General features: G+C 38.9%; 1 protein-coding gene and 1 pseudogene across 7 annotated transcripts; both read right to left on the reverse strand.

Moving 5' to 3' along the window:
* Nucleotides 1-30,214: 30,214 nt before the first annotated feature.
* Nucleotides 30,215-93,663, reverse strand: STAT3 (signal transducer and activator of transcription 3). Of its 7 annotated transcripts, none has more exons than XM_060691622.2 (26): nucleotides 93,322-93,425; nucleotides 76,728-76,822; nucleotides 75,935-76,116; nucleotides 72,839-72,980; nucleotides 70,033-70,177; nucleotides 61,338-61,436; nucleotides 60,686-60,781; nucleotides 60,508-60,589; nucleotides 59,222-59,316; nucleotides 57,014-57,165; nucleotides 56,359-56,517; nucleotides 55,617-55,709; nucleotides 54,649-54,708; nucleotides 54,262-54,291; nucleotides 53,996-54,089; nucleotides 53,360-53,407; nucleotides 43,714-43,797; nucleotides 42,636-42,734; nucleotides 42,410-42,545; nucleotides 40,294-40,346; nucleotides 40,113-40,207; nucleotides 39,531-39,670; nucleotides 37,501-37,716; nucleotides 35,379-35,421; nucleotides 33,866-33,978; nucleotides 30,215-32,835 (listed from the first exon to the last, which is right to left on the reverse strand). In XM_060691622.2, the coding sequence occupies exons 4-26, from the start codon at nucleotides 72,964-72,966 to the stop codon at nucleotides 32,777-32,779; spliced, it is 2,319 nt and encodes a 772-aa protein (XP_060547605.1). In that variant the 5' UTR covers nucleotides 72,967-72,980; nucleotides 75,935-76,116; nucleotides 76,728-76,822; nucleotides 93,322-93,425; the 3' UTR covers nucleotides 30,215-32,776. The 7 variants fall into 7 exon arrangements, with proteins under 7 accessions (XP_060547605.1, XP_087748238.1, XP_087748239.1 ...); XM_087892112.1 differs by having other exon boundaries at nucleotides 37,504-37,716; nucleotides 93,322-93,421; XM_087892113.1 differs by lacking the exon at nucleotides 76,728-76,822 and having other exon boundaries at nucleotides 37,504-37,716; nucleotides 93,322-93,507.
* A 1,291-nt stretch (nucleotides 93,664-94,954) lies between these two features.
* On the reverse strand, nucleotides 94,955-95,927 carry LOC117665034 (small ribosomal subunit protein uS5 pseudogene; annotated as a pseudogene).
* Between the last annotated feature and the right edge of the window lie 18,293 nt (nucleotides 95,928-114,220).

The following is a 114,220-nucleotide window of genomic DNA, read 5'->3' on the forward strand; positions in this document are numbered from 1 at the left end:
TGCTGTAATGAGGTGTCTTGCTTCTCTCCAGCTTTTTTCCTTGGTGAACCAAGAAGACAAGTCAGTTAATTAATTTTAATTTAAAGTAAAATTAAAGTAACTCCACCAAGTCATATGCTTGACTTGGTGGAGTTACTTTAACTGTGCAAGTCTGGGCCTCAAAAAGACTAAATTGATCCAGTAGAGGTTAATTTACTAGGTCAAGTGCCCCCTTTTTGGTATTTCCACAACACTTAAAATACATTCTCACTTAAGCTTGTATGGGAACAGGGCTATGAAATAATTCACTGCTGGAGCAATTCTGGAGCATGCCCTTCCTTTCCTAAGGAATCTTAATGCTTAAAAAATAAACGTACTCAAATCATTTTCAATGATTTGAATATCTGTGGAAATGATTAGCAAATGATAAGTTCTACAGAAATGATAACTTTTTGAAATACCCAGAGAATGCAGAGTTTTCAGAGAAAGCTGTTTCAGAAGCAAAAAACAAAAAAAATTAGGGGCATTTCTACTTCTGAAAAAGAGAATGTATCAAGGGAGTCATCTTCCGGAAAGCAGTTCCCATGAATCTTGTGTGTTCTAACCAGATAGATGCAGGAAGCAACATAGACAGAGGTTGTCAATATTTCAGTGCTTTAGGTGGCCACTTGGGAGTTTCCTGCACTTTCACTTTCCAGTCGTAGATGACAGACTCCCCACAGCCACTTTCAAGAATCTAGCATGCTCTTGTTGGAACTGAAGTTATGTAGTATTTAGCTCTGCCAACCATTCTAATTTATTCAAGACAAATTTACATAAGTATTTGATACTTGGACTATCACATTTTAACTAGTTCATACAGCTACAGTTAATAGAATGAATAGTCATTATGATTCTGGTTTTTTTTAATGGTATTTTTCGTATTCTTATTTATACAAGCTTGTGATCTAATGTTTTCACTAAGTTTGGCAATAATATAACAGAAAGGAAGGCAAAGGAAGTTACGCTCTCATGAACAAGTTCCTCTGAATCCTACACTAGAAAGCAATCATCAATTGATCAACATAAACGTGCACTTGACTCCATTCCATTTAATAGTGTTTAGGAAGCTATTTAGAGCTCATTGAAACAGTCCAACTGTGAGGTGACAAGACCACGAATGACCATCTGAATGGCCTCTAGGTTGGGGAAAGGGTGTAATTGATGCACAAGACAAATAGTTGCATAGACTCTTCTGGCCACAACTGCCACCTGCTTTGCGATCAGTTTCTGCAAGTCCAGGAAGAGCCCCAAGTTGTATACCAAACTTGAATAGGGAAATGCAGTGGTCTTGCACCATCCAAAACCAATGGTGAAAACATCCCAATGCTGGGGGTGTCCAACAGGATTATCAGTATTGAGCCAAATTCTGGTGTTTTTTTTTTGTTTTTTTTTCCAAAAAATTATTGTATTTTTATTGTTAAAGAATAACAGGAAAAAAAAAAGAAAAACAATACAAAAATCAATAGTAAAGAAAGAAAAATAAATTTTTTCCCCCCAACGTGCTATACAAATGGAAAGGAAGTTTTAGGAAATTAAAGTCTTCAATTCTTCCAGAAATCTCTTTGATAAGGTACTGGCGCCGATTCATCCAATCTCCCAAGTGCAAAGTCCACAAATGGTTGCCAAGTGTTCCAAAAACATTCTCTTTATATATACCACTTCTAATTTTAATATCACAAGTCAATTTATCATTTAATGCAAATTTCCATGTTTCATTATACCATTCTTCTAATTTTAAGTCAACATTTAATTTCCAATATCTAGCAATTATAATTCTCCCCATTATAACCAAAATCCTCACCAATTCTCTTTCTCCAGTTGTTAATGTTATTTCATTCAATATTAATAATAATATGGTTTCCGATTTCAATTTGACCCTCTTCTTAATCATTTCAAATATTTCATTTTCTATCCTAGACCAAAAAAGTTCAACCCCATTACATTTACACCACATATGAGCATATGTCCCAAGTTCCACTTTACATCTCCAACACATTTTATCCACTTTATTATCCATTTGAAAAAGTCTTATTGGGGTCAGATACCACTTTCAAATAACTTTATAATTATGTTCTTTAATCCTTATTGATAATTGAAATTTCTAATCAAAATTGGAATATGAACTGGGTTAGCAGAATAATGAGGACATTATCAATAAGGACCAAATTCTGTTTTTCCCTTTCTAGACTCAAACCTCCTCCAGACACTGAGCCAGAATATTGGAAGCTTCACCTATCATCCAAACACTGATGACACCAAATCCCAATAGATGATGATGATGATGATGATGATGATGATGATGATGATTAATTTGATTTATATGCCGCCATTCTCTGAGACTCAGGGCGGCTTACAATGCATTAAGCAATAGCCTTCATACTTTTGTATATACCTGCTTAGTAGGGCTTTCAGCCCTCCCAAGCAGTGTTCTTTTTTATACAAAGTCAGCTTATTGCCCCCACAATCCGGGTCCTCATTTTACCTACCTCGAAAGGATGGAAGGCTGAGTCAACCTTGAGCCTGGTGAGATTTGAACTTGCAATAATTGCAGGCAGCTGGCAACTAAGTGCTACTTTAACAGCACTTAGTCCACTGCGCCACCAGGCTCTTCTCTGAGTGATGATCTCACTCAGTAATTTCATTAAACAGGAAGGGGGAAAGTGTAAAACCTGAGGCACCCCACCAATGAGAATCATGGGTATAGTCTCCCCCTACTGACCTGAAGCAACTACTTGGCAAGAAGATGACAAAGCACATTGCCCCCAACTCCAAAATTGCAACTGGTCTAGAAAGATATCATAACTGACAGTATCAAATATTGTCTGGGATATGCCAAATGAACAGGTCCTATCTCTTTGCAGGATGGGTGGCACTTTTCAACCAGAGCGGGGTCAGAGACTGATTTGCCTGTGATAGTGGACTGATAGTAATGTCTTCCAAATCCAGATCAATTAACCTGACACAAAGCCCAGACCTGATGTGCAATCTCCAGTGTGCACTGAGACCTCCGTTATTCAGGACAGGTCTTTGATTGTCATGAAGGCCATGAACTCCTGAGAACTCCATACTTGACATTCCACCAATGTAGCCCCCAAGAACCAGCTTCATGGATTCCACCACCAACCCAGCAATCTATTCTAGCAGTTTAAGCAGGGATTGTGCTATGTAGCACAGTAGGTAGTATGGCAGAAGCAATCCCAACTGTTCTCGAAGGCTTAGCTTTAGCCAGAGAATCTTACATCTGCTGATCAGAGCCTCTGTAAGAGCTTCAGCTACTTGGGAAAATCAATTATACTCCCTCCAATGGTGATTCAGGTGATGCAAAACCCAAAACCTAAGTGAGCATATTTGCAAGAGGGAAGCAATCCCCTCTAAGCCCACCCAGATCTCACGCAGTTATGCACACCAGATCAGGTCCTTCATCCAGAGAGTATTGGATTAATGTGACCAAGTTGGAAAACAATCTGCTCATTCTCATTGCCTACAAGATTTATGAACAATTTTATAAAGTTTCTGAATAGTCACTATTTTGTGGGTCATGAAGTTATGATTAATAAAGTACAAATAATCAATTGTGGTTTATAAAAGGAGCTGCTAGTCAGGATCTACAGTTCTGATGAAATGTTAAGCAATCATGTATAGAGTGAACAAGCTGCATGTAGTGCAGATAGTTATTCTCAGTCACCATGGCCCATAGCAATTTGTCTTACCATTTTGTGCAAACGTGGCTAGACCCTACCAAAGGTCTCAGTTGCAAATCCTGCTAACTAAATGTCAACAAGAGCACTGCCAAGGTGGACAGTGAACTTTGTTTTGGAGGCTACAGAGGATCAGACTTCCCACTTTGGGAAAAGCAAGGACCCAGGCTTTAATTTATGCCAGGGTTCATACTGAAATGGCAAGGAATTAATTCTGGTTTTGTTATGAAAATGTAAAACATCAACAATTTAAAAGAGCAAAGCTAAACTAGAACCCTACTCTGGAGATTACAGTATGTTTCATGGCAGAATTCAGCCATCAAAGATAAATGTGCAGTTTTCTTAATATTAAACAAGAAAGAAAAGAACATGGCTCCAATTCTTTATTTGAAAGAGACAGTATAGTTTAAAAGACTCCATTTCTCACAGGTGCATGTTTTACAGTTTAATGAAGTCAAATAGTGGAGCAGTAGGATAAAAGTGCCATACTTTCTATTGCTACTTTTATCAAATGGAAGTATAGAGGGCTAAGAACAAGAAATTATTGGATCTCTCTTAAAAGAAACATGAAATGAGAATTGGAATATTGGGGGGAAATGGAAAAGACTTGCCTGGGACTAAAAGAGAGAGAGAAAAAGAAATAATTTTCTTTTCTCTCCATATTGATGAGAGTGTTTAACGTGGATACTGTTCATATAAACCAAAATTTGAACTGAAATCAGTATTACAAATCAATATTACAAACTGTACCCCTCAGTACCTTGGATGCAAAAGTAGAAATATTCTACCGTATATTCTGCATTTTAGCCTTCAAAATTTGATGACTGCTGCATCATTTAATCTTATCTTCTAAAACGAACGCCAGCAGTCACTTAGACCTGTAAATATTGCTCAGAAATAAGCAACCATTATCTAAACCCAGAAATTAAAGGAATATGAATTGTTAAGAACAGTGAAGTTTAGAGTCCTTGCATTGCAGAAAGCAGAAGGCCTGACCTTCCACAGCATCCCTGAAACTCTATCTCACTGTTCCCAAGAGAATGCAGACAGCTAGGCGAGATTTTTGTAACATAGGTTACTACCAAAAAAAACTTCAAAAAAACCTTCTCCTTGATACTACTCACAAGTGGTTCTGGTTGCTTACGCCTGTCATAAACATAATAGTACTTCACAAGCTACAAAGGGCAGATTTATCGTTTCCCTCCCTTTATAGTCTTTACAGTTTTTAAGATGGTGACACATTTCTGTCCCTATTCTTTTTCTCTAGCTCTTGTCTACTTACCTCTGCAGCATTCCTTGAAATCCTGCTAAAATTAAAGAAAGCAAAGCAAAGCAATCTTTAGGTAGCATTGTGAACCTCATCCTATGTCTTACTGAAGATACCATTTCATATGACTAATCATGTTAGTACAGCACTGGGAGCCAAATGTTATATTTCTTTTCCCCACCATTTCCCAGAATGTAGTAAGAGCCAAGAGACACAGGTGTTTTTATGCGCAGGAGTAGAATATGGCAAGAAAATTCTGAAAAGGTCAATTCAGAATGAGTGAGTGGATAGATGAATGAATAATGTAGTATGAGAGTTGACTGAATCCTTTCATTTCATTTCAAGGAGTTATATATATTGCAAGCTTCTTTGTTGTTTGCTAACTGTAATGTTCTGCAGTATAAGCAGAATAAATGGGAAGCTCTAATTACCAGACTCTTGGTACATTCTGTCCCTGTATAGTCACTAGATGGGATCATATCAAAAACACATCCCCTTTCTTTTTAGATTGACAGTTTGTCAGTTTGGTCTGATTCGTTCTCAAAAATCAGGATAAATTTAGCATGGAAGATTCATCAAAAATTCATAAAGAAATTTTCATGAGCTAAAAAAGAATGATGATATGGTGTGAAAATAAATAATTGTAAAGATGTGCCTAATATAACAATAAATTGTCCAGATAGAAGATTTTTCAAATTGTTTTGATGAGGAGTCTATGTCTAGGATATCAAACTCACATCGTGGCGGCATCAAGTTATGTATCGAGACTTTATCCCCTTCACTAAACTGTTGTGGGCGTGGCCAGCACGTGATGCATCCAGCCCGTGGGCCGGGAGTTTGACAGCCCTGGTCTAAGCCATCTTGGAATTTTTCATGATTGCTCTTTCTGAGAATTCAATCAGTTCAAAAATCCTGTTTCAGAATTACCATCTGCATAAGTCACAGGGCAAGCAACAATCCTAATATTTACAAGATTTGGAGATCTGCCATTTTGAAAACATAAGAACATATTAAAGTACATTATTATAATGTAATTCAAGAACTATTCTGCTAGCATATGACAGAACAGAAATTTTATCAGGCCAAGTTCAGTAATATATTGTGGATCAGAAAAAAAACCATCATTAAGGAAACAGCTGAAAACAAGAAAACTATAATAACTTGGTTTATTTATTCACAGGAATTTTGTCAAAGAATCTAAAATTCTTACTTTGATCTTAACAGAGAATCTTAAAAGCGACATAAAGTGTGTTTATATTTTTAATATTACCAAATATATTTCTCAAATCAAATTATTCAGTTAAGGCACATAAAGACATTTTGTAGGGTCCTAAATAGACTTTAAAAATTTCAGTTTATTTTGATGTCATTTAAATGCAATTTAGGTTCCTGTGCTTCTTCTTTTATTCTTCCAAATTTATAATAATTTTGTAGGATCCTAAATAAACTAAAAAAAGATAATTGTACTTTATACAATCACAATCTTTCAAAAGATTTATATATTTTAGAGGAAAGATTATCCTCCTCAGAAAAAGATAACTATTCTAGATCTACCATGTATTATTTTTATGAATTATATCAGGGGTGAAATGCTCCTGGTTCGGACCGGATCACCTGATCTGGTAGCGATGGAGGCGGGTGGTTTGAAGAACCAATAGCAAAAATCCCTGCCCCCCCCATTGCCCAGCTGAGCCGCGCAATCATCAGAGGCTTTTTTTAAATTTTTAAAAGCATTTTTTCTACAACCTCTTTGGCTGAAAAAATGCTTTTAAAAGTTTTTTTTTAAAGCCTCTGATGATTGCGTGGCTCAGCTGGGATCATCAGAGGCTTTTAAAAGCATTTTTTCTACAACCTCTTCAGCCGAAGAGGTTGTATAAAAAATGGTTTTAAAAGTTAAAAAAAAAAAGTTGGCCACGCCCACTCAGTCATATTACCCCCACCACCACCAAGCCATGCCCACAGAACCGGTAGTAACAAATTTTACATTTCACCTCTGAATTATATACTATCTTTCCAAACTGTTGAGAAAACAACAATCCGATTACTCACAGTAAACAATGTAGCCAATACTATTATTTAGTCATCCTATTATCATTTATTTAGCCATAAAAAGGTAAAGATTCCCCTGCACATGTGTGCTAGTCATTTCCAGCTCTAGTGGCTGTGCTTATCCCTGTTTCTAAGCTGAAGAGCCAGCACTGTCTGAAGACATCTCTGTGGTCATGTGGCCAGCATGACTAAACACCAAGGGCGCACGGAGCGGTGTTACCTTCCCAGCAAAGTGGTCCCTATTTTTCTACTTGCATTTTTTATGTGCTTTTGAACTGCTAGGTTGCTAGAAGCTGGGACAAGTAACGGAGCTCACTCCATTATGTGGCACTAGGGATTCAAACCGCTGAACTGCCGACCTTCTGATTGGCAATTTCAGCATCTTAGCCACTGAGCCACAGGTCCCTTTTTATTTAGCCATAGTGACACTAAATTAAGGTGACCAGACGTCCCGCTTTTCGCGGGACAGTCCCGCTTTTGAGCAATTTGTCCCGCGTCCCGCGGCGTTTTAAAAAAGTCCCGATTTTTCATTCTGTCTCCTGAGTCCCCGCTGATGGCTAGAGGGAAAAAAAACTCTTTAAACTCTTGCCGCGGGGCTTCAAAGGGCCGCCCTATGTTGATTAGCTCGGCTTCCCCCTCTCAGCTGATTTGCGCAGGGCCCTGCTCTTCCTAAATTGCTCCAGCAGTTTTTTTTTCTCTTTGTGCAAATCAAGCTCAAAACGAAAATGAAAGTAAAACAGGCTGTTGGCTTTGGTGTTTGCTTGCAACGTTGGAAAATTAGGCAGCAGATTTATTTTCCTTTTCCTCACCAAAAAAGGTAGGTGGAAACAATGGGAAATTATTTAGGGCAAAAGAGGAGAGTTCAAGATTTTAAAACACAAAAGAAAAAAAAGCTCTTTTTAACTAGGGAATTGTAATAATTGAGATACTATTAATTGTATACTGTGTTGAAAGCAGAAATGGTTAAGTTCTGGTTTGGAGGAATATATGGGGGAAATTATTTGGTTTATTATTATTGGTAAATATAATTAATTGATTTGTAAGAAATTGGATTGCATGTGTAGAAAGTTAGCACCCACCCCTCTCCTGGAAGAGTGAAATATTTTAGGAAATATGAAAAAGGCAGAATATTATATTTCCCTGGGAGAAGCAGCTCCCACCTTCCTGCCCCCCACCGTTTGTTAATGGGACAGAGGCAGAAACCCAATCCTTTGTCAAAGGACATTTGCAACACAATAGCAACAGAAACTAACACAATGGGACCCATCTAGACGAGGCTCACCACATGGCGCCTGGGAAGATTGCATCAGCCAGCAAGACCCCCACCCCCTGGGAGTCTGACAACCAATCAGGATACTCTTTCGTGGCCCCAAGAAATGCAGAGCCAGCAAGAGCATAAAAACCCAAAGATTTACTGTATCACCCCTTTTTCTGTTCAGGAACTCAAGCCATGTGATCCTGTCCACCATTAAACCATCTTTCCAAGCAGTCTCCATGTTTCCAGTGTCTGTTTTCCCCACTTGGAGCAGAACCCAGAAGGATGTTTCTTCCAACAATTGGCGACCCAGCGGGACTCCAAGCTAACCTAACCAATGGACCAGGCCCAGGTAAGCCTCCCTTGCTAGCAGCAGACCCATTGAGTCTGTGGGTATGTTTTCATGGACCTTGGCCATTTGGAACTAGGTTTTAAAGGGGTTTTGAGTTTGAGCTCAAAGGCTGCTTGGAAAGAAGGTGAGTACCTCTAAATTTTAATTTTAAAGTATGGAAAAGCATGGGAAATTTGTGTATGCCTGCATGTGTGTGAGTGAAGGCCCTTCTCCCAAGTACAGCTGGATCTTGCTTCCTCTGTGCATTTCCTAGCCGCAGAAAGACTAACAGTCTGGAGAGCATGGGGGTTTTGCCAGAGCACAGGACCTTCTGTTAGGGAAGGAGGAAGTGTGTGTGTGGGATTCCACCTGGAAAACAGTCTGATTTCACCTCTTTGAGTGACCTCTAGCCGCACCTCTGCCTACTGCTAGCTCCACTGAGCCATGACCGGTAGGATAGAGAAAGCAAGGGGGGGTCACCAAAGGTGGAACTTTGTGTTTAAAAGGAATGGAAGCCGAGTGAAAGCCAAGCGTGTGAAGTGGGGGGGGTAATAAAATTGTGAAAGGGAAACCCGGTTCTGTCCAGCCCAGACACGGGGCGAGCGTGTGTGTGTGTAAGAGGAGGTGCCCACACCTGGCTGCAGGGGTCAGCAGGTCCTCGCGGATCCCCTTTTTGGATCCGAAAAGTTGTGGTGATTCCCTAGAGGAAGGGGCCCATACTTCGTAAGGGAATCGAAGTCCTTCCCAGAGCTTTTTCTCTGCAAACTGAGAGCGTGCCACCCGGCTAAGTCGAAGTGATCCTTCCGGAGAAAAGGAAAGGGTCATGGATAGCGATAGTTCGCGGGTGGCGGGGACCCCAGTAGATGAAGTGCTCGCGGCCTGGGACGCCAGGCGGGTGCCCATATTGAGGGGCATGGATAAAAGGAAATTAGGAAAATTGTGTCAAAAATGGGCTTTGCTAAGAGACAACACCGGGAGACAAATTTGGCTAAATAAAGGTACTTAAAAGAAAAGGGAAATATATAAATAGGAATGTTGGGGGTTTTTTTGTTTGTTTTGTTTGTTTGTTTTGTTTGTTTGTTGGTTTTGTTTTGTTTGTTTGTCTTCTATGTCTCTCTTTCTCTGTCTTCTATGCAACCACGTGGTATGTTTAAGATTTGTGCCTTCCCTAATTTAACTGAGATTTATGTGGGAATGATCAGTGTGTGTGAAATCTCAGAGTTCTGTTTTCTTCTCTTTGTCTTCCTTGTTTTATGTGTGTGTGTGTCTTAAGTCTTTGTGCGCCCTCGAGGTAATTGTAACTGTAAAATGTATCTGATCTCTAGAGACAAGAATTTTAAATTGTTAGAAAAGGAAAAAAAAAAGGGTTGAAGCAATGAAAATGGGGGAGAGAGAGAAAAAGGAAAGAAAGAGCCTTTGCCCTGTGTTTGTCCGGCCAACAAACACAGATTAAAGAGAGCATTTCATTTCATTTCTGTTTTTTTTTCTCCTCCTCTCTCTGTATCTTAAAGTAACAACTCAAGTTTATGAGGAAACGTTTTAAGTTTGTTTACAAGGAAAAAAATCAGTCTTGCATTTACTGTATGTGTTTAAATGGGTTTACCTGTTCATCTCTTTCCTGAAGCATGTGAATCCAGTTTTTTCTTATCTGGTGTCTCCATTTTGTTGAAACTGTATCATCTGTTTAGTAACTGCAATACTGTTGTGTTCTTTCTTTTCAAACTCTGCAAGCTATCTACCCCCCCCATCTTTAATCCTATTACAATGCCTTTCCTGTGAAGATTACCCACAAAAGGGGGAGGGGACCCTGTTCTAATGTCTTTCAGCCCTGCACAAAGGACTCTGCAACCTGTGGAAGCAGAGCACATGGATCCAGATGCTGCCTCCAAAGGAGACCCTCCATCTGTTTGAACCAGGAATTGGGTTTGAATCCAGCCTCCACTGAAAGTCAGCACAGCAACCAGAGTGGAGCAGACCTTTCCAAGCCTGACTGACCAGCCTTACCACCAAGCATGCTACCCAGCAGACATGAAAGAAAAGACCCTGAGATGTACAAGTAAAGACCAAAAGATTCTTTTCAATTCCCAGAAGACAGCTGGAAAGACTATGGGGGAGGGTGGAAATTCATTGTAAGGTTTTCTTTCTTGTCTCATTTATATTGTAATCAGTTTATTGTAAGAATTGTATTTGAGAGTGATTGCCACAGCAAGTTATGTACACTCTAGATTTCTGTCTGGTGGAGAGGAGAAATATGTCCAAAATGTTTGTATTGCCTGTATTGTAAAAGTAGCTGCATACACATGCACACACAGAGAGACACACACTATTCAGAATTAGATTGAAACTATTCCCTTCCCTTACCTCCACACAAAGCTTCTCCTAGGTTGATTTTTGCTCTGTGGCACTAAAAGCCCAAGGAGTCATATCTCCCTGCTAATTCGATGGGGGAGGGGGCAATCCCCCCTCAGGCAATTCCCTCACTTGAAGAGATAGCAGAAAAGTGATCTCCAAAACCCAAGCCCTGACTGTGACTCACAAATGATGCTGCCCAGTTGCCCAGTAAAGGAAGATATATTGCACTGGTGGTCTCATGAGTAGAAATCCCAGGGCTCATTATGTGTAACACCAAAAAAAAAAAAAAGAAAAAAAAAGAATGGATATTGTACACTGGCTAACCTCAATTTGGACTCACAAATCCTGGATGCAATAAAGAGCTAGGGCAGGTTCAGTAATCAACCCATGAAATGGGCAGCCTGTAATTTAAAGGAAAATCATGGCTGTGAAAAATTTTGGGACATGTGTTTGCTTGAAACCTGACTGGAAGCTCACAGAAAGTAATATCTGAAGTCTGAAATTAATTGGCATGGAAAATTGGATACTGTAAAATTCTTACCAGAAATTTTTTCCTGCCTGCTAGACCTTCATGGTTGAAAGCTTTCAAGAGCCTGAAGGAATCCTTTTCTGTTGCCTCTATCAATGCCTCCCCTTTGCATTAGAAAAATTAAAAGCACCCATTAAGGCTCCCTGATCTGATCAATTTTAATCTTTTGCCAAGAACTTGTTTCAAAACTCACGTTTTGAAAAAAAAAAAGAGTAGGGATTGTAGGAAGTTAGCACCCACCCCTCTCCTGGAAGAGTGAAATATTTTAGGAAATATGAAAAAGGCAGAATATTATATTTCCCTGGGAGAAGCAGCTCCCACCTTCCTGCCCCCCACCGTTTGTTAATGGGACAGAGGCAGAAACCCAATCCTTTGTCAAAGGACATTTGCAACACAATAGCAACAGAAACTAACACAATGGGACCCATCTAGACGAGGCTCACCACATGGCGCCTGGGAAGATTGCATCAGCCAGCAAGACCCCCACCCCCTGGGAGTCTGACAACCAATCAGGATACTCTTTCGTGGCCCCAAGAAATGCAGAGCCAGCAAGAGCATAAAAACCCAAAGATTTACTGTATCACCCCTTTTTCTGTTCAGGAACTCAAGCCATGTGATCCTGTCCACCATTAAACCATCTTTCCAAGCAGTCTCCATGTTTCCAGTGTCTGTTTTCCCCACTTGGAGCAGAACCCAGAAGGATGTTTCTTCCAACACATGGAAATAATTGGAATATTCATGTTCATATTAATATACAAAAAAGATAGTTATATAACTAATTGATTTATATTAAAATGTTGAATTTGTATTAAACAACTGTATTACATAATTACATAATTAACCAATGTGAGGATGGATATAAAAATAGATGACAATGGAAAGGGGTATAATATAGAATAGAAGGGAAAAATTGAATTTGATTAAGATTAGAGATGAGGATGAAGGGTAATATTGTTTTTTTTAAAAAAATAGATGAGGAATAAATATGGCAAAAAGGAAATATAGAAATTGTAAATTTAATTGAAATGACTAAACACTGTTTAAATTTGTGAACCAGCCAAATATTCTGTTCAAATATTCTGTTCACATACATTGTATGTTTGTATGTGTGTTTCTAATTATTGCTATTTATTCATATTTGTTCTCTTTTATTCTTTAAAGTTTAACAATTCATTCTTTATCTTAATATCTTTATATTTGTTTGGGGTTGGCTTTCTTCCCTTTCATCTTTTTTATTGTACAGCAATCTTTCTCCTCAAACCTACCACCTCTCTTTTCTTTCCTTCTTACTTTCTCTTTCTCCCACCCTCTTCTTCTCCTCCCTATTTCCTCTTCCTTTCTCCTTCTCCTCCTCTCTTCCTCCCTCTCTTACCGTCACTCCTACTCTAATTTCCCTTCCCTTCCTTCATCCCTCTCTATTGCTGTATCCTTTTGTGCATATGGACTACTCAGAGGGCTGAAAAAGTTATTTTTGACTGGTCCTCGCACATTTGACCAGTCCTCGAACTTACGACTGTCCTCACATTTTACATTTTTGCCCTATCTTGTCATCATGGTGAAGAGAAGCAGTTGTGAAATGAGTGACATGGTTGTTAAGAATGCTGCACGGGCATAAATGTGAGGATGGTCATAAGTGTGAGGACCAGTCAAAAGTGCGAGGACCTGTCAGAAATGACTTTTCAGCCCTCTGAGTAGTCCCTATACACATAGCCATGGCCACCAGGTCACATGACCAGCTAGCCACGCCCACCTAGTCACATGGCCTCCAAGCCACGCCCACACAATAAGCCACGCCCACAATTGTGTCCTTACCAATGTTAAAATCTGTTCACCTTACCCTATACACATAGCCATGGCCACCCAGTCACATGACCAGCTAGCCACGCCCACCCAGTCACATGACCAGCTAGCCACGCCCACAAAATAAGCCACGCCCACAATGTCCCTCTTTACCAATGTTAAAATCTGGTCACCTTACACTAAATATCTACTTAGTTTATTTGTTAGTCAACTAAGGTGGCTTATAATATTATTTTATCACAGTTTTCCATTGAAGTACCACTGTAGTTATTTCACCTTTGTCCATTAGTATATAGTTTAATTGCTGCCTTTGTCAAATAAGATTTTGGATAGTGCTCAAGATATGTAAATTATGATTCTGTAAAATAATAATATAGCGTAAAACATACCCAATGAGGAAAATGTTTGGAATACTGCTTCAGCAATAAATAATTAACAATTTAAAGAATTTACTCTTCTGAAGGCTTTATAGGCCAAGGTAGCACTGCTAGGGTTGCCAGGTCTGCTTCCAAAAAATAGCAGACAAGCCGGGGGAGGGGGGTGTTAAGTAGTAATAATTTTTTTTTTTACAATTAAATTATATATTTTCTTACAAACATTTTAACACGTATTAAAATAATCACTTCAAAACTTTACTTAAAATTCAAAACATCAAATATATTATAATAATATGTAAAATATTAAATTACATTTTACTTTGCTGTCGTGTGTATTTTTTATTTGACTGCGCAGCTTTGATCAATTCTTTGTGTTTAAGGAATAATTCTTTAATTTCAGTACAACATTGAGTAATATTAAAAAATATACAAAGTTCACTTCGAACTGATGGTACAAGCAGTCGGTTACGTTCGTCAGTCCACAAATTTCCCATGACGCTGAAAATTCGTTCAACGTTTGCATTTGATACTGGAATTGATGCACAATACTGGAACAGTTTCAGTAAATTCGGAGCTGGCTCTTTCTTGAAAAAGTACATCCACTTATCAAGGGATGAATCGCCTGCAGATGGACATAAACTTCTTCTAAGGCAGAAATTTCATCGAAGAGAGTGTTGGGTGGAAGTTCTTCTCGCCATGGTGGTAATAACCAGATGTTCGTCATTTCTTCTAAAGTTGGGGGATTATTGCAATCAATTAGATTGAAACAATTTAGCATCTCATATACTGAATCGGTGAAATTATACCACTTTTCTAGGTACGCAATGGCTCTTTGATACACGTTGATGGCTTTTTTCTTGAACTTTTGCACGGCATTCTCAGGCAAACGTTTTTTACGTAAGGCAAATAAAACTTTCATTCCAAAAAACTGCTCATCGTATTTTTTTTTGCAAAGAATCACGCAGCTTACACATGATAATGTGAAGATCACATGCAAGAATTTTCTTGCTTTCCAGCTTCAGTAGGGTGTCTTGCATTATTGACATGAAGAAGTGTGTGAAATATAAATACAATTCTGAAATTGTTGGTTCATCATCCTTTGCGAGTTCATTTTCCTGATCCGAAATAAGGTTCCAGATAACTTTATGGCACTCATCAGATCCAAGAGAAATAAAATACGATTTTAGAGGTATCCAGTTTAAAAGAAGTCTTTCGACTGCTTTAAACAAACTTAACCAATGTGTTGGAACATGGCGCAAAACTTCATGGAATTCTGACTCGCAAAACTCAAAAAATGATTTCAATTCTTCTCGTTTCTTCGCAGAATTCAAAAATTCGGCAAAAACCTTCAGCACTACATTCGATATCAAAAGATAACTGCTTTAATGCATTTTTGCACTGTTGTGTAAAATGTGATTATTGCAATGAGCAGCTACAATATTGTCATTTTCTAGCAATAATTTTTGGTAAACAGATTTGTTCACTCCATAATTGACCGATGCATTATCTGCTGAGTAAGCTGAAACATTATTTATTTCCAATTCGTTATCACTAAGAACTCAACACAGCTGATTTTTTATTGATGTAGAATCTTCGAAAGAATCCTCATAAAAGTCTCAAATTTTCACACACAGTCCTTCTTCACAAGTAAAATATTGTGCAACAAGATACATTTTGCGATTTCCCTTGTTTGATGCATCAGTGGAGAGAGAAAGTGGAATTCCAGTTTTAAGATCATTGAGAACCAACTCAATAGAAAAAGGATACAAAACCTCATTGACAATAGCTGATGATTTGGTTCTTCCACAAGACATCTTTTTTACAATTTCTGAATCATCAAAAATTTGCTTCATTAACTTAATACCGCAATCTTGAGCCAGGAAAGAAATATGGTGTTTGATCCCATGGTAAATTTCAGCCATTTCAGCTACAGTCACTTTCTCACTGAAAGAGGAGTCTTTAACAATGAAAAATGAATTGATTTGCTTGTTGCTGGAAGCTATTTTCTCCTTATCTAAATGATTTTTTGTGCTTGCATGCTGTGTGACAGCTTTTATACCATTATATTCAATTGTGAACGATTTCTGACACAATTTATAGTAGGCCGTCGTATTTGTTCTGTCGGTTTCGTTGTTGGTAATCCATGCAAAAGTAGCTTCCCAGTCTTTGGTGTATTTGCACACTCCTCTCTTTTGTTTTAAAGAATTCGAAATCTCGCCGCAGTCACTCTCATCACTCGATGCCATTTTAGGTCAGTCGACACAAGCTACAATACATTTTAAAAATGTGAACTGTACATAATTTTATAATATATTTTTATTTTAATCTCATCATTAATTTTTTCGGAGAATCGAGTTCAATGGATATTCAATCTTTGTCTCATTCTAACTTATGAAAAAAAAGACAAAACACAATTCTCCTATCCTTATTCTCTTAGACTGTACAGCTTTAGATTACGTACCATTTCATCATAAAGCTTTTGAATAAAAAAAATGTCCACTATTTTGTGAAAAAAAATAGTGAACATAATGTGAAAAAAGTGGACTGTCCACTCAAATAGTGAACACCTGGCAACTCTAAGCACTGCAATCCCATACACTTGTCATATTGGCCATATCAATACATTTTTACTCTCCACAACTCAGTCCTTGCACTCAGGAAAAAACTAATAGCAGAAGTTTATTACATTCCACATGGCTGGATAAGTTAATTTATGGCAGGGGTGTCAAACTGGCAGCCTGCGGGTTGGATGTGTCATATGCAGGCCGTGCCCACCCCAGCTCCATGAAGAGAAAAAACATCGTGAAACGTCATGTGACGGGCAATGTGATGCTGCGAGTTTAACATCTGTGATTTATGGCTATTGGTCAATTAGAAGTGACACAAATCTCTGCAGAGTATCTTGCCTGATACAGAATATAGAAATCAAGCCCAGAGTTTAAAGGATTTTCCCCCTGTGTTTTCCAGTGTTTCTTTACTATGTATTCCAGTGACCATACTTTGGATGTTCTTTCATGGTCTTGAAAATTGGTGATATCTGTTTCAATGCTGTCTTGTTTGAGAATTGCTATTCCTGTTTTGCCAGCTTCAGCTTTTACAGCACCTGATAAAAGCTGTTAAAACAGTTAAAAGGTCATTTATATGAACAAATATACTTAACTCCAGCTTTGCAGAACACTTTCAGGATACCTTTACATCATGGTGGATTTCAATTTTTTTTACTACCGATTCTGTGGGTGTGGCTTGGTGAGTGTGGCTTGGTGGGCATGGCAGGGGAAGGATACTGTAAAATCTCCATTTCCACCCCACTCCAGGGGAAAGATACTACAAAATCCCCATTTCCTCCTGATCAGCTAGGACTCAGGAGGAATAGAATAGATGGGCCGGTCAGAGGTGGTATTTACCAGTTCTCCGAACTACTCAAAATTTCTGCTACTGGTTCTCCGAACTACTCAAAATTTCCGCTATCGGTTCTCCAGAATTGGTCAGAACCAGGGGTGGGTTCTACTTACCTTTATTACCGGTTTGCAATGGGGCCGCGCATGCGCTCTTCTGCGCATGCATAGAAGCATTCTGATGATGTCAGGGTCAGTGGGGGGAGCATCCCTCCAGTTTTTCTATCGGTTCTATAGAACCAGTCTGAACCGGGGGCAACCCACCACTGGTCAGAACCTGCTGAAATCCACCTCTGCTTTACATCACTATTTCTCAATTCCAGCAAGTGTAAGATTTGTGGACTTCCAAGAATTCCCCAGGCACCCTGAGCTGATCCATCTTCCATTTGCAGGAACTTGTATCTTCCAGTACCTGAACTCTTGCCTCCTCCATCTCATCAACAGAGATTAAGCCTTTACAATTTTGCAGAATAATTTTATGTTGTTTTAATTAAATGCATAAGGGATTAGGGTCCTTCCCCCATTATTTATGCTTTGATTATTTAAAAGCCAAACAATAACAACAGTAATAACTATTCATATATTTGTGAGGGGTCCTTGGTGCTCTCTGAGCTTGCTTGTTTTTTTGTAGACATTTCATTACCCATTCATTACAAACGTCTGCAAGAAAACAAGAAAGCTCAGAGAGCACCAGGGATCCCTCATTTCAACCCTGAGCTACAAATATTTGCCTTTAGTGGTATCATATATTTGTGGATAGCTGGTTTTTTGCTCCTTTGGTCAGTTGTGATAAGCATTGATTTCCTCATGTAGTATATTATCTGTCTTTTGAAGTTAACAGCAGAAAAAACATCCATAGGATTGGTATAAAGCTGTTTCTGAGGATTTGGAGAACAAAAAGTGTTATGGAGGGGACCTCAGAATTATCTGAAATTGGAATTAACAAACTGCAAATAGAAGCCATAATATGTTTGGAAGAAAGACAAGAAACCATAAGACACCTATACATTATATGTAGGCCTTGACTTATGACCACAATTATGTTGCTAAGTGAGAAATTTGTTAAGTGAGTTTTGCCCCATTTTACGACTTTTCTTGCTACATTTGTTAAGTGAATCACTCCAGTTGTTAAATTAGTAATCCAGTTGTTAAGTGAATCTGGCTTCCCCATTGACTTTGCTTGTCACAAGGTCGTAAAAGGTGAGCACAAGACCCCATGACACTGCAACTGTCATAAATATGAATCAGTTGTCAAGCATCTGAATGTAAATCATATGACCATGGAGATGCTGCAGCTGTCATAAATGTGAAAAATGGTCATAAGTCTCATTTTTCAGTGTTGTTGTAACTTCGAACAATTACTAAATGAACTGTTGTAAATCGGGACTACTTATATTTATTGGGCTGCAGCACTTCTGATGTTCTGTGCAATGCTGGACTAGAAATCAGTATCAGATGAGTTTTTAAATGATATGCTATTCCCATCATGTGCTATTCCAGAACGTATCAACATAGTTTCCTATATCAGATCACTCAAGCAGATGCTTGCTATCAAACCACTTTTTTCATGTACTTGTGGCAGAGCTCATATTTCTTCCTGTCAACAGGTGCTTTGAGATTAAAACTACTGTTTCAAAATGCATATACAAACATCACTTTAAAATTCAGCCATGACAAGACAAATATTTCAAGGTTCTTGAAATGCAGACTATATATGGCAACAACTAAGTATATGATGATCTCTAATTGATTTCCAAGAAAATTGTCCCACTTTGTCCATTGTAGGAAGTGAAAGCAGGCTGTTTTCATGGAAATCTTTTCCTTTTGAACAACACCTTCAATTACTTTCTAAAAATATGGACATTTTTGACAAGAAATGAAACATTGGGGAAGATAAGATCCTTGAATAGTTCCACCTCCACCTGTTTCCAATTGTGGTTGCGAATATACCAAGTCAACTATACAGCAGCTGAGATTTATAAGATCCAACAATTGATTACCATTTTGTTTTCCCAAAATGGTAATAAGAGAGTAAGAAGAGTTACCATTTTGTTTCCCCAAAATCAGAGGTGGGTTGCTGCTGGTTCGAACTGGTTCGCCCGAACTGGTTGTTCCAATTCAGTGTGGTTGGGAAAACCAACAAATCAGACCACTGGCTGGAGCCCACCCCCACCCATTTTTTAGGCTGTTTTCAGCCATTTTTCAGGCCGTTTTCAGGCTGTTTTCAAGCCATTTTTCTGGCCAAAAGTGCCCCAAAAAACGGTCTGAAAATGGCCCAAAAGAAAGCCTGAAATCGGCCCAAAAAACTGCCTGAAAAAGGCCTGAAAAATCTGGCTGCGAGAGGAAGAGAGGCAGGAATCTTGCACTCTTCCCCTCTCTTCTAGCCCCTTTCTTCACACGGGATCTCCCAGCAATGGAGACAGAGAGGGAGAAGTGGGCGGCGTTTCTGTGTGCTCCCATTTCTGTGTGGCATTCTCCCCTCAATGCTAGCGGCCACCACTGCTCCTTCTCCCTCTCCATCTCTGCTGCTGGGCAATCCCATGTGAAGAAGTGGGCTAGCAGAGAAGGGAGTGTGCGCGGTTGCTGCTTCTGGGATGAGGGGACCTGGGAAGCATCTGGGCCAGTTTACCCAGCTTCTCTTCCTCTCACAGCCAGCTTTCCCAGCCTAGCTTCTCTCTCTCTCTCTCTCTCTCTCTCTCTCTCTCTCTCTCTCTCTCTCTCTCTCACACACACACACACACACACACACACACACGCATTGGATCTTTCTTTCCTCCCACCCACCACCCACCGGAGACCCCTGGATTCTCTCCCTAACCCTGCCTGTCCCATACAGCTACCACTCACACAAGTGTCATAGAGTTGGTCACGCCCATTCGGTCACATGGAACCTCCCCAGCCATGCCCACCCAGCCAGTCATTAGGGCAGAGAAACAATTGTTAAAAAATGTTGAGCCCACCACTGCCCACTCTCCTCTGAGCATTTAAGTACTGCAGCAGCCATGTTGAGAAGAGTGGTAACTCACCCCAGGGCATTATGGCTGGCATTCCTGTGGTAAATCTCTATGATTTTCCTATGAGGATATGGACTGAAGAGATGCTTTTACCTCATGTTTCCTTGAGGAAAGCAAATAGGAATAGAACAGCCACTCTATGGGGTGAGTGGGCTATTTGATGATAGCAAGAGAAGTGGCAGCCAAAAGACTCACTTCCTCCTACCCACTCAACCCATTCCTCCTGTCATCCATGGGTGGCAAGAGAAGTCAGAGACAGCACTTTTGTCTCAGTGGAGAGCCCTGAGTTTCCTACTGCCAAATAGTGAATGGCTCTGAAAGTCAATGCCTTAAACCTACTTTGGAACTATTTGCTACAGACTGATTGCTCAGCATGGCTTGTTCTGGCATGGGTTGAAAAGCACCACTAGTGAAAGTAAGAAAAGATGACCAGAAACTGGTTTTGCAGTGGGCCCGGTATCCTGGGCTTGAGAAATAGTTAGTGGGGAAGCAGATATGCAAATGATCCCTAAATCTACCAGTTAGTAACAACTCCTATCATCCCCAGCCAACATAATTGTTTTCAATATCAAGTCAAGAAAAGATGTATCACATAAGTGTGTTTTCCATTCTGCTTTTCACTTCAATAGACATTCATTCAGTTTCTTCCCCCCTCAATTAGCTTCTATGGTTGCCAAGGTAACCTTTGCTATCCCTTTTCTCACACTATGTAAAATTATACTCATTTTCCTAACTGTGTGCCAGGAAATAGTATCCCAACAGGAAGAAAGAAGGAGAGTGGTGGTCATTAGCTATGAGTCATCCAAGATTCAACAGAAATAGAAAAGACAACTTTCAACACATCATGGCACAAAAGGTTCACAAGGCTCCTGATGGAGAGGCTCAAAAATGTGATCTGGTTTCATCAATGATTGATACCACCTCTACAAACACAATGCCATAATTCAGGCACTACTCTGACTCCGACTAATTAGGATTTGCATTTGTAGAACAGAGATTTACCTATAGATGTACAAGCATAATTAGATACTTATATCAGACTAATTCACTTGTAGAAAGTCAGATTGATTTATGGTTAAATTGCCAGACTAGAAACCAACAACTGAGAGTTCTACTTCTGCCTTAAGAATGAAGTTGGGTGAACCTGGACCAATCTTTCACTCTCTTAGCCCTAGGAAAAAAGCAATGGCAAATCATTTCTAATAATGTTGCCAAGAAAATCTTATGAAGTATGAAAACTTTACAGCCGTAGCCATGGACATTGTAGGCCTTTTGCTACAATCTAATAAAAGCAATGACTATATCCTAGTTATTGACAATTATGCAATTCAGTATCCTGAAACAGTTTGATTAAGGAATGTGACAGCCAAAGAATAGCACTGGTGTTGGCCATTTTCTAGACAGCCTTCCTTCTCAAATGGTTAAATAAAGGCCCTTCTCCATTGTCTTGAAATGGACAAAATGGATATAATATGTGCTAAATATAATAAGAGAAAGTTAACAGAGGGATTTGAAGATTTAGTGTAATGTTTAGCTCAACTTCAGCCAGGTTGGCTCCTACATGTTAAATGTTAAATTTAATTGACCACTTTTTCCTCTTTTTTTGTACAGTATTCTTTTTTGTGTTGTTGTTAGGGTTGAATGTATGCTTTTCTTTTGTTTCATTTTGTTTGCTTGTTTTACTGTTTCGTATTTTACTTTCTATGATAAAACAGTAAATTTAGCAATGGCCTCTCAAGGCCTTCATTCTCCCCCACCCCAAAATAAAATAGTACTGTACACTTATTGGAATATTCTAGGATGGCGAAGGGAGACAATATTGCAAAAGACTATGTACTAAAGAAAATACCTTTGCATGTGCAAAGAATGCAAAGCTTAATCTTATAAGACAAAATCATACATTAAACCAACAAGAAATTGATACATGACATTCTTATTTTTAAGTATTGTAACCATCCAAATGGTGTATCTCTTTTTATGGACAAGATCCAATAGCCATTGCTGAATAATCTTATATCTTTTGGCCTTCTGCACTTGTGAAATTGTTATCCTGCAACATGTTCTGGTCATATGTGAGGTCAGAAACAGTGGTTGGTAAATAAATTTGGAATACGTGGCCCATTTCATTTTTGTCACATTGCCCTTGCCAAACTCTTCTCCAATCCCTGCTCAGTAAAGAGTATTGTGTAAAATGGTGAGATATGTTGGATGAAATCCAGAGATTCAGCCCTTCCCCAAATCATGAGAGTTAGTGAGAGAAACTCATAAGGCCTCATGAATCCATCTTAACATTTAACGCTTCCAGAAAAATGGGGCCAGATCAGTGGTAAAATCCTACCAGTTCACATCGGTTCAGGAAAACCGGTAGTGATAAAAGGTACTGATTTGGCAAACTGGCAGTAAAAAAAAAGCTACCGGTGGGTCCAAACCAGTATTTCTGCTGATCAGCTGTGCTGCGCAATTTAAAATCACTAGAAAGCAAGAAATCCTGCTTTCTAGTGAATCTAAGGAGCCTGAATGGCGTAGGAGGCTAATGCCTCCTAAGGCAGCATTTAACATCCAGCTGCCTACAATTACTGCGAGTTCAATTCTCACCAGGCTCAAGGTCGACTCAGCCTTCCATCCTTTCTAAGGTGGGCAAATTGAGGACCCAGTTTGTGGGAGCAATAAGCTGGCTTTGCATAAATATACAAAAGTATGAGGGCTATTGCTTAACGCATTGTAAGCCGCCCTGAGTCTCCGGAGAAGGGCAGCATATAAATCAAATTAAAAAAAAAAAATCTAAATCGCGCGGCACAGCTGTTCCCCCCCTCACTGTTCTACTTACCTTCCCAAGCCTCCTTTATCCACGCGCACTGCGCATTTGATGTGTACTGTGCATGCACACATGTGCAGCATGTGTTTGGCACACACTGCGCATGCACGGGCAGTGAACTGAAGGCAAACGGGGGAGGATTTCATCACTGGGCCAGATGGCCCCAAATTTTCAATTTACATGCAAAATACAATATAATTGTATGCTCTTAATAGGTTTATATACAGTATATAAAGTATTAGCCAATTTCAAGTAGTCCTAAGGCTAGAACCAGGAAACTATGAGATGAAGCCAATTGGATGACTTTGGACAATAGAATAGAATAGAATAGAATAGAATAGAATAGAATAGAATAGAATAGAATAGATTTTTATATTGGCCAAGTGTGATTGGACATAAAAGGAATTCATCTTGATGCATATGCTCTCAGTGTACATAACAAAAAAGATACGTTCATCAAGAATTATAAGGTGCAACTCTTAATGATAGTCATAGGGTACAAATAAACAATCAAATCATATTAGGAAACAGTCAATATAAATCGTAAGGATATAAGCAACAAAGTTACAGTCATGCAGTCATTAGTGGAAGGAGATGGGTGATAGGAACAATGAAAAGATTAATAGCAGTGCAGACTTAGTAAATAGTTTGACAGCGTTGAGGGAATTATTTGTTTAGCAGAGTGATGGTGTTCGGGGAAAAACTGTTCTTGTGTCTAGTTGTTCTGTTGTGCAGTGCTTTATAGCGTTGTTTTGAGGGTAGGAGTTGAAACAGTTTATGTCCAGGATGTGAGGGGTCTGTAAATATTTTCACAGCTCTCTTTTTCACTCATGCAATATACAGGTCGTCAATGGAAGGCAGGTTGGTAGCAATTGTTTTTTCTGCAGTTCTAATTATCCTCTGTGTCTGTCTTGTTGGGTTGCAGAGCCAAACCAGACAGTTATAGAAGTGCAGATGACAGACTCAATAATTCCTCTGTAGAACAGCAGCTCCTTGGGCAGTTTGAGCTTTCTGAAAGAACATTCTTTGTTGTGCTTTTTTGATGACGTTTTTGATGTTAGGTGTCCATTTTAGACTTTGCGATATGGTAGAATCTAGAAATCTGAAGAAATCTGTTGATACTGTGTTGTCTAGTAGTAAGAGGTGGAAGTATGGAAGGTTTCTCCTAAAGTCCACCACCATTTCTACAGTTTTGAGTGTGTTCAGTTCCATATTGTTCCAGTCGCACCACGAGGCTAGTTGTTCAACCTCCCGTCTGTATGCGGATTCATCATTGTCTCGAATGAGAATGACCACTATTGTGTCATCTGTGAACTTCAGTAGTTTAACAGATGGATCGTTTGAGATGCATCATTGGTATATAGAGAGAAGTGGAGAGAGCATACAGCCTTGTGGGGCCCCTATGCTAATTGTACATGTATCCAATGCGATTCTGCTTAGCTTCACCTGCTGCTTCCTGTTTGTTAGGAAGCTTATGATCCACTTACAAGTATGTTCAGGTACCGCTAGCTGGTTTAGCTTAGTTAGAAGAATGTCTGGAATGATGGTATTGAATGCTGAACTAAGTCTACAAAGAGGACCCTTGCATAGGTCTTTGGAGATTCAAGATGTTGTAGGATGTAGTGCAGAGCCATATTAACAGCATCATCTGTTGATCTATTTGCCTGGTATGCAAATTGCAAGGGGCCTAACAGTGGATCCATGATGATTTTCAAGTGGGACAGCACTAGTCTTTCAAAGGTTTTCAGGACTACAGATCTTAGAGCAACTGGTCTGTCATTATTCAATTCCTTGATGTTGAGCTTCTTCGGCACTGAGATGATAGTAGAGTGTTTGAAGCAAGAAGGAACATAGCACATCTCTAGTGATTTATTGAAGATTTGGGTGAAGATGGGGGCCAATTGGTCAGCACAGACCTTTAAGCAAGAAGGAGTTATCTTGTCTGGGCCTGGAGCTTTTCCTGGCTTTTGTCTGTGAACTAGGTCTTGCACTTCCTTTTCTGTGATCACTAGGGGTTGTGAACCCAATGGGATGGGGTCAGTTGTAGGAGGCTTGGCTGTTGTTGGTGTGTCTGAGATGGGGGTTGTGGAGATAGGTGGTTGTAATTTCCTTTCAAACCTGCAGTAAAACACGTTCAGGTCATCTGCCAGCTGTTGATTTCCTTCAGCCTGGGAAGGAGGTTTGCCATAGCTGATGATATGTAGATGTGTGTGTGTGTGTGTGTGTGTGTGTGTGTGTGTGTGTAAAGAATACGTACATGTACACACACACACATATATCATTGCAATTACTTCAGACTGGTATAAAATAAGTGTTGCAGAAATATGCATGCCTCAAGTTATGTCCACAGCAAAGCAACTGTTGTGGCATGGTACAATTCATTCTGGTGACCATTCGAAAAATGGATAAATATCGGGACTCCTTATGCACAGTCACCCATGCCCTCGTCACGTCTCGCCTGTAACACTCTCTACATGGAGCTCCCCTTGAGGTGCACCCGGAGGCTCCAACTGGTCCAGAATGCAGCCGCACGGGTGATTATGGGAGCAACAGGGCGCTCCCACGTAACACCTCTCCTGCGCGAGCTGCACTGGCTCCCAGTGGTCTTCCGGGTGCGCTTCAAGGTGTTGGTTCTCACCTTTAAAGCGTTCCATGGCATAGGGCCAGGATACTTGCGAGACCGCCTGCTGCTACCGATGATCTCCCACCGGCCAATACGCTTGCACAGAGAGGGCCTCCTCAGGGTGCCATCGGCCAATGTCGGCTGGCAGCCCCCAGGGGGAGAGCCTTCTCTGTGGGAGCACCCACCCTGTGGAATGAGCTACCTCCTGAAATACGACTGATCCTGGACCTCCGCACTTTCCACAAGGCCCTGAAGACTTATTTATTCTAACAAGCCAGCCTAGCTTAAATGGTTTTAATGGGGATTTTTAATCTTCTAATTTTATTGGTTTTTTGGATTTTAAATTGGGAATTTTTTGATTTTGTAAGATTTGGGATTTTAAATTGGTAATGCTGCTGATTTAATCTATTTTAGTTTTTTCTTAACTTTTGTACTATATGTGATTTAATTTCTGGCTGTCCACCACCCTGAGTCCCCCTTGGGGAGAAGGGCGGTATATAAGTTTAATTAATTAATTAATTAATTAAATTTACATTTCAGGGTGAATCTGGGTGCTCTATGATTATAGTGTATACATAATTCTAGGCTTCCATTTGAACAAGGCCTCTTGAATTATACTTCTGATTTGCTTCCTGGAAGTTTCTATAGTCTTTAACCAAGTGGTTAACCTGAGCCTAATTCAGATTTCTGATGTACTGCGGAGAGACAGAAGTCCTGCAAAAAGTTAGGGGAAGAGTTTGGGTACTCCAGCTGTGCCCAAAGTTATGGCTGTTGCACTGCCCTGCAAACATGGGATCGCCATTTGCAATCTTTCTTCCTAGCTTCCCCAGAAAGTCAGTGGGGGAAACTGGCAGGGAAGTTATAAACCAAGATGGTTTCTGAGGTCTGGTTGAAACAAGTTTGTCCTGATATCCAAGTTTGGATTTCTACTTGAAATGAAAGAGCTGCTTAACCGAGCGACTCCATCTTGCATAGGGCTGAATCACTGGCAGTTAGTTTTTTCATACTCAGAAAGGCTTCTCTGCTGTCATTTTCAGATTATTTATTTATTTATAAAGTAAAGATGAAGGGATTCTCTTCTGATTTCTCCAATTCTTAGGACATTTCTCCAGTATATTTTATTGAAAGCCTTGGCCTACTTAAATCCATTTTTTAAATTTAATTCTTTTTCTCTCTCCCATCAAGATCACACTTTTTCAGAATTGCTAAATCAGTTCGTTTTTTTAAAGTTATGTTGGTACAGTTTTAAATGTTGTAATGTTAGCAATTCCATTTGAGGGCAGAAAGACCTGTTAAATATTTATTAAATTTGTGTGCTGCCCATCTCATCTAGAGGTGGAGTATTTTTTAAATATTTCACTTCGTGTTACAGGACAGTCAATGACCAAAATTGTATTAATGTTTTACTTTGTTGGTTGTTTTTTTGTTTTTGTTTTTGTTTTTTGGTAATTCCTGTCTGCCAATTACAGACTGCAGTTTTAATGTTCAGTTTAATTGTATATAAAATCCATCATCTTATAATGCAAGACCAATGAATGAATAAATTACTGTATATAAATTGGGGAGAGAGAATACAGATGCCCAATTTGTATATTAGCAGACATTGTTACTCTTTTACAATTTGTGCTTTTCTTTAAGAATAATGAATAATATGGAGAAAAAGATGACTAAGTGCTCGTCTATGTGTCCTCTTCGTTAATGAGATTTCTAAGGCTCAACTGGATGGAGACCAAAGTGAAAGATTGGCAAATGTCACTGTAAGAATAAATATTAGTATTGGAACCACATACAGCCACAAACCTTTAACAGTTCAAATTGATCAAATTTTCTTTGATGAAATTACAGCAAAAACTAAGGATTTAGCCTATTTACAACAATATTCTTCACAAATAAACAGGCATGCAATTTGGAGGTACTTCTGAAGTATTGTAGAGACAGTGGTCAGTTGGAATGGTGGATTTGTGTGCCTACATCTAAAACATGTACAGTGATGCCTCAATTTGCATGTGAAATTTCATCCGATTCATACAGACTTGTTCATTGTAAATGTATAGATCAGCACTTTTTAATTTTTAATTAAAAATTAAAAAGCACACTGCCATTCCAGATTTCACCATAATTGAGCAAAGTTCAAGAGCTGTGTAAATGACCAGTTCCTCCTGCACATATCTATCTCTTTCGTTGAGGTCAAAAAGAAATGGAGCCCCTTTTCTAGCCCTGGCCTTTTCAGAAACAGAATCTTTCAAAATGCAGGCTCATTCCTTTTCCAATGACTGTATCACTTATCTTACAGACATTTATAAATAAAATATCTGGGCAGATTAGACAAGCTTTAAATCTTTTGTCCTTGTACTGACCCAAATCAGGCGCTGTCTGCTTTGTAACAAGAATTTATTTTAGTTTATTTTGATGCAAGTGGTAGGTTACCAAGTCGCCCTTATGTGGATTGAGATTATAGCAAGGACGAAAGCTTGTTCCAGCCAGATTGCATCTTCATGCTTGCATATTTGCTGACTCCTCTAATTTGATCCAGAATGGAGTAAAGGTGAAGGGATTCTCTTCTGAATACTTAGGACATCTCTCCACTACATTTTATTGAAAGCCATGGCCTACTTAAATCCATTTTTAAATTTTAATTCTTTTTCTCTCCCATAAAATCATACTTTCCAGAATTAGTTGCTAAATCTTGGTTGGTTGGTTTTTTTTAAAAAAAATTGTATTGACTCAGCTTTAAATGTTGCAATGTTAGCAATTCCATTTGAGGGCAGAAAGACCTGTTAAAATGCCAATATTTCCCGAAACTAGGAACAGGTACTTGGCCTCAAATTTTATCCCTTTTAAACAATAACCAACTTGCCAATCTTGATTCATGTTAAAAATTATGTAGGGTTAGATCAGGTTATTATCTGGATGGGAGACTAGCAAAGAATTTTAGCATTGTATACCAGAATGAAGTTAAAAGAAAAAACACCCAAGAGAAAGCACTAATTACTTCATATGATGGCCAAGAAAATGACATGGCTTTGTCTCTGAACTCATACGCTGTATTCCACTCAAAGGAAATTTCATTTTCTTAACAACTCATTTGTTCTTGTGCCTCTGGCATTCAAATTATAAACTTCCATGTGCAGTTATACTGTTTTCAACTCTCCACTTTACTCATATGTCAGTAAAGTGAGTGTGTTGGGCTTTTAATATAGTCAACTTAGATAAAGCATTCCATACCTACATTGCTACACCAAGGATCACAGTATGTGCTATTTCTGGCTGTCCAGCTGCTTAAAGTTACAGAATCTCTGCCAGAAAAAAAAATTAAAAGCACCAGGGGTAGTTTTTGGCTTTAAGTACAAAATACTATTCCTAGGTTTCTCTGTCCCATGCCTTCATTCCAGATCATTTGCAACCAACTCCCTTACTGTAGAACTTTCTTCAGCAGATGGTATGTCTGCTGATGGTATAGTAGATGTGTCCTCAGTGGGATGGAAAACGTCAGAAAATACTTGTTTTGTGGCATTTTTATAAATTATGGTTGGTGTCTATGACGTATGTTAAACTGGAAGAAGCCAACAGAATTAGCCTGATTCATGGTCTTTCACAAAATTCACAAAACCCAGCATCCTCTGTCAAGATGCACAAAGATCTTTTAAATTATAACTCACTTTCCATCTTAATGTTTTAGAGCATGATCCATAGAAGAAACCTCCCCCCAAGTCTTTTTGGGTTTTAGCATCCACAGCCAACACAGATTGATGTTCCCAGTTCAGCCACTGGCTTTGCTGAGCCACTAAAGTTGACAGTGGACATCTTTCCAATATATGTATCTTGAATTTAAATCAGAATCATAACTTGGCCCTTCAACTTCTAGTAGAAACCTCAACCTCAAGGCAGCATTTCCTTCTGTCATTTCTACTACAGGGGATCAGTGATATTGTGAGATCATCCATAAATAGCTCTGTTAAATGATGGAAGAGACCTGTTTGTTTACATGCCTGCTTGCTTGCCATAAAAAAAAGGGAGAGGAAGACAATCACTTTTTCTTTGTTTTCATTCTGTTGTGGAATCAAACTTCACACCTACTTTTACTCCTGAAAAACTTCAGAAATGCTTATGGAAAAGTCTTCATTTTTGTGACGTTATTTGTGAACCAACCATTGTGGCTTGTTAAAAAAATACAGTTAAATTAAACATGGCTCAGCACAATGTGTAATTTCATACCTTTTTCTTTCCTAATCCCATCCTCTGAAGTAAGAGAACAAGACAGCCTAATCACATATTTAAAAAATCCTATCATGTCATCTCTAACCTACCCTTCCTCAAACTAGACATAATTTGTTCTTTCAATATTTCTGGATAGGACTGGATCTCCCATCTTCTCATATTCTAGTTACCAAGTCTACACATATTCCAGTTTGTCAGTATGTGGTCCTTAAAAAGTGGTACTTCAAATAAGATATATTTAAATGTGGCTTTACTTCATCCTGGTAAGTGTACATAGCATAACATCCAAAAGTGATTATGAGTTTGGTTCCAATAGGAAAAAAAACATATTTATTCTTGGCTGTCATTTGATTATATAAAGTTTCTTCTCTTCTCTAGGCCAATTGCATTATTGTGCATAACAATCATTTGATTTTCTTTGGGTCATAAGCCATTTATCGAGGGACAAAATATTGACTCCAACAGAGAAATAAAGTAGCAGAATTTATTTATCAGAAAGCTGAAGCTTGTAGAACCAGCAATAAAATATACAAAGAAATTAAAATGGCTATGTTCTTCAAGAGCAACTTGCTACAGCAAAAGAAAAAAAAAAGAAAAAGAAGAAAAAAAAAGAAAGAAAAGAAAAAGGAAACATTGAATAATTTGAGAAGGGAAATAAATGGCACAAAAACAACTTGATTAGGAAAGACAACAGCAGCTTAGCACTGGAACAATTCTAGTTTAGCATGACTGGAGATCATTATTTCTCTTCCTAAAAGACTGTTGTGGCTGCGAAGTGGAGAAGAAGACTAGGCAGGATTATAACTCTCATTATCCAGACTGTGGTTATTAACACAGCTGCAGGTTGCCTAACCAGAGAAAAAATGGGAAAAAATACAGCTTGGACTAGAAAATTTTCTGTCTCTTTATCTAGCAAGTAGCTGAGTTCAAACACCACACTAATTATATTTGGATTTGGCTTCCACAGTCATAGTAGCTTATTCAGCAGATCACAAAGCAATCAATGATTCAATTTTCTGTATAAATGTTGCAAATCAATGTCTCTGAATCAGTCTTCCTTAAATTAATGCTTTCCAGATCACTTGAACTCCACCACCTTGAACCAGAAAGTTGAAGTCCAGCACATCTGGAAAGCATCAGTTTTCAAAAATGGTTGTTCTAATGACTGGAAACAAACTTCTTTCATCATCTTCTTCTATCACCACTTTTCAACTCCACTGAACCACAGTGAGATTAGAGTGGGGTCTTCAGCATTAGAATCGCCCGATCTGGTAGCGATGGCGGTGAGTGGTTCAGAGAACCGGTAGCAAAAATCCCTCCCCACCCCCATGCCCAGCTGAGCCGCGCAATCATCAGAGGCTTTTTTTTTTATTTTTAAAAGCATTTTTTCTACAACCTCTCCAGCTGAAAAAATGCTTTTAAAAGTAAAAACAAAGCCTCTGCCGATCATGCAAGTCAGTTGGGATCGTCAGAGGCTTTAAAAAAAAGAAAAGCCTCTGCCGATCAGGCAAATCAGCTGGGATTGCCAGAGGTTTTTTTTAAAAACGAAAAGCCTCTGCCAATTAGGCAAGTCAGCTGGGATCGTCAGAGCCTTTTAAAAGTATTTTAAGAGGTTGTAGAAAAGAAAGGAAACTATAATAGCCAAGCAGTAACTAAGTAACATCAGTTCCAGCTGGGGCTAAATTAAAAAAAAAGCCACATGAAAAGGGGGCCACAAGGAGAGGACCAATAATGCTGACAGAAATGAATGAGCAACAAACAGTTCGAATGTTAAAATATTGACTTTTAAAGGGATAGTTTTAAACAATATAGCTTATGGAAGGAGAGAAAAAATACCAATAACCATCTCTTTTAACTACTTTAAATACCTGTTGTCGGTTACTACTATAGTATTTGAAATAGGGCACAGAGACTAAAACATTGGACATCTGTCCTGTAGACTTGATTTAAATTCCACTCAGTCATAAAATTTGGATGATTATGTGCCAGTCACTATTCAGCAGCAGGATTCACCTCTTAATTTTGCTGGAGGGAAAACCCACCCTTTCTCTTTAAGGATGAATGCTATCCTAGGTCCTTTTAGGGCAATGTAAATAATAATAGGGCAATAAATAATAATAAAAGTAACAAACCACATGCTGACAACAAATTTGTGATGGAACCTAACACTGAACTATCAGTTCACCTTTGTCCCATTATCTCAATCCAATGACTTAAATCTGTAGACAATAAATTTTTTCCCCATGATTAGAAGTTTTGGGTGAAAGGAAGTGGAGAGAGAACTGACTTTTCAGTTGAATGACTGGAGTTCAAATATTGTTTCCACTGGAGTTTATGCTGCAATCTTGAGTTAATTAGCAGTCTATGTACTTGGAATGTTCTAGTCTTTAATAGGAGCCTCAAAGCTCAAGATGCCCAAGTAACGATACTATTGGCTATTTTTCTAGCCCTTACCTTGAAGGACTGTTCTATTAAAGTATATTGATCACCACAGAAGGGTTCAAAAGCAAGGAACAGAAAATACATTGTTTGGGAAAAGGAAAAAAGCACACTCTCATTTCTAAGAAGTGTTCTTTCCTATATCCTTTCCTCTCCCTGGGCTACTTGAACAGACTCCTGCCTGTCAATTTCAACTGCTTTATTTCTGGATAGAACACTTAAGAGAGTAGCATTACAGAAATAGCTTTTTGTGCCATGCAGTAAAAATGCGCAGAAGACCAAAAAGCACTGTTGAGGAGGAACACTTGGTCTAGTTAAACACTGGAACAAAATCTTCACTCCCTACATTAATAACCAGTATACAAAATGGAAAATATTGCAGTGGAAAAAAACAGCTAAAGTTAAACAGAATTTCTTCCCTCCAACTGTCTTGAGATCAGGCAAGCTCCAGCTGTGGTGCACTTAAAGGAGGACCCTCAATCAAATGTCTCCTGTTGAGGCAGAGCTGAGATGTCTGAGCTTTATGATGCTGTAAGGAGAGTAAATGTTTGATGCCAGGAAGCCAAAAATGGTCAGCTGTTTACAAAAGGTGATCACATGGGTGAATTGGCACATTCAGCAGTCATCTCCATGTCAAACACCTGCAAGGACTCTGCAAGAAATACAGAAGGAGAGAAATGCAATCCAATTTTACATTGCAACTATATAGACACTCAGCAGATTTGGTATTTAAAGGCCAGATGAAATCTACTCTACCAGATGTTGCATTCAAGAACTCTTTCCATTGCCTTGTTAAATGAAGTTGCTCTTTGCATTTTATTAGTTTTATTCTGGCCAACCTGCCACTATTTTTTATTCTTGCAAAGTTTCTGCCAGCACCCATATTTTTCTTCTTTCTTTGTAGTTTCTCATCTTTCAATATTAAATATTTGTGAGGGCTATGGGCTGCTATTCTCTCATTATTTCATTAACATTTCATTGATATTTCTGTTCCACACATTTTATTTTATCTTCTGTCTCGCTCATTCATTCTAGAATATGGAAATGTAAGACTCTAGAACACATCTATTCCTGACATTTTCTCATGTGAGATTTTGTTCTCGCTTTACTTGTAATCTGCCCTTCCTGCTTCTTCATTAACAGGGCATTTCACTTTGTAACTTGACTGAAACTTTTGATCAAAATTAAGCAAGAGTCATTTTAATCAATTGAAGGACTTCCATTTAACCACACCTCATACAATATATATCTTTCCTATGGTTTGGGAAATAATAAACAAGTGTTATGTTTATGTTTGGGCAAGTGGAGATGTTTTATTTTATAAGTTTATTTACCCATTTCTGTGAATGGACAAACTATATTAAACAGTCCTTTGAGATTAAACTGAGATTAAATTCTGGTTTGCAAAACAGGTTGAAATACCCTGTCAACAATCATGGTTTGTTGAGTGAAATACAGTAGCAACTAAGTACATAATAAAAGACTGTGCAGTATTTAAACTGAAGTGTCAAAAATCTGGAAGATACAATGCTGCCTCCTTCTGGTTTAAATGATAGTTGGATAATTAAGAACACCCCAGCCTGCTTCACATAACTGCCTAACTACAAAAGCAGCAGGAACAAAGTGATCCTACTGTCCTTCCACCACAGACTATAAGTCTGAACTATAAGCCATGCACTCACCAAACTGCCCGCTGGCATTTCCATCAGCTCCTTCACCATTACTGCCAAAATGGATCAGGGATTCAAGTGTGCGGGGAGACATGGGTAGTTCAATAGTGCTACTGCAGGTTGTTCTGAAAAGGTGAGAGGTGGGAGGGGGAGAAGAGGGGTTAGCAAGAAGACACAAAAGTTAGAAGCTGCATAAGATCTGGTCTGACATGGCTCTTCCAGAGACATTCATGCATATACTAGATACCTTTGAGATAGACTGGAGAAGACATTAGTAGAATGGTGAGGATGCTATAATGTGCTCTCAGCAAATGGCTGTTTGGGCTTAGAAGGTAAGCAGGGATTGGTTTTTTAAGTATTTGTTGGGAGACCTCCCAGGGCTTTGGGAAGCTGAAAAATATACTGAAAGAAGCAGCAGTAATCTGTTTGCATATTATATTCCGGAAGTGTCTATGAATTCACCAGGAATCAAACTGGACTCAAAGGAGACCTATTACTTTTCATTCGTTACAACAGAAGCAAGAAGAGAATTTTGGAGTCACCACTAATTGTATCATACACGCACAAATGTTTTCTCTTCTCTGTTGCAATTGTTTTATTTTGTGTTTATCAAAAGTTTTAAAATACCCATTTTAAAATGGATTGTTGTAGTCTAGCTGAGTGTCATTGGATTTTGGCAGCACAATTAGGGGGAAGGGCTACAAAAATGGCTTTATATACAGACAAGTTGCATACAGTTTAATTAAAAAATTTCTGTGCAATTACATGTCTAATCTGTACAGCAGAAACAAGGAATGTTGCTAGGAGGAGAGGCAATTAACACCAACCGTTCCTTCTGCTACAGGTAGTCCTCAAATTACTATTCGTTTAGTGGCAGTTCGAGGTTACAAGGGCATTGAAAAAGGTGATTTCTGTTTTTCACACTTATGATAGTTGCAGCATCTCCATGGTCATATGTTTAAAATTCGGGTATTGGGCAACTGAAATCATATTTATGATGGTTGCAATCTCCTGCAGTCATATGACCACCTTTTGCAACCTTCTGACAAGCAAGTCAATGGGGAAGCCAGATTCACTTAACAACTGTGTCACTAACTTAATAATTGCAATAATTCATTTAACAACTGTCTTGCTTAACAATGGAACTTTTGGGCTCGATTGTGGTCATAAATTGAGGGCCACCTGTGCTTTTTATCTATATATTATCTATTTTGGGATAAAAACCATTGATAATTGAAGCACAAATGCCAATAAAGGAGAATATATGCAGCTCAGGTTTGAAATGAGGGGTCCTTGGTGCTCTCTGGGCTTTGTTTTCTTGAAGACATTTCATTACCCTAACTAGGTAACATCATCAGTGCTAGTAGGAGTACTGTTTGCTCTCAGTGTCTTGCCTGGCTGTGTGGGTGAGGTTAGAGATTCTTTGGTTGGGCTGAAGCACAAATAACTGGGGAGATTGATATAAACAAATATTATGTAATTGCTTGATAGAATCCATGGGTCCTAGTGAAGAAACCAGACTTACGGGGTTACACAAATGAACTTAGTCTTCAGATACGGAGCAGCGCCTGTTTGTGTACAAGAGAAAAATATCTGTTAGTTTGTGTATCTTAAGATACAAAAAGGGTCTCCTATTCAAAATGCTTTTTTTGTTTGTTTGTTTCAATAAAAAGATTTGGAGATAGGTCAGTGGTGCAATTCAATTTTTTTTACTACCGGTTCTGTGGGTGTGGCTTGGTGGGCATGGCATGGGAAGGGTACTGCAAAATCTCCATTCCCGCCCCACTCCAGGAGAAGGATACTGCAAAATCCCCATTCCCTCCCCACTCCTGGGGAAGGATATTGCAAAATCTCCATTCCCACCCCACTGGGGCCAGCCAGAGGTGGTATTTGCCGGTTCTCCGAACTACTCAAAATTTCCACTACTGGTTCTCCAGAACCTGTCAGAACCTGCTGGATTTCACCCCTGAGATAGGTATATGAGGAGAAAGCAAACAGAGAATTATCCCAGAATTTAGGTGTTGTGAATTGTGTTGTCTTAATTGGCACTCCTTTATTTACCTGTAAGTACATTTAAACGTTGTTTAATGGAAATGCTAAATTTAGACACGCTTGCCTTTGCATATGATTGGACTTGCGAAGTAATTTTGGGTGTAACAAAAACAGGCAAAAATTCTAAAGGCTTATTTTTAAATTGCCTTTTCATCCCTCTCCTCCCCCCCGGTGTTTGTTTTTAACCAATGAACAAGAGCCACCAACAGCACCAGATTAAATTAGAAAAGACTGTAGGAAAATTTGCTGGTTTGTATAAGTGGCTGACAGGGCACTCACTTCTATATATAACATGAAGATATTGTTGAGAAATCCTAAATTAAATCAGCTTTTTTTTTGAGAGAGAGAGAAACAAATGTAATGAGTAGAAAGTCTCCTACATGGCTTCACGGTAACATACGGGGCTGATTTGTTTGAAATGGAAACCAAAGAAAGTCAGGGCCTTATACTTGTATAAGAGACCATCTAAGAATGCAACGATAAACCTCTTCTATGGCAAGAAAATGGCATAGATGTATCCATAAGGAAATCAGGAGTTAAGTTCAATTTGAAGATTTACTGTAGTGAGTAGAGTGTGACTTGCTTCATAGGTTAAAGAGACCATCTTCAATTTTGTGTGTGTGTGTGTGTGTATCACTAAATTCCATTAGTGTTTGTATTGACCATACTGCATGTAAGATTGCATATAGTTCCCCATGAAGATATCCTTCCACCAAAAAATGCCACCAACACTTAAGAATCTTTCTCCAAGGTCCAATTTCCATAGTGCATTTTTGCAAATGTAAGCATCCTTTCAGCAGCCAAGGTACCTATTTAATGCTTTTTGCCACCTGATGGAATGACAATACAAAGTAGGTAAGGCCATATGGCACATATAAGGAAGCTCAAAAGTTTTTCTTTTCCCATTGGGTTTCAGGAGGCACTTTTGGAGGCATTCTTCCTCTCTCCCTCTAGATATACCATATTTTTCAGAGTATAAGACACACTTCCCCCCCCCACCAAAAAAAAAGAGGCTAAAATTTGGGTGCGTCTTATACTCTGAATGTAGTTTTTTCAAAGCTTTTTTCCAGCCCTAACGAGCTGCTAGCAAGTGAAGCGATCTTCCGTGTGCCAACTCTCAGCTGTGCTTTAAAAGCTTTTTTCCAGCCTAGCAAGTGAAAGGATCTCCGTGCTTTGCCTGCTTTCCTCATTGCTGCTCCCTCTCAACTGTACTATAGAAGCTGTTTTTTATCCCCAAGCAAGGGATAAAAAGCATGCACGTGCTCAAAATCAGCAAACTAATATGCTGAAGCTGATCAGATTAAGGATGCTAGCCAGATGTATACCTGGTAGTCAGATTTTTTCCCCCTATTTTCCTGCCCAAAAACTAAGCTGCGTCTTATATTCGGGTGTGCCTTATACTCTGAAAAATATGGTAATTTATACATTATTTATGGTGTGCACTAACAATATTTATGTATGACAGGAAGCTGGAAACTACACCCCCAGTGTTCTATAGGTTGAGGAGGAATCCAAGAGCCTGCAAAAGAGTTTATGACTGCAACATATCTATGGTAATCAGGTGGGGGGGGGGAACAGCACAGAAAGTCAACAACTACCTGGGTCAGTGGCTTCAGGATGCTCCTGGCTCTCTGGACGGCAGTATTTTCCAAAGGCCTCTTCCTTAGGAATATCAGGGTACAAATAAACAAGTGGGGAAACCAGGATGTTGGTGGCATCCATGATCTTGTAACCCATAATAATCTCAGCAAATGACATGTTATTGAGTTGTTGCTTGGTGTATGGCTCCACTGACTGAATTTGTGTTTTTCCTGTAGAAAGCGGATTAAAAAGGACCAATAGACTCCTTGCCCAAGATGGAGGGAAAAGAGGGAGAATCAAACTCACAGCAATAAAAAAAGTATTCTGAAAAATATCACAAAATTCAAAATAAATCTTGTACACTGATGAGAAATTGGTCATCACTGATTATGCCCTTAGTAAACAGATGAATTCTTCTGATGTTATAGAACATTCATTAAAATATTACACATGGTAACCTCTGTAAGAAATAAAATATCAGCATGCCTTGACGTAGAAGAAATATGTTTGTTGGTTCAGTCCTTGCCAATTCCATTTAAAGGATCTTAGCAAGGATGGGAACAGACTTTCCATAGAATCCTATGAAGCCTAAAGAGACAGAAGTCGATGAAATTAAAAAGTTATTTGCAAAACCTAAGAATAAGGAAATCAAATGTCTTATCCTGATAAACCAATGAAATATTGCTTTAAATAATATGCATTAAAATCAATTTCCCATGATTTTAAAATTTAATATACAGTAACAAAAATGCCATGTCTACAATGGATTCCTTAATAATGTTGTGTTGTAATTACCTTGCTGCTGGAGACTTATTTGAGTAGTAACTCAAATTGCTTACACTTGTCCTATTATTGCTGTATTTTGGATTGAAACAAGATTGTTAATGTGTGGATCAATTGTTAAGTATTAAATATGCATATATTATATGTGATTATATTCATAGTATCTGAAATTATGACAAGAACTATGGATTTTTCAGGCATATATGGAAGGCTAAAAGAACAAGTACACAACATTGGAAAGATATGGATTGTCGGGGTATACTGTTTCTCAAGATTTGAAACAGGAGTTGGCAGAGTTCTAAGAAACAATTGGGTGTAACTTTTAAGCAATATAATACCATCTGGAGTCACTTAGTTGAATTGGGCAGCTATAGAATGAACAATCAAACAAATTGGGGAATTTTGTGTTCTGTTTATATTTTTTCCTTTCCTTTTGTACTATAAATACGAATTCTGAGATCACATTATGCTGTTAATACTATTATACAGTATGTGATCTTTGGTGTCATTCAATTTGATATAAATATTTAAAAAGCAAGGATAAGGGACAATTTATCTATTTTTAAACAATGGTCTAGTTAATACTTCCTGAAGTAGTAGGCAGATTGGAACAAAATTGGTTTTTGGATTTCACTCTTACTCATTTGTGGCATTGATTCCAAAATGACATAAGATGTATATATTAGGGACAGTTATATATAAATGCATCTACTACAGAAAATTGCATGCAAAATACGTATTTTTACACATTTTATGTTCGAACATACAGAAAGCTGACAAGCTTAACTCCTATAAAAATGACAGATGCTGAACATTCTCTTCAAAGAGGCATTTTCTCTTCCTTCTTACAAATAACAGGAAACCCTCTTCTTAGAGTGCTAGGGCATAAGTGTATTGAAAAATAAAATATATTTACTGGCTCTGAAATAAATATATTCTGGCCTTATTCCCATTTAATAGATTAAATCAGTAAATCAACTGAAATTCTCGAATTGATATTAAATGCTTATTTTTATGTTTCATTGCTTTCGGGGGCAAGCTGAGAAAAGATGGAAGAAAAGAGGAGGATGACCAGCAGCAAGCTGGATGGACTCAATGTCAGTGGTGATAAGATACATGTCTGGAAGACCTGAAGGGCTGGGCTAGATACAGATTATCATAGATAAAATCTATGCGGTCACTAAGAGTTGACTAAGACTTCATGGCACATAAGCCAGCCTAGCGCAGAGCACTTTTATCATGTCAGGGCTGCATTCCTTACCACTAATATCCTTCTCCACCCATGTGAAAGTGATTCCACCTTCCTTACTGCTTTCACTGAAACGCAACAAAAAGGTTCCAGGAGGCTTTGTGCTCAGGATGGCTCTTTCCCTCTCTTTGCTGATGAAGCCCATGATATATCTGGAGGAGAAGGAGGAGGAGGAGGAGGAGGAGGAGGAAAAAATGTATATAGTTTCGATATGGTGTATTTTACTTATTTTTAAAATAATCACAAAAATCATAGAGTTGGTTGTAATTATGCCAGACAGTGATTCCCCAAACCTTTTGCTCATTTGAAATTCTGGATGCATCTCAAGGACTAGCACAAAATGGCCGTCAACATGGCCAGTTTATTTTATAGATCCATTTATTGTATTGTTAAAGCAGGGCTTTTAAAATTGACTTCAGATTCTATATGGCAGTGTCCTCAAATTTGGGGGGGGAGGGGGACGGACAGAAAGCATCAAATTGGGAAAGGCTGGTTTAGAACTTCCTCACCTTTGAGGACCAATAAGTGACAAGGATAGCTTTTTCTAGACAGAGATGCTGTGAACAATTATGATTTTTTTCTGGTCACGCTTACCCTTCATTCCAAAGTGCCAAGATGTACTTCTTCACCAGGTCAATTATATTGTCCAGCCAGACCCAGAATGAAAAGCCTTTTCCTGCCATGTTCTCCTGTAGAGGATAAATCAAGAAGGCCATTAAGCAAACTGGCTCACAGTTTGACTCACAATTATAAGCCTCACTTTCCAAACTCTTACCTTGCAGAATTTGGCCCATGTTATTTGGCATCCAGAGTAATTGACACCAGGTCCTAGGACAAATAATGGGAATGGATGAAAAAACATTTATTTGTTTGTATCCCTCCCTTATTATTTTTACAAATAACATGAGGTGGCAAACATATCCAACACACCTTCGTCTTTTACTAACAAAAACCATGAAGTGAGTTGGGCTGAGAGTGACTGGAGAGACACCCAGCCAGCTTTCATGGCTAAGGAAAGGCTTCTATTTTTTAGCCTGGTGCCTTAACCATTAGACTAAAAATATTAAAATCAAATCAAATTAAATTAAAATGAAAGGGAGCCATTATGGTATAGTTACAGTATTAAACTTTCAGCAATGATAAAGGAGAGCCAGATTCTAATCCCCTGGTCTGCCACTGAGGGTCACTAGAAAGCTCCTGGACAGCTTTTTCTGGATTCATATATTCAACTAACATGAAATACAACTTACTGTATTTTTTGAAGTATAAGATGCACCTTTGTTTTGGGGGAGGAAAATAAGAAAAAAAAAAATCTGCCTCTGCCTACCACCATCCATCTGTATTCATCTGGCTAGCATCCTTTCTGTGTGAGACTGGAAACTGAAACAGTATTTGCTGTCTGAGTAACAAGGAAGGAGACAGCAAGGAGCCTGAGCGTGGCTTAGGTCAATTGTTCTAAAGCTGCATGCTGTGCTGATCTCTGAAACTAAAACTGAAACTCCTCTCCTCTGCTTGTGGTTTGCTTGCTGCTGCAAACTCCGACAGCCCTTGTAGCAAACAGCGAACAGTCAGGTCAGCTTCAGCACAATACTACAGCCTTATTCAGCACGAGCTGATTGGCGGGTGGATCGGCCTCCCGGAATACCCCCAATCAGTTGTTCCAGGCTGCAGGATTGCTATAGACCATCGCCTCCTCAGTGCCTCATGTTTTTGGCTACATTTGGTATATAAGACACACCCAAATTTTTCCCCCCCTTTAGGGAGGGGGGAAAGTGTGTCTTATACTCCGAAAAAAATGTAGTTTGTACATGGATGTTGCAGGGGGGAATAGGCATCATGTGCATCATATTACACAAATAATGTCATCATGGCTTGCATCAGACATCCGTTTTAGCATACTGGATTAACTGGATAACTGGATAAATTAATTTTGTGATTTGTAAACCAGAGGTTACAGTTTATACCAGTGATGGCTAACCTTTTTGCCATCGCGTACCAGGAGGGGAGGGGCGGGGGAGGTTTGCGCGCGCGCCCACACCCATAATTCTATGTGCCCCGCCCTGCACATGCGTGCACAACCCCCCCAGCTCCTGGCAGGCGATGGCCACGTAGACTTCTCTCTAGGAGTCTCTGGAGGCTGAGGACAGCAAGAAATGTCACTTCCTGTCCCACCAGGAGTTGAGAAATGGGCCGTTTCAGGCCTCCAGAGGACCTCCAAGGGAGTGGGGAAGGCTGTTTTCGCCCTCTCTAGATGCATAGAGAGGATCTGCAGCCAGGTGAGAAAGAAAAATGGGCCTCCCCCCACCCCAACAGGCCCTCCAGAGGCAGGAGACAGCCTGTTTCCCTACTTCTGGTGGGCCCAGAAGGCCCAAAAATTAGCTGGCTGGCGCGCGTATGCGCTCCAGAGCTAAACTGGCGTGCCCACTGATATGGCTACGTGTTCCACCTATGGCACATGTGCCATAGGTTCACCATCATGGGTTTATAGCATGTTATGTGATCTCAGCTAACTGTGATCGGTTCAAGAATCCAAATAAACCACTGTGATCAGATGTTTAAATTAGACAGCTATCACTACTCATTTGAGATGTTAGGATTGGGAGAGAAATCCCTCCATACCATCTTTATTTCCTTGGAGGAAAGTAAGGTAATAGCTTTTTTACATGTTTTTCAGGAATTTGGGGGTGGGGTGGGAGGGGATTGCCAGCACTGAAGCATTCTGGGCCTGGGTTTTAATCCTCAGCCAATGATTCTCCAAGTTTATATTTGAAAATTCTGCTATGAGTTCAAAACTGAGATCCTTGGGCTTTAACAAACCCTTAGTCAAGCTGGGAAGATGGCAGTCCCTTAGGATCAATAAATGTTAAACTGGAGGAGGGGGACTTTATTACCAAGTAGCTTTTCAGCAAGAGTCGTCAACTGTTCTATGCTGAGTCCCCGTTTGGTGGTTGAGGAGAACTGCCAGCTGAGCACCTCAGCAACTTGATCCCATGTGCCAATGGGTGGCTTGGTGAAAAAGTTCACGTTCTGCCAAGAGAGGAATGATTCATGAAATCAGGAGAAACAGCCTCTTCCCTCCCCATTCTTCTGCACTGGTGCATTTATAGCATAGCTTACCTTGGGATTGTTTGTCAGCATGTTGTACCATAAAATTGATGCCCATGCATTTGGCATCTGGCAAATGTTGGAGATCACCACTACTGGAAGTGAATGGGTCTACGAGTACAAAATACAAGTTACCTGACTACAAACCTATCTTTTTCGGAGTCTGAGGATCTTATTCTTCAAGAGCAAATTAAGTATGTTTTTTAGTTCTCCCATCTCACTAATCAGGACATTTATGAGATCATTTTGCAGCTCTGCAATGAATCAAGCTGTGGTATCAACATTAAAAGGCTAATATGCTAAGAGCAGTTTAACAATTGTTTCTGCTTTAATGGACCATAGCAAATTCTATGATTGAAAGAGTGCGTTGACCCACTTTGATTTTCTAGACTCCCTTTTCATAAACATCCGTAGTCTGGATTTTTAAGTTTGGGGACTCATATTTCAGAGAAAGGTTTATAACATAAACCATACATTGGAACTATATTCGTTTAAGGAAGTGGATGCTCCATTCATTTCAGAGGAATAATTCCCTACATAAAGGCAAAATAAATATCACACATAATGACTGTATGTCCATTACTGTAAAGGACTGTCGTTTATTTTAGAAAGCTGTCCTTTAGATTCATTTAATTTTAAATATTCTATTTATTTATCAACTTTAGCATCCCCTATCTCACTATCCATTTTTTTGGAATTGTTTTTGAATCTTCCTTTGTAAAGCAAAGTTACAATGGTTAGTTTATAAATAATTTCTATCCATAAGAACCTCTTTCAGATTTGCTCCTTTTTCAGGTTTGTTCTTTATTTTTTCCAAGAAAATATGGCCATTACACACTGTTAGTGAAATTGTCATATGGGCATCATTATCTCCTTTATGTGTCTTCTTGGAAACTGTTGCCTGAATGCTACCATAATTCAAATAAAGCTTCTTGATTCCTGTATTATATTTGATTTTGTTCCTGGAAAAATTTCAAGATGTTATCTAAACTATTACAACAATACAGAAGCTTCCATTCCAGCCATAAATAAGCCTTCTCATAAAGAAGTAAAGCTACAATTAAGTTAGTAGAACTGGTGAGATTCTTACCTCCAGGTCAATTTTCAAACCTTGGTGGTAAACTTCTGTCTCAAATGTAATAAGATGGAGTTCTTCTGTGACAATGAGAGAGGCCTGAGGAGAAAATGATGAGAGAAAAAAGTTAAAATTTGCATGAATTATGTACATACCTAGTTATTACTCACCTTTCAGCATAAGCTTAGAGTGCAAAAAAGAAGTTAAAAATAGTAAACTGAGAACTGGAAAAATAACAATATACCATCAGAAGACAATGTGAATTAGAAAAATCATGGAGCGTGCAGAAATGGATAAGCTTGTGAAGGAGATACAAGAAAAAGAGGAAACAGAATACTACCTAGTCTGGGAGAGATGGTATAAATGGTTGGAGGAAAAGAGAAAAAAGGACAAGGAAAGATTAAATAACGGTTGAATTAGGAGTAGAAATATAAGAGCAAATGGGAAGAAACCAAAATTGTGGAAAGGAAATTGGGTATATGTTTATGTCTAATGTAAATAAAACAATTAGAATAATAGAATACATTATAGTGATATATATATGATATATTAGAAATATATGTATAAAAGATATACTAGGATAAGAGAGAGAAAATGTGTAAGTACGGATTACCGACGCAAAACTGTTGAAAAGAAGAAAGTGTTAATATTTCTTTTTGTTTTTTAAAAATAGTAAGCTAAAGAAATTAAAGGCATTGAATAAGAAAAAGAAACATCTGACATTAATCTACACCAATAGAGGTTCATAATGGGATGGCTGTCATGGCCAGCCATCCCTGATTCCACCACAAACATATAATGCTTTTATACATTGTTCTTGTTGTTTTCTTATCTCAAGATCTCACTGACTCAATTCAACCATAATTTTCTCAGTCATCCACCTTAATGTCCTATTCAAGCCTTAGATTGATGGCAAAGAAAAAGCAAGGCAGTTATACATTTGTGAACTTTTATCGACCTTTCAAGAATCATTCAACAGAAACTTAGGTAGAAACAAAAGGGTGCTATTAAATGAAGAGCAAAGGCTTGGAAAAACAGAAGATATAAGTTCTTACTGGGTAAACATGTCAGTGTTGTAAATCTATTTGTGTGAAGAAACTAAAGACAGGAAAGCTGGATTTTCCAAGAACAGACCATGAGTCAAGACCTAGAGAATTTCAGACAGAAAACTGATCCAGAAAAATCAAGCCAAATGATGGGAATTCACAGTAACAACATTCAAGAAGTATGAGGGGTTTTTTTTCACAACAAGGGAAGAGGATCTGTAAGTTCCCACTATATAGCGAAAATTTCTGTAATTAGAGCAGTTGATAGTTCCTTCCATGGAGTCACGCTGATCTCTACTGGTCATTAGATGGAAGTATAATTTAGAGCTTGGTATATCTCATAAAACCATGTTTGCTATCTTAATCAGCAATCTCTTGGACTGGGTCTGACTCCTCATGCAGAAATATCTGAGAACCCACAGTCATCAAAATTACATGCTGAGTGTCTGCTAGTCTATAAGATTCTAGTATCTCCCATAAAGCTTCTATGGGTCCAACATGCTGGTGATTTCATATTCTGCCTGATAATTGGATAATGATAATGACAGTTGGACAAGGAAGAGGTGGAAATTGGCAGAGTGGGCTTACCAGGATTCACTGAACCCAGTATTGATAAGTATCTGTGGAAAACAAGGTAGACTTTAGTGAAAGAGGGACCCTCCCCTCCCCCCAAAAAATATCACTGGCTTGCTGATGGACACGATTAAAAATTAATGAACTAATTGTTCGCATTCTTTAGCTTACTTAAGTCCACCACACTGAAACTCATACAATGAATTGCCAACTGATAGATCAGGCTGCCAGTGACGGTCAGTTAAGTGTTTGTTTGTCTCTTTGACTTGTTTGAATTGGCCGGATAGAATCTGATGAAATGCTTGCAGTTCTTGCAACATTTGATCTGTTGCTATGACCCATAAATTCAAAATGCATACAAGGAAAAAAAAAATCTGAGAGTGGTATCCAAAGAGCAGTGTTATTTGGGTAGTTATATCCTTTGAATAAACACAATATATTTATAAAATATTATTTATAAGAATTCTATCCAGCTGTCTTGTTGGAAATGGATTTCTTGTCTGGTAGACATTGGACTGGATATGGCAGGTTGCTAAAGAGAGGTATCTTGATCTTTGTCAGAAACGTGCAGAGTAATGCTTGCCAGAAATGTCCAGTGAACTAGATTTCTTGTTCCAGGTCATATGCTTTTAAATATTAAATCTAATATACAATCACCAAAAATCTAACAACCAGAAGGAAGATCTTGAAAAACCTAACATGTCTTACAGGGAACTGTCACCACTCCGTTTTAAGAAGTATGTAACAGTAGCTTTAGGACTACATGAGCCTAGAGGCATGATATAGGCTGAAAAATGGCTGTATTTTGATTCCTTAGGTCATGCTTTTACCCAGGAATTGTTTTGCAGCAGTTGCCTGGTTTGCTTTATCAAAAAGTCAAGGAGTATCACAGATGCAAAGTTTCTGGAGGTATCACAGATGAAGGAGGAGGCAAATCATCACATGCAGTATTCTAGTTTCAAGAAAGGAATCGGATCCTATATTATGACACTGGAGATTATGTTGAAATTAAACTGCAAGAAGAATAAAGACCATCAAATCAACCTTTGATTCAGCTAGGTGCATTCTGGATATATTTCAAATTACAGTGATCTGTCATAATCTGTGGTCTGCTGGGCCCCTTCCTATGAATGCCTCTGAGTTTTAAATGACACTCTAATAGCAGACAACTCTTTGTGATAGATAGTATGTATTGAAACAGTACATGGGAAGAAATAAAGGCTGGGATTCCCAGGAACTTGTAATTATATGGCCTCTTCTGCTACTTCTGCTATACTTGTATCTACCACAAAGAGCTATATGGGATGTTGCACAATGGGTTGGGTGGTGAAAGCCCTCTTTATTTTTTCAAAAGTTATTTGTCCTAAGTATCCCAGGCAAATGATCTTTACATAATAGCATCTATGAATTATGTAGAGGCAGAAATGGATATATATAATACTGGTTGGCAAAGGCCATTCACCTCTGGAAGTTTTTGCTTTCTTGATGAGGCTACCAAAATAAAGTGGCTTCCATCTTTGCCAAGCCTATGGGAACTCCTTCAGATTAAATTTTATGATGCAGGAAATCAGTGGCGATTACTTGAAATTCATACTTTTAAAATTTGGCATACAGGCACTTCTCCCGAAGGCTCAACAACATCGCCTATACATGCCGTGCATATTTCTGGGTAGGGGGAAGAACAAATTACAGTAAAATGACACCCAAATAAGTAATAAGAAACTGGTCCATGAAATCCCAGAAATGTTGCTCATCAAGTGCTGAGAAAACTGTGAAAACAGTCTCTATAAACTGCGCAAAACTAACTGTATACTCAAAATTGTCATATGGGATAGGAAACAGGTTTTTTTTACTAATCACTTTCAGATTTGCCCTCTTGAGAAATCGTTTGATGGAAATACAAGTCTTTTGCAGGCACTCAAAGAGTTCCAAAATCTGTTGGAAAGAGCATCTGTTGCAGAGAATGATCTGGATGACTTTTTTTTTTAAATGAAAGAAATATAGAGCTGCAACTGATGGCAGGAAAGAATGGATATTGTTTTTTAAAATGTTTTTGAGATGATGTCCCTCAGTGTTACCAATGCAGATTCCAAGAGGCAGTAAATCTGAATGAAGGAAATTTGATATTGGGTCAATAGTTGGGAGGATTGTGGAAAAGCTGGGGATGAAGTGTTTGAATGTTCATCTAATTCCATCTGCTGAGAAATGAAAAAAAGCATTTCAAAGAAACTCTTAATTAACTCACTATAACCAAGGGTGGAGAATTCCTTGGTGTGCTCAGTTTTCAAGAGCACACATTCTAGACTAGCATTAAAGAAACTCGACTAAAATCCATTATGTTCTTGCTTATTTGGCCAGCCTGTGAGATGCGATGTAACAATAAGGTAATCCCAAAATAGTTAGCCTCTTGCCTCCTGAACAAATGAATCAGTCAGTACACTTTTGGCAGAAGCCGTATAAAGCGTTTTCTTTCTTATCCCCTGTTAGGGCCCTGGAATGGAAACCGGAACATGCTCTTTACATCATGAGGGCTTGAAACTTACTGTTCTATTTGACCAAGCAATTTGAACTCATGAACCTGAAGCCATGCTAAATCCAACAGTGGAAGGAAGTAGGAAACTAAAGAATTCCAATTATTCAGAGTGTTCAGCCAGGTTCATTCTCACACAGTCTGTAGTCCCTAAAATTTCACTAGTCAATAGTAGTCTTCTGTTGATGGTTTCAATAATTATGGGGGGCTTCATGGAGAGTCAAGGCATATCATGTTCACTGTCAAACTTAGGTCCATGAAGCGGCTACTTGGCTGATAGCCAATCAATCTATATGCCAGATTACCTGTGAAATACAATAACAGTATATAAGCATTACTGGTGCTATTTGAGCTAACTGGACATCAATCTTTCCTGATCCAAAAGCCCATCTAGGTCACACAAAGTTCATATCTTGAAGGAATGGGACACAGTTATTTTTGCTGAATATTTGAAAGCAAAATGATTCTGGCTCTCATTTTTGGCTTGAGTTGGTCCTTATTTTGGTGGTGGTGGGTATAACTGGGACCTTGGTTGTTATTGTTCCAGTTATCCATCAGTATAGACAAAAATGAATCAAGTGAGGCTGTCCTTGAATGGGTCCATCAATGTGATTTCATTCCTATCCAAATTGTGGATCAGATGCTGAAAATCATTCACATGCAGTGTTCTGCAAGTGACCAGTGCCCTTGGAATAACTTTCTCATATGTCAGCGGGCAGTCGCTAACTCACTTGAATCTTCCAATATTACTTTTAGCTTATGAACTTGTCTAAATTGATTAACATAATGCTTTCTTGCAGCAGCAATAGAGCAGCCCATTCTGCAGTTGGCCCAGAAGAGACGACCAAAATCCTCCTATTTGGATAAAGGAACCATATAAAGATTATAGTATGTCAGGAGTGCAAGAATCTGGCCAAAGGATCCATCACATTTTTCAGGTGTAGCCACTGGACATATCTGATGTAGTAGAAGTAGCTGGCTAGTTTTGTTGAAATTGCAAGGCATCAAGCCTTGTCTATTGAAACTGTATATTCTCTATCACATATTTTCAAACTTCCAGTTTCTCCAATTTGGCCACTGAGGCTGAAAGAGGAGATTTTAATTTTTGAGATGAGAAACAATGTCTCTTATGTATTTCAAGCATCCAGTATCCATTCATTGTTCGTTATATTTCTTCCGATTTTACTATGTAGATCGTGTGTCGGCAACCCAAGGCTCCAGAGCCAAATGCAGCTTTTTTGTCCCTCTGCTGCAGCCCCCTGTTGGGTAATCCCACTACTGATTGGCCCCACCCTTCGCCCTCCCCTCCCAGTCACTCCTCGCCTGGCCTGAGAAAGTAAGTGGTGGAAGCAGGTTATGCATCTCCCCGAGAGACCGAGGTACGAGCAGAACCAACAAGGACAGAAGAAGCATTCAGAAGATCCAGCATGAGATGAGGTGCCAGAGAATCAGAATCAGAATCAGAGAGAGAAAGAGAGAGAGGGGGGAGGGAGAGGGGGGGCTTGTGCATCCTTCCAGGCTCCCACCTGCCATGGCGCCCACCTCCACCTGGATGGCTGAGCCAGACAGCGTGGTACCTGCCTTCCCTCTCAGAGCAGGTGGGGGTGGGTACCCGCCCACCAGCCTCTGCCTGATTCTTGCCGCTGCCATCCAGCCCCCCCTCCACCTGGGAGGCGCTGCGCCGCCACCTCGTCTGCTGGAGGAAAACACAGTGGTGCTGGAACCAGAGTCTTCCTGGGGCTGAGCGAGGAGACCTGCAAGGTGCAACGGCTGCAGGAGTCCCTCAACAGCTCCTGCGTATAGAGGTCGGCTAGCACCATTGCAGGAAGTTGTGTGCCCTGCCTTTGCTATCACCGGCCATAGATGGGGCTCTGTGCTGCCACCTCCCAGCCAGAGCGCCATGTTTGTTTGGTTGCTGGCCACCTCCAAGGAAGGGGCTGCTCAGGCCCTGCCGTGGGGGTAGGGAGGGAGAGGGAAGAGGTTTGTGTCTCCCCAACAGGATCCGGGTTGGAGTTGCCTTACTTTGTGTGGATCTCCAACACTTGGCTTTGCCTGCCAGCCTCCACTCCCCCTCCACCACCCATGGTTGGATTCACACGACACATGAAGCTGGGCAGGAGAGCACGAATAGATAGATAGATAGATAATAGATAGATAGATAGACAGACAGACAGACAGACAGATAGAGTTGGATGGATGGATGGTTAGGGGGCAGGGAGAGAGATACCTGTTTCCACATGAAAAGAAAACACTGGGAACCCCAAAACCTGGGTAGCTGTGGCTGGGGGGGGGTTTCATGTGACTGGGTGGGAGCGATGTTGAATTGGCCATACCCACCAACATTTTGTGGCTCCTGGTGTTTTCTTTTCTGTGGGAAATGGATCCAAATGGCTCTTTCAGTGTTGAAGTGTTTAAGGTTGCAGACCCCTGACCTAGACCATAGTATCCATCTTCCCTTCTATTTTATTCCCTTTATTTCCTCTTATATAATCAATTCTTACTGGCATGAACCAAAAGGAGAGGAAACATGCTTTTATATACAACATTTTAAGTTATTTTGATATTAATTTCTCAACAAAAATACCACGTACTATCTAATTTTCTTCTAGCATACACACATCTTAAATTTTCTTTATTCATTTTCCCAACTTTCCCAGCAACATTCTACCAGAGTGAACAAATTTCATCTTCATTTGTTTTCTTGGATGTATATGTAATTTATAATCATTCACTTTGATTACTCTGTCAGAAATAACAATTTTGATCTTTGATACATTGATGTTCTTATATTCCTCTTTCTACTATAAAATCTATCCAACATTCACTGCATCTATGGACCCCTCACATCCTGGACATAAATTGTTTCAACTCTACCCTCAAAATGACGCTATAGGGCATTGCACACCAGAACAACTAGACGTAAGGACAGTTTCCCCCCACCCCCATGCCATCACTTTGCTAAACAACTAATTCCCACAACACTGTCAAACTATTTAGTAAGGCTATATTACTATTCTTCTTTTCATCTTTCCTATTACCTATCTCCTTTTCTACTTATGACTATAACTTTGTTGCTTGTAAATTTACGATGTATATTGTTTTATTTAGTTTCCTAATATGATTTATGTTGCTTGTTTATTTAGTATCCTATGACTATCACTAAGTATTGTATCTTATGATTTATGATGAATGTATTTTTATGATGACTATGATCACGATTTATCATTTATAGCTTTTATGTACATGGAGAGCTTATGCACCGAAGACAAATTCCTTGTGTGTCCAATCACACTTGGCCAATAAGGAATTCTTTTCTATTTTCTATTCCATTCCATTCCATTCTATTCTATTCGGATTCTCAATTGATAGCATGATATTATCTGCATGGAAAAGTATTTACACCATTCATAACTACAACCAATACACCTGTAATGTCTTATAGATTTATCCATAAATATATTAAACGTGGAATGTTGTACATTTCTCTAACTTTGGGCATAATGTTGAACTATTTGCTAAACTTTCTTTTTTTTCCCATTCATACTTTAATTTTATCATACAGAAACATTGAGGAACAAACTTCTGTTCCACAGTCCCTCAAAACAATCCAAAATAGCCTACATTACATTGCACCTTTCTCTAAATTAGAGAGATTTCTGGCTTTGCAGTCCGGCTGGGGTGGGGGGTGGGGATGGTGCTGGGATGGCTCTATGCGAGTAGCAGGCACGCCTGCTTGCTACGCATGCAGGTGGAGCATACACACACATACACTCGCTGCTCACACAAGCAGGGATGTGCATGCACTTGGCTGCTACTTTCATCACCTAGTTCTGAATGGCTCAAAGTTTGGTAGTGGGCTGTGTCCTGGACTCCTGGAGGCTGGGGACCCCTGCTCTAAATCAATAAAAATACAATAAGCTTTTTTTCTCACATTCATATACTGTTCAATGACCAGCTGAAGAGCAGATATTTGCATATCTTCTTAGTAGCATAAAGCTACACTGCATTTTGCAAATTTTGTTCATTTCCACATCTTGTATTTTTTTTTCAATTTTCTAGACATACTTAACAAGCTAATCTTATTTTGCCATTCAGTCTTTAACAGTAAAAAATTTCACTTTCGCTCCATAAGCAATTCACAATCACGTATCTATAGATAATTATCTATACTGTATTTTTCTTTTTCCTTTTCTTCGACAGTAACATTTGTAGAATTCATTTCCATTCTTCTCTTCAATGTATCATTCCCATACAAATCTCTGAATCATACCTTCATCACTTCATTTTCATCCCAAATCACTTCATTACTTTTATTTTTAATTCCATGTATCCCATTGGCACTCTGTTTTAAGTTCTCTTCATCTCTTTCTCAAACAAATTTTTATTTTCATCAAAACTACTCTGTATTTTCTCTCTTCTAATACGAACCACTCCTTTTTTTCCTTGACTATTTTCTATGAAACTATCTTTTTCTCTCTGTACACATTATATAATCTCTTCCTCTCATCCTAATTTTCTACAGTAATCATGCTTATATACAATTTGTTCTCATAAACATCATTCCATCAATTATCCTTTTTCATATTTCCCACTGATGTAATTCAATAAGTGTCAGTGACACTCTGTAAAAATATTGTTTGCTCTTTTCCAAGTAGCTTTCTCACTTTACTTCCTTATGGTCATTTGCCACATATTCTATTGGGAAACTAATCTACCTTCTAATACATCTTCATACAGGACTTGTACTTTTCTGTAATCATTGTACCTTTCACTAATTCTCCTAATATTATAAGTGATCAAATCAATAATGCTTTTAGGTTTTCTATTCATTCCTTTGCCATGTATACATATGAATGAAGTCACGTTTTAACAACCAACATCCTTTTTTCCAAGCAAATACTTATCAAAAAGTCACACTGTCAGTTATTCTTGAGTCTTCAAAAGGCACCATTATTTTTTCTGTACTCTCATCTTGTTCTTACCTATATTATCTGACAAAATATTTTTCTCCTGGTTTGCATTCATTTAGAACATTATACAGTTTTCCCTATTTTCATATCTGGTTCTTCGTTTATTACCATTCACTGGAGCACAACATGCTACAGACACCAGCTTGTGGATTCCTACTTAGAAATACACTCAAAAGAAACCAGTTAAAAATTACACAGTTAAATTTTTTTGTTCTCTCAGAAACATGGCAGTTCTTATTTTGTTTAAGATCTCTTCAGGTTAAACAAGGGGGAATGGGGATCGGGACTAAATTACCCTGTTCAAGTTATTTCTAAGATAATTTCCCTTCCTCAATATTACTCTATTTTTGTTCATGAAAGATACTTTGGATGTAATTCAAAAACTGAAAAGCTCAATTGTGAAAGGGAGGAGACCAAGCAAGAGCAAAACAAGGAGAAGGGATAGAACTATTGTTATTTAACTCATCACCGACAAACTCCATCACTACCTATTCCAACTTAAAACAATTAATTTAAAACCAGCCACATGATGGGATACTCACATCACAATTGGCTCTTCCACCATTGCCACATCTCTGCTCTCTCAGTGTCTGTGAATGAGAGAAAAAAAGGGATTACATTGGGTAGGTTGGTTTGGACTTACCTAAGACCTTCCCTACATAAGAAAACAAACCTAAAAGAATATTTGCTTCTCTTCTTTGCTACAATTCCAAAAAATGTTCAAAGCTTATGATTCCGTTTTATGAACTTAAGCTTTTCATGGTGCCTGAAGTCATGAAAAATGTGGCACATCATGAGCAATAAGAATGCAATGATTTTATACTTTATACAAGAGATTTGTTTCTATTATCTAGTGCAGGGGTGGGCAATTGTGGCTCTTTTACAACTTGTGGTTGGCAAGCTGTCTCAGGAATTTTGGGAGTTGAAGTCCACAGGTTGTAAAAGAGCCACAATTGCCCACCCCTGATCTATTGTGATGATTAATCACACTTACTGGCTAAGGACGTATATTTAAATAGCAGCCACTAAAATGGAAAGTGGATTATTTCATGATAAAATAAAAGAATATAGGAGGAGGAGGAGGAGGAGGAGGAGGAAAGCATTATCTAAGATAAGAATGCTTTCATTCATTCTTGTTACCTCCATGCTGGGCCCACATTTATAAAAAAAATGCTCACCAAATGCTTGAATTCTGCAGAAAGGCTTCCATTGTTGGACTCCTCCATGTTCATCACCTTAGTATTTGTTCCCAAGATATTAAACTTCCGGGATCTTGATAAGCCAAAGATAGGTACATCTTTAGACTGTCTAAGCAATTATTAAAATAGCAACACCCTAAACAAAGAACAAGCTAGCCCCTCTAAAGATACTTTGGGAATCACATATCTGAGATCCATCAGTAACTTCCCAAAGGTAGTATTTAAGGGTGACATCTTAAACTTACCCCCGGAGGGCAGCCACTTCACCAGAATCCCTGCAAGAAGGAAATAAATGTGAATCATAAAATCAGGAGAAAATGAATATACAGTAGAACCTCTGGTCACAACCACAATTCATTCCATAACTTTGGTTGCAAACCGATTTGGTCATGACCGGAACCTAATTTTAGAAATTTGGCACTTACCAAAAAAAAAAAAAAAAAAAAAAAAAAGGCGCAGAAGGAGAAATCAGCTGCAGGAAAAAAAATGTGAATATTTTGGCTGGAACCCGATTTGGTCGTGGTCAGAAGCGTTCGTGACCAGAGGTTCTACTGTATTGATAATACTACAAAAGAAAAACAAAAGAAAGGCTGAAGTTTTCAATTTAATATAAAATGAACATTTGAACATACTTGTCAATGCAAACTTTGATTTTCAGCTGATAATTCAGCTCGGGAAACTTAACCAGTAACCTACAGAAGAGAAAATAAACGTTAACTTCTGAAAACATGTCTCTCCCTACTCCTGCTCATCAGTAACATACACAAACACACAATGAATCTGTAATTTATCTGATCCATACTAAACTAGGCTAAACTGATGATGGGGGGGATCAGCAGCTATTTACTGATATTAGCATAAACCCCAGTAGGAAAATGACACTTATCCTAACATAAGGCAAAATAGGATCCATGATACCGACCACTATTTATTTGACAGTTTCTTAATTGCAATTTGCAAGTGTGGAGATAGGTAAAAATGTAAATCCCTTTTCTTTCATTATCTGAAACAATTTTAATAGTACTTACAGAATAACAGGGTTGGAAGGGATCTTGTAGGTCTTCTAGTCCAATCCCCTGCTCAAACAGGAGGCCCTATACCATTTCTGACAAGTGGCTGTCCAGTCTCTTCTTGAAAGCCTCCAGTGATGAAGAACCCACAACTACTGAAGGCAACCTCTGTTCATTGGTTGATTGTTCTATCAGAAAATTTCTCCTTATTTCTAGGTTGAAGCTCTCCTTGAGTTTCAGTGAGTTTCCAATCACTGTCTGGCCTTCAGGAGCTTTGGAAAACAGATTGTGCCCCTCCTCTCTGTGACAGCCCATCAAATATTGGAACACTGCTTTTATGTCACCCCTGGTCCTTCTCTTCACCTAGACTAGCCATGCCCAGTTCTTGCAACTTGGAAAAGCCCACATAACCCCTCTTTGCCCAAAATGTATTTTGCAAATTCTAAAATAGTTTATGAAGGCTGCAGAATTCAGTTTTTCTGATGAAGGATTTAGGTTATTTTAAATAAGTATGCTTAATTTGGAACATGTATGGCCTTGCTTTCAGCACCCTCCTTCCTATTTCAAATGTCTATGAGCAGAAAACTCACCGTACTTTTGTTGTAAATTGTACTCCAGTTTTGATAACAAGTGGACGGTCTGGATGCATTGGCATACAGGGCTGCCGCTCTACTACAAAAGCACTGTTAAAAGCAAAGGGGAGATCAGTGGTGATTAGTGGAGGGAATTATGAGAAAAGAAGTGTCAGTTCAAATCTACAAGTTCACTGAAAAGCTACAACAAGAATGCTTGACAATTACACTTGACTGTATTTTTAAGCAAAACAGTCAGATATATTTGGGATTCATACTGCTCCCAAAATTTATGATATACTTCTCAAATGAAAAACAAAATGCAGTACCAAAAATATAGGTTTCAAGATAAAATGCAGTGGACATTGTGCAATTTTTCATGTATTTTTTTAAAAAATTGCAGCTTAATGCAGTAATAGTACAGGACACAGTTATGAATAAGTAACTGTAAAATACTCTGTTCTCAGGGGTGTGCCTGGCTCTACCTCTTCTGATTTTCCATGTTGGTCAAGACTGTCCTGTCTGAGCCTTCATTTGAAGTTAATTTTGGCTGAAGTGTGTATTGTATTTGTTTATTTGGTTTTAATTTTTGGACTCTAATAAACTTCCAGGAATGAGCTTTGTGCTATTTATTTACTTATACATAAATAGACAAACTTGTGGTTGATTGTTAAGTAGTCAGTTTCTATGTGCAATATTTCAGCACTCCAACTGCAGACAACTTGATCTTTTCCATATACCCAAGACAAACAGGCAGTACCTCTTCATGAGATTCCTGAATAATTCCACAATGCGCTCTTCCAGCAATGGCCGGTGTTGAACAATTGGGTCCCCCTTGTAGGAGACCTTCTGCTGCAGCTCCTCAAGTTTCTTAATCTGCTGACGTGTCTGAAGTTGTGACTCAGCCAAGGATGTTATCCTGGGTTGAAGGGTAGGAATGGAACAAGAGAAAAACTGCTATACCTTATGTCAACATCACAATTGAGTAACTATACTTTCTACCTAAGGAGGCCACCCTAACTATTTTATCCTGGTTTCTAGATAAATTTTGTACAATTCATACAATCACCCAGCTAAACTAGGAATGGATATCCTGCAATTCTAACATACTCATTAGTCAGGTAAAATGGGACTATAGTTTAATAGCATCTGGATCATACAAGGAACCTGAGTGAGCAGAAATTCCTGATCTAAATCTACTAGTAATGTCAACTCTACAATAACTTTTAAGGTGGAGAGAATGTCCTCCATATTTTCTACTCATGAATATTTTCTATGTATTTCAATTACCTTTTTATTTGGAAGGTGGATTAGAAAGATCCTACATTGACAATATATTCTCATTTTGTAACTTTATTGAAAGATAACTGGCAACAAGTTCTGCAAACAAAAAAGCAGCCAGAATCCATTCTTACCAGTTCTCCAGACGATCTAGGCAGATGTTGGGTGGTCCACCAATACATGCAATTTGCTGTCTCCGCTTCCAGTCAGCCAGTTCCTCATCCACTAATGTTTTCTGCACATATTCCATGGCAGATAAGAGCCCAGCCAGTTCACTCACAATCCCCTTTGAGAGGAAGGAACAGGAATGTTGACAATTCTTTTCTGGTCTTATTTATCATCTATATTATCATTCAAATACAGTAGTCCTTGCTTAATGCATGTTGTTCAGTGACCCTTAGAAATTACAACATCACTGAATAGTCTTATGACTGGTCCTCAAAGTTCCAAACATTACAGTGCTTTGGTGGTCGGTGAACAATATTCAGGTCCTCTCAGATCCACCTGCATGTTCAACCACTTTTTGGCTGCCTTCCACCTGCTGTGGCCAACTATTGCCACTGTGCCATCTTCTTTCGTGCTGGTGCCACCAGAGCATCTTTTGCACTTCATCCAGGGCCTCCCTGGCCAGGGACTTTTTGTGTGTGAAAGAAGGACCTTGCTAGAAGGACTTTTTTTGTACTGGTATAGCTAGGGCCCTCTTTCATGTGCCTGCCTTTTAAAACTTTGCAGGAAAGCCACCCATGATTTGGACAAGGCCTTATGAAATTTGGACAAGGGCAGGGGTAGCTAGCAGAAAGTGCCAGGACAGGTGCCCATCAACAGAGGCAGGAAGAAGACAACAAAGGGCAGTAAACGGGAAACAGGGAAAGCAATTATTGGGTGGCAAGGTTGACAGAGGTGGCCGAGTGAATGGCAGTCTAAAGAGCAGAGTTGGGGAAGAAATAGGTGGGTGGAGGAAAATGAAGAGAAGGCAGTCCCTTATCCTACCAAAGCTTGGAGCTGGGGGGGACCAAGTCAGTAGCTACTTGGATTGGGATCGGTTCCCAGTTAACAACCAATGGAATTTGGTTACTGACAGCAACTGTGACTGCCAGGATTGTGATTGCAAAGTAATGTGGTCATTATTTAGCAATGGAAATTCTGTGACATTGCTTAGCAATGGAAATTCCAATTCTGGATAACACTGTAACTCAAGGATATCTGTATATTTTTATCAATTAAATATATTTAAATATGAGTTATATCCTGACTTATACTCAGAACAGAAGGAAAAACTGGTTAGTCACAAACGATGTCCTTTGATTTCAATGAGTATAAGAATGACTTAAGTCCAGATTTATCATAATAATTATAAATGGTACCTCCTCCCATGTTTGAGCCACTTAGAATGAAATATTGGACAAATTTAATCATAATTAACATTCTTTAGAATTCTACTAATTAATATTATGATAAAGTAATGTTTTATGAATTTAATATAAATATGATAACCAGAATCTCTGATTGAAAGAATCAGAAGTCAGGAACAAATTTTGATTTAGATTTCTAGTTTGTTAAGAGAGAAACAAACTATGGTTCACATGGTGGTAGACAAACCCACAAACAGAACTTCCTGATTAGTTTCTCATACTAGCACAATATGCTAGTTTGTTTATTTATTTGCCACAAATAAACTTCTACATTAATATGTAACATAGCTCTACTAGAGAAAGCTGTAGGCTTGCTTAAAAATTCTTTATTGCAGGATTAGACATTTGAAGGATTGGAGATTACAACTGTCAGTCACACAATTGTCCAGATACTCTACAGGAGCTATTTTGTGTCATCAATATGAGAGATTGTTTTTTATGACTTTTAAGTGAGTGTTAATTGGAAAGGGGGATCACTGGGATACAGTTCCCTACTTTAATAAATAATAGGAATCACATACTGCACCTTTCCCAGTGAGGCATTCAGAATTGTATACTTCAGTTTTCAGAACTTCGTAGCCAATACAGCTATTCCTAAGAATTTGAGTCTTTGAAGTCCGTTCATTGGGTATACCAATAATGGTAGAGGCTGCATGTAGCCAAAATGATAGTCCACAAATTATTATAGTTAGACTCACTTGTATAGTTTGTTTAGATTTAGTATAATATATGAATCTAGCCAGTACCTAAAGAGGATCTCTCATTTAGCTTTCTGCAAAGCCATGGTGAACAAAGAACAAGTTTTTTTCCACAAACCCTGACATCTGCTGTACAACCTGCCCAATGTGCCTTGTAGGTAAGGATTTTTGTTTTTGGAGAAGTGAATAAAAGATGTGGACGGCAAGAGAACTTTTTCACAATAGCCCTCACCCTTCGCATTTGATCCAGTGCAGTTAGCATTTGCTCCAGCTGTTGCATCTTCTGGCGTGTCACTGACTGGTTGTTTCCATTGAGATCTTGCATATCTAAGAGGGGACACAAGAGAGGGGCAAACATTATTTAAGCCCAAATATCAGTCCAATTCCTTCTCTTGCATATCTGTGATTCTCAGCTCATTTCTTCCTAGTAAACAAGCAGCTTGCTCCTATTTTAGGATTTCCTTACCACTTTTCGTCATTTTGTACATGGAAGTGAATTGTTCCCCTTTTCTCAATCTTGGGTTTTTTTCATTAGTTTCCTTTTGATTTAGATCGTGACTGTTTTCAAATAAGCACATTTTCTAGTCCAGCCCAGTTCTGAGTGGCATCAGTGGAGAAGAAAAAATGAATAAAATGGAATATAGAGAATCTTGATTCAAATCTTGCCACTTTTGTACATGCATCTAAACTCGATCCCATTGCACGCTGTTTTAGGATTTTTGTTTGCCCTTGGGAGCTGGGGTGGGTGTGGCCTAGTCTTCATGGCTGACTGGGTGGGCATGGTTTCTGGGACAGCCTCACGGGACAACTCTGGGCCTACTGCAGACCAGATTCAGCCTGCGAGCCACGTGTTTGACATGTCTGATCTAAACCATTCAAAAGTGGTGGGTGGGGCTTGTTCTGCCATGCTCTGTTGCTCATCTTGCCAGTGTTAACCCCATTCCAGCAGATGCTGCTACTGGTACTATATAGATAGGATGGGAAAACACTCCCATCTTGAGGGTCATATTGGCTAGAGATGATGATTAGTTGTTACCCAACACTAACTTAAACACAACAGATAAGGAAACAATGGGCTACCTTTCATCTCTACATTCTTTATAGTCACTTTCAATATGATGGGAATATGATCCCACTCTGAAGGCTTTCCCAAACCCATTAACAGAGGCAACCTTTTCATATATATATCTTTTTTAAATGTTTCATGGACGATTTAAAAGTTGATCTTTCTGTAGTTTGCACTGATCGTTGTTATAGTTTTGAGCAATAGTTAGGACACTGTGCATAATTTATTCAAGTTGCAAAATTAAACTATTCTTTCAAGCATAAATCTTACACAAACTGCTGTATATCTAGAAACTGTTGATCATAAATTTCTTGTCCCTAATAGAACTCCATGGACAAATCCTGCAGTACCTCAATTTAGTATGCTTCACTTGTATCAAATTAGAGGAAATTAGATGAAATCTATATCTTTTAACCAGGAAATTCATTGGTTGCATAAAATGTATTACATACCACCTTGACTCTTCAAAGTCTTATAATTAAAATCAAAGTCATCCTGCAGGTTCTCCACCACTTTCATCTTCTGCTCCAGATCCTATAAAAGCCATGAAAATTGCATAGGATCATCATATTGGAAGGAATAGAAATATTCAACCAACTATTCTTGATCCAGACATTCTGAGTTCCCTACCTGGACGCGCTTTCTAACATCTTGCAAGTGTTGTTCCAGCATCTGCTGTTTCTCCGTCACTACAGCAGCTGTAGGGTGGTTTGCCTGTCCACCTTGCTATAGTAAAGTGGGAAGATATGGGAAAAAAAATAAGAATAATAGTTAATATCTTGCAAGTAATGGAGCTATTGTAATTGTGTGCTTGTGCTCGAAAATCCAACTTGAGACTGCTGTTGATGAAATGCTTGTGAAAACAACAGTCTGGGTTTTGTTTTTGTGTTAGTAGTGATATTATTTAAGACTTAGAAAAGGGGATAATTGGGCCAAACAATTTAAGAATCATTAAAAACAGCCACCTTATCCCATGCCTTAGGATAGGGTGGCTGTGGAGTCCCCATACATTTGGTTTTTATTCCTAGCTTGACTATGATTTGTTCTACATATGTTTTCTTTCTTTCTTTCTTTCTTTCTTTCTTTCTTTCTTTCTTTCTTTCTTTCTTTCTTTCTCTTTCCTTCCTTCCTTCCTTCCTTCTTTCCTTCTTTTCCTTCTCTCTCCCCCTCCCTTTTTCTTTTCCAGAATTATCAAGGAATTAGGTGTTCTTAAAACTGAATCAAATAGCCTTATGTAAACCAATGATGATAGCTGGAATAAGTCAAAACAGCCTTTCCTCACCTGTGCTGCTGTTGCTGCTGTCTGTAGCAGTCGGTTCTCCTCCCAGAGACAACGGGCCACAATGCGGGCAATCTCCATGGGTTTCTCCAGATACCTGCTCTATAAAAGAAACAAGAGAATCAAATTAATGCCCAGGGATTGTTGCTACTGGATAAATATTTTGAGAGAGCCAGCATGTTATTAACTCCTAAGAACTGAATTGCTGAATCCTGACCAGTTTCCATTCAAAACTCTACCTTCATAAATAACCTCTACCTTCTGACAAGGCTGTGCAAAGCATTCAAAAGATATGCTTTGCAAAGCATGTTGCTCAGAGTACCCTTATTCAAGAACACCTGTCATTACCATAAGGCTTATAGCTGCTTCACAGGCTGTCTTGGTTATCCAAGATATAAATGCATAGCCATTACATTTCGTAGCGGTCCCAACAGAAGTACGGTCTGTGTATACATGCATACAACTGGGGAAACACTTCAAGGCAGCTGCACCAAGCCTTCTGGATTGTGGCTGCTTTAATGCTTTAATAATATTGCATTGGTTTGTGATACAAGCCTACTTGCCAAAAGTTTCTGGGAAGGCCAGACAAATCTTGCACACTACTTGTCTTTTCCCCAATACCTGAACTTCACTGATATGTTCTCATTGCATATTGAAATTCCTCAATCAGACTTCCCCAACCTGGTTGTGAAAGATTAGAAGGAAGAAGCTGAAGGGGAAACAGCCTCAGATCAGACAACTCTTTTATAGTAACAATATATAACTGGCAATCATTCTTCCTACTGAGAAATGAGCAACTCAGGCAGGAAAGAGATATAAGATTTGAACCTGAAGACTGAGATGACAGATAGACAGAGCTTGAAGTTGTCAGTTTTCTACTCCAGTTATTACTTTTTTTCCCTGGCATTTATAATAAAGGCAGCTTATTAAAAACCGGTCTCCTCGAGAACTTCCAGTGGCATGGCGGCGATTCAGACGTGGAAATAGCGGGGCTCTTTGGAGCCCCGCGAAAATCCCGTCCGCCAAGCCCCCGCCGGTAGGTCTGCGGACCTCCCCTGTCCTGTAGGGGCAGGGGGAAAGAGAGGGACCCCCTCGGACGGCCAAGAGGAAAGGGCAGGTTCCTTGAGGCCGGAGGATACCCTCTACGCCGGTGGCGGTGGGAGAGGCAGCCATGGCGGCTGTCCCAAAGCCGCGGCAGCCGGGAAAAGCAAAGTGCAGGAAGAGACGCAGGAGCAGGCTGTTTGAGCACCGGATGAGTAAGACCAGCCCAGGCAGGAACAGCTTTCAAAGTTTTTTGTGGACTAACAATGCCCTGGCCCTAATAGCGGCTAAGAATTATCAGGGCGAAAGATTTAAAATAATTAATAGAGAAGAGAAGATCCTTTAAAGGATGATAATATTTATCACTTGCTTTTGGAACTAAATGTTTTTCTGGAAGGACCTTTGGTTACTAAGGAGAATGGATTAGCCGCAAAGAGAAAGGAAGAGAAGAGGAAACGAAATGGAATGTCCTTTTAAAAAAAAAAAAAGAAGAAGCGGTGAGAATAATAAGTGAAGAGAGCTTAAGATGGACGCTTGTTAATAGAAGTGAAAGTGGGAACTGCAAATTGTGTATTTCTTGCTGCTTAAAGAAGAAATTTTGTTTCTTATTTCTTGAACTGGAGTATATTAAGAAAAACTAAGGTGGTTTGATTTTGGATGTACTTAACTTATTTTTGAACTTAATAAGCGGTGGGACTTTAAGATGGACGCTTGTTAACATATTGAGCCTGTAGTACAGTGGACTAAAGCACTGTTATTAACACCAGCTGTCTGCAATTACTGTAAGTTCGAATCTCACCAGGCTCAAGGTTGACTCAGCCTTCCATCCTTTCAAAGGTAGGTGAAATGAGGACCCAGATTGTGGGGGCAATAGCTGACTTTGTATAAATATACAAAAGTATGAAGGCTATTGCTTAACGCATTGTAAGCCGCCCTGAGTCTCTGGAGAAGGGCGGCATATAAATTAAAAAGCAAAAAAAAAAAAAAAGCAAGTGAAAGTGGAAACTGCAAACTGTGTATTTTTTGCTGGTTAAAGAAGAAACTTTGTCGCTTATTCTTCAAACTGGAGTATACTGAAGAAAAACTAAGGTTTGATTTGGATATACTTAATTTGTGTTTGAACTATTTATGGACAGCTGGAAGGAAGAAGTTATTTGGAACAGTTAAATCTGCTGATTGATGGTGTTGAAGAAGGAGGGTGTTGCCCTAGGAGAGGACATGATGACACCATATATGGAATACAAAAGAATTAAATTTGTTAGTCTTTATAACTTTATGGCTACTGGAACTGGAAAGGAGGAAAAAAGAAAAAAGAAGAAAGAGTTTGGGCAGAAGGAGAGAAACACCTCAGTTTGATTAAAATGGATGTAAATACTGTGGATGGATGTAATTGATTTTTAAACAATGTAAGGAGGAGAGTTCCTCTCCTCTCTCTCTCTTTCCTTTTATTACTTTTTTTTTCTCTCTCTCTTTTTTTTCTTTTTTGCTTTGTATTATTTTTCTATCTCATTCCTTTCTTTTTTGCTTCTTCTTCTTCCCTTTTTTTTTCCTTGCAAATTTTTTCTTTTGACAATTTTTGTTATACTTTTATTTCTTTGGCTTTCTTGTTTTTTTATAGAAAGTAAGGGAATGTGGATAATTGAATATTACTGTGAGCTATTTGAGGATGATGATTTTTAAAGCAAGGGATATTATTATAGAAAAAAAATGGATATTTTGAAAGAAACCTTTTTTTGTTTTTGTTTTGAAAATTGATCTAAAAAGTGGTTTAAAATGGCGTAAGCTGTAAGAAATATGAAGATTAAGAATGAATCTTTGATTACTAATGAGAAATGTTGATAACAATTACAATTACAGGGAACTGTCTTTTTAAAATGGTTAAAAATATTGTTCTTTATAGAAAATAAGAAAATGTGAATGAAGTTTTGAACACTGTTAAGAACTATTTATACATGTTTATTTTTAAAGCGAGAAATATCATTATAGAAATAATCTGAATACTTTGAAAGAATTCTCAAAAAATATTAATAAGCGTTTTAAGGATATAGAAAATGGATTTGAAAGATGTTTAAAATGTGGGTTTTTTTTATAACATGCAAAAAATGGGAATGAACTTCTGAATAACAATAAGACTTGTTCATAGATTTTATAATTACGGTGAATTAATTTATAAATAGTCTAAAATGCTTGGGAATTAGATGATAAAAATTAAATTGTGAATTTGTCAAATACAAGGTTAGGAGTGGTAGAAAGCATCTCTGGAGAGCAGCTGACTAGGCTGTGAACCAGCTAAAAATAAAACTAGGAGGAGTAGAGGAGGCAATACTGGAGAGCAGCTAGAGCCAAACTGTGAACTAGTTAAATATAAGGTAAGGAGTGGAGGAAGCATTCCTGGAAAGCAGCTTATTATGCTGTGATCCAGCCAAAAATAAAAAAAAAAGGAGGAGAGGAGAGGATATACTGGGGAGCAGTTAAAGCTAAACTGTGACCAAGCGAAATATAGGTTAGGAGTGGAGGGAAACATCCCTGGAGAACAGCTGAAATCCAGCTAAAAATAAACCTAGGAGGAGTTGAGGACAAAATGTTGGAAGCAATTAAAAGTAACTGTGATCCAGCCAACAAATAAGGTTAGGAGTGGAGGGAAGCATCCCTGGAAACCAGGGCCTGGTGGCTCAGCAGACTAAAAAGCATTGTGATTAACACCAGCTGTCTGCAATTACTGTAAGTTCGAATCTCACCAGGCTCAAGGTTGACTCAGCCTTCCATCCTTTCTAAGGTAGGTTAAATGAGGACCCAGTTTGTGGGGGCAATAAGCTGACTTTGTATAAAATATACAAAAGCATGAAGGCTATTGCTTAACGCATTGTAAGCCGCCCCGAGTCTCCGGAGAAGGGCGGTATATAAATCAAATTTAAAAAAAAACAAAAACAGCTAACTAAGCTGCAAGCCAGCTAAAAATAAAACTAGGAGGAATGAATGAGATACTTTTGATGAATAGATATTGATCTTAAAATGTTTTTTAGAGAGGAATACAATATTTTATATTGATTATTAGATGTGTTTCAAAAGAAATATTGACTTGATTTGGGTCTTTGAAGTATGGGAAATATATGAAATACTGATTGTTAAAATGCTAAATGAATATTATAAAGTACTATTTGGATGTGAAGTTTAAGAGTTAGGGTGATTATATATCAGAAAATTAAATGTTAGAATAAGATGTTAGATTGAATGATAAAAATTGGGTTTAGATTTAGGGTTTTTCTTTTTTCTTTTTTTTTCTTTTTTTTGTGATTTTCTGTTTATTTTAAGATGTTAATGGAGGGAATTGGAATTTATATCTATGTTATACCGGGCCAAACTCTTGCTCCAAAAAGATGTTGTTTTATGTTTTATTTTTTAAAAAAATAAATAAATTTTTTTCAAAAAAACCCACAAAACCAATCTTCTTCAATCTCTACCTGCTGTACCTCTACCTGCTAGCCTTCAAGTTCAAGTAATGTTTTAAAGGATGCCTAGTATATTTCAGACATCTTGGATCGCAATTCCCATTATCTCCAGTTATCATGCCCAATGCTCCTGAATACTGTTCTTCCTGAAAAATTTAAAGCTTGATTTAGACTTCTGCGTTACTACACATCAGGGAATGTATGCATCTGTTGTTGTTGCATTTATACTTCTGCAAATTTTAATATTGGGGCTAGGGGATGCTCAAATAATAATGTCTTCTGCTTGCCTCCCAATAGGAAGTCAGATCAAATAATCAGCATGCAGAATGTGTACCTCCACACAATATGTAGTTGAGATTAAGGAGGTGTGCGTGTTGGCTCGTTTGCAACCATCTGCAACCTACACTTACCCATCAATCTCTTTGCACATACAGTAGTAAGTGTTGATGCCTACAAGTCTAAATCAAGTTTAAGAAGAAATGTTGTTACTCTATGAATTGATTTTTCAGGATAAAAATGGAATTATCTCTACATTCCAAGCATAAACACTGATGCAGAAATTTATTGGAGAAGGCTGACCTTGAAATGAGAAATGATGCAATATTTGGGCTCTGGGTTTAACTTCAGTGATAACCACAGCCAGATCTTAATTGCTTTTTAAAATGCCAACAAGGTTAGGGGCAACTATACAATGTTGCATCAAAGAACAGTGCACATTATCACCTTGGGGTATTTTGCTAATTATAGACTGGCCAGAATGATTTATGCTTTAATAACATCTTATCTAGATTATAATCTTGTGTCTTAGATGGGACTTCCCTTAAAAATGTCCCAGCACTTTCTGCCAGTACAAAAATTCTTTAGCCTACTGTCATGTGATGTATCTGATTAAAGTCATTTTATACTTACTCTTGGTAATTTAAACTAGCTGCCTGTTTCAATATACTTCTGCTGACTTGTAAAATCTTGAACAATTCAACAGATACAATCGGTTAGAATGGTTCTTGTGGTATGTACTTGTCTACCTTCACTTGAGGATCTTAAACATGCTGCTGTGAAAAGTGTTGTCTTCCTGTTGTGGACATCCTCTCTAAAGAACTTTCCACTTTGGATATATCAAGTTTCTTCTGTGGTTTGGTATTAAAAACTACTTAAAATGTTCACCTAGACTTTTAGATCCCCCAATGACTTTGCTTCTGATTCCATTAGAGAGTTCAATCTTATTAGTTTACCGGTCTGCTTTGGTGCTACTGATATAACTGTTCTTATTTTCTAGTTTAAAATGAGATACTAATACAACAAGTAATAATTTTTGTAAGGTTTCCCTGAGAGGCATAATTGAACTAGCAGGCTTGCAGCTGGAGATTCAGGGACACTAATACAATACTTTTTATTGCAGATACTAGAAAAGTCCTTAATCATAAGAAAACAACTACATCAATCACATTGATGGCAATCATAAGACTCTTTCTTCCACTCTTATGTCAGAATGGACTGAAGGACTGAAATTACTATTCAAACAGAGCAGTAATTAGCACCTATGTATTGTTATTGCTACCCAGCATATAACAATACCATGTATTGTTATCAGAGGATGGTAGAGGACAGGAAGGCCTGGAATAACATTGTCCATGGGGTTGCGATGGATTAGACACAACTTCGCAACTAACAACAACATCATTGTTATTGCTATGGAACAATCTGGTCTCAGGCTCTTTGCTTCTGACCTTTTTAACTCTTACTCTCACAATTATACAGCAATGATAATGATAGCAATAAATAATGATAATATATTCAGGAAAGGAATCACTTTTTTCCTTTGCATTTCAAGATATCAATGCTATGACTACAAGTCAGCACATTTTTTGCATTTCAGACTGTTAACCTAGCTCCTTGGTTCTCCTAGGAGCTGAGGGAGATGAAGCACCGGAAAAGACGCCTGGAGAGTAGTTGGAGGACCAGCCACTCCGAATTCGACCGAACACTGGTGAGGTCTCATATTAAGACCTACCTAGTGACAATAAAAGCGGCGAAATCTAGCTATTTGCCGCTCTTATCGCGTCATCAGATAATCGCCCAGCCGCCCTGTTTAGGGTGACCCGCTCCCTCCTCCATCTGGAAGTGCGGGATGATCCCTTGCAGGGTTGAGCTGAGGATTTTCTGCAGTATCTGTATGACAAGATCGCTCAGATTCGGGAAGGCCTGGCCTCTGACTGGGTAAGTCCAGACGGGATGACTGAGGCAGGTCTTGAGAGTGTTATCTGAGAGGAGTTTGATCCTGTGGCTCCCGAGGACGTGGACAGGATCCTGGGACGGCTGAACACGACATGTTTATTGGACCCATGCCCCTTCTGGTTGGTACTGGCTTCCCGGGAGGTTACACGAGGCTGGCTCCAGAGGATTGTTAACGCTTCTCTGAGTGAGGGAGTCCTGCCGGCCACTTTGAAAGAAGCGGTGGTGAGGCCCCTCCTCAAGAAGCCCTCTCTGGATCCGGCTGTTTTGGCTAACTATTGTCCAGTCTCCAACCTTCACTTCGTTGCGAAGGTTGTTCAGAGTGTGGTGGCGCGGCAGCTTCCCCAGTACCTGGATGAAGCTGTCTATCTAGACCCGCTCCAGTCCGGCTTCCGGCCTGGGCACAGCACGGAAACGGCATTGGTCGCGTTGGTGGATGATCTCTGGAGGGCTCGGGATAGGGGTTTATCCTGGTCCTGTTAGATCTCTCAGCGGCTTTTGATACCATCGACCATGGTATCATGTTGCACCGGTTGAAGGGGTTGGGGGTGGGGGGCACCGTTCTGCGGTGGTTCTCCTCCTACCTCTCTGGCCGGTCGCAATCTGTTTTGACAGGGGGGCAGCAGTCGACCCCGAGGTGCCTTGCTTGTGGGGTGTCACAAAGATTGGTCCTCTCGCCCCTTCTGTTCAACATTTATGTAAAGCCGCTGGGTGAGATCATCCGTGGCTTTGGGGTGGAGTTCCATCAGTACGCTGACGACACTCAGCTGTACATCTCCACCCCAGGCCACCCCAACGATGCCCTTGAAGTGATGTCCCAGTGCCTGGAGGCCGTGCGGGCCTGGATGGGGAGAAACAGGCTCCGACTCAACCCTTCCAAGACCGAGTGGCTGTGGCTTCCGGCGTCCCAATATAGCCAGCTGGTGCCATCGCTGGCTATTGAAGGCGAATCACTGGCCCCCACGGAGAGGGCTCGCAACTTAGGCATCCTCCTGGATGCACGGCTGACTTTAGAAGAGCACATGAGGGCCGTGGCCACAGGGGGCTTTTTATCAGGTTTGCCTGATACGCCAGTTGCGTCCCTTTCTGGATCGGGACTCCCTACGCACGGTCACTCAAGCACTCGTCACTTCCCGCCTGGACTACTGCAATGCTCTCTACATGGGACTCCCCTTGGGGTGCACCTGGAGGCTGCAGTTAGTCCAGAATGCGGCTGCGCGGGGGATTATGGGAGCGACGGGGCGCTCACATATGACACCTCTTCTGCGCGAGCTGCACTGGCTTCCTGTGGTCTTCCGGGTGCGCTTCAAGGTGTTGGTGACCACCTTTAAAGCGCTCCATGGCTTAGGGCCGGGGTATCTGCGAGACCACCTTCTGCCGCCAATAGCCTCCCACCGACCGGTTCGCTCGCACAGAGAGGGCCTCCTCTGGGTGCCGTCGGCCAGAAAATGCCAGCTGGCGACCCCCAGGGGGAGAGTCTTCTCTGTGGAGGCACCTGCCCTCTGGAATGACCTACCCCCTGAGATACGCACGATATCAGACCTCCGGACTTTTCGTTGGGCCCTGAAAACACACTTATTCCATCTAGCCGGGCTGGCTTGATCCCATACTCTCAGTTTTAATTGAATTCGGTTTTAATTGGGTCGTTTTAAATCTTGGGCTGAAATTATTTAATTGTTTTTTAAACTGTTTTTAAATTTTATATGCAATGTTTTATCTCGGCTGTACACCGCCCTGAGTCCCGCAGGAGAAGGGGGGTATAGAAATAATAAAATAAAATAAAATAAAATAAAATAAAATAAAATAAAATAAAATAAAATAAATAAAATAAAATAAAATAAAATAAAATAAAATAAAATAAAATAAAATAAAATAAAATAAAATAAAATAAAATAAATCTGTCATCTTACAGACAGGTATTCAGGAATTCACATAATACACGAGTTCCTAAATCAAAATTTGTCAGTCATTTCTACCTGTAGGAACTGTTTGATCCGGCGTAGATTATGCTGATAGAGAACATTGGATTCTTGTAGGAAGCGACTGTACTGCTGGTCAATTTCACCCAGAAGATTGTGAAATACCAAAGTAGCATGGGACTCTTTGCTGGCAGCATAAGCCCTAAAGAGGATAGGAAAGGAAATCCAACTTACTAGTACAGTTTATAAGATACCTTAGTCTAATTCTATGAAAGTTCCCATCTATAAAAAGCAGGACCTATAATAATTAATGCCAAAAAAGTTTCTGAAGTTTCTAAAATGCAAAAAAAGTTAATATGAATTTCCAGTGAATTTTGCAAGCATAATTCAGGGAATTTAAGAACATAACACCCACAAAGGAATTTCAATGTTCCAACTGTCAGTGTGGCAATTAAAAGAAAAGAACTAGATGGCAACCTAGGAAAACTGTGGTGGGCAAAACAGTTATCCCTCATTTTGGGAGGTGAAGGTAGAAACTTGAAGATGCTGCTTTTTATGATGGGCTGGCCCAGTGAAATAGCCTCCTGTGGGAAGATTGACAGATTCCAATGTTATTTGTCTCCCACAAACAAAGACAGACAGAGATTTTCTAGATGGCATTTGGACGTGGTTATCAGGTACAATGTTAGATTGAATACAGGATGTTGTTACCAGATACTCTGTTGGATTGTATACAGTATACGCATGGTTGTTTTTGCCTTTTCATTTGTGATGGTGGCAGGACATGCATTTGATTAATAAACAAACAAGAAGGGTCAGCACGTCTGGAATGCATGAGATTTAATAAGGCTGATCTACAGTATTAGGTAATACAGGTAATCCTCAATTTACAACAGTTTATTTAGTGACCTTTCAATGTTACAACATCACTGAAAAAAGTGACTTTAGACCATTTTTCACACTTACAATTGTTGCAGCATCCCCATGATCATGAGCTCAAAATTTGGATGTTTGGAAACTGGTTCATATTTATGACAGTATCAGTGTCCCAGGGTCATGTGATCCCCTTTTGGGACCTTCTGACGAGCAAAGTCAATGGGAAGCCAGATTCACTTAACAACTGTGTTACTAAATTAATAGCTGCAGTGATTCACTTGACAACTATGGCAAGAAAAGTTGTAAAATGGGGAAAAATTCACTATCTCACCTAGCAATAGAATTGTTGGGCTTAATTGTGGTTGTAAGTCGAGGACTACCTGTAATCTGTATACCGGATGTACCCCCAATTATATTCCTGACAGCTCTAACAATTTCAGCAAAAAAGAATATAAAAGAGAAAGAATCTCACAAATTAATGTTGCATATCCCGAAAATCTCTGTGTCTAACAGCAGGGAGGAGTTACATGATCCACAATTGCAAAGCTTCTAAATCATTGCTCAGGCAGAAGTCAGCACTTCTTGCCCTAATTTCAAAGAGCAATCAATCAGTTCAGACTTTTGGCAAGAATGATCTGTTTCTTTTCCAGAAATAGAAGGGAGGAATAGGAGAACAAGAAAGGCACTGCATGTGTAGATGGGGTAAGATTGATAAAGGAAATCGGGATCTGGCTTCCTGCTAGATTACCAACTTTTGAAGAAAGAGGTAAAGGAAAAGCAAGTTAGTTTGCTTAGTCTACAATTCTCATTGTCTCAATCTGCACTGATATGACAGTTTGGTCTAATGGTCAAGACACTAGGCTATAAAGTGGAATATTGTGAGTTCTAGTCCTACTTTAGCCATGAAAGCTAGCTGGGTGACCTTGGGCCAGTCACTCTCTCATCCAAACTCATCTCACAGGCTTGTTGTTGTGGAGAAAGTAGGAGGAATGTGTGTTGAATATGAGGTATTTGTAAAAATAATGACTATATATATATATATATACTGTATTTTTCGTAGTATAAGACACACCGATGTATAAGACACAGCTTAGTTTTTGGGGAAGAAAATAGGGGGGCGGGGAAATCTGCCAACCAGGTATTCATCTGGCTAGCGTCCTTAGTCTGGTCAGCTTCAACACATCCCCTGCTTGGGGATAAAAATAGCTTCTAAAACACAACTGATCTTTGGAGAGAGAAGCAAAGAGAAAAACAGGCAAACCACAGAGATCGCTTCACTCTGCTAGCGCCCAGTTAGGGCTGAAAAAAACTTCACAGCTGAGAGTCGGAGGGAGCAGGCAAAGCGCTTCACTGCTAGCACCTCGTTAGGGCTGAAAAAAAGCTTCACAGCTGAAAGTCAGAGGGAGCAGGCAAAGCAGGAAAATGGAGATTGCTTCACTCGCTAGCACCTCATTAGGGCTGAAAAAAGCTTCAAAAAAGCTACATTTGGAGTATAAGTCACACCCAAATTTTCAGCCTCTTTTAGGAGGGAAAAAAGTGTGTCTTATACTCCGAAAAATACGGTATATCTTGTCTCTATTATATATATGTATGCATGTATGTGGGTGGGTGGGTGGGGGTGTATATACCCACTTCCTCATTGCTTCCCCAAAGATGCTTCCTCGCCTTATTTTTTTGAAGCAACAATATAAATCAATTGAGCATCCATATTTTACTCATTGATTTGAAGAGCTCCAGGACTGCGGCCCCCAACCTTTTGGGCACCAGAGACCAGTTCAGTTCTGTGGACAGAGGTTTCTTTGTGGGTTGGAGGGGGTATGGTTTCGTGTACTGCCTGCATCAAGTGGATGGAGCTTCGGTTGTTTGCACAGCCAGTTTCTAGCATGCCGCAGACTGGTCCACAGACCAGGGCTTGGGGACCCCTGCTCTAGAACACAGATGTTTTTGCTCAAATGTAGCCTGGAAGCTAAAAAACAGAATTCCTCACCAATCCTGGCTCTCTATCCAAGGTGCAAGGAACTGCCGAAGTTCCATTGGAAAGCTGTCACTGTAAAGCTGGTGGAGCTGCTCCAAGTATCTTGTGTCCAATTGCTGCAATTGGTTCCACTGTGCCATCTTGGCAGCTGACTCTGGAAAGAAGAAAACATATAGGGCATTTTAATGTGAGCTGTCTATTGATGAGTCAGGCTGATGCTATCCAAAAATATCCAATAATCAATCAATAACAACCATTACTGATTCACAATCACAAGTAAAACCTAACAATGTAAATCTGTAAGAAAAAGGAAAAGAAAGCTCAAGAAAGAAACATTCCTATTGACAATTTATGGGTTTTAAGTAATTTACAATTTATCGGTTAAAAGTCATTTTAAGTGACTTATATTCAATTATTTTGCTTCTGATTTTTAGTCATAATTATTGCTGATGAATGCTAGATAACGGAGAAAGCCGAAGAATACCAAAAATACTAAACTATGTGCTTTATTGATTACAGAAAGGCTTTCAATTTGTCAATGCCAACATGTGGAATATGCTCAGAAAAATAGGAATCCTAGAATATCTTACTGTCCTCATGAGAAATGTATATACAGGTCAGGAAGCCAAAATATAGACAGAACATGGCAAAACATTGACACCAGATAACCAAACTAATGACAACAGGAAGAATCACTGGCCTTAGAATTGCCAATGAAGGTATCAAAATGGTATAGTTTTGGTCACCTAGCATCAACCATCAACAATAATGGAATAAGCAGTCAAGAAATACACTGCCGGCTAGCGCTTGGTAGAGCAGCTATGAAAGCCTTGGAAAAAATATTCAAATGCCATCATGTGTCTTCACTGACAAAGATCAGAATCATGCAAGTCATGGTACCTACTGCAATATTCTCTGGGAATGAAAGTTGGACTTTGAAGAGAAAGAGTACTGACACTCTTGAACTTTGGTGTTGGAGAAGACTCCTGACCATATCATGGACACCAGAAATGGACTAATGGATCATTTAAAAATATCGACCCAGAGTTCTGATTAGAGGCACAAAATTAGGCTCAAAATTATCCTGCTTTGGATAGATTATGTGAAGATTTAGCTCTCCAAGGCTCTAATGGTAGGAAATGTGGAAGAAAGAAGAGGATGACAAGCAGCGAGATGGGTAGACTCAGTTACAGTGGTGATAAGTGCACCATTGGAAAAGCTGAAAGTTTAGGTTACGGACAGATTGTCATGGAGAATATCTATATATCTAGGTGTGGACAGCGACTTGATGGCACACAATCAATCAATTAACCAATTAATCTAGTAATAAAATATTTATTCAATATTTCTAAACAATTACAGAGTTAGTGTTAGTGTTGACTCCTAGTTACTGCCTGGAAAGTCCCTGTTCTTTTCCTGACAAGATTTAAGAAGTGGTTTGCCACTGCCTGCTTCTGAAAAGAAGAAAACATATAGGGAATTTTAATATGAGCTCTCTATGAGAGTAATGTTACATAGCATCCAAAGTAAATGTTAAACCAAAATTTGTTTTCTAGTAGCTAATCTTGCTCTAGAATACAAGAAGAATCCCAAATAGCTTTAAATGGCACTTCAATCCCAGCTATTTTGATCCACAATTCATAGTATGCTAAATTCTGTTTTCCTTAATAGCCAAAGAAAAATCTTTAATAACAACAACAAAATCTTTAATAACAACAACAACAACAAAAATCAGGTCTAATAGAATCTACTTACGACTATTATGCCTTAAAACAAAAAGGTAATTCCTCCCCCATTTAGCATCTTTCAAATGTTTTCCTCTAATATGGTTATTTGTTCGTTTACATATCACAACAGAGGAGACCTAGAAATTAACTGGGGAGTGGTCTGAGATTGCTGTCTCCTCTTCCTCTTTTATAGGTAGGGCTGAAATTTTCTTTAAAGCTTCTATTGATTATTTCAGTTCAAAGCAGCTTTTTATCCTTAATTTTCTCTCCACTTTCATCCTCTATCTCATTATTTTTCTTGATGATTCCTTTGTAACTGCACCACCCACTCCTTCCATCTCCCAGTAAAATCCTATTCCACCTCTCCATGTTTTCTCAAAAATCTGTCAGCTTTCACTACATTTACACATGTTCTTCGCCATCCTGCATTCTTTGCTGCTGGTTGCTCCACAAATTTCTATTCCTCCCCCTTTCTTCCTATTTATATTTTATTACTTGCACCACCACCTATATTCTTTATTTTATTTTCCTCCTCAATGCTTCCAACAGCTTCCCTGTCTTGCAGATGTTTCTTAAATAACTAAATATGGGTAAACTATATTCACCTGTCTAGTCCAGGTTCACTGGGATGTTGCAACTCATCAAGTACTCATTTTAAATACTGACTGTTGTAAGGTCTTGCATGATATCACCTGTAGTTTGTCCCTCCTCCCTATTATTAGTAATAATAGGAATGGCGCTGAACTGATACTGCAAATAACCATGGCAAAATTCTAAAAGATTCTCTTTCCGCTAATCCCTAATGGCTTTAATCTGTAATTGGGCACCAGTCATTAAATCTTGGACCATATTTTGGGGCCCTTCTAAGACACTGAAGTAGTTACTGGGATTGGAGGGATTAGGATGTCACTGATACACTTTTTCACTTAGTGCAGACTTCAGAATATGTAAATATAACCTACTCAATCTCTTAGTCAAACAAACTGTACTGGAAAGTAAATTGATGTAGCCTCCAAATTCACTTGAGAGGATCAGGGCCCAGACCTGTAACCATCTATTTCAGCTATCCTCCAAGTAAAAGAGTATGGAGGATTACTTGTTTCCACTCTTCCTTTTGCTGGTTTTGAGTATGAGTATTTTTGTTCTGTTTGTGCTTGGATTTCTACTAGCACTATTCAAGCTGGGGGAGGTTTTATTTATTGGTTCGATTTATATGCCGCCCTTCTCCGGAGACTCAGAGCAGCTTACAATGCGTTAAGCAATAGCCTTCATACTTTTGTATACACCTGCTTAGTAGGGCTTTCGGCCCCCCCTAAGCGGTGTTCTTTTTTATACAAAGTCAGCTTATTGCCCCCACAAACCGGGTCCTCATTTTACCTACCTCGGAAGGATGGAAGGCTGAGTCAACCTTGAGTCTGGTGAGATTTGAACTTGCAGTAATTGCAGGCAGCTGGTGCTACTTAACAGCACTTTAGTCTGCTGCACCACCAAGGTTGTTGCTTAATTCCCCAAAAGACTTCTTTCAATCAAAGGGGAACTCTGGGATATCATCAAGGTGTGAGCCTGTTAAGTAAGCAATTTGGTAAGATTGTTACCTTATTTGCCTGCTACATTTCACATTTGACCCTCACTTTGCTACATTCATGGCAGGCTCTGTACATATTCCTAACAGAAGTGGGTACAAAATCCTTTAACATTTCAATTTTTAATTTTGCCAGAATGCTTCTGCTGCCTCTTCTTTTCCTTTCCTGCACAATTCTTGAGTTAAGCCAAGGTCTTAAATCTACCATTTGGTTTAATTGCAGTTTGTAATTAGCCTGCAAAACATGATGATGATTTCTAAGTTGCTCCAAAGTTGATTCGTTGTTGTCTGACCTGTTTCAAAGAAAAGTTCTTTAACTGCAGTTGTATGAGGACCTGAACTATATGGATCAAGCCAACCCACAATGCTACTTTCATCACTCCAAGTAAATCTTTTTATTCCTTTTTCTATTCCTCTTAATTTGTTCAGCTTCCAAAATTCTGTCTTAACATCTCTTCTGTATACATGGCCTTCATTTTCTCTTGCAAATCACCAATAGGCAATTCCAACCTCTGAACAAATTTCTCTATAACCTTGCAATGTACCAAACCCATTTCCCCCTCCCCACAATTCTCCCGTGGAGGTATATTACCTGGAAGACAGGTGATGGAGTAAGCATCCTTTTGCCGGGCATCTTCAGATTTCCAGAATTCATGATCTCCTGCTTCCTAGTCTGGTGTCTTAACACTACAACAAACTGGCTCTCTTAATTTTTAGACAAAACTAGAATTGGGGACAGGGGGGGGGCGACTTTCCATTAATGCAACCCTATATTATATACAAATATACCACAATTTTACTTTCTGTTCTACTGAGAACACATTACCATAGCTTCTAGTATCCCACTTACCAATATTTGTGTAATAGTTAAAATAATTCATCTATCTCCAGAGTCACCACCTTATGTTCAAATTGGTTCTCCATTCTCCAAGGTTTATCCCCTTTCAAGGAATACTGTCTCCAGATATGCAGCTTCATCTATTATGTTGACAATTTTGGGTTTTCTTCATTTACAAAACAATGCCACTCTGGAAAATTTTGGATTGGATTTCAGAGATTTTAACCATGAAGCTAGTTCACAATATAACTCATTCAAGAAAGACACTTGTGGTAGAGCCTATAAGGTGAGGATGGCTAACAATTACTTATTATAGCAGAGACAGTAAGAATGCTTTTAGGTTTGGTATCTATCCCCAGTCTTCCCAGGGATATTTCATTGTACTAGATAAATCTTAATCCAATCTGCTCATCTATGAAGGCTCATCTTGTACATATTTAGTACAACTTACATTTACGACTCATAGTCACATGATCAAAATTTTGGTGCTTGGCAACTGGGATGATATGATTGCTATTTGCCTCCTTCCCAGCTGGCTTCCAACAAGCAAAGTACAATGATTCTATACTCTCAGTAATGATTTTTCTTCCCTGAAGGCAAGTGGAATTTTTGCAAATATTCTACCTTTCTTTATGAAAAGAAGCAAGCTAAGACAGTGTAAAGGAAATCCTGTTCCCCCCCCCAAAAAAACAAGAGACAATTAAGAGGAACAGGATGAGGAAGAACTTGGATTTGTGGCTACAATGAATAATCGCAAAATCTTCAAAAGCAGAACTTATATAAATAAATGTATGACTGTGAGGTAAATTCATTTTCTAACAGACATTTAGCAAAACTAGATGACAGAAATTCAGTTTTGTTAAGTGATTCTTGAAAAATTCCAAATCTCTGATTGGTGTACCTAATGTGCTAAGCAAACTCTTCCTCACAGCTGAAGTTTCTGTGAAAGTGTAACACCGTCTGCCTGGTGACTCAGGAAGTTTTGTTTATACTTTAGAAGAAATAATATGCTTGGAAACTCATAGCAATTTGCCCAGTCACATTTATAGTTAATTAAAGCAAAGTCTCTTTCACTGATTTAAAATTCTTCTTTCCAAATTTTTCTCCACCTGGACTAAACAACAATTTATGAGAAAAGCTGTCAAAATTCTTGCCTGCGATCTCTTGTTTATTTTTTTTCATTTTTGTGTTTTATTTTTTGTTTATTTCTTTCATTTGACTCTTTCATTTCTTTCCAGCTTCCTGACAATTTCTCACTATGATACTGCTTTATCCATTCCCCAAACATTAAGATGTATGGACTTCCATTCCCAGAATTCCCTAGCTAGCACTGACTGGGGAGCTGGAGTCTACACAGGTTAAAGTTGTTGATATTCAGAAACACTGGTGTAGACTCTGGAACAATAAAAACAACAAAAAACGCTTTGAAAAGTACAAACAATAGTTTGGTTTGCTTGGCCAACTACTGAGGTTTGCAGAAGAATGCTCACTCACTTCTACAAACATAGTTTAACAAAATATTTGGAAGTTCTGTGTTTTCTTAAATGAGGACTGCATATGCTCAAAAACCATGGAATGTTTTCTGCTTTTGGAAAAATAAGTAGAATCGTTGGTTTGTGGGGGATGGAAGCAGAAATACAGCTTCTTGGACCTGATTCAGTTCCTGAAAAAGAGTTTGGTTTTTGAAAGATGATGATCTGTAACTCTTAATACTTCTCAAGTATGCATTTATCTTGTTTTTCTCTCTGCATCTCAACTTTCTAGTAATTTATTTATATAATTGTTACATCAAAGATGGCTGAAAGGGAGTAGTTTCCTGAGGCTGACTTCATCTCAGAAATGAGATTTGGGCTGAGTATTTCTCAGACATACAGCTCATATGTTTTGGTAATATCTTATGTGCTCAATTAGAATGAAATGATCCAAGCAACTGGGAAACCATAAGATCAGCTAAATTTGAAAAAAATGTATGTTGCTTTCTTAAACTGTGAATACGTTTCTAAATACTAACAGTTCAAATCTGCAACGATTTGTCTCTTCTAAATTTTCATAATATGAATTTATTTCCTCCCCCTCAGAGCAATCTAGTCAGCAGGTATTTTGGATTATTTTCTGACATCTCATTTCTTATTAACTTCAGTTAAAGCAAGATATTGACAATACTGTTTCTACTTCAGATTATGTTCCTGTAAAGCTCATAGTTCTTTTCTGTCAATAATTTAAAAGTTTATTACATATGGTCTCTAGACATCCCTTTGTTCAGGGCTGTCAAACTCAAGGCCCGGGAGCCAGATCCAGCCCATCGAGTGCTTAGATCTGGCCCTTAGGGATGCTCTGGAAACAGCGAAGAACTGGCCTGTGATGCCTCTGCCAGTAAAAATGGCAGAGTCACACGCGGACCTCCCAAGTTCTGTTTTCGCTGGCAGAGGGTTGCAGGAGGCCGTCGCAGCCGAAAACAGAGCTCAGGAGCCTGTTTTCGCTGCAGAGCACTCGGGCCACCACAGGGCCCCCCAACACAAATGACTTCCAGCTCGCCACATCCACCCTGGCCATGCCCACCCTGGCCCCTCAAGGTCAAACACAAGCCTGATGTGGCCCTCAATGAAATCAAGTTTGACACTTCTGTCTTTGTTGAATAACAAATATTTTTAAGTAGATGGAACAGGAGATGAGACACTGTTTAATTAATAAGTATTGGATTTCATCATGGACATGAGGCACTGGCTCTTACACAAATTAAGCAACGTAACCTCTGTTTAGAATATATTTGAGAAAGTCCAAATGTTCTAGATCCGCGATGGTGAACCTGTGGCATGCAGAGCCCTCTTTGTAGGCATGTGAGCCGTTGCCCCAGCTCAGCTCCACCGCGCATGCATGCGTGCCTGCCAGCCAGCTGGTATTCGGGTCTTTGGCGCGCATGCGGAGGGCACATGCGGGGGACTGACGTGCATGCACAGGTCGCACACACATGCATGGGGGTGCCCATGGGGGTCATGCATGCATTGCATTATGGGTGTATGCGCGCACTTTTGGCACTTGGCGCCAAAAGGCTTAGCCATCACTGTTCTAGATCTATTAAAATATCAGCCCTTCAAGATGGATCTAATCGGTGGGGGGAAACCGATGCCATGTAAGTCAGTACTACTTTTATTGTAATAGCTATAGTAGCAGAATCTTGTTAAGTCTAAATGCATTTGCTCCTTTTTCCCTTTATCATCCTGTTGGTCTGAGATGTTTACTTTCTTAAATTGGCTTGAGGGTATCTTTTATCTGACTGCTGCCTTGATAGTGGCTCTTCCTCCTGTGCTCTAAGGCCATTCCCTCTTTCCTCTATAGAAAACAACAGATAACTCAACAGATAACTCAACTGATGACACAATTGTCACTTGACCACTCCTAATCATTTTAAGAAATGTTGACTACAAATTAATTGTATACATTGAGGGAGGTCTCTTGCTTGATGGCTTCCCAGCTGACTACCACAAAGCGTTTTTTAATTGCCTATTTTAGTGAAATATATTTTGAAGTCTTTTCAAATATATTCCTACCTCCCAAGTTTCAACTATTCAATATTCAAAATATTGTTCTTCCTAAGGATCTACTTCACTGGTTATAGTGCGTGCTAAGATTACAAGATCTTTAGTTTTCAAATCACAGTAGTTACAGTATTCTAATAAATATGAAGGAACCCAGCTCAGGTTGTTGATTAATGTAACTGCTTTAACCTAAAATTGACAGAATCTAGCAGCTATTTCTGAATCTGAAAAAGCTTTTGATATGGTTTCATGGTGGTTTTGGAAATAGCTTTTGACTCATTTTGGGTTTCCTCTGAGTTTTATATTGTGGGTCATTTTTTTATTACTATATCAATTACATTTGATAATGTGAAAAGTATATTGTGCTTTAGAAATTAATCATATGTTTCAATTCTGAATCTTATTTCATTAAAGTAGAAGTTTAGTGCCATGATTAATAACAGAAATTGGAGAAAATCAAATGTGATGCCACTATGCAAACCTTTAGGACTTGCTATTTGGACAGCAATTTGCTGTGATATTCCAAAAAAGACCTCTACCTAAATTTGTTACCAGACCTACAGTGTTGAAAAGTATAGTTAAACAACATCTTTATATTTTTATTTAAAAGAAGAATCTAAAGTTATGGCCTTTATTTGCAACAATAATTTGTTTTTTTTTAAACAAAAAACAAAAAAACCCCACCGTGATGAATGCAGTCTGTATGTGACTGTGGCCTTTTTCTCTTTAAAAAAAGAACCTAGGGATTATTGCCAAAAATACACTAAATACATATATAAGAACTTTCAGTTGCTATTAAGAACACATCATAGTGCTATCAATTATTGGCTTTTGAAACTAGGTTCATGCCACAAATTATTTTTAAAGGTACTATATAGATAAAAAAAAGTTATACAAAGATATGTAGGTTGCTATAGGACAACACCCAAAAGCATAGCTGGGAAATCCCTGGTTCAAGTTTCATCTTCACCAAATGACTCTAGACTCAGACCCCCACTTACAAAATGATGATTATAAAAATAATGGTTTACTATATAAAACATTCACAGAGATATTAGAGAAGTAAGTAGTATGAATTATTCTGAATTCTAAATACAAGCAAAATAAACAGCAATGATAGTAGTAGTAGTAGTTGGAAAGTATATCCATAACCAGCTTTCCTGAGAGGATATCTTTTGGGAATTTTGCTTCTAACTGATATAGAGATTTTAATATGCTATAGTCCAGTGTTTCTCAACCTTGGAAGCTTGAAGATGGGGAGACTTCAAGTCCCAGAATCCCTGCTGGCTGGGGGATTCTGGGAGTTGAAGTCCACCCATCTTCAAGCTACCAAGGTTGAGAAACACTGCTATAGTCAGATTTTAAAACTTGGATTGTTGATAACTGGACATTGGAAAAAAGATTTTTAAATAAATCTACTTTTATTGTATTTCTATTCTGCCAAGCAACAAGTTCTCTAATGGTTGTATTTATAATTTCTAAGTAAACATGCATGTGATTCAATTGTACAGCTAGCTCAATTATACACATACAAAATGTTTGGATCGTCTCCAATAAACTCATATCTTCATGTAAATATATCTATCCAAGTCCTAAAATAACTCAGTTCTTATCTGAGTAAAACAGGGACCACTTCAGTTACAAAATATCCCCAAGAAAATTATACAGAAATTTTCTTCAGGTTATTTTATAAATTAACTGGTCTGTTTTACCCAGATAACAACTTCTGAATTATTTTAGGATTTGGATAGATATATTTACACAGAGATATGAATTTATTGGAGAAGATCTATTTAGAAATTAGAAAAATTTTTCAAACAGTGCTTTTATTATTATGATGCAATAACAGAAATTTATTTCAATATATGGAAACCTTAAAAAACTGTAATTTCCTTACTTGTTCTTCACTCTATTATTTACTCCACTCCACTGAAAATTTAGAAGATTAACAAAGGCAATCATTAAACTGCATTTACTTTTTCAATGCCACTATTAGATTCTCACAAATATATTTGATCAATTATAGAACAATGAAAGAGTTGGATGGCAAAATTATATTATAATAATATAGCATAATAAAAATCTATTTAAAGGAATATGTAAAATTCTAATGACATAGCATGTAACAGTAACATTTATTGTAGCTATGTTCCCTCACAAAATGAAAGACTGAAAGCCCCTTACAATGAGATAATACTCCCATAAGAAAAACAAAAAAATAATAATCTTGAGGCACCTCAATCCCTAAATTCTGTGTGCTGCATCCAAATGAAGCATGGAAGAGATTTTCACCTCAGCTGTTATTCTCCACAAAAGCCCATCCTCTTGCATTCCCCTTGAAAAGCAGGAAAGGATTTTACAGTAAATGCAGGAAGTAGAGCTTTCTGGGAAGTGTTTGGAAGACAAGGAAATAGCTGCTTTCAGATTTGTTCCATGCATACTGTATGTCATTTGAAAATGAAGTATAAAGCCAAGAATCACAGCCAAATATAATCAATTGCCAAGAGTCTGCATACAATTGCCATAGGATATTGGGTGTGTGTGTGTCTCAGGTACACACAACTTTGTAAAATACATAAAGGCCCATTTCAAACAAAGAGAAGGATGGACTGGAGAAGGAGAAAGAGGAAGCAAGAGAAGGAATGAAAAGCAAAGAGAGTCTTTCTGCCTGCCTGAATTTTCTTTAACACTTTACTTTTCAAAACAAAAGCATCAGAAAATGATTTTAGTTCCCCATAACAAAGAATGTGAGTAGAAACCGTTTGTGTGTGTGTGTGTGTGTGTGTGTGTGTGAGAGAGAGAGAGAGAGAGAGAGAGAGAGAGAAAGAGAGAGAGAGACCTGATTGCTCCAAAACCAAAAATATTAGAAAACATTAGCGGAAATAATAGCAGAAAAAAGTGAAGAGACACGTAGAGGCATTAGAGAGGTAGGAGTTTAAAGTAATAGGTGAACAGTGAGAAGTCCTAAAATGTGTCATAAGCGAGAATGCAGTCATGCTGAGATATGGAAGGTTACCACTCACAAATGGGCTTTTTTCACTAAAAGCATTTCAGTTATACAGCACATTTCCCACTAGGCCTCTCCTTTGTTATCTTTTCTGGGCTAGGCAAATACTTTTTATTCTTACAGGACCTTTAACCTGTTCATCCTACCTCATACTTTTTAAATGGGTTGATTCTCTACTAAAATAAGCAATTATGCATAATGAACAGAATTGTTTTAATAGGTCAGCAAAACAGGGATTGTATATAAATAGCATTTTTACCTTAATTTGTCTAATCTAGATGTATGCAAAATACTTTTTGTTCAAAATGGGGTGCTTTGACAATTTTAGACTTATTTCAAATTCAAAATAAGTAATTTCCAATTTAAGAATTATTTTGGGTTCAAAATAGCTTTCAAAATTATCAAAACAGCAAATGCAAAATCACTGCTTCAAACTCAAAATGCTTCTAATCACTGCTTCAAATTCAAACTCACTGCTTCTAATTCTATACTGTTCAAATCTGAAATCTCTTGTTCACCATCCTCTAAGCATTTGCAGAAAGTTAAATTTATTTTATTGTCATTTCAGCTCGTACAACAAAATTAAATGCCATTGTAACTATAAAAATAAAGCACAAACACACATCCTTCACATTCTATACAACTGAACTGAAAACCCGATATTGCATTAGTATTGCACTATACAGTAGAATTCAATATAGTTATTGCCCTGGAATAGAAGCTGTTTTTCAGCCTATTTGTCCTTGCTTTTATTATCCTGTACCATCTGCCAGATGGTAATAGTTCAAAAAAAGATCCATCTCAGAATAAGATGGATCTTTAAGAAAGTTTTGAACTTCCTTAAGGCAGCGGGAGCTATAAAGCTCTTCCAAAGAGGGGAGAGGGCAACCAATGATCCTCTGGCCAATGACGTTAACTCTCTGGAGTGCTATCCTATCTGCCACTGTGCAATTGGGAAACCATACACAGATGCAGTAAGTTAAAATACTCTCTATGGTGCAGCGTAGAAGGTCACCAGCAGTTTTTCATTCAGTTGTTATTTCCTGAGAAGTCTCAGGTAGTCTGCTGGGCCCTTTTGACCAGTGCTGCAATGCAAGTGCCCCAGGTCAGGTCCTCTTTTAAGATGACACCCAGAACCTTAAAACTGGCCACTTGTACACTCTGTCTCCATTGATAAACAAGGACTGGATATCTGATCTATTCCTTCTAAAGTCATTATAAGCTCCTTGGTCTTATTGGTGTTAAGGACCAGGTTATTGTCTCCACATCATACCACACCAGAAAAGAGGTAAAATGGAGGATGGGCCCCATGATAAAAATTATCAAGCAACGAACTGAAACAGAACAATAAAATGGAACAAAATAACAAGTGTTGTGCTTTTTAAGCAAAGCAAAGGTGTGAATTTTGTTCTTTACAACTACACAACTTTTGGCCTACAGGTGCTATCATTTATTTCTTTCCACAAATACTGCATTCTATCTGTGAGCTCTTTCCCAAAAGATTCTCCAATCAAACCGCTATAACAGACTCATTTCTGCTTTGATTCTTCTGGTATTTGTGTTCTTCTCAATGTTTTGTACACACACATGCCCTGAAAGAATTCATTTGAATTATTTTCAGCAATGACTGAAAAAATTCAGCAATGACTTGATAGCCGAAACATATGAAAAAAAGAGGATGTGTAATACCTAGAAATGGTCTTTTGCAAGGCTTTAAAAACTGGGTTATATACCCAGGCCTGGAGCTTAGAATGAGTTAGGATCCCTTTTGGCTTTACTATTAATTATATTGGCTGTATGTGTTTATTTTCTGGAGTTTTTTACTGCTTCATTGTTTTCAATAGTTTTATAGTTTTAGAATTGTAAGCCATTTGGTTGAATTGGGCAGTTATAGAAGTTGAATAAATAAACAAACAAACAAATAACTAATACATATTTCTCTTCTTACACCTGGAAATCTTTTCTGTATGTGTTGTGAAGCAGGTTTCATTTCAGCTCTTCTTGGAAAACATTTTTAAAAATTTTTTTGCAAAATTTAATACAGAAACCAAAATAGCCATGTTCCCCAACAAAGTAAATCTTGTCAGAGCTACAGCAAAGAAATGGAAACAGAAACTTCTGCCTCTCCTCTTTATTCTTTCTTCAACAAAAATGACACCTACTTGACTAATATGACTTTTGGTTCTTGCCCTGAGCTTTGGAAAACTACTACATCTCAATCTCATCTATGAGAAAATCTGAAGTCCAAACAAAAAGGAAACAATAAAGGGGTAATTTTAAAAATCTTTAAGATAGAGGCTGCTGCAAATGTGTCCAGTAGATTTTTATGGAGAGGCTGAAAAACAGAATGGCAAAACTAGACACCTATTAATCAATCTTTTCCAACCTAGTTGCTCCTGTCTCCAACGTTGTAGTTCTTGCTCTTTTTCAGGCAGAAGTGTAAATTCACCTGGGGCTGAATCTCTTTTATTGTTAAAATACTGTAATGTCCTATTTTCTTTAATGAAACTAAATTCATGCAGGGTCTTTCTGATAAAATTTTAATACAAAACTTGGTTATTTGGTAACAAAAAAACAACCAGCCAATTACAGTGTCACAAGAACATTACACAGCAGCAACAAAATTATAAATTTTATAACATCAGAAATACATTAACAGAAAACCAGCTGCCAGAGACCATTCTGGAAAGTCACCTGGCACTTAAAAAGGTGGTGTTAGGGAGGACTTCTGAAGAAGAAAAGTTTATAAAAATGACTCGCTTTAAAAAAAAGGCCCTTCTCTTGGAAGATTCTGGCAAAACTTTATTCACCAAGGACACTTAAAACAGGACTTCAGATATCAAGCAATATGCACAGGAGATATATGGTCAAATCCCAAGCACTTATGAACTTTTGGATTTTAAATGGCGTTGCCTGAACTTTGCAGCAACACTTTCACTGATCAATTCACACATCATACCTATCCCTAATTCAGTTTGGTTAGCCTGGCCAACAATGGTTTGTTGAATCAACCGATCAAAATTTCTTAAAATGAATGAAAGTGTTTGAAGAATAATAAATTATCCATTCATCAGGGAGGCTGGTTACTGTACATCATGACCTGGGTGAGAAAAATCTGTCACATTTAATTGGATTATTTGATTCCATTCCTCTCAATGCAAAGCTGTAGCAGATTTATTCATTCTCAGAACATATTGCAAATCAGGCAAACAGATGTTTGCAAATGCCAATGGAATGCCTCTTTCTAAGTTTGATCTAGCAGTTAAGGCACTAGATAGAAATTGGGAGATCATGAATCTGTCTTAGCCAGCTGGGTGATCTTAGGCCAGCCATTCTGTTTCAGCCCAGCCCACCTCACAGGATTGTTTTTGAGAAGAAAATAGGAAGAGGAAGGTGCTCATTATGCATTATTTATTATGATTTTGGTGCTGGCAGAGGTGCTTGTCATGCAAGATTCTGTTATTTAAGATTTAAGATAATGAAAGATGCATGGAGTATGAAATATAAGCATTTGGAAAACTATTTCACAGGTTTACAAGACACCCAGTTTTCAAAAGGTATTTATCACCTTCACATTTACTCTTGCAATTTATGTAAGGCAAGAGTTTCAGGAACTTGATCTTTCTGACAATGAGAAATTAACTTACCCTAGAGATGCAGTTTTTCTTCAAGATAAAAATTTTATATGACATCTGCAACTCTCTTACTTTCATTTAATGATATTTTTAAAACAAAACTAATTCTATTTTTTTTCTTCAGATCAAATAGTCCAGATCAAATGCAAGAAAAATAGTTCCCAATTATGAAAGTTTACATTAAATTATGGAATTCAGCAGTCATATTTCTTCTCTCCCAATTAAATTTTAATTATTATTATTTGCTTTCCCAATAATTGAGGCGACTAGTTCTGTCAGAGAACAGCAACGTGGCACTTTTGACAGGATGAAATGCTATTTTCAGGATGCTGCTTACCTTCATATATTTTCTTCCTTCAGTGTTACTGCTTCATTTATATGCAGACATGGGAACATTAAATAGGCAAGCATTCCGATGAGGCCTCATGGGAATTATTTCTAATTAAATGTACAATGTATTTTTATTTTATTTGGACAATAGCCAAAATCTGTCACCATAAGCATTTCCGAACTTTTTCTATCATTTCGATTTTGTTTCTACATATTTATCCCCACACCATTTACTATTCTGCCATTTCCTATAGACATCTCCCTTCTCAATATTAGTTGGCTGCATATATAAGCTTTTTTTAAAAAACCACACACACAAACCCACAGAAAGCAGTGCATCATTACAGATACCAAAAATATAATTTTAAGTCAGCTGTTGCATGTGTCATCAAGTAGCTCTACAGAATGATCCAATAGCTAGGAATTGTGTTAGGAAAGGTATGTTGGATCTGTCAAAAAAAAAAAACCAGTAAGACAAAGGGGGCACAAGAATAGAATCTGGCATATATAAATGTAATACCTGTATTTTGCAAATGCCAAGCAAAGTTTGTGGAAATACTGGCAACCAAACCGGTAAAGTTACAAGAGAGTCTAACCCATATTTAGCCAATTACATATACATAAGTAAAAGTCAAAGCTAATGGGCCTTCCTTCTTGCTAAGATTGTGATATTAAGGACCTATAAGCACAAGATCTGACCACACTTTTGGATATGGAGTGGAAAAATGTCAATATACAGGGGGTCTCAAAGCAGCCCAGTCAGCAGATATAAAGCAAAGTATTGCAAATGTTTGGACTATATTCCTAGGGCTGAGTGTCTTTGAGGTACAACTTAAGAGTGTATCAGAAGGCATATCAATATTGTGAATCTGTTCTGTAAGTGAATGAATGTTTTATACCTATACACACAAATACATTTGATTTCCCTTTCTATCCCTCTTTCTTTCTTTTTAGATTTTATTTTTTTCTAAATTATATACATATAAATTCCATGTTTGTTGTGAACTCCTGGGACTCTTGAGTAGATTATGTCAGCATACGGAAATGTGTAGGATCTCCGACCTCCATGTATTCCGCTGTGCCCTCCAACACCCTGCTGTTCCGCCAGGCTGGGCTATCAATGTAATGATTTTAAATTGGGTGTTTTAAATTTGGGGTTTTAAATCTGAGCCGAAATTATTTAATAATTTTAATTATTTTTAAATTGATGTCTGTCTTTGTGCTTTTAATAGACTGTACACCGCCCTGAGTCCTTCGGGAGAAGGACGGTATAGAAATAAAATTATTATTATTATATTATTATTATTATTATTATTATTATTATTATTATTATTATTATACAGTTTTACTTAGCTAAATACTTGTTTGTGAATTTAGGAGAGGGGTGGAATGTAAATGGAGGCTAAGGGAAGGAAAAGATAGATTTTGCATGGATAAAATAATGTAGTATAATATAAAATTATCCCTTCCCATCAGTTTTTAGTACAGGTACAAAAGACAGACCCAGTTCAATCAAAGTCATCTAAGAAACCTCTAAATATGACATAAGAGTAATGGCTTTCACTCTCTCATATAACTAATAATATTAACCATACTCACCAGTTAATATTGAAGATACACTATTTGCAAATTAGGAAATAATCACCACAAAAAGTAGCCATTTAATAACCCATCGTCCATAATTTATTTAGTCCACTTTTAAACCACTGAAATTGCTTTGCCATCTTCATATATGGGAGAATTTAGTTCCATCTATTAAGCTTTCTGGAAAAAGTACAGATAGTCTTTGACTTACCCCCACAATTAAGCCCCAAATTTTACTTGCTAAGCGAGACATTTGTTAAGTGAGTTTTGCTCCATTTTATGATCTTTCTTGCCACAGTTGTTAAGTAAATCACTGGGATTCTTAAGTTAGTAACAGGGATTTTAAATCAATCTGGCTTCCCCATTGACTCTGCCTGTCAGAAGATCACAAAAGGTAATCACATGGCCCTTGGACACTGCAACCGTCATAAATATGAGTCAGTTGCCAAATGTCTGAATGCGACCATGGGGATGGTGCAATGCACTGAAGTGTGAAAACTGGTCATATAAGTCACTTTTTCATTGCTGTTGTAACTTTTAACAGTCATTAAATGAACTGTTGTAAATTGAGGGCTGTATTTTCCTTTCATTGTTGAAACATCAGCATTTAGTTTCAATATATTTAAATTATGACATTGTGGAAGAGAAGAAAACCTTCTCCCCATCTCCCCTTATATCTGTTTTATAATAAACAACTCCAAGCTATAATTTTTCTTTGTAGGGTAATCTATGAACAAAAAAGCTGCAGTTTTATCAGGGCATCTTTTTCCTAATGGTTCTTAGCATAGAATTTGCCTCTTTTACAGCGGGTGACCTGTCCACTTTAAGCTTCCTTTCCAAGGTCAGTCACTGCCAGCTCAAACTTCATTAACCTTTACGGTGCGTGTGCCAATATGCATCACTTTGTTCTTGTTGACACTGAATGCCATTTGTTATTTTAAAGGAGGAGTATCTGACAATTTTTCCTGTCTGATCTTGGAGGACATGTTTCCTTAAATTCCATACAGTTGGTTGTCAACTTGCAACCATTAGTTCAGCCACTATTTAAAGTTACAATGGCAATGGAAAAAGTGACTCACAATTGGTCCTCGCAGTTACAACCACCACAGCATCCCCATGGTCACATGATTAAAATTCAGGTGCTTTGCAACCAGCATACATTTGCAATGGGGAAAGGCATATTCACTTAATGACTGTGTGTTTCACTTAATTGCATTGATTTGCTTAACAAATATGGCAAAAAAAGTTGTAAAATCAGGTATAACTCACTTAATTCTGGTCCTAATTGTGGTCGTAAGTTGAGGACTACCTGTACTCTAGGGACAGTCTCTTGGACAGTAGGATCATAGCCATAGAGACTTAAATTCCACAAAAGTAAAATAATGCTATCACACAGATGTCTCTTAAAAAGAGAAAAGTGGGACAAACCTAGGCAAGAATCAGCACAATGTCTCCCTAGGAGCAATCAAAATGATCCTCTGTCATGTCCCAACCAAAAATTCATTAAAAACTGATGGGATATTCAAGCAAGTGCATGTTTTACAAGAAATTGTCCTACAAGTAGGTTGACTGTCATATAGAAATTATTTTCAAATGATGCTTTGATATCCGATGCTTTTCAAACTGATGAGTACAGAAACTGAAAGGCAGAATCATGTTTTGAACACAATTAAACTATCTCATTGTTCAGCAGAACTATATTACAGATAGGCAGCCAGATTAACCTTTAATTGAATTTGGTGATTTCATATAATTCAGCCAATCAGTATTTTGGACAAGAGATATCATGAGAAACTTTTGTATCTCACATCCCATATTGCAGAAATATAATCCCTAGGAACTGAAGTGCACAACTAATTGTGAAAGCACATGGAAACTAGTTTAGTAATCATTGGTAGACCATCGCCTCTCCACGCTTGCATTAAAGATGTCACTTTGATAAAAGAGCTTCTTGTCAGAAGACTAGAGTTGAATGTGGCTCCAGATTTTCATAGTTGGTAGGCCTTCTGAAATTTCAAAATCTATTCATAGCAGAGTCAAATGTAATATATCTAATATTCTTTATCTCAGCCAAATAATTTGCTACCTCTTTACTCTGGGTAAAAGCTGGAAACAAATTTGTTCTGCATTCATGACCTTTAATAAGTTTAACTTGTTCCAGACAGTCAGGCTGTCATGTCAGATTATGATGCATTATGCCTAGAAAATATATTACTATTCTTTATAAACAAGATCCCAACGAAGATTGTTGTCTTACCTTGGCTTTAAATTTTGTCTTAAGACAATGTTCAGGTAGTTGACACTACAAATGTCACGTGATAGAATAGCCAAACAAGTATGATAAAACTGAGTTATTTGTACACAGTGGAAGGGCCTCTGTTATCAATAGGCAGCCTAGGAAATCTAAACTACTGAGCATTTCAGGCTAAGAAATAGTTATTGTAAAAGTTATGGTGGTGGACCAATAATATTACCTCCCCTTAGAAGTATCAAATTAACAAATAAACATTTCTATTTCTTTGAAAAGTCTCTCCCCGTCTTTCTTTTCCTCAGTTTTCTTATAGCTGGGATAAGGAATGGTAATCCTACAAAATGGTGGTACAATATAATCCTTATCAGATCTACCCTGCACAGTACTCAGCTCATCAATACCTGCAGACTTTAGAATACTTTTTATAATTGAGCAGCAAAGAAATTGAAGTAATAAATATATAAAGAAAGGAACATGGACTTCTGAAATTTAAATTCAGGTGCTTTAACAGCATTGCTTTCAGCCTTAGAGAAAAAAATGAACTTAAAAATGGGAATATTTCACACACTTCATTTGCAAATAAAATTGTTATATATAAAAGTAATTTAATAACAGATTAAACCAAAAGCCTATTCATAGAACACATTTAAAAGGGTTCATCCCCCCCAAATGTTTTTAACTAAGCTGTTCAAACATGCTTGAACTAATTCTTAATTATTGCTCCAAGGTTTTCAAAACCTTGAGTCTTTGAAAATTCATTGAACAAGCTTAGAAACAACCAGGCATTCCTATTTCCCCCATCACCACCCAGGTATACTAATCCAAGGAAGGCTGTGAAAATCAGTAGAATACCAAGAACTATATTAGCAAGCAAAGGCCTATTTTTGAAACAGAAAGTAAACATTCCTTAAGATTTCTAAATGTCATTAGATTACTCAGTATTGCTTTGGAGTTTTCTGTACAGTAACCTTCTACCCAGTCTTAACCTATTGAAGGACTTGTGAAAACAGAAACTTCCTGTCATCACACTGGCTGCACACCAGAACTCAATTTAGCCAGCAGTGTCACAAGTCACAATGAATGGTCAGTCTTCTTTGTGAGGTTACTATAACATGGGGTAATGGCGAAATCTTCAAAACTCATGGATAGATAAATCACAATTAATGCAAAATCCTAATCTTCTAATCAAATTTTCCCCATTGTTGGGGAAGAAGAGACTTCAACTTCTCTATATCAGCAGTTTGCATAACTGTATATTGTATATTTTCCTGTTTCCTCATTATCTCTATAGGATATGGAATTTTTATATAGTGGCACATATAGTGATTTTTTTTTTTTAGAATAACAACACTCAATTCCTATTCAGCCAGATTTTGGGGCACCACTCCCACTATTCCTATGGAACTCTGGGAATTGTATGCCAAAAACAGCAAACAATACAAAATCCACCCATCCTTCCAACCATACATATTTATTGGCTCCCTAAGAAGGTAATGGCTGTCAAGGTACCCTAAATTGCATCACGTGGTTCATCCCAATTCCCAGAGCTTTTCCTGCTTGGTGGAACCAAATCAATCAAGAAGCCACCAAGTACCCCCCAGTTTTCCACCAAAACCAGGCACAGATGGCAGAGTATTTGAAGGCTCTGTTAATTTCTTTTCCTTTAAGTTCCCACCTTCTACTGCTCTTTCCCAACTACTTACCCTTTCTTCCTATTAAAGCTCCAGAAGTGAGTTGAAAGACACTGTCAATCAACGTTATCTCTATTTTATACAACGGAAGCCGTTGATTGGAAAGTAATAGTTTGGGATGAAAGCATCCTTTTCATGCATCAGAAATGTTCTCTAATCGGGGGAGGGGGGGCACTCTGCACATGTTTAGAGGCAAGATCTCTTAGGAGAAGTTGAGATTTGACAGCCTCAAAAAGTTCAGTTCTATTCTTGGTGGCCCCGTCCCGTCCCACCTCTCCCGTATTCCTTCCACTACCATCTCATCTTTAGCCTACCTTCGACCTCCCCAGAATCACTTAGCCACTACTGGAGCCGTTCGACTCTCGACGTCTTGTTCCCACTGCTTCCCGTCGTGAGCTTGGTCCTGCCCCCCTCACCCGCAGCATCAATGCTACCCTCCGTTAGCGAGCCAATCGCTTGCCGTTCCAGCGGACCTTTCGCCGGAGGCGCACGAGGCAGCCAATCAGAATGCCCCGCTACTTTTATTATTCATCGGGCTGTTCCGGGCTCTACTTCCTCCTCCCGCCGCTTTGCTGGAAACCCAGCTGAGTTCCGGGCAGTGTGTGACGTAGACGCCTCCGCTGTTGACTTGTTTAAAGAAGGGGGAGGAGAGGAAGGAGGATTAAATTGCTCCGAGGTTTTTAATGGGTGTGCGTGAAGATCTTAGGGGCGGGGCCGGGCGTGGCCGGATAGGAGGTTGCATCTCCATCTTTCTCCAGGTGGGGGCGCAGCGTCCGCCGCCCGCGGCTCAGCGGAAGGAGACTGATCCGTGGGGATGTAGTGAGCGAGTTCGGCGAAAGCGTGCAAAAGGGAGCAAAACAAAAAGCGTTGCTGATTTAGGCCTACTCACAGTGGAAACGTTGCACAAAGGAGCCTGACCCAGAGCTCGTCTTCCTTCTTCGGTTGCAGGAACGGGGCATGCATAAGTGCACCAGCGTGCTTATAGTCCCTGTCCTAATATTCCTTTTTACTCTTACTCTTTTCACGTATGTTTATACTTTTACCTGTTATCTTATATACGTTTGACAAATAAATAAACAAAATAAATAAATGGATAGTCTAATGAAGAGAAGGACCAGGGGAGACATGATAGCAGTGTTCCAATATTTGAAGGAAAGATCCCACAGAGAGGATGGGATCAACCTATTTTCGAAAGCACCTGAAGGCCAGACACGGAATAATGGCTGGAAACTGATCAAGGGCAGATTCAACCTAGAAATAAGGAGAAATTTTCTGGCAGTAGGAACAATCAACCAATGGAACAGCTTGTTTTCAGCAATTATGGGAGTTCCATCACTGGAAGCTTTCAAGAAGAGACTGGAGCAGCCCATCTGTCAGAAATGGTGTAGGGTTTCCTGATTCAGCAGGGGGTTGGACTAGATGACCTACAAGGTCCCTTACAACTTTGCTATTCTGTTCTGTTCTGTTCTGTTCTATTCTATTCTATCCTATCCTATCCTATCCTATCCTATCCTATCCTATCCTATCCTATCCTATCCTATCCTATCCTGTCTTGGACGATTTATCTGTTTTTTTGCCCTTCAGCTGCTGTGGGGAGGTTGAACACCCTCCTGCCTGTTTTTCTCTCTCTCCCTCCCCCCCCTTTATTTTCTGAGGGAAAATGAAGGGAAATGACACATTTTTGATGGTTAGGAGGATTTTAGTAATTTTTATTAAAGATTATAATTACAGTAGTAAAATTTACTACAAACTAAAAGAAAAATAGTAAAAGATGCAAAGGGAAATAAAAAGGTAAGACATAAAGAATAAAAGGAAAGGGAAAATATGAATATAGTGAAGGAAAAGAAATACAGATAGTCCTTGGTTTATGACCACAACTGAGCCCAAAATTTCTGTTACTAAGCAAGGCAGTTGCTGAGTGAGTTTTGACCCCCCCTTTTTTTTGGGTTTAAAACATAAGGATTACTTTATTGATAATGTACAGCATCTTTTAGGTGGTTGCCACAGCAGCTGCCTGAGTTCTTTACAAAGACACTCTGGTGATGTGTGTCTTCGCCAGATGATCAGTGAACTGATAAGGAGATTTAGTGAAGACAGTTTCTTTCCAGAGATCAGGGGTCAGATAACTGTAGGTCTTGGAGATATCATCAAAGGTGGCTTTAGCAAAACTGCCCAAGGTAGCAGTGCAGCCCCTGGCCGAGGTGTAGCAGTCATCGATTCCTGCCATCATCAGTAGCTTCTTGGGAACGGGGGCAGACACAATCCCTGTGCCACATGGGACAGGAATGAGGCGAACCAGGACGGACCCACACCGGCCTGACACCTTGCATGGCACAGTGTGAGGCTTGCCAATCTTGTTTCCCCAATAGCCTCGCCTCACTGGCACGATGGAGAGTTTCACCAGGATGATGGCCCCACAAATGACCGTGGCAACTTCTTTAGAGCACTTGACCCCGAGACCAACATGACCATTGTAATCCCCAATTGCAACAAAGGCCTTGAACTTGGTGCGCTGGCCTGCCCGTGTTTGCTTCTGCACTGGCATGATTTTCAAAACCTCATCCTTCAGCGAGGAACCCAGGAAGAAGTCAATGATTTCAGACTAAGGAGTCTGAAATCAAGGGATAGGAAGAGTCTGAAATCAAGGGATAGGAAGAGAGAAAAGGTACATCTCTTCCAGAGATTTGATCTTCATGTCCTTTACCAGTCGGCCTAGTTTGGTCACAGGCATCCATTCTTTGTCCTCAGCTTTGCCTCGAGCTCCGCGACCACGACCCCGATCACGGCCCTGACCTATTCCATGGCCCCGGCCTCCACTGCCGAAGCCACCTCGGAAGCTTCCTCTGGTGGCGGCAGCAGCTCCTCCTGCTCCTGCCCCTCCCGCAGCACCGGCGTCATCTGCCATTTGGTGCGATAGAATAGAAGGAGTTTTGCCCCATTTTATTACCTTTTTCACCAGTTCATCATTGCAGTTATTAAGTGAATACAGCTTCTTCCACTGACTACTTGTCAGAAGCTGGTTGGGAAGGTTACAGATAGTGATCACATGACCCTGGGACAGTACAAATGTCATGAATCCATGCCAGTTAAGCTCTTGTATTTTTATCATGTTGCCATGCAGATGTTACAACAGTTGTAAGTGTGAAAATGGTTGTAACTTGTCACTTTTTTCAGTGCTGTTTGAAAGTTCACTAAATGAATGGTTGTAAACCAAGCACTACCTGTATATAAAGAAGTGACTCCCTACTTCAATTGCAATGATTTGCAATTTTAGTAACTTTTCATCTCTTAAATTATAACAAATTATCTCCTCCTGCATCCCATTTGTTATTTATAAACAAATAATCATCTTCATTTCAGTCTTGGTGTTTGCAGAAGTCCATTAAAGGTTATCAGAAATAATAACTATTTCACCTTGATCAAATAAACCAACTTTATATTCCTTCCTTTTACTTCTAAAGGAATTCTAGAACTTGGGTTTTTTTTTCATTTATTCTTTGTCCCTTCTTATGAGATTCTTCAAAACTTTAACAAGACTGTTCCAATATGGAAAATAATTCAGGTCACTCTTTAATTATTAACATAGCCAGTTTCTTTGTATGTCCCATGTAACACCTTTTTCATGTCATTCTTACAGACTATCATTTGTAAATCCATGTTCAATTCAGTGTCTGTCATGTCAGGTAAAACTTGTTCTTCTTTCATAAGGACATAGTCTGACATGAAGTCAGATATTACTGTTAACATTATTAATATTAATTTCTGACCATTTTTTGAAAATATTTTTCAATAATTCCAGTGTGAGAACAGTTGCTTCCATTATGTAACTGTTAGTTGAGTTTATTCTCCTTTAACAGAAATCTTAAGATTCTTCTAGTATCCCAATTTTTTAATTTATTTTTTTAAATTCAAAACAAAAATATTTTCCCATGAGAAGGATTTTTATAATTAATACTATTTCAAATATATCAGGGCACTTAGTCCATTTGTAGTTTTTTAAAACCAAAGTTTTAATCAATCTTTTTCTGATTATTTAAAGAAAAATGTTTATTTTTAAGCTTGTAGCTAAATTTGTCTTTTATTGGTTGAAGACAGCCTCCCTAGAAGTTTTTAGATTTGTCACTTCAAAGGCTTTTAATAGCTAAAAATAAGTTCTTTTAATTATAAAAGAAAGTACATCAATTTAGTGCCCTTTTAAAGGTACCAAACACAATTTGAGCAAGATGGCTATTCCCTTGCCTCCTAGTGTTCAAAAACCACTGTCTTGCAGTCCCCTTATGAAAAGAAACTGTCGAAGACTTGTGGATGGTCTCTGATCTTCTTCTTTATCTGGAGAGGTTTGGAGAGCAGTTTATTTGCCAAATTTTCATTCTTTGCATGGTTGCAGCTGTCTTCAGTCCATGTTTTTTTTTTCCTCCAGAAGCCCATGGTTGGGAGGATTTAAAGAAAATGGCATAATAGTCTCCCTCTCCTGTGTTGTAAGCAGAGTTGACAGCAAAGGTTTCATATGAGCAACTAAGCCCTTTTAGTTTCAGTATGCTGTGGGAACTACGAATCTGGCAGATTTAGTCAAAGCAATTATCTTGACTAACTGTATTATGCAAACTCAGAAACCCTGTTTTGAAGTTCATAGTTTTGTACTTTCATTCCTCCAAGTAAGCAGGATGAAAATGCACTATGAAACTCTTAATATTAGGTCTTTAAAGGTAAATTAATAAATACATAGGTCATATCTTTTGCTTACCTATATAACCTTCCCTTACTTCATTTTACTTTCTACAATCTGCGGTACATCTTCTCTTACTATGTCATTCGACTATTTCTTGTGCTCAGTCTAATCTCTTCCATTTTTTTCTTTTATTTCATTTTCCTCTTCTCTAGCCACCCGTACCACTTGTCCCACACGCTGTAATAATCAGTATCTTCTCTGTCATCGATTTCCAATGTTAATTTATTCATCTCGGCACATTCCATTATTTTACCGATTACTTGTTCCTTAGTTGGTATTTTTTTCTCTTTCCATTGTTGAGCAAAAGAGATTCTTGCCGCTGTTATTATGTGCACTGCTAGGTATTTCTTCTTTTTTGCCATTTCCGTCTTCAGAATTCCCAGGAGGAATATTTTAGGATCTAATTCGAAAGTTTCACTTATTATTTCTGAAAGCCAATTGCCAATCATCTTCCAATATTTTTTAGCTTGAGGGCAGGTCCACCAGCAATGGTAAAAAGTGCCTTGCTGATGTCCACACTTCCAACACTTTGGATTAAGGTTGGGATAAATTTTGACAATCCTAGCTGGTGCTAGGTGCCACCTATAAATCATCTTATACTGGTTCTCCTTGTATGTGGTTGCCTTGGTGAGTCTTACATTGTTATTCCATATTTGGTCCCATTCTTCCAGATTTATATTTTTCCCAATATTTTTGGCCCATGCTAACATTGGATCTTTAACCACCTCCTCCATCAGGTCATATTCTACCAAATAATTGTACAATTTAGCCAGTAATTTATTGTCCGTGCTCATCCAAATCTTATCGAAATCTTTGCTACCCATTTCTATACCGTATTGTTCTTTATCTTTTTTGTACCTTGATTTTATCTGTGCATATGTCCACCATTCTATGTGAGTACCTTGTTCTTTTAACTGTTCTATTGTTTTGAGATTTCCTGCCTCGTCTAATATTTCTTTATATTTCACCGTTTTACCAAGTTCCAGAACGTTTGGGTTTATTATCGCCTCCATAGTTGAGAGCCAATTGGGGATTTTAGTATAGTGTTTTCGTCTTATTTCTTCCCAGGTTAACTTTAATATATCCCTCAATTTGTGTTTATTAAAGTGTGTTTTTGTTTTTTCCCCTGTTTCCCATAGGAAGGCATGCCAACCTTTCTGAAGATCATGCCCTTCTAACGTTAAGATTCCTTTATTCGCCAAGGTCGCCCAATCTTTTAGCCAAACTAGAATCGCTGCTTTATGATAGGTTTCCCAAATAGGTAGTCTAAACCCTCCTCTGTCTTTTTTATCTTGTAAACTCCTAATTGCTATTCTTGGCTTTTTTCCTCCCCAAATAAATTTCCTGATAATTGCATTGAATTCTCTGAAAAAATTTTTATCTAATTTAATTGGTGCCGTTTGAAACAGATACAACAATTTAGGTAAGACACTCATTTTGATTGTCGCTATCTTCCCTAGGAAGGAAATCTGGAGCTTCCCCCACTTCTCTAAATCTTGTTTTATGCTTTTTACCAAAGGGACATAATTATCCTCTTTGAGGGCCAAATATTTTGTTGAGATCCACACTCCCAGGTATTTAACTTTCTTCGCAATTTGTATTCCCATGGATTCCACCAGGGCTTCTTCCTGATTCTTCGTCATATTTTTAGTGAGCATTTTGGTTTTAGATTTGTTTAATTTAAGCCCCGCTACTTCTCCATACTTGTCGAGTACTTCCAATATTTGTATACCTGTTTCCACCGGTTCTTCCATGATTAAAACGACATCATCCGCGAACGCTTGGACTTTATATGTTTCCTTCCTAATTTTGAGCCCTTTAATTTGATCACTCTCTCTAATCTTCTTTAATAACACTTCTAGTGCCAATATATACAAAAGTGGTGACATTGGGCATCCCTGTCTTACTCCTTTACTGATCTGAAATGTTTTAGTGAGTTCGCCGTTTACCAGAATATTAGCCCTTTGCTTCTCATAAATCGTATTTATTGTGTTTGCAAAGTTTTGTCCAAATCCCATAATATTAATTTGTTGCTTTATAAACTCCCAATTTAGATTGTCAAAGGCCTTCTGGGCGTCTAAAAAAACTAATGCCACCTCTTTGTCCGGGTGTTCCTCATAATATTCTATCACATCTAGAATCATCCTTGTATTATTCCTAATTTGCCTCCCTGGGAGGAATCCATTCTGGTCACTATGTATTATCTAATTGAGGATTCTTTTTAATCTTTCCGCTAATATGTTCATGTATATTTTATAATCAATATTGAGAAGAGAAATTGGCCTATAATTCTGTATCAATTTGGTATCCGATCCTTCTTTTGGTAGGAGTGTAATATAGGCCTCTCTCCAGGATTCTGGTATTTTCTTTTTCGATAAAGCCTCATTAAAAATTTCAAGCATTCTTGGAAGCAGAATGTCTTCTAATTCTAAATTTTTATATAATTCCCCTGGGAATCCATCCGGGCCCAGAGATATATTCTTTTTCAATTTGGCAATTGCTGTCTTTAACTCTGTTAATGTAATCTCTTTATTCAACATCTCTTTTTCCTCTTCTCCGATCTGTGGCATTCCCTCTTCCAATAGATATTGTTTTACTTTCTCTTTGGGAATATCTTCTTCTTTATATAAAGACGCATAGTATTCGCGTGCTATTTCCAATTTTTCTTCCTCCTTGTTTACAATGTGGCCTTCCGAATCCTCTAATTGGAAAATAATTCCTTTCTCTCTCTCTTTTTTAATTCTATAAGACAGCCACCTGCCTGGCTTATTGGCGTTCTCAAAATAATATTGTTTTGTTCTCTTAATTTCATATGCTAATTTTTCTTGGTCCATTATATTTAATTTATGACGGATGGTCATCCAATTTTCTTTTATTGTTTCGTTGTCAGGGTTTTATTGTGCCTCTTTTTCTGCCTTTGCCAGTTCTTCTAGCAATGTTCTTTGAGCTTCTCTCCTCTCTTTATTTCTATATGCTCCGTATGCTATCATTAGGCCTCTTAAATAGGCCTTCATCGTGTCCCAGATTATTCCCCAGTCCATCGGTTCTTTTTCATTTTCTTCGAAAAACGTTATATTATATATATATATATTAAGAATGATATAAGCACATATCAGTATAAGTACATATTTATATACTATGCAATTGAGCAGCAAAGATTATCTATATGTACACACATCTGTACTCCTATTCATTTTCTTTTCCTACACTATGTAACCGGATGGACAAAAACTGTATTATTATAATTTCTTAACAATAAAATATTTTTTAAAAAAAGAAAAAAAAATGCACTATGAAACTCAATGTAAAAATCTAAGTCACAAAACAAAGCTCCCAAATGTTGTTTGCCTGCAGCACCAAACTTTGCCTCCCTGGTCAGTGGAAAATTGGCTTTTGATATAATGGAAGAACTATATCTCCTCAAATAGTTACTATGGAACTGATAAGATTCAACCAGAAGAAGCTGCAATTGGTTCAGTGGGTGTCTGGAATGAGCTGTGCAGCACTTTCATCTTCAAAGATATTTTGTAGCATACAGGAAAATGCTGGGCAGCAGTGGCAGCAGACCAGTAGGCCAGGAGCAGGGGTGAAATCCAGCAGGTTCTGACAGGTTCTGGAGAACCGGTAGCGGAAATTATGAGCAGTTTGGAGAACCGGTAGCAGAAATTTTGAGAAGTTCAGAGAACCGGCAAATACCACCTCTGGCTGGCTCAAGAGGGGGGGGGAATGGAGATTTTGCACTCCTGGGGAGATTCCCTCCCCAGCAGTGGGGAGGGAATGGGGATTTTACAGTATCCTTCCCCTGGAGTGAGGTAGGAATGGAGATTTTGCAGTATCCTTCCCCTGCCATGCCCACCAAGCCACGCCCACAAAACCAGTAGTAAAAAAAAATTTGGATTTCACCACTGGCCAGGGGCAACAATGGGCTGAGCGGTATCAAGCCATGTGGTGGTGACAGGCAGTCAAATACCAGTGGTGGGCTATTTGTTAGCAGCGGCCAATCCAAGGAAACAATGCTAGCCACACTCAAGAGCCGTAAATAGGACATTCTCATCGGTTGATCAGTAATAACTTTGACAATGACTGATTATATCTGAACCCATCACAAAAGGAGTTGAGGGATTTTAAGGATGCTGTTGGGGAGAAGGTTTGGGGGGTTGGTGCCTGCAAGGTTGGTCTGGGCCTAGGGTGATAGCCTGGGAGCAACAAGTATAGTATACTATAGTTTACTTTATTGTCATCGCACATGGTACAATGAAATTAAATGCCGTCTTCAGTGTACATTATAACTATAAAAATAAAAACACAAACATACATCCTTTACATTCTATATAACTGAAATTGAAAACCCGATATTGCATTATACCATAGAATTCAACATAGTTATTGCTCTGGGATAGAAGCTGTTTTTCAGCCTATTTGTCCTTGTTTTTATTATCCTGTACTGTCTGCCAGATGGTAATAGTTCAAAAAAAGGATGCCCAGGATGAGATGGATCTTTAAGAATGTTTTGAACTTTCTTAAGGCAGTGGGAGCTATAAAGCTTTTCCAAGGAGGGGAGAAGGCAACCAATGATCCTCTGGGCAATGACGTTAACCCTCTGGAGTGCTGTCCTCTCTGTCCCTGTGCAAGTAGGTTTGAGTGAATGTTAGTGACCCACCACCCTGAGTGAGAATCAAGTGGTGGGACCCTGCATGAGAAAGCCTCCTCTCTCTGATTGGTGAGAGAGACCAGCCTAGGCTGGAGAAAAGTGTGATGAATGGAGTGTGGGGTACAGAGAGTTTGAGCTTTATTATCTATCCTAACATCTCTAGAATGAAGGTGTGGATGCATGTGAATGACTGAGTTGGAGTCGCAAAGCCTTCAGTTCTAGAGAGAGTCGGCCAAGAGAGAGGAGTTTAGAATGCCCTGGGGAACATAAGGAAGGACATTACATCAGTATAGTGATGGACATAACAGAAACAGCAAGCTGTTTCAGGGGAAGATGCCCCCAATGTTTAATATTGGCATATTCTGGCCACTTGAATTCACACTCAGTCCCTTGACAGCATTCTCTCAGAGCAGGGGTGAAATCTACTTACCTTCCTTACCGGTTCCGAACCGCATGCGCCCCACGTACTCTTGCTTTGCTTGCACCAGACATTCTACACATGTGCAAAACCTGCACATGCGCAGAAGGTAGAAAACACATTATTTATTGGTTAAAACCAGGAAGTAATGACATCTGGGCAGATGGGCGGAGCTTTGCTCCACCATCGCTACCAGATCGCCAAACCACCAGTCAAGATCGCTACCAGACCGGGCGATCCGGTCTAATCTGGGAGCATTTCACCCCTGCCTCAGAAGCCTGGAGTTTTGACTGCTGTTATTGAATGCCAGGTCAGTCAACAACAAGGCTCCCTCATTCGAAACTATATTGAGGAGGGGCATGTCAACATAACATGCATCATGAGACCTGGCAGTCAATGGTTTGAGGTTTGGCACCAGTTGAGACTCCAGGGCAGGGTAAGTGGGGTGGCTATGATTATCAGAATCTCAGACTTCAAGGGCGTTGCTCCCCAAATCTCTGGATATGAGACCCTGTTTCTGAGATGGGTGCATAGAATCATCTGGAATTATTGTTACTGATTTAGTTACCAGACTAGTAACAACTTCAGCAAAATTAAGGGGATGTCATTGTCAATGTTCCTCTGCATATAAGAGCTTCTTGTGATCAGTAGGTCCTGTGATTGGGAGGTCACATCAGATGAGTGTCTTGTGATGGATCAGGTGTGGGACATGTCAGGTGAGGGTCTTGTGATCAAATCAACCATACAGCCAACTGATCAACCCACGCACCTCCCATTGCAACCAGTACTTCACTGCCCAATGACCTTCACCTGATGTGACCTCCCCATCATAAGACCCATCACAAGACCCTCACCTGACATGACCCACACCTGACCCATCACAAGACCTATCATAAGACCTTCATCAGATGTGACCTCCCCATCACAAGACTTACTGACCACATAAAGCCCTTATAAACAGAGAAACACTGACGCTCCCTAAACTCTACTGAAGATGTTACCAAGCTTGGTGATGAAATGTTTGGAAACCAACCCACAAGTTCAGAGAACTAACCTCCACCCTCATTGCTACTATACAGACCCCTCTGCCTGAATTGCTAGAAGCTGTCGTAGGATTGTCAGTGGAGTTCCCCAAACTTATGGTTCTGAATCAGTGGTTGGTTGCTACCGGTTCGCCCTGGATCAGGCGAACTGGTAGTGGTGGCTCCACCCACCCACCTGGGCATCTCTGCACATGCGCTGAAGTGTCGCATGAGCGCGCACGCACCCACAAATGAACTGGTAGTGACTGAAATTGAAACCCACTACTGTTCTGAATGACTTCAATCTGTCTTCCCTGGGTTCAGCTTCAGAAGCAGCCCAGAGTTCATATCCTCCATGATGGCCGTGGGCCTATCCCAGATTGTTAAAGGTTCAACTCAGAACTTTGGTCACACACCAAATCTAATATTCTTATCAGCACAATGTCAACATGATCTAGTGGGGAGGTCAAAGTTATCCTCCTGCCAGATCACAGCCTGATATCCCTGAGATTCTCTTACATCGCCCTCCCTTACAGGGAGACTGGGCTCAATATAATGATCCGCCCCCAGAGACTGAGGATCCAAATGGATGATTCTGAGTAGACATGACTTAGAGCCAATATTAAGGCCTTTCTTGTGACAGAAGTAGCAAAACAAAATATTTCTCTGCTCTTTTTCTATCCTCAGAGTGTGGCACATTGACCATGTTCCAGGTCACCTGAGCCCTCCTAGCTTGGGGAAGTTTGGACAATCATCTTCAGGGCTGGGCAGGAGAATTTGTTCAACATCTGTCACTTGGATTCGTTCCCTGTTAGAACTCCTGCATGGTGCTAGTCTTTATGAAATGCCCAGGGAGATGTCTTGCCCAACAATTTGGGAGCAATTTGACCCTGCTGGACCTAAGGAAGTGGACAGAGTCCTCTGCACTGTCAACACAATCACTTACCAATTAGACCCTTGGAGCTCCTAGCTGGTGAAACCCTCCAGGATGGTGACCACCAGGTGGATTCATGGAATGATAAATTCCTCACTGCATGAGTGGTTATTCCTGGGAGGTTTTAATCAGGCTTGTCCTCTACTTAAAAAAAAAAATGACCCCACCTGCTTGGTCAATTTTCTATCTTCCCATTTTGGAGAAGGTGGTAGAAAAGGTAGTTGTTCAACAGTTTTGGGATTATGAATGAAATCCTTTCAGTTAAGATTCAGCCCTGGCTATGGGACACAGAAAGCTTTGGTTATACTCATGGATGATCTCTGGCAGGATCAGAGGGTAATGCAACCATTCTCACTCTCCTTGACCTCTCAGTGACCTTCAAAACCATCAACCATGGTATCTTTTTGGATTGTCCATATGAGTTGTGGCTGAGTGGCACAGTTTGTTTGTTTTTTTAAATTTGATTTATATGCCGCCCGGAGACTCAGGGTGGCTTACAGTGCGTTAAGCAATAGCCTTCGTACTTTTGTATATTTTATACAAAGTCAGCTTATTGCCCCCACAAACTGGGTCCTCAATTTACCTAACTTAGAAAGGATGGAAGGCTGAATCAACCTTGAGCCTGGCAAGATTCGAACTTACTTTTTTTTAATTGCAGACAGCTGGTGTTAAATTACAGCGCTTTTTTTAGTTTGCAGAGCTATCCAGGCTCCAGTTTTACACTGGTTCAGCTTCTTCCTCCAAGGTTGGGATTGGGAGATCCAGCTCCGATCACTCGATTGCGGTGTCCCACAGGGCTCAGTACTTTCTCCTCCCTTGTTTAACATCTACATGAAACTGTTGGGTGAGAACATCGACCACCATGGGTTGAGGAATCATGTTTGCTGATGAAACTCTACTCTACATCTCCACACATGGTGACCCAAGTGATCCTGTCTCTGCTGTGTCACGATGCCTGGAGGCTATAGGGATCTCGATGAGGGACAACAGACTTAGACTGAACCCTGACAAGATGGAGTGGTTTTGGATGCATAGAGCCTCAGAATCCGAGTGTTTGTCATCTTTAGTTCTGGACAGGTCTGAACAGTGCACTACTCTGTTCAGACCCAGAATGCAACATAGGGGTTCTCGTGGACATGTCTCCTTCTTGAAGAGCTGGTAGCAGGCGTGATCAAGGAAGCTTTTGAGCAGCTCCAGTTGTGCCCCAGTTGTGACCTTTCCTGGATCATGACTCCCTGCAGTCAATTACTCAAGCCCTATCTATCTGTTGCCTAAACTACAACAATACACTGTACATAGGGCTACCCATGAAGTCAATTTGGGATCTTTTGCTGGTGCAAGAGGACTCTTTGAGCCTCCAGGATGATGCATATTACACCTCTGCTCTGTGATCTTCACTGACTACTGGTCTGCTTCTGAGTGTATTTCATGGTGTTAGTTATGACCTTTAAAGCCCTTAATGGCATAGATCCAGGCTACCTAATAAGCTTCCTCATCTCTCTAGGACAATTCTACTTATACTGGGAGAAATTCCATTGGTCAAGAACTTTGATTATTCAGGATCAAGAATGCAGCACCTGCTCTTTGGAACATCTTACCCTCTAAGCAGTGGTGAAATCCAAATTTTTTTACTACCGGTTCTGTGGGCGTGGCTTGGTAGGCATGGTGTGGTGTGGCAGGGAAAGGATACTGCAAAATCTCCACTCCCACCCCACTCCAGTGGAAGGACACTGCAAAATCTCCATTCCCTCCTCACTCCTGGGAGAAGGATATTGCAAAATCTCCATTTCCACCCCACTCTGGGGCCAGCTAGAGGAGGTATTTGCTGGTTCTCCAATCTACTCAAAATTTCTGCTACCATTTCTCCAGAACCTGTCAGAACCTGCTGGATTTCACCCCTGCCTCTAAGGTAGGATCTGCCACCACCCTCCTATTCTTCTGCAAGAGCCTGAACACTTGCCTGTGCCAATTGGCCTGGGAACCAAATGAGGAAGTTGCACATTGGAGGTAACTGCTAGATTGATGGCAGACTCCATTTCCACTCCCTTTGCTCTCTGCTCTCCACCCATCCATCTTTTTGGTTATCATATTGATGTATTTATTCTCCTTTGCCCTTGTTTATTATTTTTCTTCTGTTTACACGCCTTTTCATTTTTCTTCCTGTTTGTTATTGTAAGCCACTTAGAATAGCCCCCACAGTGAGATAGGCAGTAAATAAATTTAACAAATAAATAGATAAATGAAGCAGGTGCCATATTTGTGATCCTACATGGTGCAAAACAGGTAGTGAATCTTAAAGTTTATGTGTTTTGTAGCTCTAATAGCTACATAGAATAGTCAACACAGCTTTCTTCTCTTTTCAGGATAGTTAGCAAGACTCAGTCCAGTCTTTAACATGCTTCCAAAGACAAAAAAATAAGGGTAAGGTATGTTTCTGTGTAGCTACTGTTATTTCTAGCAGCTTCTTTAAGTCACCCTGTAGGATTTGTCCAACTGTCATGTCCCTCAAAGGAACTGGGAGACAGAAAGCATCCAGAAGGGGCCTTTCACTTGTGATCTCATGGATGTTATCCACTCATTAACACCTTCCAGACAAAAGAGAAAGAAGCATGGAGTAGAATTGCTATTTCCAGCCAAAAAGTTCTAAACGATTCAGGGCGTTCCATTTCAGGAGAGTTTATTTCTAACCTCCTTTGATTCCAAAATTATGGCCATTTATAGTAGGAATGCTGTCTTAGATTGGTTTGCATAATGTTAGCCCAATTTGGTTTAATTGCTTGTGGCATAGCAAGTTGAGTAGATTTATTAGCCATTGTAACTATGTCAGCAAGTTGAATACATCAATTGAGGTACACTCAGTAAACTTGTATGCTTAGCGTGTTCTCCATATTTATTTTCAACTGAAATGACTGCTATTATCAGATGATTCCCAGACTTGGACATTTTCTCTTTCACAGTGGGAAAATATTGTGTCATCCAGCTAAGTTTTTTTTTTTAATTTTATGCTTCAGGGACACTCCAATGGCAATGACTCAAACCTAAATCTATTGGGGCTGATTTTTTTTAAAAAATATGCCCTTTGAGATTGTTGTCTTCTCTCATTTTTCTCATGGATTCTTTTATATAATCATTATAATTTAATCTTATCACTAGACATAAGGGACAGTCAGACCACAATTACTGGGATGTGGTGGCTGGAGGGTATTGGAAGAGAAAGATGCGACATGTAGCCTGGCTAGGTGGTTCAGTGGCTAAGACACTGAGCTTGTCGATCAGAAAGGACTGCAGTTTGGCGGTTCAAATCCCTAGTATAGGTCTCCTGCATGAGCATGGGGGTTGGACTAGATGACCTCCAAGATCCCTTCCAACTCTGTTACTACTGTTACCGTCCTCCTCTAGGCTGCTTACCTTTTGAGCTGCTGCCCCATTCTATGAGCAGAGAGACTATGGAATGGATGCAGCAGGTTATGCGTTGGGAGCCTATCACCAGTTGAAGATATACTAAATGTCTAGACTTAGTAGTGGACTTACAGTCTTCTTTAAGATTGGCATATTATCTCCTTGTTAATATTTAACTGCATAAATGTAGGAAAAATGTGTTTCTCTTCATGTCATCTTTGAATCACATTGAAAATCAGTGGATTGATTCTGGGTGAGTGTCTGTGGAGATTCTCAGTTACACAGGTCATAGTTGTCTCAGAAACATTCTGGGTGAGGTTTTTTAAAGATATGTGTACCGATAAAGGAGAATATTTGTAGCTCAAGATTGAAATGAAAAGTCTTTGGGGTTCTCTGACTTTGTTCTCTGAGTTTTCTTGTAGACGTTTCATTTCCCCAAACTAGCTAACATTACCAGTGCTAATCAAGAGTGGGGTTTGCTCTTAATTGTTCTCAATTCACATATTTTGTCTTTGGCTCAGACAGTGATATGTAGATGATTTATATGAGGAAAACACTGTAATAAAAGAGGTTTGACTTTTTTTCTTTCTTCCAATCCCCCTCTAACCTCACTCAGTGGGTACAGTTTGGCTCTTTTCTATAGAGATTTAATTGAAAATCAAATGATTCACGACCTTTCAACCAACATTTTATTTAGGCCATGAGGTGGCAGACTGGGTCTGGGGAGAACAGCCAGAAACCTTCCATATAAAAGAAAAATACCATACACATTGAAAAACAGGAAAAAAAAAATAGGGAAGGCTAGATTGTTTTAATATCTTGGCAGAAATGTGGAGAAACATACAGTTGCAATCCTGTGATCTACCACCTGCAATATAATATGTTCCAGATCCAAGTCTGATTTATACATATGCTAAACAATAGTGTAGGGTATATCTTAGTGTGTTCTATGAATGCAATTACATGTGATTTATGGTACTGTGACTGCAGTCAAGAGATTTGAGAGCTCAGTCAGCAAATCCTTTATGAGCTGGAGTCAGCATTCCCTGTTCACAATATTGTACTCTGCAACATTTTCATGTGTAACACAAAATGCACATGCTTCTTGGCTGCTATTTCCAGAAATGCATTTATATTCTATGTTCTATTTCCTGTCTCTGAAATGGGACAAATTTTCACATAATTGAATTCCTTATACTATTGAATTCCTTGTAGATTATTACACATTTAATAAAGGAGTACTTGCTTTAGATATCATATGGCCAATGTATGTTTCCCATATGTATTAAGCCACAGGTCTCAAACTCACCGCGTCATGTTGCCATCACGTGATGTTTCGTGACATTTTTCCTATTTGCGAAGCTGGGGTGGGCATGGTGTGACACATCCGGTCTGCGGGCCACCAATTTGACATCCCTGTTTAAGGAATAGGTGCTTTTGAGCACATCAGTCTAATAGTTTAAAATTAGTAGCAGAATGAAGTTCTTAGATCTTTTTATATCAAATCTATTCTTGGCTTTCTCTCCAGGAAGTGGGGCTTTGTAGGTGTTGCTGCACTTGATTAGATCTCAAACTTATTTAAATTTGTTGCAAATTACCCAGAATTGTACAATGTGATGAGTATCTACTTTCTGTTTTGTCTTTTTTTTTTTCTCCCTTACTTCTCCATTTAATTAGATGTATTTTTTATAGTACAGTTTTGGGGAACTGATCGTATAAGCTCTGCTATCGATTTGCCAAATAAATTTTCATTTTGGGAAAGTAAATGAAACAATAAATCAAATCATGGAAGATTTGAGATCGGTTAAAGGAATTCTTCATAATGTGCAGCTCTATGAAGCATTAAAACTATTTACTGTTTATAGTAACAGTAACAGAGTTGGAAGGGACCTTGGAGGTCATCTAGTCCTCCTGCTCATGATGTATCTTCTTTAATACCAATGTGCATTTTAGAATGCCATTACTAGAGAATATGAGCAGAAGTGTACTTTCATGCTAAGGTATTGGCCATTTTTGGACTACTAGTTTTTAGTCTGATCTAGAAGGGCTCATTATGATTCTAATTGTGTTTTTCTTCTGCAGGATACTACTGATCCGTTGGAATTTATCTTTGCATGGTGTCTTTTTGAATTTACAAATCTATTAACTATTAGGAGCAATACAAGGTAAGAAAGTTAGTAGAGAGCGTATGCACTTTTATTTTCTATCATTGTCTAAAACAGGGGTCCCCAACATCCAGTCCATGGATTGGCACCGGGTTGCGGCATGCCAGAAACTGGACTGTATAAACAAGTGAAGCTCCATCCATGGGATGTAGGCAGCATGCAAAACCACACACCCCTCCGGTCCACGGAAAAACCTTTCTCCATGGAATCGGTCTCTGGTGTCCAAAAGGTTGGAGACCACTGGTCTAAAAGACTTATTTTGCATGTCTGTAATGTGTTTCGTATTGGTTAAGCTATTATTCTTGAGACCTTCATCACTCCTTTCTCCGTTCAATTCTTATTCTTTTCTAACTCTGAGCTGTGCAGTTCGAGGTACTTGCCCGACTTAAGCTCTCTCACAATTGTGAAAGCACACTGCAAGCTTTACGTAGATAAATAACATTGTATTTTTATTTCCATTCCTATTTTCTGACTGCATAGAAGTATCTGCTATGTATGTGGCTCTCCTGCTCTTTCTTTATAAATGATGTTACCACAAATAGTTATATCAGACGACAGAAGCCCATTCTTCTCTTAGTTTTGCTCCAAAAAGAAGTGGCTCTTCTGAAATGCAAGATCAGAGGAGTCTCCTGTGCAGCTGACTGAGCTGACCACAATATAAGTGGAAGCTGTTCCAGTCTGTTTGATGACATTGTGGGAAGACCCATCAAAATAAAGGAACTACTCACATCACACTACTTTTTGGAAAAAAGGATAATGAGTTACTGAAAGAGGGAAAAGATGCCACAAGCCAAATTCCACTTTAAGCACTTTCACTGGAACTATTCTTTTCTCAAGAATCTGAATAATCTTTCATAATCTAATCCAGCAGGAAATTAATCACATGGATACTTCCTTAAATACTTAAGCAAAGTAGCTGCTGTGTATTTTTTTATATTGAGGGGTGAGAAGACTTTCAACATTGACTTAGTTTATAAGACTAAAGTCCAATTTGTGGCACAGCTAGACAAAATGTTGGATACCGTAATTGTATGCTTTTAAAATTAACATTTGCATTTTTTGGATTATATTAAAAGGCTTAATTTTCTCCCATCCTAGGCCTTTTTCCTAATGTGAAATTCTATACCTGTGATGGCGAACCTATGGCACGCATGCCAGAGGGGGCATGCAGAGCCCACTCTGTGGGCAGGTGACCATCGCCAGCTGCTCTTCTGGTTTCTGGCATGCACATGCTGGTCTTTGCAGGCGCCAAAGCGAGCGCTGGAAAACGGCCTGAAAAACGGCCAAAAACTAGGCCATTTTTTGGGCTGTTTCAGGCTGGTTTTCAGGCTGTTTTCAGGCCATTTTTTCGGGCCTTTTTCAGGCCATTTTTGGCCTGAAAAGCAGCCTGAAAATGTCCTGAAAGTGGCCCGAAAAACAGCCAAAAAACAGGCATGTGCGTGCTGGCCAGCTGGTTTTTGGGTTTCTGGTGCTCTTGTGCATGCGAAGACCAGCTGGCTGGCATGCATGTGTGCGCTGGAAACCCGAAGACCCGCCAGCTGGCGCGTGCATGCATGCACGCACCTTTCTGTTTGAGCACTCGGTGCCGAAAAGATTCATCATCACTGTTCTATACCATCAAATGGAAATGACTCTGCAAGGGGAAGTAGACAGATACTAGACATGTACTTGGATAAGTATGATAGAGTGCATCCTTTTCAAACAGTCCCAGGTTCAATTTTTCTTTATCTCCTATGAAGGGAGGGAAAGATTCCTGAAACCCAAGAAGTCAATTTCAGTTAGACAAGGATTCTGCCCTGCTGTCTAAACTGATTGTCTCCTCTGCTGGTCCAGTTTATTAAGCCAACTTCAGACACTTTTGTCCAGATTGCAGTGGGACTGGACTGGTGCTCAACTATGGATTATGATTATAGTAGGACGTGGTTGTCATTCCTCTGTCCATTTCACCTTGCTGGCTGGCAGTCATAAAGATAGTCTTCCGGTGCCTTCCTCTTCATTTTAAGGCAGGGGTCAGCAACTGGAGCCGCATGTGGCTCTTTCACTCCTCTGCTGTGGCTCCCTGTCGCCGGTCAGCTCCACAATTGATATGACTTTCAGTTAGGACAGGTAGAAGAAAAAGGACGCCGCGCTAGGAGGAGACTCTATGGTGGGGGAACCAGATTTCTGGTCGGCTCCAGAATTGAATGGGGGGCTTCCGGTTAGGACCTTTGTGGCTCTGAGTGTTTAAGCTGCCGACCCCTGTTTTAGGGATTGCTTCTTCTTCACTGGTTCACATACTTTTGCTTTCCCAGATTTGCATAAATGAATTCTTTGAACCTCTTTCTCACATCTTCTCTTTCAACATTGATATAGACTCTCTTTTTTTCTGTGATGGTATCATCACTGCTCTGATACAATAAGCAATGTAATGGGTACGGGTTGCTCTTCCACTGGTACATTTTTGATAAATTTATGAACACTTTGTAACAAGGATGTATTAATAGTTCAGCTTCGTGGAAATAAAGCGGCAACATTGTGACTTTAAAAATGAAAGGGAGGAGAAGCTTTGCATTGCAAGTCTGTGGATGTGGTGAGAAATTTAGGGGTGCATTCTTCACCACCAATGGCCACCAAGGAATGCAAAGGTTGAGTGGTGAGGATAGTCCCTCCAGAGGTGAGAATGGTCCCTTGATTTAAGGGACCATTGTTAGTCATCTGCAGAGGTATTAAAAAAAATGAAAGTTGACAAGTGGTGAAGAACATAGCAGCATGGTAGTCCAGGATAGAATGGTTCCTCAGGTTAGTGACCAGCCATTGCTGGGAAAGGAGGACATTAGCATTTGACTGGGGCTTCTGCTTAGATTGAACAAAGCAGTGAGGACCACCCTGAAAGGCTTAAAATGCCTCAGGTGGGAAATGGCAGTTTGGAATCAAAAATGGAAACCATTAGGACAGGATGGATTTGTGATGCGTTGGCAGTGGCAGTTGGAGTCATCCAGTGGTGGGTTTCAAATTTTTTTACTACTGGTTCTGTGGGCGTGGCTTGGTGGGCATGGCAGGGGAAGAATACTGTAAAATCTCCATTCCCACCCCACTCCAGGGGAAGGTTACTGCAAAATCCCCATTTCCTCCAGATCAGCTGGGCTCGAGAGGCAGAGAATAGATGGGGACGGGGCCAGTCAGAGGTGGTATTAACCGGTTCTCCGAACTACTCAAAATTTCCGCTACTGGTTCTCCAGAACTGGTCAGAACCTGCTGAAACCCACCTCTGGAGTCATCCATTTCTGCAGGCTATTACTGGCAATTGGCCAAGCAAAAAGCATGAGTTTGCCCTAAATAACTGGAAGATGGATCAATTGTTTGATTCCATATTTCCTATATTAATGTGCATTCACCACTGGATTCGAGGAGGTAGAGCAAATGCTTTGGGGAGGAAGTATAATCCCATTTTTTATTTCTACTCTTAAAATCTTACACTGCATCTACCTATAATGAATCTGTACAATACTGTTTGCTTTTTTAAAAAAAAACCTTCACTATCTTTAACCTGGCTGTAATGAAAATATATAATAATTTTGGGAACTTTTTACAAAATTTTCATCATTAATTTTCCATCTATTGGGAAGGGTGTTTTTTTATTTAAAATTTGAGAAAGCTAAATATTATCCTGTCACAATTATACTCTATAATGCTTTTAAGAAAGCAAAAGCCTTCACATGCATAAAATAGCTGTAATAGTTAAAAATGCAAAAAGTGAAATATTACTCTCTATTTGCAAATGTTCAAATTATAAACTGTTTTGCACAAGAGATGTAGTATACTTGTAATCAGTGGTGAAATCGTCAGTGGATTGCCACCAGTTTGCTGCCCATGCATGCACGCTCCCCGCCAAACACGCGCTGTGCGCACACATGCG

Source organism: Pantherophis guttatus, chromosome 4 (assembly GCF_059756535.1).
Source record: "Pantherophis guttatus breed Tessera chromosome 4, ASM5975653v1, whole genome shotgun sequence".
Taxonomy (NCBI): domain Eukaryota; kingdom Metazoa; phylum Chordata; class Lepidosauria; order Squamata; family Colubridae; genus Pantherophis; species Pantherophis guttatus.

Coding starts and splice junctions, on each gene's coding strand:
- STAT3 (XM_034415676.3), bottom strand. CDS start 72,966: ATGGCACAGTGGAACCAATTGCAGCAATTGGACACAAGATACTTGGAG. Junction 54,292..54,648: donor ATCAAAGTTTGCATTGACAA/GTATGTTCAAAT, acceptor TCCTTCTTGCAG/GGATTCTGGTGAAGTGGCTG. Junction 42,735..43,713: donor GTTTGAAAATTGACCTGGAG/GTAAGAATCTCA, acceptor TTGTACTCGTAG/ACCCATTCACTTCCAGTAGT.